The sequence below is a fragment of the Solanum verrucosum genome, unplaced genomic scaffold (assembly GCF_900185275.1).
Source record: "Solanum verrucosum unplaced genomic scaffold, falcon-dt-bn FXZP01000103.1, whole genome shotgun sequence".
Classification (NCBI taxonomy): domain Eukaryota; kingdom Viridiplantae; phylum Streptophyta; class Magnoliopsida; order Solanales; family Solanaceae; genus Solanum; species Solanum verrucosum.
In genome coordinates, this window is record NW_026020048.1 from 6,848,747 (window position 1) to 6,982,569 (window position 133,823).

At 33.0% G+C, this 133,823-nt stretch overlaps 13 protein-coding genes and 1 pseudogene across 16 annotated transcripts; 4 read left to right on the top strand and 10 right to left on the bottom strand.

The window, feature by feature from the left end:
- The first annotated feature begins 231 nt into the window (after window positions 1-231).
- Window positions 232-2,714, top strand: LOC125821946 (embryonic protein DC-8-like). The gene is made up of 3 exons (XM_049501299.1): window positions 232-458; window positions 1,413-1,510; window positions 1,765-2,714. Exons 1-3 carry the CDS (start codon window positions 232-234, stop codon window positions 2,712-2,714), a joined length of 1,275 nt encoding a protein of 424 aa, XP_049357256.1.
- Window positions 2,715-5,497: 2,783 nt separating this feature from the next.
- Window positions 5,498-7,029, bottom strand: LOC125822610 (zinc-finger homeodomain protein 6-like). The gene has a single exon (XM_049502026.1). It carries the CDS (start codon window positions 6,425-6,427, stop codon window positions 5,519-5,521), a length of 909 nt encoding a protein of 302 aa, XP_049357983.1. The 5' UTR covers window positions 6,428-7,029; the 3' UTR covers window positions 5,498-5,518.
- Window positions 7,030-25,413: 18,384 nt separating this feature from the next.
- Window positions 25,414-31,727, top strand: LOC125822242 (sugar transporter ERD6-like 6). Its single transcript, XM_049501622.1, has 19 exons — window positions 25,414-25,649; window positions 25,740-25,802; window positions 26,319-26,408; window positions 26,667-26,726; window positions 26,825-26,890; window positions 26,982-27,047; window positions 27,171-27,246; window positions 27,593-27,657; window positions 27,737-27,829; window positions 27,963-28,043; window positions 28,169-28,253; window positions 29,558-29,604; window positions 29,679-29,741; window positions 29,828-29,887; window positions 30,013-30,072; window positions 30,202-30,261; window positions 30,700-30,814; window positions 30,895-31,024; window positions 31,360-31,727. The coding sequence occupies exons 1-18, from the start codon at window positions 25,458-25,460 to the stop codon at window positions 31,005-31,007; spliced, it is 1,455 nt and encodes a 484-aa protein (XP_049357579.1). The 5' UTR covers window positions 25,414-25,457; the 3' UTR covers window positions 31,008-31,024; window positions 31,360-31,727.
- On the bottom strand, window positions 31,150-34,497 carry LOC125822243 (uncharacterized). Its single transcript, XM_049501624.1, is given in 5 exon segments — window positions 31,150-31,468; window positions 31,721-31,788; window positions 31,888-31,977; window positions 33,754-34,308; window positions 34,310-34,497. Coding segments are annotated over 5 exon segments (999 nt in total). The 5' UTR covers window positions 34,460-34,497; the 3' UTR covers window positions 31,150-31,332.
- Window positions 34,498-41,311: 6,814 nt separating this feature from the next.
- On the bottom strand, window positions 41,312-42,199 carry LOC125822502 (GATA transcription factor 19-like). The gene is made up of 2 exons (XM_049501902.1): window positions 41,741-42,199; window positions 41,312-41,623 (listed from the first exon to the last, which is right to left on the bottom strand). The coding sequence occupies exons 1-2, from the start codon at window positions 42,197-42,199 to the stop codon at window positions 41,312-41,314; spliced, it is 771 nt and encodes a 256-aa protein (XP_049357859.1).
- Window positions 42,200-56,430: 14,231 nt separating this feature from the next.
- On the top strand, window positions 56,431-57,548 carry LOC125822004 (uncharacterized). Its single transcript, XM_049501381.1, has one exon. It carries the CDS (start codon window positions 56,505-56,507, stop codon window positions 57,288-57,290), a length of 786 nt encoding a protein of 261 aa, XP_049357338.1. The 5' UTR covers window positions 56,431-56,504; the 3' UTR covers window positions 57,291-57,548.
- LOC125822003 (vacuolar sorting protein 39-like) lies at window positions 57,536-69,197 on the bottom strand. 2 transcript variants are annotated; one of them, XM_049501379.1, is made up of 12 exons: window positions 68,668-69,197; window positions 67,861-68,072; window positions 66,776-66,907; window positions 66,520-66,663; window positions 64,774-64,886; window positions 62,978-63,404; window positions 62,048-62,377; window positions 61,512-61,733; window positions 60,802-61,044; window positions 59,870-60,319; window positions 58,512-58,610; window positions 57,536-58,069 (listed from the first exon to the last, which is right to left on the bottom strand). In XM_049501379.1, the coding sequence occupies exons 1-12, from the start codon at window positions 69,098-69,100 to the stop codon at window positions 57,869-57,871; spliced, it is 3,006 nt and encodes a 1,001-aa protein (XP_049357336.1). In that variant the 5' UTR covers window positions 69,101-69,197; the 3' UTR covers window positions 57,536-57,868. The 2 variants fall into 2 exon arrangements, with proteins under 2 accessions (XP_049357336.1, XP_049357337.1); XM_049501380.1 differs by lacking the exons at window positions 67,861-68,072; window positions 68,668-69,197 and adding an exon at window positions 67,520-67,753.
- Window positions 69,198-71,672: 2,475 nt separating this feature from the next.
- On the bottom strand, window positions 71,673-83,688 carry LOC125822459 (uncharacterized). Its single transcript, XM_049501858.1, has 26 exons — window positions 83,409-83,688; window positions 82,404-82,565; window positions 81,416-81,581; window positions 81,186-81,302; window positions 80,967-81,100; window positions 80,727-80,886; window positions 79,734-79,801; window positions 78,893-78,979; window positions 78,538-78,653; window positions 77,953-78,127; window positions 77,767-77,877; window positions 77,607-77,685; window positions 77,363-77,506; window positions 77,163-77,276; window positions 76,948-77,069; window positions 76,774-76,856; window positions 76,564-76,688; window positions 76,280-76,400; window positions 76,070-76,207; window positions 74,187-74,283; window positions 73,950-74,075; window positions 72,745-72,837; window positions 72,553-72,658; window positions 72,268-72,414; window positions 72,061-72,143; window positions 71,673-71,980 (listed from the first exon to the last, which is right to left on the bottom strand). Exons 1-26 carry the CDS (start codon window positions 83,565-83,567, stop codon window positions 71,852-71,854), a joined length of 3,162 nt encoding a protein of 1,053 aa, XP_049357815.1. The 5' UTR covers window positions 83,568-83,688; the 3' UTR covers window positions 71,673-71,851.
- Window positions 83,689-87,727: 4,039 nt separating this feature from the next.
- LOC125822153 (AP-3 complex subunit sigma-like) lies at window positions 87,728-89,889 on the top strand. Of its 2 annotated transcripts, none has more exons than XM_049501532.1 (7): window positions 87,728-87,865; window positions 87,970-88,012; window positions 88,094-88,158; window positions 88,724-88,820; window positions 88,932-89,005; window positions 89,441-89,532; window positions 89,657-89,889. In XM_049501532.1, the coding sequence occupies exons 1-7, from the start codon at window positions 87,797-87,799 to the stop codon at window positions 89,721-89,723; spliced, it is 507 nt and encodes a 168-aa protein (XP_049357489.1). In that variant the 5' UTR covers window positions 87,728-87,796; the 3' UTR covers window positions 89,724-89,889. The 2 variants fall into 2 exon arrangements, with proteins under 2 accessions (XP_049357489.1, XP_049357490.1); XM_049501533.1 differs by having other exon boundaries at window positions 88,935-89,005.
- Window positions 89,890-90,340: 451 nt separating this feature from the next.
- LOC125822433 (uncharacterized) lies at window positions 90,341-100,602 on the bottom strand. Its single transcript, XM_049501828.1, has 16 exons — window positions 100,209-100,602; window positions 99,964-100,125; window positions 99,117-99,296; window positions 98,903-98,960; window positions 98,065-98,115; window positions 97,337-97,419; window positions 96,599-96,686; window positions 96,051-96,092; window positions 95,885-95,959; window positions 95,688-95,756; window positions 94,005-94,120; window positions 93,151-93,263; window positions 91,853-91,932; window positions 91,516-91,636; window positions 90,844-90,910; window positions 90,341-90,758 (listed from the first exon to the last, which is right to left on the bottom strand). The coding sequence occupies exons 1-16, from the start codon at window positions 100,466-100,468 to the stop codon at window positions 90,629-90,631; spliced, it is 1,695 nt and encodes a 564-aa protein (XP_049357785.1). The 5' UTR covers window positions 100,469-100,602; the 3' UTR covers window positions 90,341-90,628.
- A 2,511-nt stretch (window positions 100,603-103,113) lies between these two features.
- On the bottom strand, window positions 103,114-103,508 carry LOC125822781 (uncharacterized). Its single transcript, XM_049502239.1, has 2 exons — window positions 103,332-103,508; window positions 103,114-103,248 (listed from the first exon to the last, which is right to left on the bottom strand). Exons 1-2 carry the CDS (start codon window positions 103,506-103,508, stop codon window positions 103,114-103,116), a joined length of 312 nt encoding a protein of 103 aa, XP_049358196.1.
- A 3,086-nt stretch (window positions 103,509-106,594) lies between these two features.
- On the bottom strand, window positions 106,595-109,693 carry LOC125822643 (60S ribosomal protein L6, mitochondrial-like). Its single transcript, XM_049502066.1, has 2 exons — window positions 109,548-109,693; window positions 106,595-107,012 (listed from the first exon to the last, which is right to left on the bottom strand). The coding sequence occupies exon 2, from the start codon at window positions 106,989-106,991 to the stop codon at window positions 106,683-106,685; it is 309 nt and encodes a 102-aa protein (XP_049358023.1). The 5' UTR covers window positions 106,992-107,012; window positions 109,548-109,693; the 3' UTR covers window positions 106,595-106,682.
- A 3,420-nt stretch (window positions 109,694-113,113) lies between these two features.
- Window positions 113,114-117,658, bottom strand: LOC125822609 (uncharacterized). Of its 2 annotated transcripts, XM_049502024.1 has the most exons (9): window positions 117,533-117,658; window positions 117,308-117,379; window positions 117,087-117,161; window positions 116,050-116,133; window positions 115,452-115,521; window positions 115,255-115,346; window positions 113,706-113,747; window positions 113,552-113,632; window positions 113,114-113,457 (listed from the first exon to the last, which is right to left on the bottom strand). In XM_049502024.1, exons 1-9 carry the CDS (start codon window positions 117,557-117,559, stop codon window positions 113,386-113,388), a joined length of 615 nt encoding a protein of 204 aa, XP_049357981.1. In that variant the 5' UTR covers window positions 117,560-117,658; the 3' UTR covers window positions 113,114-113,385. The 2 variants fall into 2 exon arrangements, with proteins under 2 accessions (XP_049357981.1, XP_049357982.1); XM_049502025.1 differs by lacking the exon at window positions 117,308-117,379 and having other exon boundaries at window positions 117,533-117,643.
- Window positions 117,659-119,160: 1,502 nt separating this feature from the next.
- Window positions 119,161-120,699, bottom strand: LOC125822161 (uncharacterized; annotated as a pseudogene).
- Window positions 120,700-133,823: the final 13,124 nt, after the last annotated feature.

Below are 133,823 nucleotides of genomic sequence, written 5' to 3' on the forward strand. Positions count from 1 at the left end.
TAAAACATAAGACCTCAATTCACATGCATCCACGTTGCTATTTTGGTTCTCTAAAGAATCGCTCTTTCCAACTTCCCAAGTTTATATATAACTTCCTCTTCCACTCTCAACTCTTTCATAATTCCCAAAAAAAAATAAAAAAATTGTTGATAACAATTCATAGTTTGAAAAGTAATCGAAACATTATTCTTAATAATAATTATTAATACATATATAAGTAAAAAAATAAAAATGGGTTTGAGGATGGCGTTGTTTATAGTGTTGTTTGCGGGTATGTTAAGTGTGAGTTGGTGTTGGGGAGAGGAAGCGACGGAGATTGCGAAGCAGAAAGCGAATATGGGTGCAGGAGACATAAATAATAAAGCCCAACAGGCAAAGCAAAGTGCGTCCGAAGCCATTGAAGATGCTAAAGACAAAACTGCTTCTTGGACTGATTGGGTCACTGCCAAATTCTCTCAGTAAGCAAATGCCTACTTACTTTTTTGAGTAGTTGATACATGTGTTCAAATTCATTTTATAAAAAAAATTGTGTTTTTGAGAAAAATCTTTAAATTGGATAAAGTCTTTGGTAAAAGGACGTTAATAAACACTTTCTAAAATTAGTAATCCATTTTTCAATACTTCCTCAATTTTAACTAATTTATTTATTTTCAATACTTCCTCCATTTCATATGAAAAGTTATAATTAAAGAGTTCGTAAAAGAAAAATAGAAATAATCGAAATTCTGCCTAATTACGATCTAAAAAAAGAAATAAATTGAAATGGAGTGAGTAAATAGAAATTGAAATTATTACTTGTACATTAAAAAAGAAATAAAAAAAGGACCAATGAACTGCGGTACGGCCAAGGCCTAATCCCTTTGCTGGTACTTTTCACCTTTGAGATTTTCATTTTAATTTAAAATTAATTTTTAAAATTGCCATAAAAATTAAGTATCATATTATCTTTATAAAAATAATTTTAATATAATTTTTTCATCGTTAATTTATATTGGAACGGATCGAACATTATGGATATATAATTGATTTTTCAACACTGATCAACATGATCCTTGATTTGCGTAGGTAATGTGTCTAGTGTAAACCTTTTGCAATGGTGAAATTAAAATAGGTAATTAATGGCCTTTTTCGTTGTATGACGAACATTTAGTTGTTGAAAATATCTGTTTTGTTTAAGAGATCTAAAATTATTGAAACGAAGGAAGTTGATTAACAAGTTTTTAAAAGTTTCATTTTCCCTTTTTAATCAGACAAGTGTATGTGTTATACAATTAATCACATAACCTGTAAAGGAACAAATTAAACTCAAATATATGTGAAGCATTTCCAGGTGAAGGTTTGGAAAATTAATTTAAATTGGTTAGGCAATGTTTGTTACTTCTTGTTACGTGTTTGACCACTCTCATTTTCAGGTACCAAGATGATGCAAAAGACGAAGCCCAAAGATTAACAGATAGTACCAAGGAGACTGCATCAAATGCAAGAGATTCTGTTAATTCTGCTGCACATGGTACCTTTTCCTCTTTGGATTGACTTATTTTTAAGTTTTTTTTTTTTTTTGTTTGCCAAAAATCATTTTAATTTTTGGTAAAACAAAAAAGTGTTTGCACTTGTTTTTAAGTCGGAATAATACAAATAAGTCAAAGTTATTAACTTCGAATTTCTAACTTATGAGAACTATAAGCCCATCCAAACATGCTCTAAGAGAAACAAGAGACAACTTTTACGTTGAAAGAATTACTAATATTCAGATGTTCTTTGCAGAAACCCAAAGGTATGGTTCTCAAAAGGCTAAGGAGATGGCTGATGTAGCATCTGACAAATTTGGTGATGCTAAAAATTATGCGTCCAAGAAAGCCAATCAAGCTATGAATACCGCTAGTCATGCCAAAGAAAATGCGTATGCCTATGCATCGGAGAAAACCGGCCAAGCCACAAAAACAGCTAGCGAGTTTGCCAAAGAAAAGGCTCATGATGCTTATGCTTATGCATCTGATAAGGCAGGTCAAGCCACGAACATTGCTTCAGATACGGCGGCCGATACTAAAGAAAGTGCCAAACATAAGGCTTATGATGCTACCGATTTTGCCAAAGAGAAGGCACATGATGCTTATGCTTATGCTTCTAATAAGGCAGGTCAAGCAACTAACATTGCTTCTGACATGGCCGCTGATGCCAAAGAAAGCGTCAAACATAAAGCTTACAATGCCAAAGATTTCGCCTCTGATAAGGCGCATGATTCCGTGAATGCCGCTTCCGAAATGGGTAGTTCAGGTAATGAGAAGATTAGCAATAAAGCTAAGGATGCCTATGCTTATGCCACAGATAAAGCCAAAAAAATTGGTAAAGACAAAGCGTATGATGCTTATGGATTTGTATCTGAAAAGATGAACCGAGCAAGGGACGAGGCTTCTAATATTGCTGGTAATTCAAAAGACACAATGAAAGATAAAGCATCGGATGCCTATGACTTCGCCTCTAGTAAAGCCGATCACACCATAAGAATGGCTACGGATAGAGCCAATTATGCGAGAGTCAAAGCTTATGCTGGATATGAGGGTGCCAAATCAAAAGTGCATGAAACTTACAACTCTGCCAAGAACACGATGAATGAACAAGCAAAGGATAAATATGAAACGGCCAAAGAGAAGGCTTCGGACGCTGCAGGTCATGTTGGAGCAAAATTGAAAAGTGCAAGTGGCAGTGAATTATGATCAACCATAAGAATGGCTACGGACAGCCCCAGAAATCCTCAATTGAAGTAATTTTCTATCCGGTGAGTTGCTTAGATTTTACTATTATATTTTTCTTCTATTGTTACATTTTTTTTAAAGTTGGGACGGATGAAATTGATGAACTCAATTCTATATGGTCATAACTTGTGTTAAACTTTAATTTAATAAAGAAAATGACGACGCTTATTATGCATATTTTCTTTGGAACTTGTCACTACTTTCATTGACGATATAAAGCTATAGATTTTCAAATATTTTTTGGGTGAAATTTCATCATGTGTTTGACCATAGTATTTGAAAAACATATTTCATTTGTTTAGAAAAATATGATTTATACACATAAATTTTAAAAACTATCAAAGCTAATCATAAGCTTGTATTACAAGTCAATTGGATCTTCGTTGCAACAAATAACATGTAGTGTCCATGACATTGGAGCAATGTGGTAGTTTAGAGTGAGTGCAGAAAGTATCATTCCATACATCGTGAGGTAGACAAAGCACATGACTTTATTATCCTGAGTCAATTGTTCATCATTTTCATCAACAACTATATTATCACTTTCATATTCACTGAATATTTCATCACTACTTTGGTGTTCATGTAAAAAATTATGTAATACAATGCAAACAACTACTATAAAGGGTGTTTTCGTAAAAGATGAAAGTTTGATGTAAAATTTTAATTTTTGAAAGATCCCAAATAATGAGATTTGGCTCAAATTGTCAAAAATATTTGTCAAACAAATTTTATGGACAAATATTATTTGTTAATTTTTCTATGGCCAAACGGGTCCAAAATAGGTGCAAAAGTGATTGTACCAACTATTAAAAAATAAAATAATGTTACTATCGTTGAATTTGAGTAGTCATGTACGAGAATACCATTATTTCAAATTATGACTACTGGAGTGACAAGACCTATGCTTAAATATTGGGACATACCATTATATTGTGGGCTCCACAAGATAATTATACTGTTCCAAAATGTCACGTACGTTCAAAAATCAAAAGGACCACCAAAAATTGTGTTGACGGAATATGATTTTCTCACTAATATTTTTATCGAACCAGTTGAAAAATGCAGATTAAAAATAGATTCTTACTGTAATATTTTCAACACAAAATTTTTTGTATGAAAATATTAAGAGTATTAATTTTTTCTTTATTCATTGATTCAATCAAAATATACGTGCGAAGTATTTCACTTAGAAAAATAGTGACATTTTTGTAGTGAGTGTGTGCTTGCTCTCCATAGAATTTAATGGCTAAGATCTGAATGGGTCATACAAAAATCTTTTTTTCAATTTGGACGGTTCCAAACGTATAGTAGAACTAGTATATTTTGAGTTATAGTAATCATAAAAATCATTTGAGATTCGTTTAACTTTCCTCCTTCGGTATTGAGGTGCTTAAAGTTTTCATCTGCTTATGAAACACCATAGATAATACTGGATCTAAGCCTTATCTTCTTGATGCCCTATTGGATGATAAATTTAAATTTAACACTTGCAAATTCAGTCACAAAAATTGTGTTTCTTTTGCTTTTCAAGTTGGAAAAAGAAAATTCTAACCGTAACCTAATATGACACTGGATTTTTTTAAACTTGGAACTCCATGTTTGTTATTACTGTCACACTGCCGATAGGACACTTACTTTAGTAAAACAAAGTATTAATAAAGATAACAGTGATGGTATTTTATAGCAGTAATTCTTATCAACTTTTAAAAAAGACTAATTTTATAGAGAAGTTTCTTGTTGGAAACACTCTTCTTATTATAGGATAGTAATGTCTTGATTTTTGCATGACAATCACTATCGATCACATTTATGGAAACACCAAGTGCAACAATCCAAGAGTATCAAAACATATCAGTTATGCTTTATGTTTGTACAGGCGATATATTACAAGTTTCATCTATCTATAGTTTTATATCTATAGAAAGAGACTTATTTTGCAGAAATAGCAGATAGTATTAGTTCTACTGCTGCATCGATCACATTTACACCTTTACAAATCATCCAGGAGCTTAATTTTGCTAACACTAGAAGAGTACAAAACGTTGTAATAAGCATATTAATCTCATGTCACCTGGTTGGGCAACGATGGCTAATGGTGTTATGTTTGTCACATGTTTTGGCCCTAATTTTTGACCGAAGAGTTTCTGGGATGATATAGGGCCCTATACCGTACTAGTTCATTGTACTAATAATTAAGAGCATTATTAAGCCTATTGAACTTCTACTTTCTAATAAGATAATACTATGTAATTAAGCATACTACTAGTTTCTTCTATATTTATAGAGCATAAAATCATTGTACGAGTCTGTTAATTCTATTACCTACTAATTAGTTCAGTAGTTCAATTCCCGTTACTTTGCGTCTCAATTTTAGCAAGAACGGTGAAAGAGAGAGAATTGCATTTTTATGTTTAATTTTTTTTTTTGATAACCGAGAAATTTGTGTGTGATCCGCCCTTTGGACCAATCACAGCCTCTTTTTTATGTTTAATTTTGTCTTTGTTATTTCCACGATTGATACCCGACAACACAAAAACAAGGAAAAATACAAAACAAACTTAGCGATCGCAATCCAATGCACAGAAAGGGGAATTTGAGGAAACTTTTGTGATGACTACTAATTAGTACTAACCACATAAGGTCTTAAATTTGAAGGTGCTGAAATCTTGTGATCAAAGAATTAATTACTATTTGTCTAATAATAAACTCATCTTATCTATATCAGAATTATGCACAAATTGGGATTTTGTAGTCTTGCCTGTTTAAGTTTGTTTCTTCTTGGTTGCTTGTTTGCTGTTGTGCATCCACACTTTGAACACTTGTCTCTTCACACCCACTTCATTACAAAACTGATGCACTTCTTGTTCATCTTGTTTCTGAATTCTCCATCCGAGTTTCTCAGCGAACTCTAGCATTCTATCTTTCTGTTGTTGACTGAATTTCGTTCGAAATCTCTTCTTCGACGCCGAAAAATTACAAGGCTGAATTATCCCTTGTCCTCCGTGAAACATATTCAGATCTTCACTTGATGATTCAGCTGCAACTCCCGTGTTCCCACCGAAACTCATCATTACTGGTGCCATGTGACCTCTTGGATAGCTGTGTGAGTATTTATGATGGTGTTGTTGCTGCGTAGGCACAGCTGGAAGTGAAGGCGGAGTTTGGTTGGTTATACGGTGGTTATTTCTATGCACACCAGGTGTTTGTGATTCGTCCTCAGTCTCTTTCCTATGAAAATTGCGATGACAATCACAAGCTGCACATTTCAGGTATTCCGGTGTCTCTTCTTCTCCGCTTGGCATGAATTCTCCGCAACCGTCTCGTACATATCCTCCCATATTTGCAGCATGATTTTTGAGACATTCTTTGTACCGGACGGGGGTAATATTCCTCTCACTTGCTGAACTAGTAGATAGTTGTCGAACTGGATCTGGATCTGAATTTTGAGTAAGATTATGCTGATCTAGGGTTTGGTTAGGGCTAAAAATGGTATTTTCATGGATACTTTGTTCATTTGCTGTTCTATTTGGTATATTTGAAGCTATAGGAGCAGTAGCGAATTTGTTTGCTGCAGAGGAAGATGATTCTTGCTGGTTAAGTTGAGATGGGTTATAACTCATAGGATTGGGATTAGGCAAGCTCATATCCTTTTCTTGGCCTCTGTGTTCCATAAATCCTAATTTTGCTATCTGAAATGACTGTCTGATCTTAAACTTTCACCTTCTGGTAATCTATCCGAAGTTACAAAAAAAAATATCTTGTAGGTAACACAGTGATGTATCATAGTTGGAGGACTAATCAATTGAGTGTGATATTTTTAGTGCTAAATCCACTGTATGTACTATTAAAGAGGCTGATAAATGGACAAAGAATTGACCCAATGATCTTGGTGCTGAGCTAGCTAGTAGTAGGGAGTAATAATTTCAAGAAAATTGAGACAGACGGTCAACACGGGGTAAAACTAGACTTTGAAGGTCATTGGTTGTAAATTAAAGAAAATGAGGAGGATTTAGAGTAAGGGGTAGAAGAAAGAAAAATAATTGAATGAGAGAAGATTTTCTTGTGTCTCCTTAAGAGGCATCCAACCCAAGAAAGCACAAAAGAAAGAGAGTTTGGTAGGTAAAGTTAGAGTGATGAGGGAGTTGCCATAAGACATTGATGAAAGTAAGACTTACTCCACTAAACAACCGACAAGATCATGTTCGTCCTCTTCTGCAGCCTGCACACTGGTCCAACAATCTCATTATTAATACGCTTAACGCTTCCTTTCACTATGTCAGACAATACGGGAAAACGTGGAATATGAGAAGAAATTATAGATGGTGACATAAACTAAATATGGTCCCTCTAATACTCCTATGTAGTATAAATTCTTCACCAAAACACAAGATAACAATTGCATTTGGCTAACAGCCGTATTTTCAAGATAAGACAAAATAGTTAATTAATAATCAGAGGCAATTAGGCGGTGTTATTAGAAAGAGAAAGGGCATAGGAAGGGGGCCTTTTTGGTACTTTAAAGTGTGGAAAAATAAAGTGGGGGGGGGGGGGGGAGGGTATATTATGGTCCACGGTAAAGCAATTGCAGCAATTTGTGTCCTTTAGTGTGTGTGTCAGTGTTACACACACTCTTTTCTTTCTAAAACGACAAGGCAGTGCTCCAACCTTGTTATTAAGAGAATCTGTAAAGGAGATTTGCCTTTAGTTTTCTGATGATGATAACTGTTTCTATAAGCAAAATGGCATCTCTGCTCCCTGGTTTTCATTTCTGAAGTAATTAAATCACTTTGTTTTATTAAAGTGATCTTAGCTTTATCTTTTTACTTCCATGTTTTTAAGAGGCAGATAATTATTTTGATGGGGAGAGGGATCCAGTTCCCCATTTGGGGAGAGGTATAGTCAAAATTTCATTGTTTGGGACTTCGTGACAACCTAAAATGTGGGTCTCATGTAAAGACTTCCGTATTTGTACCCGTTGTATGAATGCCCGCGGAATTTAATTGGCGTGGGCTTGTCGAAAAAAATTAAATAAAGGAAGAGCTATATATATATATATATAATGTGTGATGATATTTTTAATGACATGGGTTTTTTTGGGGGAGTCGTGCTTGACTTAGTCAGCGTTTGATCATGGATATTGAGAGTAAATTTTGAAAGTTCATCTTCATTAGTCTGTTTGGTCATGAAATTTTATCGATTTTCAATTTACTTATAAGCTCCAATTCACAAAAACGTTAAAAAAAATTCAAGTAAATCATAATTTAGATTTTGAAAAGTACAATTTTTCAAGTTTCAACTTTAAAATTTATAACTGAATGGTAGCTTAGTATTAGAGGCGGAGGGCAGGTGTTCTATCTAGAATTGACTATTTTAGAAGTTTTAAGATAGAGAGGTTGATTGTTCTTCATGTCTCCCAATAGTTATATTATTTTGAGTTGGGATGATGTTTGCTATCACTGCTTCTTACGCAACATAACTATTTAAGTATTGCAAGTAAAATGTACACCAGAACTTTAAGATAAGAAAAATGAGGGAGAAAAGACATGTACGGAGTGTTTTTCTCCTTCAATTCTGACACTGTTTTGAGTCTGGTGGTCTGAATGACTAACAAAAATGAGAATGCTTCATCTGATTGCTTACAAATATAATTAAATCTAACGATAGTCATTGTGGTTAAAAAAAAAAAACAACTTTTGTCGTTGAAAATTTCCACTACCTTAAACTATATAATAATAAAAAAAAGAGTTGCTTAAACAGTAAATACTCTTTTAAAAATAATAATAAACGGACATATAGAAAGTTCAACTTATCATTATATTAGGCAATCAGCTTAGCTGTTATTTTGTTAGGAGCTGGAAAGAAGATACTCCTTCTTCTGTCTCTAATTACTTGTGTTCCTAATTACTTGTTCATTTTGACAAATCAAGAAAATATAATTTTTTTTGCCTATTATACCCTTAATTATATGACTAATTATTTTGAAAAATACAGAGTTTTTCATCAATTTCATAATTAATATGGGTAAAATAATAAACTTACTATATCATTAATTAATTTCTTAATAGGTGTGTCAATTCAAAAGTGGATACAGATATAGGGAGTAACACTGAACAACTTTTATGATCTTTGCTTTTGATTATGTGTCGGATAAGGATTTGGAAATTGTTCCTGGCCATCACTGCACCACCGTCCAATGAAAACTTAGGAACATGATAAATTATTACTCCTTCCATCTCATTTTATACTCGCTAAGAAGTTTAAGAAAGAAAAAAAGACTTTTATAACTTGTGGTCCAAAATAAATGGTAGAAATTTATGTGGCTGTAAATCATTCATCAAGGATAAAATAGATATTTTATAGTTAAATTGTTAGTTAATATATAAATATGTCATTCTTTATAGGACTGAATAAAAAGGAAAGTAAGTCACATAAATGTAGGGCTGGGCATAAACACCGAAAAATCGAACCGAACTGAATCGAATTATTTCGGTATTTTGGTTTTGGTATTTCGGTATATATTTTTGTATTTTTCGATATTTCGATTCCGTTTTTGGTATGTAATTTTTGTATTATTCGGTTTTTTGGTTTACCGAAATATATTATATTATATTATAATATATATTAATATTAATTATTAATATTAAATAATAAATATTATAATTTAATAATTTATATTTTATAGGTAAATTAGGTCAAAGAGACAGAGCACTTTTCAAAGTTCAAACTTCTCTAATTTGCCGCAGCCCGCACGTCGTTCAGTTTCCACTTCTGGGCTCCAGCATCGACCAGTGACCGGCCGATCAGCAGCAGGCCAGCAGGCAGCACGCAACAGTCCAGCACGCAGCAGGCCAGAACTCAGCACCTCAGCGGTAGCACGCAGCAGCCGCCAGTCGACCAACACTCAGGCAGCACCACAAAAAGATGTACTACTAATTTAATTAATCTAAGAACCACTTATTTTTAGCCCATTAAGCTGAAAAATCAAATAAAAAAGTTATAAAATTTTAAATTTTAAAAATCCCACTAAGCAGGTCCTAAAAAAAATTGAATTGAAATAACATAAATCGAATCGAACCAAATTATTTTGATTCAGTGTTTAGTACGTGGGGTACAAGAATCGAAAACCGAAAAAATAAAATAAAAAAATTGAAATCGAACCAAATTACCGAGTGCCTAGCCCTAATAAATTGGGACAGATGAGTACTAGAATTACTGAAAATAGTAACAATAAAGAGTCCAAGATCAGTATTTGCACATTTTATTTTATTTTAAAATTGAGTAATTAAATAATCTTTAATCCATTAGTAGACTAGTTTAATCATTGATGATTGAAGTTGCTTATCACAAAAACCGGAAAGGTAAAAACCATTTGTTTAACTGATCTGCATAGACTAAGCTTTTCTTGATTGGTGGAACATGTGTTTGTTATTTAAATCTAATGTAGGATTAGGGTTTCAATTATTAAATTAAGAGATTAGGGGTTTTACTAATCATTAATTTAAGTACTACAACTGGTAGCTTCATATGGATACACGTGCCAAACCCTAACCTTATTATTTGTGACTTTTATGTGTAATACTCCTTCCTTCCGTCTCATTTTATGCGTCCTCTTTTTTGGTCCCAAAAAAAAATTCTCCCACTGTTTATTTTTAATTGTCATAGCTTATTTTTTTATAGTCAAATTATTAGAATTTTCACTATCATTTTACAATATATTTTTAATCATATTGATATGCAAAAAATTGTAATTTTTAGTATTTTTGTATAGTTTTTAAATATCTAATTTTTTATTTAAAATATCGAATTAATGTAATTTAATTTAACTTTAAAAATTAGTCAAATTTACTTTCGAAAAGTGCAACCTAACAATTAAAAGTGGACTGATGGAGTATTACGTTACTAACTTTAAAACTTTTTTTCACTTTTAATAATATGATTAATAACCACATGAGTATTTAAGAATTATTTTAGATCACAATTTTCAAAAACAATAAAAATTAAAAATATCATATCAAATCAAACACTCACACATAAATGAGAAGAATGAAGTAGTATTTTACTCATGTAGACGGTAGTTTCGTCCCCATTTCTTATTCTGTCAATCTTTCAGATAATTACTAAAATAGCGAAAATGAATTTAAAATGTACTGGAATTAGATTTATTGACAACTTTCGGGAAAAAAAAAATATTGGTCAATAACATTGTGATACATAAAATGTGTTTGAATAATTGTAATTATTGAGGAGATTTTTTTTAGTAATATTGGGAATTATGAGATCTTATATTTATATATTTATTTTGGGTCAAATCCACATTTAAATTCACAACACTATATTTTTATTTTGTTTGTCACTACCCACATCCTTTGTCACGTTTAGCCTATGGCCTATGGTAGACGGATCGTTTGGCTGTTCAGGAGTAAGAGTCAACAGGACATATCGCGTGGCATTTGCGATTTGATTTGAGATTTCTTTTTCTATATATTTTATAAACTCGTGGATTCACACAACTTCCACTAGTTGAGATGTTTAGGATAAAATTTTACTTTCTTAAATTTCATATCGAATTTATCTTTGTTGCGTAATTTGAAATTGATGGAGTAACATTTCCTAGTATTTTCTTACTTGTAAATTCATATACGATTAAATGTCTCTGTCGTAACATATCTGGTTTCAAGATTTTTTTGTCTGCAATTATCACGCTACAAGCCTACATCCTGGGTGAGACTGGCACTCGAGAACCACTGTTGGCCCCAAGCGAACCCTTGGTTTGGCTTACTTACTCAGCGGAAGAAGACTTAAACACAAGAAATAGTCTCAAAGGATAACTCATGCAAATATCTTTAAGGAATATTAAACTTAGCCAAAATGGCAACTCAAGTCTCAACCATTAAAACAGGAAATAGAAAACTCAAGAACTAACATCTGGCTGTCTATGAAGCCTCTAAAACAACTGAGATGGATGTCGGGATAAGACCCCCGATCATCCTCACAAATGAAACACTAAAAAGTAAATTATAACAAAAGAGCCCTTCGGAAAGCAAGAATGCTCACCAACTGACTTTGAATGCTCAACTGGATCAACGAGGCGCTGGATGATGATTCTGGTTACTTGTGTCTCCATCATAATAAGATGCAGGCCAAAAGACATCAGTACATTGAATGTACGAGTATGCGAGGGGAAATCTAAAACAAGACATAAGTTTGAAAGGAACTGAAGAACTTGCCTGACTCAACTCAACTCAACTTAACTGAACTCATTTCAATATAAAGCAGTATAAAACAAGTGCAACATAAAGAAAAGTTGTTTAAAACATGTAAGTCAACTCTGTGTATTTGGAAATACAATAATACTCTGTGTGAATGCAAAGATACACTATAACTCTGAAATGTATGTAAAATACAAATAAACTGTGTATATAAGTATACAATTACTTCTGTGGGAGTTTCTCTAACCAACAACCATCACTTAAGAGCTATCGTGATGATACAACGCTTTGCATCACGTTACTAGGGTCGTCCTATACTTTGCCGGGTGTATAGAACTTGAACTACTAAGTGGATCCACTAGTCTATGCTAAAAAACACTAAGGAATCATCTAAAAAACATGACTCTTTTCTACCCATGGTGGCTACATGGTTTATGTGGGCTGTGAGTTGTCTGAACTCTCCCCCATATCGGTGCTCAATACTACTCCCAAAATATGATACTAGCTCTTATGTTTAAAAAACATACTTCTTTTTGTGATTTGAGATAATTGCTCAAAAACTTAGCTCAAAGGTTATCTTGGAAATCAAAATTTCCTCTCTTGCTTAATTGTGAAAGCACTTACTCTTTTCTGAAAACTAGCTCAAAGACTCTTTGGAAATCAAGGTTTCCTTTTCTTGTTTAAATATGAAAACATTTTAACTCTTTGGGAATACATAGTCCCCATGTACTTTGAAGAAATGAACTTCAACTTTACTCTTTACTCAACTCAAAACTTCAAGTCTTAAAACAAATTAAAGTTAAATCATTTGTAAAAGACTTTTGGAAGACTTTATGAACTTCTCTTGACTTGACTCTTAACTGATCCTTAAATTGAATTATGGATTCAAGGATTGAGATTTGTGATATGAAAGATCTCATGATGTTTAAGAGTGTTTTTAGATAGTTAAACACGAGAAAAAATCAAGAAATCACTGTCTGAAAGTTGGTCCATGAAGCGGAGATGTATATAAATTTTGGTCGCGAAAATAACTTTTGAGGCAGAATGGTCCATGACCGCTCCGCGAGGGAGGATTTTTCATATCCTGAGGAATAGGTCCGTGTAGGTCCGCGACACGGACCTGGTACCCAGATTTGCCCGACTTGTTCCTTCTTCGTTTTCCAGCCCGAATTCCCCTAAATTCGATTATTTTTCTCCAATTCTCTTTAGATTCAGATACCCAACATATGTACACAAGAATCTAATCAAACATAACTCTAAAATCAACCTTAAACTCTCAAGAATTCCTCAATCTCATCCCAAATTCAAGAACACACATCAAGAACATTTAAACTTTCAACTTTTAGGACGAATTCATGCTAAATTAAAGATGTTTGGCGCGTGGGTGAACGAACCCAACGTTGTGTGAACTCATATACCTCGTAGGGATCACCCCTTGACGAAATCCACAAGCGATTCTCGAAGAACTTGACGATTATTGCTCCTTCTCCTCCTTTCTCTTTTTCTTTTCTCTTTTCTAAAACCCTAACTCAATATCGTAAAAGCGTAAACTGAATCCTATCAGTTTAGACCCCAATTAATTACCAAAAATGAAATTAAGTCACGGGGTATGGAAAAGACCATAATGCCCTTCTAAAATTCGGATTGGACATTTCCTTATTTGAGCAACTCAACTTCCAATGGGGATATCTTACTCATACGAACTCGGAATCGCACAAACTCGGCGGAGTTAGAAAGATCATTCCAAGATCTTTACTACGATATATGGAAACACACTTTACGCATCTTGAGCTAGAAGTTATGGTCGTTTGAAGTTTGACCAAAACTCAACTTTAACACTTGAAAATTTCCAGATTTTCTTTATACTTTCCAAAAATGACTATTTCCTCTTATAAATTCCTTTTTAGTTTTTTCTAGTTACGGGGTGTTGCAGCAATAGCACTATTTAAATAATATTTGATAATTATAGGCATAAAATTTAATTTTTATTTTAAAATGTTTTGGATGTAAAAAATTTAAGCTTACTCACACTTTTATATAAACAAGGAAATCTTTCAATTAAGAAAAATATGTTCACATGATATTTAGAGATAAAAAAAATTCTACACTTATTAGGTAACATTAGAAACAAAAAAAATCCTTAAAAATGATTAGTTATCATACTACTAAAACGAAAGACAAGTGTTATAATGTTATAAAGACGATTGTGACTGTTATAGATAGAAAACATTATAAAGAGATAAAATATTTTTTTAAAAGCGATTCGAAATTTTTTTTGGTTGTTTAGTAAGGTATCATTGTTTCAGAGAGGTTATGTTTGTTTCTAAGATCTGCATACTACGTATATGACTATTTGTGAGTCTTTTAGAATACCTAGCGCGTTAATAACCTATTACTACATATAAGTAAATAGAACATAAAAAATTAATTTCAATTTTTTTTTTTTGATTGTTATAATAAAGTGTTGTATAATAATATTGTTATAGAGAGATCAACATGGGTTGTGACTTGTGTGTGGTGATGAAACGCTTTCACCTTCAATCAGAAATTTTAGGTTTGAGCTTTGAATATGGAGAAAATTTTGTTGGCACCTCCCCCGAATGAATCCTGCATTGCGCAATTTAAATTTAGTTGAAGCTTTTATACCGACCACGAACATCGGATTGGAAATAAAAAAAAAAAATTGTTATAGAGAGATGAATATATATATATATATGTGACCTTTCATGTCAGTTTCTAAGAAATTATACCATCTTAAATTTGGTAGGAGAAAAGAAAAGAAGAAAAAATAGGGTGAAGGGGGTGGGAGTGGGGGTCCAATACAGAGTCCTGGAAGAGCGGAAGAAAAAGGACAGGCAAAATCTAATGGGAGATTATGGACAAGTCACATCACCAGCTTCACGCTTGCTACTCCCAAAATATAAAAGTTAAATCTGAGACTCCGCAGAAATTTGTGGAATCTGCATTTCGTCTTAATTTATTTGATATTATTAAATTTAAAAAATAAAAAAAACATATTTGATTATATTGAATTCTCTTTATTAAAATTATTTTTAATTGATTTTTCTTCACAAATTAATGTTTAAGGAGGATCCAATAAGCATAAAATGGAAATGTGGTGATTAAATAATCATGGAATAAAGAAAGATGACTTTTTTTTTTATTGAATTAATAAAAAAAGAATATCATATAAATTGAGATATAAGTAAAGTTTCATATGCATCCATCAATATCGGCTAACATAACCACTTAAATTTCTTATTACTCAGCATATATATGTCCTTAATTAATCACGTTTGGATCTGAACTAACCCATATTTGCTTATGTTAAAGAAATAGACCTCGAATTAAACTCAAAACTAAAAGTTAATTCTTAAAGTGACAAGCATAAGACTATTAAAAAATACTTTGCACCCTCTCATACTCAAACTTGACGTCAATAGGATAATGACCAATATAAGATGAGATTCATTAGGATATGCATCATAACGAGGATGGACATGACTTAAATATCATGTTAAAAATAGACCTCGAACCTAACTCAAAATTAAAAAAAATTAGCTCTGTGTTAAGATTTATTCCAGGATCCCTCAAGTATTATGGTTTACTCGAGCATTCTCATTTTTTAGCCCACATATTATTATGTTCTTTAGTCCCACGTCATCAACTCACACTTCCTAAAACATTTACTCATATCCTGTCTTCACACCAGACTATATTGGTTTATTTTATGATTATAGAAGAGAAAATAACAAAAGAATGTGTATATTTAATGAACCATCATTTTTGGTTTTCACTAGGGGTTCAGTATATACATTAGAGTATGATTAAATTTAAATTCGTGTCAGAAAGTTTCTCATCAGGTAAAGTATTCTTAACAAAAGACAGTCACATACCAAGGAGACTCGAATCCGAGACCTCTTGATTAAGAGAATAAAGTGTTTCTTAACAAAGGTGACTCGAACCAGAGACTTCCTGAGATGATAAGTAGTTACAACTCCACCACACCCTCTATCGGTATTAATGAACCATCATTATGATAACATAATGTATGGGTTAGAAAATTAAGCACCCAAAGCGAGTTTTTTTTATTGGTTTGATTAGGTCAAACGTTGACAAACCACAAAATCGAATAAATTGATTTGAAAAAATAAAGAGGAATTGCCCAACCGTTGTGCTAACAAAATCAAATGGAAGTTGATAGTGATTCAACTAATAGTTATTATCTTAAAAAATATATTTTTTTATTAAAGAAAATTAAAATAAAAAAGAGATGTAACTTTCTGAAATAATAACTTTTAGTTGAGAAATAAATGGAAGGTAATGCTCATATTGTTTCTTTTTAACTAACTAACATGCTATCTTTTTTACTCTATTCACATATACCCTCAGAAAAATCAAACTTAAATACAACTTAGACCGCAACTACTTCTGCGCAAAAGGAGTATTATCACAACTAGTCTAATTTTTACTGTTTTGCCAATTTGGCATTCTCAAATGTCACGTGCCTTCCCGCCCCTATCAATTATAGCATTTTATGAAACATAGAAGTAATATATTCTCCAGACATATACTAAGGTCCATTATTATGGAAAAACTCTTAAAAGGCTGAAAAAAATTATCACCTTTGTCATTAAAGCTAAAAATGCTACGGTTGGTTCGCGTAAAAGATGGGTTGTATGAGTATGGAAAGGGTTTAAAGCATTGGCGGAGCCAAGTAAGGCTGAGGGGTTTTTATTCAAACTCTTTTCGACGAAAAATTATATTATAATTTGTATATGGTTAATTTTTTTTTTTTATGTATACACGATAGATGTTGAGCTCCTTTTAACTTCTTAAGTACGTAGTGTGCTTGTTTTTTCATATTTTGAACTTTCTCAGTGAAAATTGTAGCTACTCCACCGCTATTTCAAAGGTTTTTTTTTTTTGTCGTTTCCTAAGGGAATAAAACAAGGAGAAAAGTAGACAAATCACGGCCATATATACTTCTCCACTAGCATAGTCAAAATCCCTTTCAAATCACGCCCATGTATACTATGACACAATGGAGCTTTATTATGGGTATGTAAAAAAAATAAATGTTTAAGTGAAAGTTGATATTATATATATGTATGAAGAAATAAAGGTCCTACGATTCCCTTTCACCTAGTGTCAAATAACTCTCATCTCAAGTTAATCAATTCAATGATCGACTTCTTTCTTTTTCAAGGATATGAATTATGATGGGATGAATAAATTCTCCCTACGGAACAAAGTTTCAAAGAAAAGTATACTTGCATCCCTAATAAAGTTTCCATGAAAGATCCCCCAAACAACATCAACACATTATTGCTCTTTCAACCAAAGTGTTACTTAAATAGAAAGAATGAAATCAGGTTTGGATATCTGTACTACAGCCGAAAGCGAACAGAATAAATTCCTCTATACATAGCTCATTGTTGAATAACTGAGCAGCTTTTGACGATGACATGACACTAAAACTGTTAAAGAATGACAAAAGTCTCACATTGGTGGTTAATGAGATGAGTAGACTCCTTATAAATCTTGGGTAATCCTCCTCCCTTTGAGCTAGCTTTTGGGTTGTGAGTTAGGCATAAGACCTAATTTAACAAAAACACTCAACCCCATTTCCATTGGCAAATGTCAAGTTCAGAAATTGAGTGCTGGTTTTGATATTTTGTCTCTCATGACCCAAATTGACAAATCCTAATATCCCATATGCCATTATTAGGGGTGTTCACGGTTTGGATAAAAACCAATTCAAATAAAAAAATCGAACCAAACCGATTAAATGAATCGATTTTATTTAGGGTTTGGTTTGGTTTTAAATTTTTTAAAAATCGATACTATTTGGTTTGATTATGGTTTTGTTCGAAAAAAATCGAAGAAATAACCGAACCAAATTGATAAATAATACACATAAATTTTATTATTATACATACATAATATATTATTTTATAAACAATTTTAAAAATCTTATATATGTATTCATCAAAATTTATTTATAATTTACTCATCAAAGTAAAAATGTCCAAGGTAAGAACATCTATCTTATTGGTTTCATGTATATGAGTATCTATGACAATTCTTTGTGGGACTAAAAATGTCAATGTCTCTTTCTTCTAGGACAAAACTAGTGAATTTTGAAGCTTTATTCATAGTAAATTCAATGATCGAAAGTTTTGTAACATCAATCATTCTAACTATTTTTCGTTTTGAATGGATATTGTCACTTTTTTCACGTTTTGAATAAATTATTTCTTTTAATTTTATGTATATGGTTAATAACCGTATAACCGAACCAAACTGAACCGAAACCGATAACAACCAAACCGATAAATATATATTATATTAGGTTTGGTTTGGTTTTGATTTTGACCAATAATCGACCCAAACCAACCCGTGAACACCCCTAGCCATTATATAAGTTGATATGTAACCTTTCTAACACAAAGTGATGACCAAATTCAAGATAATTTATAGACCTTGAAATTTTAGCGTCAAGTTGAACAAGATTTGATTTTTGACCTTGAGAGTTTTCACGGAATAAAAAGTTCAAGATTATCTATTTTCAACCCGACGTTAATTTACTGCAAAAATACATAATCCAAATTGGTAATCCAAGAGCCCATATGCCAACATGTGTCATGGGCTATATTTGTAAACCAACCTTTAGTAAGTGGGTTTATATTTTTCCCGAGAAAATGGTCTAAAACCTTTTCAATGTATATCCGAAATTCCAACTACACACTCCAACTTCATGGGTGTCCTATCACTACTTGAACATTCTAAAACTGAAATATATACCCCTCAAAAAGTCATTCTCAAATTTGTATTGAGCAGTGATTTGCACGCCCCTTCCACATCCCATTAAAAAAAATCTTTTTCTTTGTTCTACAACCATAGCATCATCAACTTGGCGCTAAATTATTTTTCATCAGTTTTCCTCTAAATTCTTCTGAATTCAATCTTCGAAAAATTTCAATTTTCTTCTAATAATCGTTGATTCAACCCTCAAATTCTCTATTTTTGCATAATCTTCTATTTTTTCTCTTTTGATTGATGAAATTTTCACCCAAAATCATTAACAATTCAATGCCCAAAAATTCTTTTTTATCCATCTTAAGGTTTAAGTTTTTCGCTATAGTTAGTTTAGTAGGAATGTTGAAAATGAAGATTTAATATGATTTTTGTATAATATAATGTTCATTTTAGATTTGATAACCAAAATCTTTTTAGATCTGGAAAAAAGATAAAGAATGCATTTGACTTATAAATTTTGTGTTTGAGCTTGAATTTGTTAGGAAAAGCTTATTGTATAGTAATCAGAAAATATATTGTTTCTTAGAATAGGACTGAATTACAGAATATACATTTATAATCTTATATACTCCTTCCTAGAATAGAACTCTCACCTTACAATTATATAGCTATAAATATGCGCTTTCTATTGTATCATTGATTCATAGAGAAAACTATTTTTCAGAATATCTTTTGTCTCTCTAGCATGGTATCAAGAGCCATCGTTTTAAAAAAAAGTTCATGCTCTTTGCTTTCTCTACAAAGGTAACTTGTTACCTTCCTACGTTTCTCTTGTCTCTTTGTATTTGTCCCTTTTTTATTTTCTCTTTCTATGTTGTATTTTGTCTCCTCAATGAATTCACAATAATCTTCGCATGATTTGCTCTCCACAAAATTGGATGGTTCTATTATTTCCCTATGGAAATTCCACTTTGGAATTTTTGTTCAAGGAAAGGGCCTTTTTGGGTGGTTAGATGATTTTGTTGGTCTGCCAACAGATGAAAAAGAGTTGGATCAATGGAATTTAAATAATGCGAAGGTAATCGCTTGGATGCTAAATTTGGTACATGCTGACAACGCTATGGGACTTAGACCATTTAGTTCAGCTTCATAGATGTGGCTCTACCTGCGTAACGTCTATCAACAAAGCAATCTAGCACGAGAGTTTGAAGTGAAACGCAACATTGCTGAATATACACAAGGGGACGAATAATGTTCGTTCGTTTTATGCTGGCTTGCAGCTTCTCTGGTCATAATAGAATTAAATTTCTGGGCGAAATATGTCTACGACAGGGCTCAAGGAAATGTTAGGAGAACGTTAAAGGACAAGGATGGTACAGTTCTTGATAAAACTCTAGCCTGAATTTGAGTCAATTCGTGGCAGTTTGTTAAACAGAGAAGTCATACATGCTCTTGATGTTGTGTTGCATGAAGAGACCAGGCTTGGAACTCAGGCGGCCATGGAGTCGATGTCATTACCCGTTGTTGCATTACTTGCACAAAAATCAACTATCGATACTTAATCATGAAATACTAAGAGAAGTGTACAGTGCTATGAATGCAACGACTTTGGTCACATAGCAACCAATTGTCCAAAGAAGAAAAAATTTTGTGCTTACTGTAAGATTATTGGCCATCATATTTCAGATTATCGTCGTTGTCCAAATCATTCACGGCCTGCTCACCAAGCGTACCAGATGGATGTCACCAAATTGGCTGGTTCCTTCCCTTCTGGACATGATCTTGAAAGGTTGTTTCGAGATTCTATAGCAGCTGCCATTCGCGGAGACATCTCAAGTGCACTCTCAGCATCATCAGGTACAAGTAATTCTGTTAAATCTACTTGGTATCTAAATTCGGATGCTTCCGATCATATGACCGGAGATCTGTCCCAATTTTCTTCATTGTATGATGATATTTTTAAACATATTATTCATACGGCAAACAAACATACATTGCCCGCTTCGGGTATTGGTTCTGTTGGAAATTTGTCTAACGTTCTTTATGTACCTAATTTGAAGGCTAATTTGTTTTCAGTAGGTTAGCTAGTTGGTCAGAATTGTGTTGTAAAATTCTCACCCAATGATTGTGTTGTTCAGAATCTGAAAATTGGGATGACCATGGCCAAAGGGTGTAGAGTTGGCAGAATGTTTTTTTCTAGACTCAGTTTTTATCATTTAAATCATTGTTTTCTTTCAGTTTCTGCCACAAATATTACTCGCTTGAATAAGTTGCTCACTCTTTGGCATTATAGGATGGGTCATCCCCATTACTCTCGACTTTAGTACATGCTCAAATCATGCCTTCCAGCAACACATGACATTCATTCCAATAACCCTTTAACATGTTCTAATTGTGCCGGTTCGAAAAGTCAAAAGTTCCCTTTTCCACCCAGTTGATCTTCTTATGAAGATCTTTTTGATTGGTGCATAATGATGTTTGGGGCCATTCTCCTACTTTGTCAACGATGGGATATAAGTACTTTGTGTTATTTATTGATTATGTATCTAGATACACATGGGTGTTTTTTATTCGAAAAAAATCTGAGGTTCCGACTCTTATTATGAATTTTGTTGAGTATATGTATACACAGTTTCATAAAACTATAAAAATATTTGGTTCTAATTTCGGAGGAGAGTACATTAAGATTAATCTTGTTGAGTTTTTCAAACACAAAGGAATTATTTTTCAACGCACTTGTCCTCATACTCCGAAATAAAATAGAATCGTAGAAAGAAAGAATAAGCATGTTTTGGAAAGTATATTGGCTTTGTTGGGCACATCAAATATGCCTAAGAGTTTCTGGCCTGAAGCAGTACATATTTCTGTATATTTGATTAATAGACAAACTTCCTCAGTCATTGCTAATGAGACACCGTACTTCAAATTATTTCATAAGAAGCCTGATTATTCTCACTTGCGAGTTTTTGGTTGTGTTTGCTTTGTCTATCTTCAGCACATGAACGACAAAAACATTCAGTTAAGGGAGCACAATGTGTTTTTGTTGGTTACAGTGACACACAAAAGGGGTATCTATGTTATGATGCATCTTGTCGCCAACTTCGTGTATTCAGACATGTTATTTCTTTCAAGGTAAATTTTCTTCCAAACAAAATTCTAAACATGCTTCAGAATCTGTATCTTTTTTGTACAAGTTTGATGATGATGTGGTAGTTACTGATTCTCCGGAGTAGCCATGAACTATGATTATGATGATCTCCAGCCATCTTGTTCTTCTACTATTGACTCTACATACGCATCATCATCTTCGAAAGAGGAATCGTCTCATCCATTTACTCTCTCATGTCGATCTAGTCGGACAGATCGACATGCTCCTGAACGGCTCGGTAACTCTCGAGGAAAATTTGGTAATTCTTATGCCATGCATACCACACTACATTTTGTTGATGTACCTACATCTTACTCTTAGGCTTCTACACAAACTTGTTGGAAAGAGGCAATGCCAGAAGAGCTTCGTGCATTGAATGAAAATTCTACTTGGGAATTTGTTGATAAACCAATAGCTAGAGTTCTCATTGGAAGTAAGTGGGTTTATTCCATTAAACTTAAGGCAAATGGTGCAATTGATCGCTACAAAGATCGATTAGTTGCTCAAGGGTACAAACATGAGTATGGGGTGGATTATGAGGAGACTTTTGCACCTGGTTCTAAGATCACAACGGTACAGACATTATTGGATGTGACTTCAATGAAAGGCCGGACCTTACATCAGATGGATGTGAAAAATGCATTTCTCCATGACGATCTGAAACCACCACCTGGGTGTGTTCTGCCAAGACCAAATGCAGTTTGTCGTCTTCAAAAATCTCTTTATGGCTTAAAACAGGCTCCCCAAGCTTAGTTTGACAAAGTTCGATTCACGATTTAAACTGCGGACTTCTCTCAGAGTTCTTCAGACCATTTTTTATTTCTTCGTACTTCTCCCGTAGGTATCACAATACTACTCATCTATATTGATGATATTATTATCACAGAAAATTATCCAGAGAATATTACTAAGTTGAAATAATTCCTGCATACCTCATTTAAGATGAAGGACTTGGGACGACTGACATACATTCTAGGACTTGAGGTTCTGTACTTGCCTACTGGGATCATGCTTACACAACAAAAGTACTCTCGTGATCTTGTTGCAAGTGTTGGTCTTACTGATGACAAGGTTGTGGAAACCCCAATGGAGATTAATATAAAGTACGAGGAGGTTGATGGATAACCATTCAATAATCCAACAATGTATCAGTAGTTGGTGGGATCATTAGTTTATCTCACTATGACAAGGTCAGACATCTCATATGCAGTACAAGTTCTAAGTCAGTTTATGGTTAATCCTTATTGTATACATCACACTGCATTACTTTGTGTCATTTGATATGTTCGTGGTTCTATGAGTCAAGATGTTCTTTTTCGTTCTAATTTTTCTATATATCTTGAAAGATATACTGATGCAGATTGGGCTGGTTGTCCTAATTCTCGTCGCTCTGTTATTGGTTAGTGCATGTTTCTTGGCACATCCTTGATATCTTGGAAATGTAAGAAAGAATCTCGTACATCTAAATCATCTACAGAGGCTGAGTATCGTGCCATGTCGACAGCAAGTTCAAAAATTATTTGGCTACGACGGCTATTATTTGAGCTCAGTGTCGCTATTACAACTCCTATAGTGCTACAAGTTGATAACACTAGTGCGATTGAAATAGCCACAAACCCGATGCAACGTGAAAACACAAAGCATATAAAGGTAGACTGCCATTACATTCGAAAATTGGTTATCGATCGTTTCATCACTCTATAACATATTTCTTCTCATGATCAACTTGTTGATTTGTTTACAAAGGCAATGACACGAGCACGACATTAATATCTTATCTTCAAATTGCTACTTTGTGATCACCGATATCAATTTGAAGGGGGATGTTAGGAAAAGTTATATTGTATGGTAATCAAAAAATATATTCTTTCTTAGAATAGGATTGATTTACAGAATATACATTTATAATCATATATACTCCTTCCTAGAATAGAACTCTAACCCTACAATTGTATAGCTATAATTATGTGCTCTCTATTGTATCATTGATGTATAGAGAAAACTATATTTCAGAATATCTTTTGTCTCTCTAGCAGAATTTGCATCTCCTATCTTGAAGCTATGAAAACAGAGTATGTGGTGATGGTGATTTAAGTGGTGGTTTACATCAGAATTGGTTGTTGATGAGTTTGTTCTCATATGGTGGAATAACGGAGATTATTTCTGGTGGATTTTTAGTAGAGCTACATTGAGAAGTGTGCCATTCGAAAATGAGAGGGAGTTTGGTAATGGAAGAACTATGGGGGCGAAGACCTGGTAGTGGAGGAGCCAAGCTCACTTGGTGGATCAAAAAAGCCATCACCGCCGGTGTTGTTGCCGATCTGTTATAAATAAGAAGAATGAAGAAAAAAACATAAAAAGTAACAAATAAATAAAAGGAAACATAAAAGTTCTTTTAGAAAAGCAAAAGATAATGTGAAATAAGGAAAATATTAAAGTTTTAATTAGTTTTTTTTGCCTTTTCACTACACCTTCTTTGCCACGTCAGCATTTAGGGAGCAAACAATTACACTTTAAAATAGTTTAAGGGAGTAATAGAATTCCCGTGATATATAAATGTGTAGTTGAGATTTCAGATATAGATTGGGAGGGTTTTGGACCATTTTCTCTATTTTTCCCTCTTTTTCTATTGCCTATTAAAGCCGAGTCCAAGTTTTGGAATGTTGTAAAGATCGACCACATTCTTATTTTTAAAATGTTATTTTGAAATCATATCTAAATGCATATTATGTAATAAGAGTACAATTATTGTTGTCGGATTTAAATATATTTCATTAACATTAAATGATAATTAACCACACATATATGACTCATATGAGAAATGAGAGATTCAGTACTCCATATTTTAAACCTGGAAAAATAGCAAAACTAACGTGCAGTTATATATATTAAAAAACTCAAAGAGAATAAATGATAATCACTTTTATATCCTCAATATGCCATGATAAATATATACATCGAGGAAGAATGAGGATCACAAAAAGAGATTTGAAATAAAATGCACAAAAATAAATATACTAGTAATTAAATGAATATTTAAAGGGACAATGAGTACATTTGTGGTTGGTTACCCGGTAATTGATAATCATTAATTTTAATACTTGTGATATTTTAAAAAGTAAATTTAACCTTCAATTAACTAATGTGTATTTTCAATCTTTGTATGGTATGTTTCAAATATATTTACAATTATATCAATGTGAGTAATATTATAGGAGTAATTAAGTGATGACACAATTAATAATCATGAAAAATTTGTTGGTCATAGTCAAAGAAACTAAGCCTGCATGTTTCAATTATGCTTTATCGGTTATTAAAAGGAGTAAATTTATAATTGGTCGATAATCGAAGGATCAAAACTGATATTAAACCAAAAAAGAAAAATTGAAACCATTAATAGGAAGTTAAATAATAAATAAAAGAAGTGTGTCCATTCCGCTTCTAGTGGCGCGGGAATGTTTCACCGTTATTTTAGAGTCAGTTGCGAAATATACGGCATTAACGTCTTCATGAATCCATTCTACTTCTCCTCTGATCTATTTTCACCTTTATCCTAAACGGAAACAGAGACACGGAGGAACGATGAGTTTCCGAGATGATAACACCGCCGACGACGGGCTTCGGAAGCCCTTGCTGCATACCGGCAGCTGGTACCGGATGAGCTCCCGCCAGTCCAGTATGATGGGATCCTCAGCCCAAATCCTCCGCGAATCTATCTCCATTTATCTTTGTGTTCTCATTGTTGCATTAGGCCCAATTCAATTTGGCTTTACCGTATGACTATTAATTTCTTCATCACCTTGCATTTGCATACACAAATTTTATATAATTAATTATATTATGGTTGCTTTTGTAATTTTGTAGTGTGGCTACTCTAACCCTACCCAGTCCGAAATCACCAGCGACCTTGGACTTACCATTTCAGAGGTATGTTTCGTCTTAGTACATTTATTTCCCTTTTTTTCTGTACAAAAACAACACCAGGGAAACTGGGGTAGTTTTTGGGGGGTGTATGTGGTATGGTAAAATGAATATTTGTTTCTCTCCCTATATATTTATATATATATATACAGTATATATCAAACATTGATACTAATAATATTACGCAGGAAATTAGAGTGTTTGATTAGACTTTTCTTTTGAGTATCTAGAGATTGATAATAATGCTAATTGAAGTAAGTAATATGTTATATGAAGTTACAATTGAAAATAATTATAAGGAAAATGACTTCTAGTTAGAAAATGAGGTTTTCATTCCTACCAAACACACTGTGTATCTAATGTAGTGAAGCTACAAGTTCTAAACGGAAACAATAGAATTAGTGACCAAAAGAAACTGTGTGATATGCGGGACTTTTCTTGAAAAGTTCATAGGTGGCCGGTTTTATTTAGTATCTTCTTGCTGATGTATGGTTAAACATAGTGTTACTTTTTCATGGACAGTTCTCAATCTTTGGATCTTTAGCAAATGTTGGTGCAATGGTTGGCGCAATTGCAAGCGGTCAAATATCAGAATACATTGGACGAAAAGGGGTATAATTCTAAGGCACTTTCAACTGTTTAGTCTTGTATTCTTAATGCCACAACCTTTCCTTCGCATTTCTGCAAAAAAAAAGAAACAAAAAGTTTTCACTCATCAAATCTGTGAGCTACATGTCATCGAAGGAGCAACTCTACCATTGCTCTAAAACTCACCTCAAAAGTAGTTCAACACTATTATAATCTTGTATTTTTCTTTCTTTGGTTCTTTAGTAACTTTCCCAGTTACCTCATCTTCTCTCTGAAATACAGACTCTAATGATTGCATCAATTCCTAATATTATTGGATGGCTTGCCGTTTCATTTGCCACTGTAAGTGATTAGTTGTTATCTCTTGCACATTCTGATTGAATCTGCAATTTTATAGGTAATTAACTTGACCATACATGCCCTTTTCCCACTTTTAACAGGATGTCTCATTTTTGTATATGGGAAGGCTGTTGGAAGGCTTTGGTGTCGGCATTATTTCCTATGTGGTAATCTTAAGTGTTCAACTTCTGTACTTGTTCTTCTTGAAGTTATGGTTAATAGTCCTGCTTGCTGAATCTTCTTGCTTGTTATCTGCAGGTGCCTGTATATATAGCAGAGATTTCACCTAAAAACATGAGGGGAGTTCTTGGATCCATTAACCAGGTTGGTTTTGTATTGGGATTTACAGATATCCCTGGTCACTCAATCCTATAGGTTTTATGATCTATAGATATAAATGGCTCATTTTTAATTAAAAAAATAAATAATTTGATCTCTTGGCATTAGCTCTCTGTAACAGTGGGGATTATGCTGGTATATCTTTTGGGATTATTTGTAAGCTGGAGAGTGCTTGCTGTTATAGGTGAGAAATACAGTCTTCCTTGTTAAAATTAGCTTAATTGCAATAGGTTCCCTAACCATTTGGTGATTGACAAACTGATTAACTTCTCTATTCTTAAGATGGTAGAGTTAGTAGGAATTTTTTTTATCAAGTAAGCATTTGACGACGTTCATCTTGCTGAAACAAGTTTTTCATCTTTCTAAAATTCCCCTTCCTTCTTGAAATATTTGAAGTTATTCTTCATTGCAAGTTCATTGAAGCAACTCAAAAACATTGAATGAGCTGATGTCTTTCTGTTATAATGTGAAGTCACTTGTATACTTGATTTTGAACATATTTATTAATAATCCTTTATGTCACTCTGCAGGAATGTTGCCATGCATGGTTTTGATACCTGGTCTATTTTTTATACCTGAATCTCCTCGTTGGTTGGTATGAGTTCCAAACTTATGTTTGTCACAACTAGATTTGCATTGTTATATTATACTGATGTTAATGCTGTATTATTTAGGCTAAAAATGGGCTGAATGAAGATTTTGAAACTTCTTTGCAAGTTCTACGGGGATTTGACACAGATATATCCTCAGAAGTGAATGAGATCAAGGTAATATGTGGAATGTGTTAAATGATGATTTCTCAACTATTTTGAACCCTCAAATTGCACTGTAGAAACTTCTTGCAATGCAAACTACTAAAAATGTGTTCATCATCATTTGTTTCTCCTGTCCTTGTCTCAGAAATCTGTGAGATCTTCAACTAAAAAAGTTACCATTCGGTTTTCTGAGCTTAAGATACGGCGATATTACTACCCTTTGCTGGTACACATTTGTGTTGGATTCCTTAATTATGCTGATTTATGTCTGGTATCCTTGACTAGACAAGGACTTTGAAATGAAACCCCCTACTCTTGTCAAGACTCATTTTATCGGCTGATTTTATTCAGGTAGGTATTGGACTACTCGCACTCCAGCAACTCAGTGGAATTAATGGTGTTTTATTCTATTCCAGTAACATCTTCAAATCAGCTGGTCAGTTCCGTTCCTTGATTGTCTATAGAAATGCATACCTGAATCATCAAATGATTTGAAACTGGCAGTTACAAGTATTATTGTGTCATTCTTTTTGTTCTTTACTCTGGCTGGTAGAAACAGAGGAAAGTAACACTCTGGATAGCAGAAATGGGAAAAAGAATTCCACGTTTTGCATGAAGAGTACAATGAATTTCTTCCTCTGCATCCTAGATAACACCCTGCAATAAATATGGGATGATGAAGACTTCGTTTTGTGGGAGGGGGGAGAGTACAAAAGACAAAGTTTGAAGTTTTGAACTATCAACTTACTCCATCTCAAAAAGAAACTATTAACTTGTTAATAAGAAAAGTGTTAAAGCTATTAACTGTAAAGGAACCGTAGATCACCTGGTATGATCAAGCCCACCTTTAAGGTACTCTTGAAAGCAAAAACAATAAGTTGACTAAGCACAATAAACAGTTTCTTTTTAAGTTGTTTTGAATTTTTATTTTGATGTTTGTGAAAATGAAGTTTTGATATTTATGTCCTTTTTAAATTCCTTCCAGTACTTCTTGCTTTTGCTTGAACGTATGCCTGGAAAATCTGCTTGATGGAAATTGATATGGAACTTAGCCATCTAGGTCTGTTATTTCATGAGTGTCCATTCGAATATGCCATGCCTTTTGAACTATTCATTTTCTTTTTGTTGGTACCTGAGAAATGATTCCCATGTTGTGTGCCACAGTCCTTACTCAGCTATCACTCAGTAAATAGCTTAAAATTGTGAAGTGCCATCTGTGATGATCTCTCAATCTAAAGATAATATACCATTATCCAGATTCACATACACTGCAGTGCCAAAAGGTAATATGCCATTAACCAGATCGACTTATACTACTATTTGGGAAAACAGCTTTACCAAACACCAGCTAGAGACTTGTATATTCATTCATGACCCAACCATGTTGTAGCATGATATCCACCTTGAACATAAATTTTGATTACATTGTCAGCAAGAGGTGATGAATTGGAGAATTAGACAACAAAAAGTCGGGACCATATCTGATATCAGGATGAAGTTTTTGTAGTGGATTCAAGTAAAATAGGCAAGTTACTACGAACTGTTATCTTAATTCTACATTATGGCGTGCAGTTTCCCACTCTTAGAAGGTATCACGTGCCTTCTCTTTATTTGCCAAATTAATTCCAGGTGTATCAGAATTAGACTGTATGCATAATACCACCTAGTCATAGAGACACTATGAAATGTTACAACTGGTTTGACATAGGAGTTTAATTGCAATGCTCTTCAAATTTGCAGGAATATCATCCAGTAAAGCAGCAACATTTGGTATCGGGGCTATTCAGGTAAGCCAGTTCCCTTGGATCTAATGTTAGTTTATATGTATATATTATTCCAAGTTAATAAACATCTTTTATAGGTCATTGTCACTGGTATCTCTGCATCACTGGTGGACAAGGCAGGACGCAGGCTACTCCTCATTGTGAGTCCTTCCAGAAATTTCACATGCAGTTTCTATTTGCTGAAAAAGAAAACAAATGGATAACTTGATTATACTCTTTTCTTTAGGTATCCTCATCTGTAATGACTGCTAGCAGCTTGCTTGTTGCAATGTCATTCTTCCTGAAGGTCAGTTGCATTTACATTCATAATAATTGATCAAGCAATTTTCTGAATTTAATGAGATCTCTTTCTTCGTGTTGGGATTGACTTTCTTTTATTGTCACTCCACAAACTTTTTCTACTCAACCCAGGAGTTCACCCCTGAAAATTGGCATTCATTCTTTGCAGTATTGTCTCTGGTTGGACTTGTGGTATAGTTCCTGTCTTACCTTCTATTGTTCCAACCCTACTATCCCCCCCCCCCCCCCCCCCTGCTCTCATCCCTGTTCTATTGTTGCATTCTGGCATATCTGAAACCCTTTACGTATTAATTTTTACAGGCCTTGGTGATGGCATTTGGTGTAGGATTGGGATCCATACCTTGGATCATAATGTCTGAGGTATAACAAAGCTAATCTATAGTTCAGGAGACCAGGAAAAATATATTTTCCTAAACATAATTAAAAATAGAACATAGATAAAACTTGTAACATTCTCAGGAGAACGTGGTTGAGAAATTTGAGGAAAACTAACATATAGAATCACCCCTGTTAAAGGTGATGATGTTAGTTTTAAAGGAAGATCAAGCATTATTGCAGGTTTCTTTAACATATTAAGTAACTGCCAGGACAGATTTTTGGTTCAAACTTTCTTCCTAGAAAATATTCTTACTGAACTTGAGATGTTCTTCAAGGACACTAGCATAGGTTTTATGATTCTCTTTATTTTTGGGGATTCAAGAGCCTCACTGCTCTAATAAATAGCCCTATTGCATGACAATAAAATCAGTGTTCTGTTTACCATCTCTTGAGGCATCAAGTTTTTAATTGGTTGTGCAGATTCTGCCTGTAAGCATCAAAAGTCTGGGTGGCAGTGTTGCAACTTTGGCCAATTGGTTTTCAGCATGGATTGTTACAGTGACAGCAAATTTGCTTTTAACTTGGAGTAAAGGAGGTTTCTCTCTCTCTCTCTCCGTTTCTCTATTGGTATTCGCACCATGCTTGGAGTGACTCTAAAGACTGTAAATTTGGCAGGAACATTCGCTATCTATGCACTGGTATCAGCTTTTACGGTGGTTTTTGTGAGGCTTTGGGTTCCAGAAACCAAAGGAAAAACACTGGAAGAAATTCAGCAGTCCTTCAGATGATACAAAATAAAATTGCAGTAAGATGAGTAAATGGAACAAGTGATGCAATTCCAGCCTGACTGAAAACTTGTTTTGTTCCACTTTACCATGTACCACTATATGTTGTCTTGTCCAAGAAGTTCTTCTCGTGTACTGCTAGTGCTTATGGAGCTAACATCTGCAATTTGCAATACATATTTGTATATATTTGTTTAAGACAACAATTTCAAATTTTGAACCCAAATTACATAGTAACTAATATTACAGAGGAAACACATAGTTGTTTTCCTTTTCATAGACAAAAAGTTGCATGATATTACGATAGTGAACTTTGCAGTACTGTCCTTCACTTTTGGGCTTTTTCTGCATGCAGGGATGTAAGGAACTGCTTGAGACACTTGTTATAAACGCAAGGTCGTTCTAGGTGAACCAGATGGCCTGCCTTGTTTATGCCATGAAATGTAGTCTTCTCACCCAGTTGACTGTCATCAAGTAATGCAAAACAATCATCAGGTTTATTCAAATTCTCTGTGGCACTTGTATTAAATTATTATTGATGTAGTAGTTTGAATTATATACACGGGTCATATATCAAAATGGTCCATTACTGAACGACTTATTACTATAACTTCTATGTAAATAAGTTTCTGATGTGAGATCTTGTATACTACTCTTGGAGGTCATATGCTTGTTTGAGTTTATAATGTAAGGGCATGTCAAGCCTGAAAACTTACTGTTTCATGTTCTGAGCAAGCTCCAAATTGAAAATTTGATCATTCTCACCCCAGAGGAGATGTATTCTCTGTCAAAAAAAATATATATATATGGAAAAAGCACTCGATATGTTTCCTAGTTCTTTGTGTGAAATATTGAAGAGTAGAACTCGTGATATTCCAATTACCTGTGGAAAATTTGGAATAGTTGTGTCTTTGTTGCTCACCACCAAGCCTTCTAGCAGCTCTCCTCTTTCCTTTCTGTTGGTGAACATTACCTGACATATCGTCAAGTGAGGGAATAAGATCCTTTGCTTCGGTTAAAACTTTACATTTTAGATATGAATCACAACGATGACATCAATGTTGTTTCATACTAGTATTAATATAAATACAAAAATTCCTCCCCATGATTATATATCTTTATCTCACCAAGCTATGATTTTACTCTTTTAATCTTATCGAAAGAAACTTGAGAGACATTCAAGAATTTGGTTAAGAAACTTCGAATTTCATTTGTCTTGCACTAACGGGTTAGAAATTGACGAAGTGACTGAAATGGGCTTTTAGTCACTTTTGTTTATTCAAGTCATTGGCATATATATGTATGAATTTTTTTGAATTAATATCTCAGATGGTTACTTAACTTTGAGTTGATCACTTAGAAAATTTCTCAACTTTGAGTTGTTCACTTAGAAAGTCACTTAGCTTTGTTTTATAACTCAAAAATAATTCAACTATTGGTGTTTTACTTACAAAGTCATCCAACTATTGATATTTCACTTAGAAAGTCACCCAATCAATTTAAATATTTTTTCATTAATTTTATTTTAAACTACTTTTACTATTTTTTAAAGAAATAATAAGATGTCTATTTTAATTATCTTATTGACCCACTTCAATTATTTAATTATAGTTTTTCTGAAAAAATGTAAAACAATTAACCCAAAAAAAAAAAACATTTCCGTTCTAGTAATTGTATGACTGGAATTAAATATGTTAAAAAAATTATCTAAAAAATAGGAGGTTGAAATCGATAAGAAGTAATAAGAAAAGCACATAGTAGCAAGTCTTTTACTATTTTAAAACAAAAATAGGCAAAAACAAAAACTATATTTCAACAAAATTCAATTAAATAATTAAAATAAACATCTTCTTATTTTTCTTTAAAAAATAGTTTAATTATTTTTTATATTTTTACAAAATTTATTGAAAACATTATTTAAATTGATTGAGTACTTTTCAAGTGAAATATCAATAGTTTAGTGACTTTCTAGGTGAAACACTAATAGTTGAGTGACTTTTGAGTTATAAAACAAAGTTGAGTGACTTTCTAAGTGAACAACTCAAAGTTGAGTGATCATCTGAGATATTAACTCAATTTTTATTTTTTTTAATATCAGCACTTTTGATATGTCGATAAAAAAAGAAGAAGATAGTTGGTCGTAAAACGGTAAAAGCGGTTAGGTGTAGTTGGTTGAGCAAACTGGCAGTGATATCAAGAATGAAACATATGGCTGGATGCCATGTGTAATAATGAACTCAGAGATTATGCACGTCTACGTTGTGTCCCCCTTTTTTTTTCCTTCTTTGTTGACAAATGTGTAAAATGTTGCAAATCTTCAAGTTATGGCCTTGTGGGAAAATGTATGCCATAATTTCGTCAACTTATTAATGAATTCAATTTGGCTTACAGTCTCTCCTCTCTTATTTTCTCCGTTTTCCCCTTTTGTTGGCAAAGAAAAATAGTTAAAGACTTCTACTGTTGTATATAATGATGCCTCTACCAAACTTTCAAAGTATGAACAATTTGTTTGCCATTAACTGATTCAGTGGAGAGCATTAAAGCCACACGTAATTATACTGTGACAACAAACTAACTAACTACTGTAATTAAATTACAGATTTATATTTTGTACATTGATAAACATGAAGAATTCAAGTCCGAATTTACATGAAAAATTAAGTATTTTGATTCTCATGATGGATTGTGACTTTTGTTATATTCATGCAAAGAAAAGAAAATGAATAATTGATAAATAAACTAAACTAACCTCGAGAAAATCTCTATGAAGACGATCAGGGAACCAAAGCTTCTTATAAGCAGCCACTTTTAGCAGGGCCTTAAGACCCTTAACAGAAGTAGGCAGCAGCAGCTCCGACGAAGACGAAAATCCCAAACCATTAAGCGTCGTAGTGCTAATCGAATCAGTCATCGCCAATATCGATCCAGACACCACCAACGCCTCAACTAAATCTGGAAACATCTCCGCCATCTTAAACGCTACCATTCCTCCATAACTAAATCCAACCACTACGCAATTCTCCACGCCTAATTTCCTTAACCCTTTTCCCAAACACTCTGCTTGAAAACCCGGCGATCTATCGGAACTATCCGTAACTGATCCGCCGAAGAAAAGTAGGTCCGGTACATAAACAGAGTATTTTTTAGTTAATGCACCGATTTGAAATTGCCACGTCACTATTCCTTCGCCGGCGAAGCCGTGGATTAGTACGACTACGGGTTTGTTCGGGTCGGGTTCGGTGGTGGATTCAGGGGAAATAGCACATTGATTGTTGGAGAGAGGAGTAGTGGTTGTGATTTTTTTTGTTTTTCTTTGTTTTTTGAATTATAGTTTCAGAAGGAACCCAAAAATTCATAATTGTGCCTGGTTCTATCTCTATACTATGAGGTCTGATTCCAGCTAATTTCATTAGGCCATGTAACAATGGCTTCTGTGCTTCTACCAAGTTCACCATCTCTTTTGAAGAAAAATGTAATTTCTTGTGTGTATGGAGGAATTAAGGAGAGAGGTGAAGTGGAAGAGATGAGAGGAAGGAGGGGATTTTTAAAGTAAGGGTTAGGTGTTGAGTTGTTATCTGTTGTTCGTCATTAAATGTAACAAAACTTATATTATACAAAATTCAATGACCAAAGAAGATGCAGTTGGTATATATAGTTGCATCTACTTCTAGATTGATGCTATAATTCTATTCTTAAGTGCATCTCTGTGAACTAGTTGACGTACTTGTATCATCTTCTTATACAGTAAACGACTAATAAACAACCCCAACCCCCACAAACCAAAACAAGAAAGAAACAGAGGACCACTACTAGCTCCGCCCTGTGAAAAGTCTCTTTATTATGAGTCGAACAATCGTCACCTTAGAATTAGACCCAAAATTCTTTTTTTATTTTATTACCAAGCATTTTAGAATATAATAAGTCAGTCGCAACTGGCCCATATAGTTGCCTCTAAAAAGGCCCTAAAACCCCTATCTTTTGTGGTGAATGGTGACCAATTGAATTTCCAATAGTGATCGTATTTCTTCTATTGGACATTTTTTTGTTTTCGACGTTCGGTATTTGTATTTCAAGTGACTCCCTAATAAAGAAGATCTCATACTGCAGAGCTTGTTGGTTTACTCCAATAGAGCTCAAACCTAAAACTTATGTTTAAAAATAGACATGACGATGAAGTACTTATCATTTCACCGTAATTTTTGTCGGTAATTGCATGCTGTGAACATTGCGTATTTGTCTTGCTATGATAGCATATAATTATGATGAATATTATATTGCAAGTTGAAATAAGGCTGTTGCCGCAATTCACGTTTAATAAGAACAAAATATATGATATTGTCAAGTGACAACCATATATAGTAGGTAGTTCAATGAAGAGGGCCTTTTGACTTCAATTATATTATTAAGTGAAGTCTCATTCATTTTAGCTAACAAGTTTATCTTGCATTAAATGAGGTGAACTACTTCATGATAAAACTTGAATTTACCTTAGAATTTATCAAATTACTCCTAATTCTTACCTCTAAATTAGATACTTTCTCTTCTTCAAATCTAGCTGTATATGACTATCAACTCTTGATCTACCATGCTACTATATTTTGGTCTAACATCCAATTCAAGTTCACATATTTTTTCTTGAGCTGGTTAAGAGTGATAGTGGAACTATTTATCATCAAACCTCTACTAGGTCTTCATATACTTTTTAAAAAAAAAAAAATATCTACCAATTTGACATAAGAAAAATATTATTGTTACGGTGCAGTAATCATGGAACTTATGCTATTTGCCGACGTACGTACTTGTCCCATTTTTTGAGTCAATTGGAAGGCGTACAATTTATGTAGAACGTAGGATATATGCATGTGTCTACTCGCTTAATTTTAGATAAATTTAAGTATCTACTGTAGCACACCTAAAATTGAAGAGTATAGATGTTATCAGACATCAGCTATGACCAAGTTAGAGAACATGTTTGTGTATTATGTCTATACATATAAATCTATACGCTTAGTTGAATGGGACATGTATATGTTGATTAAATGGGACATACAGATGTTGAAAGAGACTTCTAATGCAAGTATAAATTATGATCATTTGCCGAGAGAAAGTGAAGCTGAATCTTGTTGATGAAAACTGTCACGATTTAATGCTTATACGCTTCAACCTACTTTTTGCACACCTCCCTACCAATACATATAATAATAATAATAATAATAATATATTAGTATATCTTATTTTCAAGATTTCATATTCTACGATAAAAATGTTTATCTACGAATATCCATTGAATGACTTCATACAACGATAGTAAAAAAAATGTTTAATTTACACCGACGATTCTGTGTAAAACATATAGTAGTAAATCCATAAAATAAACGTACCAAGAAAATTATCACTTTTTAGTCTATTTGACAGAATCTAATTAGAGATTTGTTTAAGCCTTGGAAGAAACCTGAAAGCAATTAGCCATGTAGCAATTGAAGTACTTCCTTCAATTATTAAGCTGTGGTACGTAAAAATATATCATGAGTAGATTGATTAAGAAAAATTAAGGAACATTTTTTAATGGTACACTTGGACAAATAGTTTCAAGATCATGATTAATTAATTGGGGATTTTCTTGCACGTCATTTTACATATGGGGTCAGTTTACTGTTGAACAATTTATTATTAATTGATGCTGATTAATTATTTGTCTTCCTATACAATACAAAGTTTGTTTAAATTTTGATCAACCACACTGCCTACTTCCGACCCACATGCACCGATCCCTTTCATTTGTGTAGACTTTTTTTTGGGGTATAAGACGATAATTAAAGCAGTGTGACTATACGAGAAATGTGTATACACGTTAGGGGTCGTTTGGTAGAGTGTATTAGGAAAAATAACGCATGCATTAGCACTGTGTATTACTAATACCTTGTTTGGTACTCTTTTCCAACCTATGTATAACTAATGCTTGCATTAGTTATACACTCTATTGTGTATTAAAGTGTGTATTGCTAATACCATGGATTTCTAGGTATTAGCAATGCAATGGTTTTAATGCATGCATTAGATTAACTAATGACAAAACTATCCTCTATTAATAATAATAATAATAATAATAATAATAATAATAATAATAATTAATTATAATTATTATTATAATAATAATTATTATTATTATTATTATTATATTATTATTATTATTATTATAATTATTATTATTATTATTAATTATAATTATTATAAATAATAATAATTATTATAATAATAATAATTATTATTTATTTTTTTGTAAAAGAATGTGGGGATATTTTTGTAAACAAATATTTTTTAATAGTCTTTATACAAGGCTTGCTATTTCCAATACATCAAACCAAACAATGTATAAGAAATAATGCAAGCATAACTAATGCAAGCATTACTAATGCTTGCATTACTAATGCATGCACTACTAATACATCATATTCAATATTATTCTTATACACTCTACCAAACGACCCCTTAATGTATTGTGCATGACGACTTTTCTGTCTACCTAGCTAGCTAGCTTCACAATCAATGATAAATAGCATTTTTATTGACTTGTTTTATTTTAGGTGACTTGAATTTGATTTGAAGTTTGTGTAATATTCCAGTGATTTCAAATTTGGGTAGTGTATTTACCACTGTCTTAAGGATAGGATGAGATAGAGAAGTTGTTTTCGAATAAAGACCCTCGACTCAAAAAAAAAAAAACTTATAAGTATTATGATATACAACCTAACTGTACTTTTGAATTACTCATGAACCATATCGAATATTTATAAGAGAAAATTGTATATAATAGCAAATTATTAATTCAAATTAAATTATATAAATATAGTTTGATTTAATTGTACCTCATAGCAAACTGTTACTATTTCACCTCTTTCCTATTGAATCTCGCTCGCCACTCTCGTTCTCTCCCTCCCCTCTCTCATTTTTATACAAATGCAAGTGTATAAAGTGCGTTTGTGTTTGTATAAAGTGAGAGAAAATTGTATATATACCTATATTTTCGTTCCCATCTCTCCCCTCTCTCAGATCTCGCTCTCTCACTTTATATAAAAAACGCAAATTGTATAAATGCGTTTGTGTTTGTATAAAGCGAGAGAAAATTGTATATATACATATATTTTCGTTCCCCTCTCTCCCCTCTCCCAGATCTCGTTCGCCACTCTCCCAGATCTCGCTCGCTCACTCGTCTCTCTCACTTTATACAATTGATCTTTTTGTATATGTATACCAAAGCAGATTATACATCTGCTTTCTTTTGTATATGTATAGCGAAATATACATATTTATGTTTGCTATGGAGTGCAATTATGCAAACTTTGCTATAACATACAAATATAAATTTTGTATTTGCTATATGTGAAAATTGCTCTATTTATAACTATCTACATATATAATCATGAAAGCAATTTCCTTGTTCATGCCAAAGTTATGGGCTTCAGTAGTAAGATGGCCAGGTCATTTCGTCTGCTCCGTGGGCCATTTAAATGGATCAACACTACAAGCCCAACCTTCATTTCAACTGATACTAGAATATTAGTCCGTCATTTTCAATTAAAATATTTTGAGCAGCTTTCACATTTAGCAAACATAAAAATCATATTTGTCTGTTTTAGCTATAGTTTGCTTAATTACGCTCCATAACAAATTTTATGTTTGCTATAGAGCATCAGATTGTATAAATCGCTGGGGGCATCAGATTTGTATAAAATCGTTGGTAGCCTCTCATTTGTATAAATCACTGGCAATCTTTCGTTTGTATAAATCGTTGGCAGCCTCTCAATTCAATTTTATGTGTTTGTATATCTGCATAAATTTTGAATTTATATACAATTAAATCGAAATAAAATGTTTGTATATCAAATATCTCTCTCTCGCCTTATACAAATACAAATTATACATTGTATTTTGTATAATCTATGTTTGTATAAAGTGAGAAAGAAAGAAAGACAAAAGAGAACTGGATAGGGAAAGATTTGTATTATATAATTATAAGTGTATAGGACGAAGATATATATGTATTTGCATGTATACATATAATTTTCTTTCGCTTTATACAAACATAAACACAATTTATACATTTGTGTTTGTATAAAATAAGAGAGGCGAGGGAGAAACTGGCGAGTGAGAATTTCAGGGAGAGAGGCGATTGACAACAGTTTGCTACGGGTTACAATTAAAGCAAACTGTGGTTATAACATTTAATTTGAATTAATAATTTGCTATTATATACAATTTCCCCTTTTTGAGTTTGTATACAATGTATTTATTTTCTATCCAATAGCTTTCCATATGATTAATATCCCCATAATCTGGCAATTAACAGAAGGAATAAATGAAACAGAGTAGCCATGGACATAAAAAAACGAAAAAGTTGAGCTCTTTACATGACGTTTCATTTGTCTCATATGATAATGTGAAAATTTCATTACTTGAAATAGGGCTAGAGCCAGGTTGGAGCAAAGAGTTCATTTGAATTTTCTTGAAAAATTATATCGTGTATATAAAGTTAAAATTATTTTTTTATTTATGTAATAAATATTGAATTTTCTCGATTTATTTGCGTATTTACTTTTTAATATTTTGAACCATTTTGTGAAAAAAAATAAAATCTAATTCTGCCACTCAAGAGTTTGATGAAAGCTCAAAGAAGTTGCCAGAGAAGTTTAGCAGAGCACAACGAGCGAACTCCAATAAATAATGTTGGGGTTTGAAAATTAACGGTTTAAGCATGTCGAAGAATGAAAAAGTCTCATGTTTCTTAAAAGTGGTTATTTCTAATTTATATTTTAAATGGTGGTAAATAGGCAGTCCCAAAACTAGCCATTACACACCTAATTTTTGCTAGATTTCTCCTTCACTTTGTATGTCTTCCACATGGTAAACTTATCTTCAACCAAATCTTGAAGACCCAATAGTAAATTGAAATTTATCTGTTTCAATTTATACGACATAAATATCTCTTAACTTTCTTTTAATTATAATTTTTTTGTGAAAAAATAATCATGCCTAGATAAATTTAGACACAAATTAAAAGCCGTAATTAACCGTATTTCAGGCACCCGAAAAAGCCAAAATGGAACATCACATCTTGCAATGCATACATACAGAGAGCCCTTTAGTTTTCTGTTACAGCTAAACACTGCAATTTCATTTCCATGTTCTTCAGGACCATGCCGTGCTCAGTGTTCTGTCCTGTTGCACTCCAAACGAAAAGAAAAAAATTAAAGGAAACCGTATCGCAGTTTTTCATTTCAATTTATATGACACTATTTGACTTGACACACAATTTGTATGACTATAAATCATTTCATTAACTATAAAAATAGAATTTTAAAATTAAAATGTTCCCAATTATTCAAAGGTTACATAGACAGATTAAAAGAAAAGTATGTCACATGAATTAAAACATATAGAGTAACTGTTACCGAAATAATCAGCTCAGTCATAGTTAACTCAAACACGGATTGAAACTAATATTTCAGTTGTGGCCCAGAATGAAATGAACTACTCGTACTAATTAATTAATAAATTAGGGGCGGAACAAGGTGCAGGGTGTAAGATTACCCTATATATCTAAGGTTAAAATTTTATTTTTATGTTATATATAATAAATGTTTTTCTAAATGCATTTTCGCCATATGGTCGCTTGTCCGTATATATAATAAATGTTAAATCTCTTTTATCTTCTTTGTATGTTTACTTTCTCTATATTTTGAACTTGTTAACAAAATTCTGGCTCTGCCACAGCTAGTAATGCAGGCATGCAGCAATAGTGTAGCAATAATTCTGGTGACACATAGAAAGCTCAAAGCTAAAAAGAGAGACTGTTTCAGAATTTGCCGGCAGCATAAACAGCAGAAAACTTTCAGTTGATAAAGAGAGAAGTGTTGGTGGATCATCATATTCAAGAAAGTGTAAATTATATGGATGACGAGGACTAACAGAGAAAAAGTGATGAGTCTCAAAAGTAATATATATATATGACTGATCATCATCAAAGTGAAAAGTTAAAGATACTAGGAGTAATGTATATAACAACTAGTCCCCAAAAGGAGGGGAAAAAGCCAAGAAACATGAAAACATTAGAATTAACTCATTTTCACTCCATCTCTATATGAAAGACGATGGACCAAAAAAAGAAAACATCAGTAAAAGATAAAGAATTTCTTCAACCATAGCCCACCATCATCATGACACGTCATCAATTGGCCTCATCTCCCGTTTTAATTTTTTCTTCTCTTGAAATTAATTAAACCTTGATCCTACTTTTAATTTTAAAAAATTCATCTAGTAAAGTCATGAACAAGGCTAGGCCTATCAGCAACATTGAGACGCCAAGGAAAGAACGGGATGCCGGTGGCCGTAGCATCGGAGTCACGGTGATGTTCATTATCCTCAATGAACCTGAACTGACCATTTCCATAACTAGCTGAAGAGAAACAAGGCATTTTTGTAGGCTGTGAATGGTGATGATGATGAACCCAGTGTTTATGCGTCGTCGTTTCCATTCCCCCTCCACCGTTAGCCGTCGCTGTTGCTGCACTCGCTCTTCTCTCTTCCTTCTTAAAACGAATTCCACACGCATTGCAAAGTGACTGCAAAAACGTTATAACCATCAAAAAAAAAAAAAATGAATCTTACTTGTTCATGAACATATATTGATCAATTTTTATACAATGTAAATATAAATAATTATCATTCAAAAAATATACCTTAGGTCCTCTAGGGCCATTTCTCCATAGAGGTGTAGAAGTGGTGTCACAGTTAGCACAGCGGCGAGCAACAAGGGGATCAGTAGTAGAGTTGTTGTTGGGAGCACGAGTGGACTTGTATTGAGCGGAAGGAGGAGTAGTAAGATGTTGTTTGGGGTGAAGAATATCCCAGAAATTGGACATGCAGTTAGAGGAAGAACGACGACGTTCATGATTATTAGAGTAAACTGATGATCTCTTTTCATGATTGTCGTCATTGATAAGGCGAGTAGAAGGAGTTCCTAAGGAAAGAGTACAATCGACAGATGAAGGAGCAAAACAGTACATGTTTTCCGAATATTCATCGGGGAAGAGCATTGAGAATGCAGATGAAGAAGTAGTAGTATTAGTGCCGGTTTGGTTATGAAACAGACCGCATGAACATGGACCAACCATACTCCCACTACAACGATGCATCATTTTTTTTCTACTTCTTCAAATTGGCAAGGAGTTTATAGAGGACAAGAGGCCAAAGAAAGGGGGTAAAGAAGTAATAATAGAAGGTTTGAATTGTATTAACTAGAGACTAGAGAGAGTTTTGGGGTTTGTAGTATTGTCTGTTAGCTGATTTATATAAGTTCATAAAATGTCGAAATACTAGTCAGCAGGTGCAGGGTAGTCCACGTTGGTCGTCAAACGTCTGCTACAACGTTTCTTTGTTTGCAGAAAAAACTGCAGAGAGGTAGGGACCAGATGATCATGTGTTACATGATAGACTGTATGCTATTGATAAGCAAATGCCAAGTGGTCACTATATATAGTAATACATGAGTTATACTGCTAGTTCTCATGTGTTACGACTACTTTTTGTAATTTGATTTATGTATACTCTCTATGTATAATGTAGTAGAGTATATAGTAAGTGTAGAGTACGTAGCTAAGAAATGAATGGGTCATAACTCATTATTGTTAGTCAAAAGAGAACCCACGTGACAAGGGGGAACAGTCTTCCATGGATCTGCCTTCTCCGATCACGAGGCGACCTGTCTCAACTCTCAACTCAACACCCAATACTATTAACCCCTTGCTCTCCATATACCCCTACCCCCACCCCCACCTTTCTGCACTCTCCCTGCCACCCCAATCATACTGGAAATTAATTTTTTCTCCGTTTCAAATTATTTGTCAAACATATTTAACTCAAATTATTTGTCATTTTTCAAGTTCACAACAAAATCAATCATTACTTCTTCTATCTCATTTTATATGACTTACCTTTTTTTTAGTCAATCTCAAGAAAAAACGATACATTTCTATAGTATAATGATTTATAATCACACATATATCTATCACTTATTAGACCACGAGTTTTGAAAAGTTTTTATTTCTTATTTAAACTCGGGTTGAGAAAAACTAACTCATACTCCCTCCGTCCACAATTGTTTGTCAGGGTAAGGTCATGCACATCACTCAAGGAAAATTTAATACAAGGTGTAATTTGACTAATATAACCATACTATATCAAGAATACCAAAAGTTCACATAACTTTTCAATTGAACTACACAATCATTAAGGACAGAATTGGAAAAAAAGTTACTAATTATTTCTTGATTGTTTAAATTGACAATTAATCTTGGACATCTATTTATAGTATACCTGCCAAACAATTGTGGACGGAGGGAGTATAAAATAAGACGGGCAGAGTATTATGTTTCCTATCTTGTCCCTAGTAGTAATTGTTTTTAAACACTACAAACACTTTAATAAAGTAAATTAACATTTATCGGTAAAATAATTATATCTTAAGATGTAAATAGTAGTAAAAATAATATCTCCTAGATAATATTAAATCCGCTGTGACAAATCTTGAATCTGAATGTGCATCAAATGCAAGTCATGAGACTTGAGGTTTCTGGTTAGGTTGGGTCAGTGTAAGGTAGTGGTGTTTATAATTATGAACGAACAACGACCATACTTTATTAGTGCAATAGGCAGTCAAATCCATCAAGTTAGAGTAAGGAATATTGTAAGTGATTGATAAAAATATGATACTGGAGAGGAGTAAAAGTGGCTAATTACTGAGCATACACCACTCCTTTTTTCATCTTAAGGTGCAGAAAATAACAACAAGCAGTTTTAGGCATTGTCCAACATCACTAGTAAATTGGTCGTACTACCATGTATTCACGTGAACTGACTGAGAGAATCTATGAATGTTTTAGGTAATCTTGGTCTTCTTGTCATCATGATTATCTATCTATATCAACCACCCTTCACTCTTATTCTTCTCAATCCAATTTCCAACATTGATTTATTTTTACACACACCATATATAATTTTCTAGATTTGTTTCTAATAAGATTAATAATTGTCTGGATATAGAGTAACACAAAAGAATGATTCAGCTCTCGTTTTATTATATATTTTGAAGTTGAATCTAAGTCAAACATATATTTAAAGAAAAAAATTTAAAATTTATTCCCAAAGTCTATGGACAAATGCTAGAAAATAACTAGAGAGGACTGTTCAATAATTAATAAGCACCCTCAATCAATAATTATAAAATTATAAATTCGAGTTACAAATAAAACAAAAAATGGATAGAGTAACGAGGAGATGCATAGATTTAGTGTGGAGTAGACAAAAAGCGAGAAAGTGAAAAAGGGATGGGAATAGGAATCATGAAAATGAGATACTCTGCAATCATCAAAGCAACAAATGTTTGGAACATGACATAGAGAGCAAATCTTTGACTCAAAGATGCAAACTTAGTGTAGCTAAAAAGTACCCTCCGGATTTAATAATTTGTTTGAAAAGAAAGAAAAGGGGAAATGAAGCTAGATTTGGTGTGTTTGTTTAATAATTATGAAGAAAAAAAGTATGAGGGGGCCACCATGAATCACATATACTCATGATGAAATGTGATGGGGTCCAAAACCAAAAGAGAACAAAAACACCTCTGGAATATCAATTGGATTTGGGATTAAAAGATTCAAAATCCAAAGAACAAAGAGAGAGAGAGAGAGAGAATCAGATCATCTTGAGATTGGTGTCACCCTTAGTTCGACAAACGGGAAGACCAGAGACCAGACCAGACCCTCCACTTTCCAAAAGATGCTCTATCAACCCACCCCACCATGTTACTTCGATTTACACAATTTCATTACCCTCTCTACACTGCAAATCTTCTATTGAATTACCGATCGTGACGGAGTTAAAGATTTTTAGTAAGGGGTTTAAAAGTAAATATATGAACTAATTAAAGTGAGTTTAACGTTTACTATATATACATAAAAAAATAATTTTAACAATGTATATATAATAGTACTTTTTCTGTACCAATTTATGTGACTTACTTTCCTTTTTAGTCTGTCCCAAAAAAAATGATACATTTCTATAGTAAGTAACAATTTAACTATAAAATGTCTATTTTACTCTTAATGAAATGATTTATAGCCACACAAATTTCAATCATTCATTTTGAACCACAAGTTTTAAAAGTCTTCATTTCTCTCTAAAATTTCGTGTCGAATCAAACTACGTCACATAAAATAAAACGGATAAAGTAATATTTTTCTCCAAAGAGGATTTGAATGAACCCATAATAGTATGCTAGCTTCGCCTTTGATTACAAATAACGAATCAATGATCTCAAATGCCAATAAATATTCTGGCAATAAATGTGATGTGTTCTTTTTATTTTTTTATTTTTTATGTTTCTAGGAAAAATATAAATAAATTAAAACAAATATATGCTCCCTCGTCCAATAATAGTTGTTCATTATACTATTTTGGAATGTCCAACAATGATTGTCCGCTCTATGAAATCAATGAATAATTTACGCTTAGTTCCTAATTTACCCTTTATCATTAATTATAATTATTTCTCTATTATATTTTTTCAAGACATTATATTTATTATATTGAAAAGATGATATAATAAAATTACCTTTCTATTTATAGTTTCTTAAGAAATGTGTCAAATTAATAGTGAACAACTTTTGTTGATCGGTGAGAGTAATTTTTTACTCTACTAATCTTGAAAATTAATATGAGACCGTAGGATTTTTTAAAGTATTTTTTAATGAAACTCTCTACGTTTTGGTTAATGATGGAAACGAAACCCCCACGAATGCCGAGCACCATTAAATTTTCACATCGTTTAAGGATGACCAACAAATATACTCACGCTTCCCTTCATTAATTATACTCTCTGTGATGATGATGATTATGTTTACGTGGCTTGTTAGATTTTGTGGGCCCAGCCCTAACTTTGGGACCAATTTTCCAAATATATATTGCCTCTAATTATTATCGCATCTCATCTGCGTTGCTTTGCTGCTTAATACACTAACCCAATAAAGTGTTAATCATTACCCATTAATTCACGTACCACGCGGCCCTTTACATGCACTTATCAAACTCTCCATGCACATGCAAATTAGCTATAGCCAAGCCGACTATCATTGCCAAACTAAAGTCTCAATCTATAGTATCGGCAACACTAATTAATACTTTCTCCGTCTCATATTAGTTGATCATCTTACTAAAAATAGTTTATTATCTTACTAAATCAAGAAAACATTAATTATTTTTTTCTATATTACCCTTGCAATTAATTCTTTTTGAAAATGTTTACATTTTTTTGTAAAATTTCCATAAAAAATTTTAATGGGGGAATTAGTAAAATTATCTTCTTATTTATAATTTCTTAATATGCGCGTAAAAAGAAAATGACCAACTAATATGGAGTGGGGGGAGTAATTAAAAATAATGATTTAACTTAATATCACTGGTTAAATTACATTGATAACATAAAAAGTTATAGTATAAGTGTATATAATAACTCGGAGTCAATCGAACATAGAAAGTTAAAGTTATGTATGGGTCGGGTCCTAATTTACTTTAGTCGTGTATTAAAAATTCGCTAAAAAAGGTATAAATATTAAATTCAAAACTCAATTACAAACACGGTGTCACTATTTTAGTTCAAAACTTATAAAGTTTAAATTGATGTGATAAGAAATTCCAACTTAGTAGGTATATACACATATATGTCTTTTTAGTAAAGTTTTCAATACTATACATAAAGATCGATTGAGAGTAGAATGTAACTAATGTATTGTCATTGTCCATATATAGTTGTATTTGGTCTTGTTTAAATCCAAAATTCAAATGAACTATAAACACTTTTAAAAAAGAGAAAAAAAAGAAAGAAGTCATTCCTCAAAAGTCACATCTCATTTCGTCAGTCTCAATGCAGTCTCTTCTTTAAACTTTTAATGTGTATAGTTAGAGTAAGTTTAGTATAGGTCTATATATGTATAGATCATATATAGATGGAGTAAAGCAAAAGAAATTGGACAGATTCAAAAGAGAAATTAAAGATAGAGCAACTATTGATAGATCTATATAACTTATAAGTTGTTATATCATTAAAAAGTTTTTGAGTTTATAATACTTTATGGTCAAAAAATGAATCTCAATATTATTCCTCTTGAAGAATAAAAACTGAAACCTCTTATTGTCTCCTGTAAGGGTGGTGTAGCCTTGTACCCAAAGCAAACTTAGATCTCTCTCGTGACTTTTTCTTCTTATGCCCATAATGTCATTCATACCCCTAATTACTTTTCCAAAGAGGCTAGTCTGTTTTTGGAAATTTACGTTAATATTTCAAGTCTAGCTAATAAGGACCCGTTTGACCATAAAAAATTTAAATTCTACTTAAAGTTGAATTTCAAATTTGGAAAACAGGTTATGCTTTGTTTTTCAACTCACTTTCTAGTACTTTTGAAGTTGTATTACTCCCTCTGTCCCATATTAATTGATCATTTTTCAAAATTCCTTTTATGTGTATATTAAAAAACCATAAATAAGAAGATAATTTTACTAATTCACCCCTTAAAAAACTTCTAGAAAAATTTACAAACAAATGTGAACACTTTAAAAAGAATTAATTGCAAGGGTAATATAGGAAAAAATTAATTAATGTTTTCTTGATTTAGTAAGATAATATGTGGCAACTATTTTTAGTAAGATGATCAACTAATATGAGACGGAGAGAGTAATTAAGTACATTCACGCATGAACATTATTCTAATTGCAAAAAGTATAACCAAATGCACACAAGTCCATTTTCATCCATAACTCCATAAATTTCAAATAATTAAGTGAAAAATATTTGAAAATTATGGCTAAATACCTACTAATACTGTTACACAACAGTGGTGTTCTTTGCTTTTTCGTTTATAATCATCAATTGTACGTACTATGATCCTCTTCAATTAAAAAGGTGAAAAAGATAGATTCACTACATCACTGTTATAGTTTTATTGCACTGTTTCCCAAATCTTCTTATTTCATGAGCTTCTCATGTTTAGTATATACTTCTCATATTTAGATGCATGTACTTGAACTAGAATCAAATTTACCCTGTCTTGTAATTTTAGTGCAAAAATGATACAGTGTTCTGTTCTCAACTATATATGATAATAAAATATACTGCATCTTTGAAAGAAATGATTTTTTTTTCTTTCTATTACTATAATTTATATTATAACCAATAAATAAATAAATTGACAAGTGTAGCTTTACATCAAATTACATTAAAGTGAGCTTTGAAAGAATTTTTTTCTCCTATTCTAAGATTAGTTTGCCAATTAAAGCGTAGCTATAAATTTTGCGTATAAGCTTTCTGCCCTTCATTTGTATGCCCATGTCCTTTAATCTCTGTTTGTCATCATAACCAGAGTAAGACAATATTGCTAATTGAAATGTGTTGTCTATCTTACCTAAAAGTTTTTCTCTCCGTAGCTATGATATACTATTATATTGAATTGTGTGATATATTTCATAAAATAAAAATAAAAAATGTTAAATAAATTACACATTTATTTAATTGATTATATTTTTAATCAAACAAAGCATTCACATTGCATATGTGAATCGAACAAAACCTTCAACTAATACTGTGGTAAAATGGATCTTAAAAGATACTATGAATAGTATGATTTTTCCGGGTTAGTAATTTTTTTTTAGTACACCCACTAAATCAATTTGATTGTGAATAAACAAATGAATCGACACATCAATTTTTATTGAAATAGGATCCAACAATACCAGTAAGCACAAAAGTTTATAAAAGTAAGAAAATTAATTAATTGATTTGATAGATGCACCGTCATAGGATAAGATAATAAATTTTGAAGAAAATTAAATAAATTGTACTGGAGAGAGGCAAATACAGTACTCCTAGTTTGGTGTGAGTCGTAAGGTATAATACATTGGGTAATGCTAAATGACTAGAAAATTTGGCCAGAAATTTTAAAAAATTATAATATCTTTTTTATTTTAAAATAAACTGATTTTTTTTTCATTTTTTAGTTAAAAGGATAAAAATGTTTTAAAAGGTAAAATACCATTCTGGCCAAATTTTCTGGCCAAAAGGATTTTTCTAATAAATTTAGAATAAAATGTAGGATTATTTTAATTTGCGTTTGGTTGAAGCTAAGCTAAGGTATTATATTATAGTAATGGGATAATAAGTTATTCCGGACCAAAATAGTTAATCCTAGAATAACTTATTCTCAACTAAACGAACATTTATACTTCTTAAGGGACGACATACCAAATCAAATATGAACAAATAAAAATGGACGAAGGTAGGGAGTAAGTGACCGTCAATTGCTATTTTATGTGATTTTACTAGGTTTGAGAAAATGTACCCGACAATCGGCATTTAGGTATATAAGAAATGGTTATAATGATGAGCATAAAAATCCTTTGGAAAGCATAAGAGCATCTGCCTGCTGGCTGTGCTGTGTATGGTGTGTTCTTGTTATATGTGTAACATTTGTTTGTTTTTGATCTGTGAACCCTTTCTGCTAATACATAAATTTAATTACGACCGCCATGTATAATATATATTCCTGCTCCTTTTCCCCATAAGCTTATTAAAGATTTATTTAATTGTTTGTCCACCATATTACTTAATTAATATTTAATAAAAATAATCTGTACCCTCCTAAAACTCTGTATCTGTTGAGTCGTGTTTAAATAAACAAGGATTTTGTTTTAACTGTTGCACGTATACAAAGTGCATTGAAACTTCACAAATTAAATAACCCCTCAATCCTCATGAAGGAGCCACTCACCATATATATATATATATATATATATATATTGAGATGATATTATATAACTTTTATTAGCAGTATCAAAAGTGCTGATTTAATAGCCACGATAGCAAGATATATGGCTAGGCCATAGCTAGTAATGTTATTAGGGAAGATTATTTTCGAAAATAATAGTAATTATATATTGCACTCATGTTATATATGTGTTTTATACAATCTTTTAGTACTTACATATAATTTGGTTAATGTATATTTTTCTATAATAAGTATTAATTACTTAACTATATTGAACTCATGTTATATATACGTTTTATACAATCTTTTATTACTTACATACAAATACAATCTTTATTTTCTCATATACCAGCCCCTAAATATACATTGTTAAATGATATATGAATGATTTATAATCTATATAACGTATATAACATTGGCTTAGTTTATAAAAGTTTCTATAATACCATTATTATTGTTGCAAATGTATGGGGTTGAGTAATTTCTTGGTTCTTCGTTTGTACTTTTGACTTCAAAGGTATGCGATTAAATGGAAAACATGTATTTGTTCATAAATTTTCCTGGAAGATGGATAATATTTGAAATGACTATTTATGACTAAACAATCGTGCACCAAATGTTCATATAGTATGCACTGAATATCCATAGAAAGGTTGTTTAGATAATTATGATAACTCATTGGTTTATATGATATTTAAATATATGATTCATTTTTAAGGTTACTAAGATAAAATATTTATAACGTTGAAAAATATAAATAAAATAATAATCAATAAAGTATAATACATCATTTATATACATATAACTAGGGAATGTAATTATAATTGTAAAAATTACACAAATTTCATATTGTTTAGAGCTAATTAAATCTTAACTTTACTCTTTTCCAAATTACAAAAATTCCTTAAAATTTAAGGATTTTGAATACATCACTCAACGTCCCGATATATCGCATCTCAATACATTACCATTGTTTGAACAAGACACACATGTCCCAGTACATCGTTCAACGTCTCGATACATCGCGTCCCGATACATTACCTTTGTTGATACAAGACACACATGTCTCGATACATATAGTGTAAGAGTGAGGAAAATAAGAATTTTTGTTATTCTTTCAAATGATTTGTAATTTTAAAAAATATGATAAAATAAGTTGTGTATTTAGATAAGTAACTTTTCCATTATTTTTTACTGACCAATAAATGTGTAACTTGCCTAATTCCATTTTAACTAGAGACGTTATTCATTATCCGGAGAAACATTTGTCCTAACTGTACCTAACCGTGAATGATTCAGGCCGAATAACGGCCCAATACTCTTTAAAAAGCCCAAAAAACTCGTGATCAATTAAGTTGATACCACAAAAACTAGCCGTATGTGTTTTTTTTTTTTTGGGAAATTTTTCAAAATGTCAATATTTTGACATTTAATAGGATTCAATGTTAACACTTTTAATATTTAGTAAAAATGTCAAAATTTTAATTTATTATGTATTTTATTTAAGTTTTTATTATTTGTTTTAATTGAAAGAATACAATTGTTAAATAACAAAAAGAAGAAATTTAGGGGAGAGAATTTTTTAATAAGGAACAATTGTTTAAAAGTCTCAGCAGTTACAAAGTTTCAAAACTAAATACTAATCGGTCTTCTCCATAGCTGATGAGTTCTATCATTATTGATTTTCAATATATTTTGATTGAAATCTTTTTTTTTTTGTTTGTTGAGAATTATTTTAACGAAAAAGTACAACAAAATCATTGACAAACGACTGTGGAGAAGGATTTTTTTACTGGGAGTTCGATCAAATTGGTTGAATACAAATTGGACCAGGTATTAGTTAATTGCTTCATCCTTAATCTTTTTCTAAGTGATTATAAAATTTTGATATGAAAGTTTGTAAATAATTGTAAACTTTATCTGCTTTCATTGTAAATTGTATGTACTATAAACAATGTAAGAAAAATTAGTTTTGGTGGATTTGTTTAGTTTTTTGTGGTTGTTGATTACGAAAAATGTTAATGGATTGTTTGAAGATTTTTTGATCGGCCGTTTGTTTTTAATGGTTCAATATTTGTTTGCAGATTTCATTGAAATATGCAAAATACAGTTTTGTGCAAATTTGTTTTTAATGTTTCAATATTTATTTTTACTTGATGCAAGGACTATTTTAAATTCATACATTTTTAACTTGGATACAAAAAACTGTTAACATCTATATTCTGTATTTGTTAATGACTTGGGTATTTAATTTTTTTTTCAGTTTGAATACAAAGAAAATATGGGGAGTATTTGTTTTTTAACAAATAGTAATGCCATTTGATTTTTTTCTAAGTTAAAGTAAAGATGCATATTAAATGTATTCATTGTATTCATGCACTTTTGTTTCATTGTTTTGTATTCAATACTCCATATTTGGTGTATTCATTAAATCATAATAATTATTGTATATGTCAGGTTTGATTTATAAGTTAAATTATTGTATAAATTTGTTTTTATGTGATGTAGTTTATAAGTAACATTATGGCATAATTTATATATTTTATATGCTTGCCAAGTTAAATATTTTTTCTTACAAATCTAATTTACTCAGGAAAATGCTTTTGCCATTAACTCGGATAACAAGAGCCTGTCGAGTACTACATTCAAGTTCTAGTGCCATACAACACCTGAGAATTTGACCTTGACCAACACATATTCTCATTCTCATGACCGAAACATGTTTTCTCACAAAACAAATTATATTGTTGCTCAGTAAGATGCTTAGTCAACTGAGTTTTAATGTGTATTCCTTTTAAACAATTAGTGATGCTAGTTCAGATTGTATTCAATCTTTATTATTTGATTATTTTGTATTCATTAGTTTTAGCTGTGTTGTGTGCTCTATAAGTTACTTTGTTACATGTCTTTGTATTCATTATGCTTTGTGTACAAAGTGAGATTAAAATACAAAATGATATTGAAATACAAAGTGAGCACAAAAAAATACAAAACTTGTTGGCATATAGCTAGAATGAATACAAAATAAAAAATAATAATATAAAATTGTATGAAGCCTAATTTAGAATAGCATATAAAATTCTGTAAAACTATTTATCTATTGTCCTAAAATATAGTACAAAATTAAACATATACATAGTTTGAAATGAATACCACCTACAAAATAAATACAAGTTACACTTAAAAAAATTAAAATTTAGCAAGATACCACATGAATTTTGTAATGAATACAAAATGCAACAGACAATAAAAACAGTAGAATATAATTTGATAGTTTAGATACAAATGCAACATGCCATAAAGTTGTTTTTCATTGCTCTGATCTTCAACAATTATATCAACTTTCATTGCCTGTACCGACCACTCTCAACCAAATCAAAGTGAATTCTAGGAATTCTCTTTGATGTCCTTTCACCAGAATACACATATGTATGAATGAAATACAATATGGCGAACTTAAGAGCATAGTCTTCATTGTCTGCCCAAACTTTTTTTGTGAATCTGCTCATTAAGTCTGATTTACGGATAAATTCATTACCACCAAAGTACTAAACAATTAACCTATTAGGTTCTTTAGTGTTGAACTTGAAATCATCTATGACACCAACACAATTTAATCCAGTAATCAGTGCAAACGTTCTAAGTGTAAACTTCAAGATAGTTCCATTAACTCGGATAACAAGAGCCTACCAAGTACTACATTCAAGTTCTAGTGCCATACAACACCTAAGAATTTGACCTTGACCAACACATATTCTCATTCTCATATAATGACCGAAACATATTTTCTCACAAAACAAATTATATTGTTGCTCAGTAAGATGCTTAGTCAACTGAGTTTTAATGTCATGGTTAACAAAGTAGTGAATGTGGGGTGTATCCTTGGGTAGATCTTTGCAGGCAAAAGCATTTTCCTGAGTAAATTAGATTTGTAAGAAAAATTATTTAACTTGACAAGAATATAAATATATAAATTATGCCATAATGTAACTTATAAACTACATCACATAAAAACAAATTTATACAATAATGTAACTTATAAATCAAACCTGACATATACAATAATTATTATGATTTAATGAATAAAATATGGAGTAATGAATACAAAAAAATGAAACAAAAGTGCATGAATACAATGAATACATTTAATATGTATCTTTACTTAGAAAAAAAATCAAATGGCATCACTATTTGTTAAAAAACAAAATAAATGTATAAAGTTTATATGTATGTTTACTTTACTGGATACAAACAAGACTCCCACAATGTCCATAACTATAAAATGATACACAAAGCATAATGAATACAAAGACATGTAAAAAAGTAACTTATAGAGCACACAACACAGCTAAAACTAATGAATACAAAACAATCAAATAATAAGGAATGAGTACAATCTAAACTAGCATCACTAATTGTTTAAAAGGAATACAAATTAACAAGTTAATATGTATCTTACTTGATTGGATACAAACTACTTGTTTAATAGTATTCTTAAGGATTTACTTTATAAAACCTCTGTTGAAATTTAATTAATGTCACCTGCTTTATATAATGACAGTAAAAAACAATGTGATATTCTTCATGCTGCTTTGCTTTTAGCTTTTGCTATTAACAAAGCTAACAAAAATATCCTCAAAATACAAAAACAAAATAAAATTGGAAATACAAAATACATACTAACAAACGTGCACATTGTCCATAAACATTTACAAATCTAATCAATATCAATACACATACTAAATGGATTTTGAATACAAAAAAATATATAGATAAAACTACAGTCTAAAATAAAATTATTGAAAAAAAATGTTCTTTAACAACTTCAACTCAACATGCAATAATAATTAAATACCTCTTCGTTTCCATCCTCTTCGACAACTATTCGTTCTTCGTCGTCTTTTTCAAGATCCCCACAAGTAGACGAAGTTTCTACATTTCCGTTCTGAATTTGAGAAAGGTTTTGCACACCGATTGGGTCCTGTAAATGTTCTGATCGTCTCTCTTCCCTCATTTTAGCAGCGGATCCTACATTATCCGCTATTTCTTGAGTAATAAATAGATTAAAGGATGGAAAATCGCTAGCAATTTGTTGATTAAGTTGGATACCTCTAGTAAGCCTCTTGGATTCAGCCAATGGAGAGTGAACCCTAACCAAAATTTCAACTACGACAAACAACAATCTTTAAAGATTTAAACAAAAATAAAATCAGAAAAGAAATCTAAAAATAGGATAAAGATTAATACCTTAGGGATTGTTGTTGATTTAATTTCTGAAAAAAACAATCAAAATTTACGGAAGAGATATATGGGCAACTTGAATGTTGGAGGATAATCTGAAAAGATAAAGATGAGAGAGGGATTTTTTTTTTATTATTAAATAAGAGAGAGAATTAAGAATCTGAAAAGATAAATATGAGAAAGAGGTAAACTCGGCCAAAATATGAGACCCGGAGTTTTTTTTAAATAAAATAAGAGAGATAATTAATTGAAAACGTGTAATTGTTAATGGGAGATAAAGTAGGAAGAAAATTAGGATACATAAAGTTTTTTAAAATAATGACATTTTTGACATTTTTACTAATATTTATAAAGTACGGATATTTTTACTAATTATGTTATTATTTTTGACTAGTTTACTATTTCTCCTTTTTTTTTTAATGAAAAACACTAACGAAATAATTCTCTTTTTGAAGTCTATTTAAAATTCACTAATCTATAAAAGAACGAAATTAGTCAATATGTTATTATTTGGACTTGAATAAGATAATATTTGGATATGTAGTTGCATTTTGGTCTTAAAGAAGCTAATATTTTGATATCTTAATAGACGATTATTATTGACAAGCCCAAATCAAATAGCATGTAAACACACTATAAGGCTATAAGACAGCCAACTGAGACCTAAACTAGGATATGCTACTCAGCTGATTCATTGGTGATTAATGCAAACTATTAGTTATAATAATGGAAAGACTACATTAACATCTATTTAATAATCATAACTGGTTGCACACACCGCATTTTTATATAATCTTTCTTTTTAAAATTTTACGGTATATATTAACCTTTTGCATTCTTGTTTGTAAATTAAGTGTTTGTAATTATAATTAAAAAAATTGGGAGAAAACTACGTATTTAATTTAATTATATATACATGTCTTTTTTGTTTTCTTAAAGGTTAATTGTTTTGGTAGTTTTATGCCACAATATAGTTAATCTAATATGTTCTTAAAATTAAAAGTATATTATCATATATTTTATAAAAAAAACCCTGATAAAACGCGAATAAACCAAAGAAAACAACAAAATCTATAATAACCAAAACAATAAAAAATCGATCTAATTAACTAGTTTCATTTATTCCAAACCACAAATCACGAATTCACGATCCAACAACTTGCACTCCTCTCGTGCCATTTTTTTTTTCCTTTTTATCTAGCGTCCATCAAACTATTCTGGCAACTTGACCATTTTAAATTATAGGGAGTATTACATATTTTTGGTAATACTATCATTTATATTAGAAAAAAAAAATACTAAAAATTGATCTTAGGGCAAGACTCCTTAATTGTGACTGCGTCGGATAAACCCCTCAAGAAACCCCGGAAGCGCCGCCGCCGCCGCCTGTCACATGTCTTCTCCAATTGTTGAAATCGAAGGAGACATTGACACCGACGAGCTCAATCCCTTCACTATGATTCTCCCACAAGATGGCCATGACAATGGCGCCACTCCGCAGCAGCAACAACAGCAGCTCCATTTCCTCCAATCCATTAACTCAAATGTAGTCATCAGACAACTCCCTTCTGAAGGCCTTTCTTTCCAACTCTGGCCTGCCGCTACCATTCTCGTCACTCTCCTTGACAACATCCGTAGCGGCGAATCAACTCCGTTTTCCGAGTTGTTCAAACGTCAGGAAAAAGGGGATTCACTGCCCCTTCGTATTCTCGAACTGGGTTCAGGAACAGGTGTTGTTGGGATAGCTGCTGCTGCTATTCTTGGTGCTAAGGTTACTGTCACCGACCTTCCTCATGTGCTGCCTAATATACAGTTCAATGTTGATGCAAACTCCAAGGTTTTGGAACAGCAATGTGGGGGTGTTGATGTTGCGGCGCTTAGCTGGGGGGATAACCAGCATATGGAGGCTGTTGGTAGAGATTATGACCTGATTTTGGGATCTGATGTGGTGTACCATGATCATCTCTATGATCCTCTGATTGAGACGTTGAGGTTCTTCCTGTTAGGAGGTGGAAAGAAGATAGCTTTTGTTATGGCTCATTTGAAAAGATGGAAGAAGGAATCTGTTTTCTTCAAGAGAGCTAAGAAGCTTTTCGATGTCCAAATCATACATACAGAGCCTCCGCCCGATGGGTCTAGGATTGGGGTGGTTGTGTACCTTTTCACCGGGAAAAGATAGCCACTATAGTCAATCAAGGTTTGATGTTGGTGGGATGTCAGTGTGAATCTTATTGTCACGTCATGTCATGTATAACAATGGGGTTTGCCCAACAAAGAAGTAAAAGACTACTGTATTTGCTTTACATGGAAATACAATCAAAAAAGAAAATTGTGTATTATTGCATTTTAATTGAACATTCACTACCTGAGTTGTAACAGAACACTACATACAGACACTCTATTCAAAATTAAGTTATAAACCACCTCGAGTAAGAGCTCTCATCCATGTTAATACAGAAAAATACACAACATCAAATCAATTGCATTCGCTTCCACATTGGACATAATCTACAAAAAAAATGTGTATAATATGTTCCTTTGTGAGAAGCACTGTCATTCTCGGCTTGCACACTTTACCATTAGCAACCCATTGCATCCCTTGTGACTTGAGAGCAGAAGTGTCTTACTTTCAGGATAAATGGCGACTTAAAACTGAGCTGCAGAACATGTTAAACGGTGCTAGCATGAAGAAATGGGATCAATGCCACCAATAGCAACCCAAAACATTCAGTTAATCCCAAATCCAACTTCTCCTTATCATCTTTTCCTCAACTGAGAGCCTCTTCCAACTGCCTTCATATTCTGTGAATCTCTAAAGCAAACAAAGTGCACAATTGTCTTACCATTAGGATAGACTGCAAAGACACTGGTGCCAATCTTCTTGTTGCAAAGAGAGCACATGCTATTGCTTGTGATCTTCAAAACTGCTTTTCTTTGGTTATACAGTTCATCTTTAACCTGTTTCGTTCACAGCATTAAAATGAGAGACAACAAATACTAAACCATAGCTTTAGTAAAACAATCCAGTCATAGAAATTAAGTACACTCAAAACAGTTGAATAGCAATGATGACAATTGGCAGTTGCCATAAAACAGAAGGAAAGAAAAAAGAAAAAAAGATGTGAAACGCTCAAGCCAGTAAAAAAAAATCAATGTACTCTACAGTCTACATTGATATAACAAGCCTCCCTAAGCTGGCTGGGGGACAGGGGAACAAAAGAACAGGTAATATGATGCCGGAAAACCCAAATTACCACATATAAACTGTTGTATGCATCAGAATGACCAATTTTTTTCTTGAAAACTGCTCTTAGGGCAGGTTCCACGTGGGGTTGGATATCGAAGGTTCCTTCCGAGCATTTTGGATATGGAATCTGTATGTGACAACACTAAAACTTACCTGTAGGTTTTCACTTTCTCTCAAGCTTTTTATCACTGAGAAGTTCCGATATGCTTCACTGGATTTCCTCAGAAGAGGTCCAAGAAATGGAAGCAAGTTCTGCATGAAGCCAAAATGGATCAGCACAATACTATAACATCAAGATGTGAAACATTCTTGCTCATTCCATGCACAGACAAAGCTAGAGGTAATGATTCTGCAGTTTCACAAGGTATGAAAGGATGTTTACTCACAAATAAACAATGTTGCATGTACTATCCCACTATGAGTGTATGTGAATATTCAGAAAACCATGTAGGGTCTACTACCTTAGCTTCTCATAACTTGATATCTACCAGTGCATAGTGAGTAACATTAGATAGTACTCCCTCCGTCCCATTTTATATGTCACCTTTTTACTTGGCACTTGCATTAAGAAATGATGTAACTTTACCCCTCTACCCTTATTTAATTTTTTGGAACTCAAGTTTTCAATCAATGAATATGAATTAATTTATTTTGATTAATTAATTTAACCAATGAACATGAATCATTTAATTAGCTTTTCTAAGTTTGTCAAATGTATATTTTCAAGGCTAATAACTCACAAGGGTAAAAAAGGAACAATATGGTAATTTATGCATTGATTTTATGAAATGACAAGTATTATGGACCAACTATTTATAGAAAGGGATGACATATAAAATGGGACGGTGGGAGTATTTTACTTGGCATAGTTGTTTCAAACAGATGATTTGATATACTCGACAATTGAAAGACAGATTGATCAAATTTCAATATGTGACCTATAGGTAAAGTTGTCTCCGCGTGAACTATAGGTCATATGTGAGTTGGGGAAGTAGGTTGTCTACATCACACCCCTCGGGGTGTGGCCCTTCCCCAGACCCTGCGTGAACGCCGAATGCTTTGTGCACTGGGCTTCCCTTTATTGATCAAACTTCACCTTGCATCTTCCTTATTCCTTAATGTGTATTATCTCAAAGTCAATATTTAGAGATAATATAGCTGGAAACATCTAACATGCAGTTAAGGACCATGACTAATCTAACACTCACACATAGGACTTCAGGACATATTAACATGATTAGTGCTCAGATGCAGTGAGTACCATCACTCTTGAACATATATCTTAGCTTGTGTTCTGTGAGTTTTTTCATTTTTAGCTTTTGGCAATGGGGAGGTGCTTGTGCCATGATGGTTTAGCAGCGGAGCCTGTCTCTGGGTTCTTTTGTGAGAGAAAGAGAATCATTTCTGTACACAAGGAGTGATGCTTGTTTACTTCAGTCCGTTTTGATTAAATAATGACCAACTTCCTTATCTAGCTCATGTATACCATCACATTTTGATGTTTCTTTTACCTGTAGCTTAGTATCCCTTGGCAGCAGTTTCAGCGCTTGGGCGCCATGGATTCGATCCCACCTTCTGCTCAAAATATCAAGTACCTGATCTAGCATAATAGTAGAACCACCTTCCTTGGCAGCATCTTCTGTATCTCCATCACTCCTCCCACTGTCTGTGCCACTTAGACTGAATCGAGTGTCCTCAGCGCCCCCAATTTCAGCAATTTTCTTGGAGCGGCCTCCTTTTACCTTTGCTGTAGTTACTAAACCAACTTTTGGAATCCCAGGGCTCTGAGCTGATACCAGATTAGTAATTTTCTTCTCAAATTTTTTTGTTGTCTTCGTAGGATTTAGATAGATTTGCAGTAGAGTCTGGTAAATGTTTCCGTAAGATTTTGCTGAATGTTGTTGAAGTCCTGAATCGTACACCCGGTCACAATAGGACAGTGCAAGTTCAGGAACATGAAGCTATAAATCAAAGAGAGCAATTCACTTCAGTATGAAAAACACCCACAATTTAAGCTGGTAAAATGCAACACAGAGACAACTGAAAAGACTTCAATGTCTGCCATCAAATTCATAAAATTAGACATGTATTAATGACAAAAAGATGACATATCCAATGTCCCTACTTGGGAATGCATACTAGCCCAACAACATACAGAGAAAGAAAGGGTCAATGCAAAATCCAATGATGTAGTTAAACTATGAGAAGGTTAACATGTCGGACGAACAGGTACACTAACTAAAAAAAGAGTGAAATGATTGCACATTAGTCAACCGATCTAACAGCAAATGTGAAGTTCACAATATAAGTCTGTTATAATACTTATGATGAAGAACTTGCACAGTTTTAGATTTTTGCCATACCTTAAATCCCCTCGAAAGCATCAATGCATTAGATAAAAGCCAATCCTAAAATATCATGTGCAGTTAAGGTGGGAAAATACCTTGTGCACATAAATAGACAGGGAAAGTTCATGTTTATTCATTTTCCCCAAAAGAATTGCACGTTCTTCATACAGAGCATCTGGTGGAAGTCTCTTCAGCAACACCTCTGGATTATATCCAGACATACCCTCCAAAGCAGACAGTAGCTTTTTCCTTGGTGGAGGACACGTTTTCTCATCCCACTTTTGCTGGGAATTATGTTCAGCATGAAAATCAAGCACTTCTGAGAGATAAATTTGCACCTGCCACAAGTTACTAAGCGCATTTATCATAGTCACAGACACTCAACATTTTGTCAGACGCATGGAATTGAAGCACAAAAGACTATGTTGAGCGGACTCTCCAAAAATGTTACTGCACCTGTGTTGGATCCTCCAAAAATACACTACTTTTGGAGGATCCAACACGCACCCATCGACAGTTTTGAAGAGTCCGAGCAAAATCTTTATCCCCTGAGAAATAGTAGGAGGCAGGATAATTGTTCCTCAATTTTGTCACTCAGGGTTTCTCAAAGCTTTGAGTTCAAAGAAGCCTAAACATGTGAGCTTCTTTAGCCATATGCCCATATCACGAGGAGAACTATAAGCCTCAGTTTTCTGGCTTCACTTGAAGCAATGTTGCTTTAATAGCTTTTATGCAATAGAAGGTACAAAGGGGAAAGAAAGAGAGAAGCTACAGAAAAACCAGACAGATGAACAAGTGCCTCTACCATTTCATTCTGCAGATTCCCTGAGATGCTATTTTCATTCATGGAAAGCATGAGTTCTAGATATGTTGCCTGCATGTCTGGAGCATGCTGCTTTAAGTAAGAATTCACCAAGTCTGCTGGAATGTTACCAGACAAAAATAGCTCAATGGTTTGCATAGGACAGCTTTCAAGAACAGGCAATGAGAACTCCAGGACAAGCATGGGGTCAGTTGCACAAAGGGGCTGCCAAAAATAGAAGAAATAATCAGATAACTGCGTTGGCGAAGCATTGTTCCATAAAATCCTTAAAGAGAGATTCACTCTACCTTGTGCTAAGCATAAATGAAGCGTGTAAAGAAAAAAAGAAACTATAAAAATTCCAGAAACTTGCATGTATAAAAGATTAAAAATTTATGGGTCAAATGGACATGGACCCAAAACTCAAACTGCCCGCCAAATCTCAGCATAGCTGATCCAAAAACTTTACAAGCTTCCACATCTTTCAAGTAATTAAAAACCCCAAAGGAAAGAAAATAAAAGCAGAGAAAGAAGCATACTTTGAGATATTCAATGATCATATCAGGCTTGAACTTCGTTAAGAGCTCTACAGGAGTTTGCTCTGACTTGGACTCTTCTACTAGTTGATGAAGAAGTTTCAGTGCTTCATGATGCATTGAATTGCATCTATAAAGTTCTATCTGACAAGCATACTGGCTTCTTTCTTGCAGGAACGCATCGCATATTTTCACATCACAGTAGTTGAGAGCTTTCAGAAAATCTGTAGCAGCAGAGAACTGTCCAGTTAAAAACAGAGCTTGAAGAAGTGCAGTGTCCAGTATTGCAGCCATGTCCCTAGCGATGGAAGTGATAGGAATATGAATTCTGCCCTAAATGGATCAAAGAAAATACATTTTAGATTGAAATAAGGCATGTAATACAGCTAAGTAGAAATTATCCCAGTACTAACAGCTCTTTGAGGTGTAAGTGGTTTCTCCCTTCAGTAGACTCACTAGAATAAGCCAGTATTTTTGCATATGGAAGAATCAGAACTTACCTCCCTGACATCAGATTTTTGGAAGATACAAATGAAACAGTATTTTTCAGAAGGCAATAAATAATCGATGACTTGAATAATCCATCACATTATTTTGCAATAACTGATTTTTTTCTTTCTGATAAGGTTTCTGTAATTAAATACATCAAACACATGCAGCTAGAAAGGTATTTATACTGTGATGCAAAGAAAGGTACATGTTAAACAGCTCAATATAATTTGCGCTGCCAACTGCATACAATTTCCCTGGGTGGAGTCTTTGGGATTTCTAGAAAGCTTTGCTGAAAATACTAAATACATTGCTAGTCACAGTTATCAAGAAGAGATCTGCTTAATGTCAAAACTTTGACTTTCAATTGGGAACTTATTCAACAAAAAATATTTCCCCGAAACGCTGTCGATGGAAGGCATAAGACAAACATTGAAAAGTTACCTTGGTTGGTTTTTTGGATCGGTCAGTTCCATAAGAAATGAAATTATCTCCAACAGCATCTGAAACCACTTCTTCAGTTCCCTCAGTTGTGGCTTTCTCAATGACACTGTATCTCTTTTTCTGCAAATACTTAATCAGAGCCATCAAAGTGTTGTGGTTCATTTTCTTGGACTCTATATCCATTTCATCAGATTCAAATACATCCGAAGGCGGAGAATCTAGATCATCTGACAGACCAGAAGAGCCTCGGGAGAGATATGGTGCATCTGCAACATCTGCAAATTTCTGTGGTTCAGGTATGCAAGATGATTTTGGAACAATAATGGATGGATATAAGGCGAGCACATAAGTGATTTCAACTTGAGATGCCACAAAATGTTCCATTGCTTCTTCATAGCTCCCATTTTCAAATAGAAAGTGCGCATATCTGAAACAAAGACTTGTTATCTATCTTCATGTATATTAGTTTCACACTTCGTTTTCTTTCCTTCTTTCCAAAAAAAATAAATAACTAATGAGCTAAAACTACAAAAATTGGAAAGAAAAACAAAAGAGACAAGAACCAAGTTGTATTTAGTAACTTCTTGCCTAGCAATGTTCATATTTCAATTTTTTCCCATAACAATGGTGTAAATGACAGATTGTTCAAACCTCGACTAATCCGTGTTACCGTCTACCTCCCACGAGCACGCGTATTGGCTGACCCTGCCCATCAAGGTTTAGCAGGAAGAGAAGTAATCACCTATATTTTTCGCCTTTGCTGGAATTCTAACCCTGGTCTCCCAGGGCCTTTTCAATACATTAGCCACTAGGCCTCACCCTTGGGTGTTGTTCATATTTCATCTTTTCTGGGAAAAAGAAACTGACTAGAAAATCGAGCCAGGATAGTTTCCTGGTCAAGCCAGTATGCTGTCAGTCTTACTACTCATGCGTACTACACTAGATGAAGTAAAACTTTCAAGCAAACATAACACCTCAAATAAGTTTATGGTACTAATACCCTATACATTGTTCCTGTCCAAAGGAAAAAATGTACATTGTTATCAATAATTTCACATTTCGGTTGAAGCCTGCCTACATTTTATCAAAGACGTTTACATTTTTATTGAGAGTCTTTTCTTTGAGTAAAATAAAAGTCCAAGCTTTCAACAAGAATTAATTTCTATATAGCCTCTATATAGTCTAATCTTTATCAAGAAATGTGACATACTTTGTTAGAAGCCACATTATCAAAGCCATTAACAAGCCAAAACTTTCTGATTGAGGATTTCAAAAGCACTCTAGAAGAAAGAACAAATCCCTAGTTATAAAGAATATCAACTACAGATGTTTCCACAAATTTTTGGCCTCAGTGATTCTCATAGAAATTTCTACAGATGTTTTGATCTAGAAATTTTAAAATTAAGACTTCACAGCTATGTTGATATCAGCCTCGAAATGGATGCATATCTATTTGTAACTTGTGCTAAATATAAACGTGTATACACCATAACATCATATACTAAAATATGCAATTTCAATAAATTTGACTTAACAAGAGACTATTGCCATTGAACTACAATGTTAACACATAACATTTGGTTAAATCCCCCCCCCCCCAACCCCCAGGAGGTTCAATGTGACCATGACTTAAATGAGATATCTTTTTGTTTGGTTCAGGTAAAAAAAACTTTCATTAATATAAACAAGAAGGTGATGAAAATGATGTAAATGAGATGCTGTTGCTATTGACTTACAATTTAGCACAAAGTTGGTGCAGAAGAGGGGCGGTGGGGACAGGGGAAGGGGGCAATCACCTCATATGAATTGATTGCTCCTTTGAAGATCTAAGACTTGAATCTTCTGGTGGTAGCAATTTGCACAAAGCCAAGGCTTCCTCGAAGTTTCCAGATGCTGTTAGTTGTACAATCTGCATCATAGAGAAAAGTTGGAATCACACTCTCAAAATTAACTCAGTGAATAATGGGTCTTCCCCTGACTTTTGTACCTGTGAAGTGCGTCAAGGAATTCTTTTACCATGCTGTTGAATTTAAGGATCCTTTATTAAGATCTGTTGGTAACAGGTTCAAGGTGCATGGCCTGACAGGTTCCACATACCCTGATCCAAACTCAATAATTCAGACCTAAAGTTCTTTTGGCAAACTGGCAGATCAAGTCCAAGAAGCAAGGTATGAGCCTGAACCCAGGTTTCACTGCTACAAATCTTGATTAACAAGCCATGGGATAATTGCCTTCATATCTCGATTAACTAGCCAGAGGAGCAGTCCAAGAACAAGAGTGGCTCTACCAGTCCTCAGTTCAGAAAGCACAATATAAGCACGAGATTACAAGCAAAACCCCATATTTCTCCATCTTTGTTTATTATTGCAAGGAATGGAACTTGAGTCCCACATCGGTTAAATGGGAAACTGATGTGGGGCTTATATAGCCTTGCTCTCCCACCTTAATAGCTATTCTCCTAAGGTTGTATCAATGGTATCAGAGCCACCCGATGTGGAGCTTATATTGCCTTGGGCTTTCCCACCTTAAAAGCTAGCTTTTGGTGCTAAGGTTGTGTCAATCTTTCTTCTACCTTGGTCAACACCTAGCAGTTTTTGGTCAACACTCACTTAAGCATCAGAACTTGGCTTTATGGGGCCACCTGGGATCCTAGTGAGTTATGCAAGTTGAAGGCTAAAGATGGTGGTACTTGAGGTTCAACAGTAGACGAGCCTTGGATCCATAATAATAATCCAAGAGTCCACATTCCAAACCTTAATGTACAAGGTTCAACATACTGTTTTGACCACTAACATCCTTCAATCTCCATTATCCATCACCTCAGCTGAACACCAATAGTAATTGACTTAGGGCACTTCAGTGACGGTAAATCATAAAGACAAAATACACTGGTACTAGAATATACCCCCCATCTGACGTATATTACACGGTTCACTTTGGATGACTTCCCAAATTAAACTTTCGAGTCTAAACTATATCACAGTCTTATATTTTTCCAATCAAACCAGCCGTGCACATGAACTCCAATATTTAACTTGATCTTTTCCACCACATGAATGTGATATACAATTCAAACAAATTTCTTAGTTTGCACTCCTAGTCAAACCACATAATATACAAAGAGATGAGGGAGCATACGAATTGGACAATGTGCTACATTTTGCTCTTTTATATACAATGAAGAATATTCTCCAGTGCAATATTTATTTTCACGATTTTCTCCATAAAACTCTAGACTAAACTGATCTTTTTTTGATACCTGAAGTAAGAAGATGAATTATTTGGCTCATGAGGTCTTATAAGCAAAACTCATAATCATAATCATTACAACTTGCAACATAGATTTATTTTGCAGGACTTAGACTTTCTGTTTGAGTGTCTAAGGCATTCTCAGATTAGCTTCATGACAAACTTGAGTCCATCCAAAATGAGTCATTCAAATACACAAGACATAAATGTGCTACAGTTTTAATACTGGACTAGAAGCGTAAGCAATATACTTCAACATAATATTAAAGAAAATTTTCTAGAGTGACAATTACCTGCGCACCAAGAGGCACAGGAAAAAATCCAAAAACAGAATTATCAAGAGCAACAATCACAGTATTGTTGCTTCGAACAAGATGACGAACATTCCGAAGGACAACTGTTTGAATCAAAGGATAAGGAACACGAAGAGAACGTATCTGCAATTTTCCAAAACATCAAACTGCATTGTCATTCCAGATTATTTAGATCTAAGGAGATTCGGTTAAATGAACAAAAAGTACTAATTAGCAAACTAAATACTCAAGCTACCTCAACATGTCGCCCCAAAAGACCTATTGCATACGGCTTCTGGATAATAACAACTGCAGGAGCCTCAGACCAACAAATCCTCCCTTCTTGGATCAACTTCCCATTTTGGTTAACTAAGACACCAATATTATCCTGTAACAACAACACTTAACAGCGATTAAACATACAGATAATTTTCAAAGATCTTTTTTTGATAATTAACAGTAATTTTACTGCAAAAAGGTAACCTAGAACCAACCAGTACTGGTTCAGTATGCATAAAAAGCTGGACAGATAGTTTTCAAAGATTAGGAATTTACTCAAGAGAAGTGAAAGATGATCCACAAGGGCTTCATCGACTAAGTCATAGAAAGAAAGCTATAGATTCTATGGAATCATATATCATCCAAGGAATGAGGATCAAAGGTGAATCAGACATGAATTAAATTCTGAAGTAAAAGTATGTTTCCCCTGCTCTATGGATACATTGGATCTCTGGTATGTGGAATTTGAGAAGAAACAACACTTAGGGAAGATAGCCCACCTCAGTCAACCAGGCCATAGTGTTGTGTGCAAGTGTGGAAAAGAACTACAATGTCAATCAACTCAATGTAATAATGACAGCGATAGGCTTTAGAAGACCATTGAATGACTGGGAAGTAAATAAAATAGCTGAATCTCTCAGAAGTTTGGAGCATTTTCCAGGTAATAGAGCCACTTAAGACAGCAAATGGCCGTGGAAGCATATCTAGGAAGTGAAGATACCTTATAGGATGGCATTTTTCTGGCTAGCTGTAAAAGAATCATGCTTGACTCAAGACAACTTGATGGAAAAGAGGTTGAAGTTGTGTTCAACATGTGTTTTGTGTGGGAAGGATAGGAGTAGACCAGCTTTGGCAAGATGAACTACCTGCTCTTAAGTTCACTTTTGGTTTAAGGTAAAATTCCTAGATGATGCTGAATCTTTGATAGATATCGTAGAATCCCTGTAAGAAGAGTAAGGAGATATCTTTTCTTCTTTTGAAATGTAAATATGATTTCTGCACAACCTCTGTACCAATGATATATAATATTGTTACCTTTCTAAAAGAAATAACCAACATTACCTTGCCCAAAAGAAGTTCTCCAGGTGGAAGAGCCACCACAAGAGGTGCGGCGATCCTCCCTGAAGAAAACATCTCAGACAATACACCATTCGTGGTATTCAATATCTTGTACTCTCTTCTAATCCCCAAGCAAATATTCTCACCACACCATGACATCGACTTAACTGTGTCAGGAACTCCAAATTCTTTCACCTCCACAAATCCACTCCCCCCTATAGAAGTTTCAAATAAAAATCAGGTTACAGTAACAGAACTCTTATATTATTAGAAAAATTCGATCATCAATATCCAAATTGCTTTGAGCAAGAAACCTGATAATCAAAGGAAAAATAAATTACAGGCCTTTATGATACTTGTGTTAAACTAAATGTAGTGAACTGAAAACTATACTCCCCCTGTCCCAATTTATGTAACACTCGGCTATTTTTGGATGTCATGAAATGTTTGAACCATTCCATTTCTATACAAACTTCCAAAAATTCAAATCATTAAATTATTCAATTTTTTTGGGCATTATCTTATGTTTTTTTACATCAAACAATCTTTCCAACGATTATTATAACATATATAATATCTCTACGTCCACTTAATAGTGGGAAAGCACAGTTTTACATTATGTTTGTAACATCATTAAATGATTGATCAGTCCATAGAGAAAAGTACTTCCTTTTTCCTTTCACATATGGCAGAGACTGATCAAGTACACATCCACTCATCTAAACAGATCAGAAACCGCATTGCCGTGACAATAATGTAAAATTTTCAATTAACAATACAACAATTAAACTTATACATTCAAGTCATTACCGTCGTGTTTGTAAATACAGACTCTCTTTTGCCTCCCGAAGCAAAGTAACCCTTTTTTATCATCCCACGAATATACATTTGCACCTTTAGCCTTAGTAATCACTGACAAAGTCTCCAAATTAGGCAACCCATGTAACACGATTGACTCGGAGAGGGAAAGCAGAAGTTCTCGTGAGACGAGGACTTCCATGGCCAGCATTTGTCTTCTGGAGAATTCATTCAGAGTTCTTTCAAGCACATAGGGTCCTTGATGAAGCTCTAAGGTTTCAGAATGGAAATCAGATTGGTCAGAAACGGAGGATTCTGGAACGTAAACACGGAGCGATCCGTCGGAACATGCGATGAGCAAATTTGAGCGGTATGATTCAATGGCATCGATTTTGGAGGGAGAATTATCGAGGAGTTGGAAGGTATCGTAGGCAGTGTGCACCATCTTTCTTCTTCTCTCTGATTGATTTGGGTACCATGTCAAAATAACCTCTCTCTTCCACAATCTACATGCGTATTAGCATGTTAATGCTTTGTCCCGCTCTTTTTGGAATTTGTTCATAAACTTTACCTATTTTCCACAGTACTCCCTTCCTTTTTATCCGGTTTTTACTTTGACATTAAGGGTGTGTTTGGTATGAAGGAAAACATTTTCCAGAAAATGTTTTTTAATTTTCTCATGTTTGGTTGGATTAAATGTTTTCCAAATCAACTCATTTTCCTCAAATTTAAGGAAAATGATTTTCCTTCTAAACTTAAGGAAAACATTTTCCAAAACTCTCTTCGAACTTCAAATTACAATTATTTTTTTGTTGAAAAAATCAATTTATTTTGTTCCTACCCTCAAATCCCCCCCTCCCCCCTCCCCCCCCAAAAAATAATAATAATTTTAAAGCTTGTTTTTAAATTCAATTTTTTGACCCCCACCCCTCCCAAAAATATTAAAAATTATTTTTAAAAGATATTTCTAATTTCAATTTTTTATTTTTTTACCCCCACCCACTACCCTCTCCGGTCACCCCCCTCCAAAAAAAAATTGAGTTTGTTTTTAAAATATATTTACAAATTCAAAATTTCATTTTTTTCACCCTACCCTCGACCCCCCACCCACCTCCTACCCAGCCCTCCACACATCCACCCCTACCCCCCCCCCCCCCAAAAAAAAATTTAAGTTTGTTTTTAAAAAATATTCTCAACTTCAAAATTTCATTTTTCATCCTACCCTTGACCCCCCCACCCACCTCCTACCCAGCCCCCCACCCACCCACCCCCACCAGCCCCCCCCTCCCCACAAAAATTTTAAGTTTGTTTTTCAAAAATATTTTCAATTTCAAAATTTCATTTTTTTCACCCCTACCCAGTCCCCCCCACCCCACCCAACCCCTACCAGCAACCCCCCCCCCCCCGCTACGCCCAAAAAAAAATTTTAATTTTGTTTTTAAAATATATTTTCAACTTCAAAATTTTATTTTTTCACCCCAACCCTCGACCCCCCACCCACCCCCCTACCAGCACCCACCCCCCACCCCTCCAAAAAAAATTTAAGTTTTTTTTTAAAAAATAATTTCAACTTCAAAATTTCAATTTTTCACCCCTACCCTCGACCCCCGCCCCCCTTCACCACCCCCTACCATCCCCCACCCCCCACCCCCCAAAAAAATTCAAGTTTGTTTTTAAAAACTATTTTCAATTTCAAAAATTATTTTCTACTCTAGTAAAAATAAAAAATATTTCTCAAAAATATTTTTCATTCATAAATCAAACACTAAAAATCTTTTCCGGAAAATATTTTCTACTCATCAACCAAACATGAGAAAATAAGTCAAAAATCAACTTGTTTTCCAGGAAAACATTTTCCATGGAAAATATTTTCCTTCATACCAAACACACCCTAAAATATGATGATTGTGTTGAAATTGAAACTAGAAAAGCTATCAAAAAAATTATATTTTTTAGAACAAATAAATTGAAATGAAGAGCAATAACTATTTTTCTTACATTTTTTTTTAATGAGAGATAGGGGTGTTAAATGGTACAGATCAGTCAGTTACTTTTAAAAAATTATACCATTTCAATTGTTCGGGTATTTTATAATGTATAATCAAAATTAGATTTTTTAAAATCATCCCAATCATATCGGTTTCTTTTCAGTATCAGTACGGTTCGGTTAATTCTCGATTTTTTTAACTTTTAAAGTATCGCCTCAAAATATACAATTATTAAAATATTTCTTTTGCAGGTATATTTTTGAAGAAGCACTTCACTTCTTCATCAAGATGTCAAGAATGTAAAATTTTGTTACCGTATTGTTTGATCTTATACTAGGAGTGCTTGCATAGATTTTGTCATATTATTTGATGAAATATCTATCATAATATCTAGGACCTAGGTTATATTTATATTTTATAAAATATATTTATATATTAAATTTAATATATTATTAATATATAAAATAGAAAGGTTATTCGGTTCGGAAATTTTTTTATATTTTTAAAAATTTAAAAGACCCTCTCAATTGATCAAGTCAGTTGTACACTTAAATAAAAGTTCACAATTTTATTGGAAAAGTATAAATCGATTTAGTTAAGTTTGATTCTTTTCATATTCTTTTGACACCCTAATGAGAGGTAACCCTTGCCAAACCAAAGAAATACATCCATTTCACTTGTAAAGTTGTAATTCTAATAGTTTTTCTTTGAAACACCAAAACTAAAAAGTGTGTATCACTCACTTTCCACTATGATGGCTATGTTGTCTTGAGAAGCGTTGAAACTTACTTCTTCAGAAGACTTCTCCCTTTGGTCATCAATACAACATGTTCTTCATAGAACCAAGGTACGATTATGGTCAACCTATCTGAATACTCAAATTAAGCTTGTACAAGTACAAAAATCATCGTAAAATCCATACTTCTACTATCTCCTTCTTGCAATGTATCCATAGGCTTTTGTGGATTACATCAAACAATTGTTGGTGGCTCAATTGGTTAGAATTGAAATAAAAGAAATTGCATGCACTTCTCTTTTTTCTCGAATAATAAAATGAATTTCTCAATACAATTACAAATACAAGTGATTGTTGGCTCTTCGACAAGAGAACTACACATATACAAAAGTTATGCTGCAAAATTTGAAGAGCTCCCTGCCGGCCAGTAACCTTGATAACAATACGCATAGTGTACATTCTTTTGAACATTTCAATTATGACGTTGTCGGGCCTTAACAACATGAATACTTCTCACAAGGCCTTTCCCAACCTCGCCTATGGTTTTTAGCGTATTCAAAAGATCTGTGCTCTCCTCCGTGGAGTCATCATGCTTCCGTTTCTGGAGAACAGACCACAAGTACCATCTTGTTATTAAACATCCAAACATCATTGTTACTTCAATACAACTAGAAAGCATACCTGTGAACTTGCTTTTCCTAATGTAAGACCAAGAGCATCACCACCCACAGCATCGTACCACACCTTGACCACATCGGGAAATCCTTTCTGCATCAGATATGGGCAGGAAGAAATGGGTAATCCTCAGAATCACAGGAACAAGGGGGTTCAAGGGATTGAATAACTGACTAGCACCTCAGTGGAAAAAATGTCAGCAAATGTAAGTACTTGCCTCAATATCGGTAATAAAGCACCTTACTGGATCAAAATTCACCATCAGCTTACGTTTCAATTCCCCAGAGTTCACTTTTAAGTCTCCAGGAGAAAAGAAAGGATGGAAAATCTTGGATGCAGGCCCACGCACCACACACCGCTCTAGAAAAAAATTGGAAGTGTTTCAGACTCTAATTAGTACAGGAGTTTCAATGCTTAATCGGTGAAAATAGGGGAGGAAATAGAGGTAGATATCATGCGGAAACAAATGCAATTACAAAGAAAGATGAGAAAAAGAACCTTGTTCAAGTTCGGATGGAAAGAGAAGATGCTGGGGGTAAGGCAATTTGTCCCTGTGGAGAAGAACAACAGCATCATAGTTGCTCAGAGGCGTGCGAAGAAGACACTGCAGGATAAACATCAACAGCACTATGAATGACACGTCGTAGCAAGCAAATTCACAGGTACTGGAAAATTGATGTTTTTACATACTTTCCATCCATAAGAATCATGTCCATCTTGCAAAATCAGTTTGGTCAACAAATTTGCACTGCTAGTTGAATAAGCCACCAGTCTTCTTAGCTCCTAGTACACATTAGTACCCGCATTAATGCCAGAGAAAAAGCCATGACAATCGTGAAAACTTATCAACACACACAACAATCATGAGAGGAGTTTGTTCTCAAGACAACCATGAACGACAATATTTCCTAAAAACTAGTAAGAGTGCCACACTTACATGCACAGATGGTGTTAGACTAAAGGCCTTTTCCTGGTTCCATAGAAAGTTTAAATGCTTTACCTTATTGTTTGATTGCTTGATCTTATGATATCTCACTATCCATAACGATAACAATATTTATCCTTTTAAGTAGTCATGTGTCCCAAGCTAAACGTCCACAATTGACTTCATGAAAATTTTGAGATAAGAGGGATAACCTAATGGTAAGGACCCTCCACCTCCAACCATAAAGTTAAGGGATCAAGCCACCAAGGGAGATGAGCAGGAATAGGATCAATATTGAGCTCCTTGTTGGGTTTGACAACAGGTTTACAATAACAAATATATATATTTTTTTTAAAAGATTTACTTCTAGCTACTTTTCATTAGCTAGAGTATAAAAGAGAAAAAGATGAACAAGAAGTGGAAATGTAGATCTGCTGTAATTTTGTGTTGTGTAGATGTTTGATAAGCTTCCTATGCAAACGTTCAGTTTAAGAGTGAATTCTAACCTCACTGGTCCAAATATAGTACAGGACAGATCATGGTTACAATCGTATGAAATACTTCTCCTTTCTCCTAAATGATGCCACCACAAACAATATTGACAAAGCATGTGGTTTCATATAGTAATAAGAATTACTTTTGTTGTAAGCATGTATATGGTAAGGCAGTGGCAAAAAATAGGTTGCAGATGGAAACTAAGATTACCATGAGCCTCTCCAGAGGCCACTTTTCTACAGTTGAAACCTTGGTCATACATTCTAGGATCAATGGTATTAAGTTGACATCTAATCTACAGTATTTTCTAAACATGTGCCAACTATTTGGGTGCAACATATCAATATTAGGAAGCACAACACTATGCTTCTTCACTTACTGCTGCAAAAGAAAAACACTATGCTTCGGTGAACAAGATTCCATAAAATACAGGCAAAGATTTAATACAAGTGTAAAATAATTGAGGAACACTTACTGCTGTAGTTGGTGAGGATCTTGTCCACGCTTCAGATGTGATGTCATATTTAGTAGCTAAGAACATTGCAGGACTTAATTTCTGTGTGTCCTTTTCATGCTCTTCTCTACTTCTCATGAGATTCTCCTGTCAAATTCATATGCAAATAGTATTCTGAATTATAAAAATATTACATGGAAAATCAAGAAAAGAGCATGGAACGCCCTACAAAGATGGAGTATTTGGCTTGGTACTTACATTAATTTTATTTTTCTCCTCAGTTGAAAAGTCGCCATCAAAATCAACAATTAAGGGAGAAAAGGCCCAATCATATTCGGACAATAATCGTAAGAACCTGTTTAAGATACAGAATATAAGAAAAAGTAACCAACTAACAGAGTTTATAACTAAATTTGAAACTGAAAGCACCACTTCAGATTTCATCCATTTCTTACCTCAAAAACAACAAAGAGCATAAAAGGACAGGGGAATTTAAAAGGGGGGAAAAACAAGCAAGAAAAATGAACACAGCTACCAGAGCTCAGACGTTGGTTTGCAAGACACTCCACCAATTGACTGCTCACAAGAGTATGTTTTGACGTGATTACTGTTATGTCAGTAACTTTTGTCTTATGTAGATCTTCTAGCCTACAGGGGTCTTAACTACCAAGGAGAAGTACTGCACTTCCACCCTAGCATTTCTGTTCTTTTGAGGAATCTGCTGCTCTTTGATATAGATGCACAAATTGTCATGTAGAACTGATAAATTTATAAAGGTAGAAGAAAATTTCTTATTTAAGTTGAGTCCTTTACTTTTTATAATATGCTTCAAGCCCCAATATCGTATTGGGATTTTTAAATACAAAACTGATCTGCACCTTCAACAATTCTTTCTCGGTCTGCGTTAAGTTAAAAGAGTTTCATCGGACAGTGGAAGCGCCTTGAAGCTTCTCATATTGTAGAGTCCAATATTCATAAGTAGTTAGAACTTAGAAGTAGCTTCTGCACCACACTCCACCCTAATAAATAATATGATAAATATTCTCTCACAGTGTTCTTCAATCAAACTTGGGATTGTAAATGAAAAAAATTGCAAGCAGTGAAGTGTTGGGAATGAAAAAACTTTGGGGGTTAGTGGTTCATACTATTCCTACCGTTACTGTAAACTTGAATTGGCATAGCTGTTAAATTTGAAGATTTGACAGCGACCATGGTACAAAAAGAAGCTATAGTGAAGAACATGAGGCAATAGGCAACATAAAACAGAAACGAATAGCAATTGGCCATGATTATGGGGATCAAAACAGTACAATTATGATAATAAGCCAGATGACACCAGAATAAGCGCCATGCTTGGCCGACCGAACATGCCATGGGGTCCAAACAACTTGCGATGACACCAGGAATTTGACCAGATACATCAACCGATCATGATTAGGACATAATAGATGCTAGGACCAGGCAAAATCATAATTAAAGATCAATTAAAGTTACTACATTAGAGGCAATCAGAGCCTACTACTGCTTAACTGCCAAGAGCCATTGCCTATTTCATAAAAGAAAATCTGCTAACAATCAGCACCACAGCCAACCATGGCTCTACAGTCTACACATATGCACACGTTTGAGTCCTCCCCCTCCTACCCAATAAATCATGCACATAAATACATTACCTGAAGCACCACTAGATAGATTCCACAATAGACCCACCACATTCTTACCCTCGACCAGATAGCATCAAATGCACAGAAAGTTAGCTGTGTCATTCAAGGGTCATAACATTCTACCATGTTGTGAAAGAAATATAAGTTGCAAGTGACACATGCAAACATAAACAAGGGAAAAGAAAAAAGAAGTCCATCATAAATGAGAAAGAGCAAGCATAATTTTTTTACAACTACAGAAAGTGAACAGTAGTTGATGCACGCATGACAGTCGCCCACAATTTTGCAGGGAATTATGAAGGTTCTCGGAGGAGCACATGTATATATTCCAAGCAACCACCAAATTGTAATTCCTTCTTTCTTGATAGTTAACTTAAAATCAAATAGTTAAGAGCATTTGAGTGTGAAGAAGTTGGGAAGAGAAAGTAAATGGTAATATAATTGAGTAAAATGAATTCAGAGTGACAAATATTAAACCTCAAAAATCCTGCTATTCGGGAGAAAGGAGGTTCAAATGGCAAAGGTCTCAAGAAAAGATTTGAGACCAATAGTTCAACTGCCTCCTCTGTCAGCACCGTGGAAAATAGGTGTGCAGAGACCCATCTTTTAGCTAGCCTGCAAAGCAAAGACGTAAATGAGCTATAAGGAGGATGAAAGAGGGCATGGAGTATGAACTCGTGTCCTTACCGAACTATTGGTCCATATATAGGATAACGACCCCTTAAAGCATTGATCTTGCTCGCATGTTGGTGTTGCAGAAGAAGTTTTCTGTCAGCAGAGAGGCTCCATTGATGTCGACTGTTATTACCTGAGGAAAAAAATCATTCTTTATCAATACACAGAAATATGTTCTTACAGAAAGAACAGTAGGTCACTACAGGCTGTCTTTTCCATATAAGGTAAACAGTTCCATAAAAAAAAGGGAAATTTTCCATTTAAGAAGTAGAGAATACAGGCACAAACTGTCTTACTTTGCCCAGTCACCAAACCAAGAGCCCTTTCATGAGAAATTTTAAGGCGGAATGCATAGCCAGACATTAGAACATCTACATCATCTTCTGTAGCTGTAAACATCATCCCCCAATTGTTCTGCAGACTGCCAGAATTGTGCACTCAAACAAGTTTAATGTTGGCTTACACAAAGTATTGTTCCTTGAAAAATAAACTCAAGAAAGGCTAACCTCTCAGCAATTCTAAGAAGAAATGCAGTTTTTGTCTTCTCTATTGCAATTTCATCCATTGGCCAACTTCCAGACCCTTCAAGCTATTAAAAAAGGGGGAGGTAAATCCTTAAGAATTCTTGGGGATCCACTGCAGATTATACAACAAAACTATGCAAGGATAGCTTTTCATGCCTGAATCATAACTTCAACTGGATTTATACAGGTTGAAACGGACTTCCTTAGTTTTATGCCAACACTCTTCTCATGTGCCAGAGGATGAGGCATGGGCGGAAAGACAGATGTCAACCTAGCAGCTGTGACTAACTGTAAGCACGAACCGTTTTTGCAGTAATAGAAGTATCAAATCTATATGTATGAAAAACACTCTTAGAGTAGAGAAAGGAAACCTGAGTCTAGAGCTTGCACAGTCGACACCTTTAGTGGAATGTCATTCAGCTGAAGCAAACGCTTTGACAGCTCTTCAAGTGCTACCAGCAAACTTTTTGAGAAAGATATAGGATCTGAAAAACAACTTCATTATTCACAAGGGGCATTCTTCAAGCTTGAGAAGGCAAAGACTGAAAGTAACCAGCAATTACGACCATACCTACATCCCTGTGGAGGAGACAAAAATCAAGTTGATCCACAATAGGAACGACTTTTTCTTTGGGTATGGAAAGATGCCTAGACAAAACATGCTCGGCAATATCTTTTATGATGAGATGCCTTTGCCACTCCTCATGTTCCCATACTGGTAATTGAGGACCATACAGAATAGAAATAAAAAGATATCAATTCAACAATCTCCGAGTCTGGCAGAAGCAGAAACAGAAGTCTATCTATGACCGAACCTGCAACTTCAGCTATTCTACTATCACGAAACTGTCGAAGTGACGCCTTATCTCCCCAAAACTTCCGAAATTCTAAAGCCTGGCGGGATATCATGCAGTATGTATGAGTAAAGCAAAGTGAACAAAAGTTAACTGGATAATCAATGAGCTAGACTTGTACCTTATCTCTTTCCTCAGGGCTAGGACCTATGACAGTCATTTTGAAGGCTGCCTCTGCAGAGTTGACAGAAATCCCAATGAGCAACGGCTCATTGTCTAGCTCTGACAGTCCCTAGAATAGTTTATTGCCATAATAAGATCAGTTATATACCATGATAGCTTAGTTGAAGAACAACATAATATATACCTCTTCAAAGTTGCATTCAGATGAAGTGTTTCTCCAAATAACACGAACAGACTTAGATCTGTCTCTCAACCCTTGGTCCATGAGGGAGAGTACCTTCTGCTCCTGTGATCTCCAAAATTCATCATCTAAGCAGTATCCTAAGCTAGAAACTTCACGGTTTCCCCTCAAGTTCAACCTAGAGGATCAAAGCACGATATAAGTGATCTTGGTGATCAACAACAAAACCAAAAAGGCTAATATAAGACATTTGTACTTCCATGAATAGTTGTGATCGAAAGCATAGGCTAATCACTTAGTATGTGACCCATTCTTGTTAGCGCCCCCCACCCCACCCCACGCACAAAAAACAAACAAAGCTTCTTATGTTGCATCCCCCTTATCAAGGCTTTAAAGACCAGCGGGACATAGTGTATTACAGATCTTTCGATAGATATTTAAACATACTCATTATTTTATAGGGTGACTAGTTCCACTAAGCATCATTGATAATAGCCACCACGAATTCAGCACTCTGATAATAGCAAAAGGAAATTCACTTCGAAGACACTAATAGTAGAGCAAATACAGACAATTCATTTGATGCACCTCACACAGTAGTCATATCTAACGGGAAAGTCAATCTTTGTGATAAAAAGCTCGTCAAAGCCACCATCTCCACATTTGTTGATGCAATTAACTGCCAAAGCAGCCTCATGGCGCAGCTGTAAGTTATAAAAGCAATCAAAACATTCTATTAGTGGAACATGAATCAGACTTGAAATATAAAACCTTTTCACCTTCTCAATTTTTTGAACCATCTGAGAAACAAACTATGGAGGAAGGACAGTGTTATTATTTCTCCATTCTCATTAGCAGTTAGATCATTATGATCAAAATGGCAATGCACTTATTATTCAGATTAAATCAACGGAATGTGCACTTTAAAATTCTCAAAAATCACCTCTTGGAAACCATTGTGTGACAGACGGAATGCCAAATTGAAGTCCTCAAATGAATTGCAAATGACCACAGGAAACAACTGCATATCCTGCATTCGAAACGTAAAATGAGTATGGGTACACCGCACAACAGCACTTTAAATTATTAGACCTGTTTCAATTCCTTGGAGTCAAGAAAGAGAAAATAAGAAGTTGAAGTAATTCACAAAAATGTAACCCATGCATCTTATGAAGAGGTGCCGTCTGCCGCTACAATTACATAGTGAGATGCGAGTTCTCAAAGACCAAACAATGGCATTTGTAACAAGGCTTTTAGATGTTGACCCCTAAAATGCATAAAAAGGGAGGAATGGACTAATTAAAAACCTTTGTTAGTTTGATCATGTCACCTATTTAGACAACTAATAAAAAGGGATTAGTAACAATTGGTTATCAGCCCAGAAAAAAAGATTTTTTAAGCATAATAACCGAAGACAGATATACTAATTTAGCTGAGACAATCAAACAAGAACATGAATTAATGCAACGTAAGGAGGGGGAACATGTCTGACATTCTTCCATGTACATTGCCTGGAAAGGTGAAGCTCCATTCTTTGTACCAGGTAGTTTAATAGCTTTTCTACACCTTGTTGATTGTTTGTTTCTTTTTTATCAAAAATGTCTTCGGTTTTTACTTCTTAATTAAATCCTTAAAACTCTTTCAAACTAAGTTAATACTGAAACATAGATACATCTTTATAATCCATCACACACTTCTTTTTGGCAAGTATGTCTTCTTAAAGCCACGTGCACTCTCCCTGACAACTAAAACTTGTAATCACCAAACAAAGAAAAGTAATAAACCTTGTTTGAAGCACTTTTTTCATGCTGGGGCTGAATAAAAAGCCCTTTATCCCATGTCTTAGAGGTGGCTGCAAACACAGAAAAATAATTAATACTACAGTTGTTCTCTAACTCAACCAAATAAAAGATAAGTGTGAAGAGCACACTAATTAAGATATTTCTCTTCCATGATTAGCCAACTCCACTAAATGAAAAGATAAAACATGGAGAAAACAAAATTCACAGCACCAAATGCTTGGAAGTGTACATGTTAAATAATGTCATCAGTTCAAGAGAAACTCTTCACATTATTTAGCTGCCCTACTTTGTTAAAATCTCACAAGTTGAGTTCAAATAAGCCCATAACTTCAGTTAATATACATGTTAAGGTTATTAACAAATGTTTGGGAGACTAAGTGTTAGGCAATTGGTATTCAAGTCAAATGCAGGAGTTATCCGCCAGATAACTCCTTTTTCCCTTGCAAGAAAAAGCCAAATGCAGGTGGCCACAAATTCTAAGGATCAGATTAATTTAAGCATCTAACATAGTAAGCGGACCTTTTTACCTATTTTAGGTAAACAAAACATGCTTATCAACATGACTTAAGGGGTGCTTTGTTTCCAGGATTACAAAATATAATCCCAGCAAATTTCGGGATTACTGTATCCTTCGTTTGGTTGATTTTTGCTTCCAGGTATAAGCAATATCGGAATTATTAATCCCATCATTACAATCCATTTAGTATGCAAAGTTAAACATTCGTCTAAGAAAATTTATGAACTTTTCTTTTTATCAAGTTATAAGATTTTATCAATAAATGGGCAAAAAGTTACCCGTATACAAGAAGTAATATCTTCTTTTTGTGAACTCCAATTATTACCCCTATGTAATATCTTACACATTTTCCAACAGAAGCCTAACATATCTATGTCTAAATCCAAAACATGGTCTATCTTCTTCTTGTGCAGGTAATCATAGTACTAGAAAACCAGGATAGAGGACAGAATACATACCGATGAAGTCCACTGTGATACGAAATATCTGCATTGTATTCATGGAACTGTTGATATGATGCCTACCAGGCTTTGTTGCAAGGAAGGCCAATATTATAGAGACTAGAAACCCATTCAAGCAATCATGGGCATAGATTGAACTCCTTTGCCGAGCCCACACCTACAGATATGCAACTGATGTAATATTCTGACTAAGAAAAGCAAGCTATTGGAGTATTAGTTCCTTAAAAAAATGCATACTTTTAGCAGTATCAAGGCTTCCCCCAATTCTTTCCATCCAGTGAAAGTTCTTTTGACAAACTCTGCATTATCCTCAAGAAACAAATCCTCCAATATACTATTATTGTACCTTGGTGTTGCTTGTAAAGCATCTCCTAGAAGTGGAAATAAGTGCCATCAATGTTAAGAAGCAATTCAATATGAGAAAAGAAGCTTGACAAAATATCTAAATATTTAAACCTTGTTTGAGAGTATGGATATTGTTTCGCTCAAGGCGAAGTTTTGTTGCACTGAACAAAGATGTTGCAGCAGGAATTATCCTCACAACAAATCCAGCATTTCCAATAAGCTTAACAGCTTCAATAACAAAAGAACATCAAGTCAGATAGACAACTGAAACCTGCAGTAAATGCCAGAAAATGTTGCCCACAAAGAAGCAAGAGAAGGTAGGGCAGATAATCTGACAGGACCTGGATAGACAAGTAGAATAGGTTTCCGAGCCTCATTTTGGAAACTAGACCATCTCACAGCTTTGATTAACGGAGATTTTGTCAGATGCTCCTTGATTTTGCAGAGATAAAGGAATCTTTTGGCATGGTATCGATAATTTAGGTAATCTTTTTCATAAAAGCACTCCTGCCAAAAGGAACAGATTGGAAAAAGAACAAGATATGTCACAACAAGAAACTAAGAAGAGTAACATATCATGAATGTGGTTATTTACTATGAGACCGGCATGATCATTTTGCCAAAATCAATTGGTTCCAACTATGTTCACATGAAACATAAGGTACAATCTTCACACTATTCATTCAGCATACAGACAAATGAGCTTTCACCTATGACAGATCCCATGAACAAAAACTTATAATCTTTCACAACTATAAAACCACCATTACATGCGTGTTTCCCAGGCTACTTTTTTTCCAGTAAGATAAGCCCTCAACTAGGATTCATTAAGTAAAACTTCTTCCCATCTCTCCACATTCATAGTTTGGAATTTAGAAGGCATGTATTATGTAAAAAAGAAGCTATAAGGAGAAGATGGAAAACAGATAGCTTGCTTTATTCACCATGTTCCCTGCTTTGCTGTTAACCCTACTCTTGAATGGAGTCAGACCAAGTAGAGCAATTTCTGACTTCAAGGGATTTGATTGTTTTTCAATTAAAACATTATCACATTTTAACTTTCTCACATTTCCCTAGCTTATAGATCCTGCACCATTGCATAGACTAAGAGCTAAAAATTTAAAGTTTTGACATTTCAAACAATGCGAATTTTCTTATTTACATACCAAGCTTCTTATATTATCATGTAACCAAGTAAAAGATTTGAACTTAGCATCAAAGTGAAAAGTAAATAAATTACAATATAATATAATATAATACAATACACATCAAGTAGGACTTTAAGACACTCCGAGAGTATAGCTCTGCATAGGAAAATAGACAGCACACCTTTGGCAAGTGAAGAAAAAGATCCACATTTAGATCGTGTTTGGTAACACAATGTATAGAATAACTCCCGCAAATTTCCAAAGATTTTGGCTTCTTAAATGTGAACTCCACCTTATCCGCATTGATATCTCTAACAAATCCCGGCGCCAAGTCGGCATTAACCTGCCAACAAAATGATTACAAGAATTAAAAGAGAGGAGTGGAGCAGTGGAGTCAACTAGTAACTCAGCATAATTTAGAATTCCTTGAATAAGAAAATAACTCACCACCAGAGGCTAATCCAAGATTTAAAGTTCTAATTCACCCACAAATTGAATTAGAACTTTAAATCTTGGATTAGCCTCTGGTGGTTAAGTTTTCTTTCTTGTCCCTCTTGTAATTCTTGTATCTTCTTGATGCTGTTATTAATACAACTTACTTTATCAAAAAAAAAAAAAAAGTTCTAATTCACCCCCAAATTGAATTAGAACTTCAAAATCTTGGATTAGCCTATGGTGGCGAGTATTTTTTTCTTGTCCCTCTTGGAATTCTTGCATCTTCTTGATGCTGTTATTAATACAACTTACTTTTTTTTATAAAAAAAAAAGGCTCTGATTCACCCACAAATTGAATTAGAACTTAAAAATATTGGATTAGCCTGTGGTGGTGAGTTTTTTTTCTTGTCCCTCTTGGAATTCTTGCATCGATGTTGTTATTAATACAACTTACTTTATCAAAAATAAAAAGGTTCCAATTCACCCACAAATTGAATTAGAACTTCAAAATCTTGGATTAGCCTATGGTGGTGAGTTTTTTTCTTGTCCCTCTTGGAATTATTGCATCTTCTTGATGCTGTTATTAATACCACTTACTTTATCCAAGAAAAAGAAGTTGTATTTCACCACTACTATTTCGTGTGATTTAAAGTATACCCACTGACTGCCGCTATAACATTACTACTTTCTTGAACACATAAATTACGTTTTCGTTCTAAGGATGATATAAAGGTTTTAGAAAGAGATTGACCTGGTCCTCAGGGATCTTATCAATTGCTTCTTTTATGCCAGAAACAACATTGTCCACAGTTGCAGTGGTTTCCGGCGAGCATTCGAACTGAACCTCCTTCAACAGTTCCCTCACCTTAAAGTTCATCGAGTCCGTGTAAGTTAATGTATCCGACGCCATTGCTCTACAATTTCTGTAAGAATTATTATTCCTTGACAAGAACTGAATTGAAAAGAATTAAGCGAGATAAGAACAGGCGGATTTGGGTACTTCTAAAACCCTGCTAAAACCCCGAAAAGAACAGGAAGGGACAAGTTTTCTTGGACAAAAAGCGCCTTAAAAATTGGGCCTATAAAAGAGAGATTTGTTCCAAGTTATAGCAACTCCTAACCTATTTATGCGAAGGGAAGTCCAAGTGCTACCTATTTAAAGAGTTAGGGTTAGGAGGTTTGCACAAATGGCCGTTTGAAGACCGACATTTAAATTTTATTCCCATTTTAAATTTGCTTGCCAAAGAAAAAAATCATAAAATTTAATAAGTGGCCTCACAAAGGCCATACAGTGCAATTTTCCCCCTTTTTTGACGTATGAAGGTCAAGAATTAGAAATACCCGCACGAAATAAATAATCTTTCTAAACTTTTGAACAACTTTTTCAATAATCAGCTGTTATAAGAAAAAAAAATGTAAATTTTAGTAGGTTTTAAGAACATTTCAATAAAAATTAAATGATTTGACATTATCACATATCTCAAAAATTGTAAATATATAATGAATGATTAAAATTATCTTCATATCTAATCATTTTTATCTTTTACATAATTTATCATAAGCTATGTGATGATATAATTGTCTTGTTAAAACTGAGTGATGTTTTTATGTAGTGATTAAACATCATTTTTTCTATTTTTTTTACATGAAAAATATAGAATCTGATAATTTTATGGTTAGAATAACTCCTTGTGAAAAAAATCAGGTGAAAGTTTTCGATAATTAATATTAGTTATAAATAAGTTAAGACTGTTAAAAATGTACACCACAACAACATAAATAATTTTTTTTAGAGACAATCTACTTGAGGTCAAACGGACACCACTTTTCGTTATTATTACTTTATTACTCTAACAAAATTTATAGAAGAAAAAAAATAAATTTGAAACAACAGCAAAAAAATATTGTTGACCCTTTTTAGAAATTCATTCTTTATTAAACTACAGCTCTGAAGGCCCTTCTAGATGCTTCATCAATGCAACTTTACGACATTTTCAGAAATATGTATGTATAATTGTTGTATTATGAAAGTACAAGTAGATCAAAATGTTGGATTTTGGACTCATGTTAAAGAAATATTCTCGAACATTAAAAAATTAAAAATGAGTCTAACCCAGATAACTCAAACGCTCAGCAATGACTTGGGACATGAAGGACAATAAATTTATGTTAATAGACATATCTTTTGTAGCTTAAGATATTACTTTTATTTAGAGCAGGTTTTGTTTCATAACCTTCAAATTAAGCTTGTCGAAAATAATCATAATTCACACAAAAAATTTTTACAAGAGCCAAATGAGAAGGAAAAAAAGAAAAACATTAAAAGGACGAAAGGTTTGTCCAAGTGAGATCATATACATACCAAACGAAAAATAATCAATACAATTTTAAGGAGACAACAAAACAGCGAGAAAAAAAACATACATTAAACAGAGTAAACTATGATTTATCCAATGATGATCACAAATCATTCTAACTAGAAATTTTTACATGTTTTGAAATAACATACCTCAAAAAATTAACTAACACTTTAATCAACTTTCAATTCTTAAAGTACTCATAATATCCACTGATAAAAACGTAGTAAAAATATATAACAACAACATAAAAATCAAAAAATATGGGCATGCTAAGTTATTAACTCTTAGAGGATTTTCTAAAGAACACAAAATCTTGTCCTTGTATGTGAAGTGATGACGTTGTTGATGAAGAAATTAGAGATTTGTAAGGGCTTTTTTTATTGTACCTTAAAGAATTTCAGTAGAGAAAACTTGCTTGAATACAAACAACAATGTTTAAAGCATGTACTCAAAAATAACAATTAATAATATAAGCATAAATTAATAACTGTAAAAAACATACTAGAATCTATAACAATAGAATGAAACAGAATGGAAAAAATTGAGCCCACTAAATGCACAGTGTCCCCTCAAGGAAATTATTCCTCTCTAGTACCCGAGGTTTAAAGGAATACATCCTCTCGGGATAGAACAATTTTATTCACCAGTGTATTGATACAAAAACAATGGTGTCAATCATTCAACAGGAGCAAAGTACACAAATATTTAATTTTCCGAAAGAAGAAGAAGAAGAAGTTCAAAATTTTCGTTATTTTAAAATGAGAGGAAATTCCTCTATTTATAAACAATAAAGGGTAGTGTGAACAAATGTTTATTGTGTCTTATCGGAAATGTCACAACTCTTTGGAAAAATTACAACTTTTCGAAAAAGACGCAACATTTCATAAAAGTCGCAACTCTTCAAAAAAGTCACAACTCTTCATAAAAGTCGCAACTCTTCATGAAAGAGAAGGCTAGTTTTGGAAATAAAATAAATTAAAAGGAAATCTTTGTTTGTAGTAGTGCCACGTAGGCGGGTCTAGGGAGAGGTTCTCTTTTATATATATACTAGTAAAGAAAGCGCCCGAGCCCAACTTTAATAAAGTTATATTGTTACTTTCTCCGTCCCATATTAGATGAGAATCTTACTAAAAATATTTTTTTCATATTATTTGAGCACTTATTAAATTAGGATATAATTAATTAATTCTTTCCATTTTACCCCTACAATTAATATGACTATTCCTATATTGTATGTGTATTTTTTGTAACTCATTTCAATGTACATTGATATAAACAAAGGGCAAAATGATGAAGTCTTCCAATTTATTAATGATTTCTTAATCACCGTGTAAAGTTGGAAGTGCCCATCTAATATGGGACGGAGGGAGTATAGTTTATGTATTGTTATAAAATTAGTAAAGATTGTTATAATATATTTTGCTCATAAGTGAGCTAATATAAAAACTTATTTGTCATTTGTCTTTTTAATTTCAATTTTAAATAGCAAATAAATGTAGCGATAAGATTGAGGGTAGAAAGGAAGCATATCTTTCTAAATTTAAGTAAAAATAAACAGAGTAGAAGTAACATTAGGGTTATCGATAGGACGATTCATTCGGTTATTTAAAAAAAAACTATATTATTCAATTTTTCGGCTATTTTATAATGTATAACCAAAATTAAAATTTTAGAATCATCCCAATCCTAATTTATGTGACAGAAGCAGTACAAAAATTAGTCTTTTTTTTTGTTGTCTTGTAGATATTTTAAGTTATTATTTATTGTAAATTATAGTACTTTTTATTAAAGTTTTTAATAACATATGTTACTTTTATGTTTGAGAGTTAAACCAACTTTTTTTTATATGTCTTTTAATTTTATATGTGTTTTGTCCTTTTCCATTTTGAAAAACCAATACTCTCTCCATTTTATTTTATATGTCATTTTTTTTATAAATATATTGGTTATTCCCTCTTCTTATTGGAACACATGTTGACTTGTGGTGAATACTTATTCCCTCTTCTTATATAGTAATATATGATTAAATCATTGGATGTTGTTTGGTTGCACTTATTGATTGTACTTTTAATTATCGTATTATTTGTTGCTATTCTTTAATATATTTTTTATTTGTTTAATATATTTTATTTGAGTTGATGTTTTATCTGAAATAATATCCATATTCTTATAAGATAAGGATAAGATTCATGTACACATTACCTTTTCGAACCTTATTTATGAGATTTTACTAGATGTATTATTTTTTTGTTGTTATAATTAGAAATATCGATTTTATAATTTGATCTTTAACTATTAGAAATTTTTCATTCTATGCTGGTCCACTTGTCTTTTCATTTTCATGAATATTACGATTTTTCAACTACTTGACATGCAAAATACTCAACCCTATTTTACTACATTCAAACTCTTATGTTTAGTTAAAAAGTGCATTAATTACTTAAAATAAAATCCCCGTATTTACGGGGGGAAATGTGTACACATACAAGTCAGATTTGCTTAAATGATTATGGGTTTGAGTCATGTCAGAAAGTAAGCCGAATCACTATTGATTTAGCTGATGCAAGTGAAGAAAAAGAAAAGAAAAAAAATATGTAAACAATTCTATCAATTCAAGGTGAAATGGGTTTAATTAGATATTATAAGTACTAATATAAAATTTATCAATAAATAAAGGACCAAACTGTGATTTACGTTTATTCAATTTTACAATTATTGAACAGAGAGAGCGAGACAAAAGAGTAGCTTGGCCAGTTCTGTTGTGAGATTTACAGGAAGAATGATAAAGGCGGTAATGGTGATTAACACCTTCGGCAAGCCTCGCCTTTCGAAATTTTACGAATTCCAGGTTTGTCGCTCATAATTATCTTTTTTTTTTTCTATTTCTAAGATCTATCTTTGATTCAATCCTGTTTAATTTTTGCTGAATTTTGTTGTTGGGATTGGAATTAGCCAGTGGAGAAGCAACAAGAGCTCATCCGCCACGTCTACGCAGGTAAACACGCAATTTGATTAAACTGAGATTTCGTTCAGTTGGATGAGTTTTTGTTTCTTCGTTTTGGATTTCATTTTTCAGTCTTAAGCAACAGGCCTGACAATGTGAGCAATTTTATTCGGAGCTTAGGGGCAATTTTTGGTCCGGTAATTACTTGATTGTCTGGCAATTTTTAATTAGTATTTCTTCCAACATTTACTATACGGATTATGAAAGTATCCTTCTGCACCTCTATCTAATGCTTGTGCTGGCTTTGCTATGTGAGAAAATTATGTATATAGATTGTACATAACTCTATGATCTTAGAACTTGAGGATTTTCATAATAAGGACACTTTATAATGCTTTGGTGCTGTGCAAATTTGTGGAAGAAATTTTTATTTTTCTACCCTCACCTTTGGTTTCTTTGTTTTATGTTAGTTATCCTCTTCCATCAAGTGAGTAACTACATACATGTAGGAAACTTACTCCAACTGAATTGTAAGATTTTTGCTAATTAATATTGATTAAAACCGGATAAATGATGGACCAAAATAGGACAAGTGCAGTCCCATGGAGACTATCACTTAGGCAACAGTTTACATGCTACACTGCTTTTAATGGCTGTGTACTCCTCTTTTGTGATGTACAACTTAAGAAGAGTAATTTATACTCTCAAATCTCAATCATAAAGAGTAAATTATTCTAATAGCCATTACTATATCTTTTCCAGGATACAAGGCTCGTGTATAAGCACTATGCTACCTTATATTTTGTCTTTCTATTTGATAACTCTGAGAATGAGTTGGCCATGCTCGACTTAATACAAGGTATTTGTTTCCACTATTTACATAGTTTTATTGTGGGAAAACACATTTTTAAGTTCATGTTTAAGTTGTCTCCTTAACTATACTTAAGTGATGATGTTGTCCTCTTTATAGCAGTTTTTGTAGAAACACTGGACAAATGCTTCAGAAGTGTATGCGAGCTTGATGTAGTATTCAATTATAGCAAGGTAAGAGTGTTGCAGTAACCTATTTGTTGTATTTTATATACTTATCTTTGAAACATAAATATCCGTATGTAGAAACCAATTCGGATACATCAACTTCTGTTGCTAATTAGTTGCAGAACTTTCATGCTCCCTCAATGACGAACTCTGATCATTACAATGCATAAGATGTTTAGATGGACTCCTATTTTCCAGACAATTCCACTTTTCCCAATATTCGCCACCATTGGGACTTTTAACTGTTATAACTTCTAATTAACAAATGGTCACTTCTGTAACATAGGTAATTAATAAAGCTCTAGTAGTAAAAGCTTGGGCACATTCACAATTTTACAGCAAACTTCATCCTATGCAATACATTACAAGTGCTATTTCTCTTGCCTTTTGGGGTATCAATCTGCATATTTGTTGTGTCTAATGGATGATTGTCTTCTGCAGATGCATATCATTCTAGATGAAATAATTTTAGGTGGTCAAGTGCTAGAAACAGATTCTGTTGAAGTTGTGAGAGCAGTTGAAGAGATTTCAAAGTTTGTCTCTCTCTCTCTCACTCACTTGCATTTGTCATGATTTTTTTAAATTTTTTTTTGCATTTCCAGCTTTATGTGCAAAACTTGTAAATTGTTTTAGAGAATAATTCTTATTTAATTGCAGATTGGAGTCAACCACAAGTGCTGGCACATTGATCAACAAATCTATTCCGTCTTGGTGGGCTAGATAACACATGGTTCCTCTGTACATTACCATATCTTAGTGTTGAAAATGTACTATAGAGAATATGACATATATACTTTTTCAGTGTGGCATGTTAACTGACTTCTCGATTTGTAATCATAGCTGGATACACCCTTCTCTGAGTTATCGGATTTTCTTTATAGGATCCTTCAGTGTTAGTTGCAAAAGCCAAGCTGAAAGTGTGATCAAGTTTTATACTCTTATAAAATACCTGCCTTGTATGTTGAAACTTGATTAGCTAATGTGAGCAATTATTTTACTGAACTAAGGGAACGACTATTTTTGCTCCTGAAACCGCTTTTGCACACCTGGAATTGTAGAACTAATGGTTTAAATTGACAGTGTTACCCTCCTCTTTTTTTTTTTTTTTGGGATAATGGTGGTGTTTGGATCAATTTATGCACATCTTGACTAATCCACTGGGTACGTGCTACTAGATGAGAATAAATCATATAGGCTTTTTTTTTTTTTTAATGTTTTTGAATCCATATCTTTCATTTTGATAAGTTGTAAAGTTACCAAAGTTCTCAAAGGTGCGAACATTAAACTTATCAAAAGAAAGCAAGCCGCAGAACGTTTGCCTTTGAATTAATTTCTATTATTATTATTTTCCCGTTCCCAGCATAACATTATTCTTTACATTGAGGGGATCCACTCATTCTGAAGATTCTTCAATCGAAGAGATTTGCGCTAGTGATCAGTCAAACCGACTTCAGTATTTAATAGACTATAAATAGACTCTTAAGCAATTTATTCGCAATAATAATAAAACGAGGTGAACTTCTATTTGGCTATAACACTAGCGTGTTTTAGACTAGATGTCCTTATTTTAACTGATTGAACTCGTCAAAAGAATCACAAGAAAGTTGTTCTTGCTCTCTCCCAGCAGCTTCATGATTTCTTGAAGTCTTCAATCACAACATGAGCAGCATTGCGTCCTGGGGCGCCCATTACTCCACCACCAGGATGTGTCCCGCTGCCACACAAGTATAGGCCTTCAATTGGAGTCCGATAATTTGACCTGCATTTCAACGTTAAGATAATAGCAAAAATCATCATTTTATGAACTTGAGTCCTTCAAGGACTAATGTCTTCAGAACCATTACCATCCTTTCACTGGCCGCATTAAAAACAGAGAATCTAATCCCATGGATCCGTGGAATATATTGCCTCCTGTCAAGATATAATACAACACATCAGCATTTGCTATATCAGTTTGCAGGGACTATAAAGCATGCTCCAGCTTATAGTCATTCGTTCTCATAACTAAACGAATCCACAAATTTCTTAAACTGGACTCAAATAAACCAAACATCAGGTTTCGTATTATCTTCCAAGATTGTAGTATGCTGGTACTTATAACCTACTGTGAAACACTGATGCTTCAACAAGAAACAAGTCAGGTCAGTTGATCACAAAACGTTAGTTTACAGGAAGATTAAGCTATGAACATGATTGAAATCCTGTGTGGTGAATATACTATTTGGTACAGTCGTTGAACTACAATAAAGCTCGACAGTGTTGTGGCAACTTAACGACAACAATGCCTTTTGGAGATTTTCTATCCTGGGTGTGCAGTGTAATTCAGTAAACAGATTGGACTCACATCCGAACCCATTTAAGGTCTGTAGCACAGAAGTTCATTAATAAGGTACACACATTTCATGTTAAAGGAGAATTACTCAATGAAGTGCCACTGGAATGTGATACATATATTAGGTCATTCCAACTAATCTTATTGCTGAAGATAAGTGAGCAAGAGGATAGCAGTGGCGCACCTGTCAGACCAATTTCTCTTTCGAGGTCTGGAGGAGTTAACATATCATACCCAATAATTGATGAGCTAAATCCAGGAGCATATTCATCTATCATGCTAAAGCATCTCTGGGCAAATGATTCCTACAACAGTAACTTTTTATTAATCACAAACATGAAATATGTGATGCATAAAAATGCAACCAGGATGGATCCAGAACTTTGTGAATAAATCTGAAAGAACTCCTACTCCTGCTAGGAAAAAGGAAAAGAAATAGATGACTTGAAAAAAGTGGGTGAAAGAATGTAATTCAGAGATAATTTCAAAAAAAAAAAGAATGTAACTCAGAGATGCTTAACTCTATATACAGGATTTTCCCAGCTGCCATCAGAGGGTTTATAAGGTGTGTACTGGATGAATAAACCAATCACATGCTTTCCTAGGTAAAACAATAATGAATATCTGTAAGTTCTAGCATTGATCGAAAACCACAAGAAACAACATCTGTCTTATTCTGTTGAATGAGAATAACACAATACTATTGTTTATTGAATATTATTTTGTCATGTTTGTACATTTAGAATTCCCTCCCCCATGCTGAGGAAATAGCCTAAAACCCCTATGTGATTTTAGAAATCCAGTATTCTAACCCCTCAAACAGTGTTAGCTCATTTCCCTCCAAAAGCGTGTGCACGTTGTTCTAAACATAAGACTATCTTTGTCAACTTAGCTAAAGTCATCATCACAGAAGTTTTTTTTTTTTTTTTACGTAAATTCAGATTTTGTATAAAGATTTCAGTCTTAATTTCACTTATTTCACGTTGAATTGGTTTAAGATTTATTATCTAGGATTAATTTGAGATGACGTAGATAATAATTTGACTCCAGATGAAAGAAAAAATATGGACAAGAAAAATGAAAATCAACTTGCTACTAAAACCATAAGGAGTACTTTAGGAATTCCACAAAGGGAGGTACATAGCAAATGTAAAACCCACATGGGTATACTGCAATAAACCCTACTACCCTTGTTGAGAATATAGGAAAGAAGCAAAGCATATAAACATAGCAACTGAATTACAAGAACCTAAGCTTTGTTCAATATTGTAAAAGATAAAGTTAAAATATGTCCAAGTATGAAATAAATATTGAAGATAGTTAATAATTGTATTAAATTAAAAAAAAGGCAAAGAATGTAGAAACATTAATCTAATCATAATGGGGAAAAATATAATAGTATATGTACATAATATTCCAAGTCACCCAATTACTATTTAAAACAACACCATATTACATAAATTTTAATCAAATACTTCAAAGAAGTTTTAGAGAAAATGTTCTAGGTGTATAAAGGGCAAAAAAACACAAAGCATAAAGTGAGCACAACACATAGACAAATATCTCAAAGGTGTAAAGCGTGTAGGTGGCAAATGCTCCACCTATGGAGGAGTTAACTCTACTCTTTTTTACTTTACCCTCGCGTGAACATTCAGGGGGTTAAGAGCTTGCCAAACCTCTAGATGAGTCCAACTTTGCTTTTAAAATGTTCATATTCACTATTTCAGATCAAAAACTTGATATCACCATAGAAAATCATAAAGCAGTTTACTGTCAAACAGATAATTGCATAAACACGTTACGAAGCAAACTTGAGTACCAGATGGAGAGATTGTCTTGTCAAAGACAGTAGGAATTGTCATCTCAATTATGGGCCGTCGAGATGGTAAACCATTTTCAGCATCCTGTGCAGCACTGTGCATCTCTTCTATACTACAAGCACCAGAATTATATAGTTGTCTTTGGATTAGAATCATAATTGAAATAACAATTTTATAAGGTACAGGAAAGGCAAGAATGATGACACCTATAATAATTTGTTCAATGTCAGCATCAGAAAGATGGATTGTGGGCAAACCTTCTTGTTATGTGTTTAAAAACTCAAAGCTCATCACCATCAGATTTAACTGATTTTTTTTACCCCTCCCTAGGAGTTCCACATTTTTCTCCCTTGGTAACTCAAACCCACAACCTCAGGGTTGGAGGTGGAGGGTGTTTACCACTCGAGCTTCCCTCTCTAGTCAATTTAACAGATTGGAATAAGATATCTCTTGCCTATTTGACATGGAAGTAAGCTTTTAACTTTTGCTCATCCAATGAGCAACAAACTAAACAGCTGATTTGACCCAAACAAGATGCACAATCAATCAACTAAGCCTCAATACAATGTCAATCTTCTAAATCCATTCCACTCAATTCTGACATTCTCTATTCACCAGTAAACAACTTGTCTATAAGACAAAAAAGACCTACATACAGGATAAATGAATTATTTGTGTATCCTCGTAGTGTCATGTTATCCACATATTTTCAGAAAGATTGTGTTCATGGATTTATGACAGGCTAGGAGACTAACTCATATTCTTGTTTATTTGTACTTGGGTTACATAAATGAATCAACTCATGCAGATCAGAAGAAAAATGAATCTGAAATGGATAACTCTAAGTGAATACCTCTCTGGCCCTATGTGAATGGTACCACCATGCTGTGGACCAGCATCTGGATGACTTAAATTGCAGCATTGGAACTGTGGCAATCTGTCAACGGCCAAATTGATTTTTGTAGTAGCCTATTTCAGTAAACAATGAACCTTTAAAATTCCAGGTACAAAAGATTAACAACCAAACTAGAAATGTTTAGCCTGAACTGCAGCACTGAAAATTATGGTAATATGTTGATGGTCAATTTAATTTTTGGTAGTACCGTTCCAGAATCAACAATCCCCTAAAATTTCAGATACCAAATATTAACAACCAAATGTATCCAATATAATGACCACAACAAGAGATGAGATTTCATCACATAATGTTTAGGGCCTAAATCATTAATCAGTATTGAACTTTTTAGAGCAAGACGAATGTTACAAATGAAATCAACCTAAGCCTCTCACGATTGAGCCATTTATATGCAACAGGAGTAAAGAGACTCGGACATGAACCTTATGAGGAAATTGAGTTTTAAGTTAGTAACTTCTACAACATGTACATGACCATCAGGTATCTCTCTAAGAATGTTTCGCTTAAGGTCATATCAAACTGTAAAGATCATATATTCCTGTTATTAGGCCAAGTCTTATTTGGTCCCTCAAAATCATAAAAGGGAGGCTTTGAAAGCTAAGGTGCTGTCAGTTTTAGAGTGCAGGCCAAAGCTGAAAGTTTATGATGTGCAAGTACAAAATGCTGTATTGCTGTAGTAGGATTACTAAAAAGAATAATTAAGACTGGTCCTTGCAGCGTCAAAAAATATAAGAAACCAAAGGTTAATTTCCAAAAAAAAAAAAAAAAGATATGCCTAATGCCTGTGAATTAAATCTCTAAGCACTATTGAGGACTCATTACCAAGAACTTGCAAGAGAAAGAAATGAATAATGAAAGAAGAAACGTGAGATGCAGCCCAAAATGCCAACTCTGAGATCCTTCAATCAGGGATCCTTAGATGAAGCAGTTATGTAGCCAATATCAATGAAAAGAAGAATTTTCTCAAAAAAATATCAATGGAAAGAAGAAAGAACAGGAAAGAAGAATGGTTTGACATCTCATGTTGTGGCATGGACAAGCACCATCATTTCAACACACGATATAGCGACATTCCTGGCAAAATCAAGCCCAACCCGACCCAACCCATTTAGTTTTGGGTTGGTTATTGACCCGCCCATTTGTTAGCTCAACCATCTCAACCCAACCCATTTCAACTCATTAAAAATTGGGTTGATATGTAGACCAAATTGATTTTTGAGAAATCTTGTCAAAATATTATTAAAAAACTTCAAAAATAATAATTTTATTAGGTACTAACAACTTATAAAATAACAAATAAAGTTATTAAAACTTGGTAAAAATTGGACGGGTTGGGTTATGACCCGTTACTAACCCGTTTTGACCCAAACAAATTTGAGTTGGGTTGGGTCTTGACCCATTTGACCCGCCCAAATTTAACCCAACCCGCCCAATTACCACCCCTATCTACATGGTTAGAAGTTAGAACCTGTTATCTCTATGCTGAATTCAATTATGTACTTAAAAAAATTGTTTGATGAGTAAGGGTATTTAACAAGACAATTGGCATAGGATGAACCAGAACATAACAACTGAATCTTAGAACAATCAAGGATGATAATTCTTTATATGCAAGCTTACAGAGCGATAATCGGAGCACTTGATAGCTTTATGAAAATCATGAGGAAGCACATCATCTGGCACAAGATCCTGGATTGTGGGAGACACGTAGTCAGAGGACACTGTTTAAATAGGATTCTTTTTCTCTGATATTTTGTAATAATGTGCCACTGCTAGCCTAAATTTGTTCAAATAAAAGAAGAGGAACAATTTTTTACCATGAAAGTTTTGAATGGTGTGGCATTCGATAAAACAACAGAAGAATGCAATATGGTTCCGTCAGCCAGCAATACCTAAAAAATTCCATCCAATTTGCCACATCAAGATCAACTTTGACTTGTTAAAAAAGGTAAACTATTGGAAAGACAACCTAGTGAAACTAACCCCATGCACTCTGCCTGTGTCTTCAATCATCAATTTCGAGACCTACATCGACAAAAGAAATGTTTCCTTCAAAAGACAACTTCAAACACAATCAAGGAAAGAGAAAGTATTTTTTGAAAGTTGTGAAAATATAAGAGAAAATTATTAGCTTGATTTTCTTAGTTTTTATTTTAAAACGTGATAGAGGAAGGAACAAGTCATAATGTTCTACATAATCTGCCATATGCCTTCAGTCATACTGAATTTTCACTAATATATTAACAAAAAGGCCTGGGGAACGAGGACAGTATTTCGGCCATAAGAAATATAGGTGGATTTTTCCCACATAACCCCAAGGTGCAAATGAAAATAATAAAAAGATAAACGATAGAACCAACAAATACAATGAAATCAACTCCTCCACCCCCACCCACCCCCAAAAAGCAAATTCACCAAGAAAGCATCTAAAGCTCTAGATGTATGTCAGATTCTCAAAAGCAAATAACTCTGAGCCGAAATACTCATTCTCTTTACAGTGGAGAGGTAGTGAACGCATAACGAAAGCATACTTCGGCATTTGTCAATATGGTTGCACCAGCCTCCTTTGCAGCAGCAGCTATAGCCGATGACACGGAGCCCATTCCCCCTTCAACATACCTACATGTAAAAACAGCTGTCAAACATTTATTTTACTAAGAGAGGACAACATGATAACCACCCAGTCAATTTAAGAAAGGTAACTTTGGATTTGAAACAAAAACAACATGACCTAATATATTTTGATTGCCTAAGTTAATAAAGATTTTGAAGGTAGAAGCAAACGTGTCCCATCTCTAAATAGTCAAAACGTAAGGAGCAATAATTCAAATATGTGGGCTCACATAAAGCCTTGGCTTGGGGATTAAGGAAGATGGATACGAGGGATACCAAGCATAGTGGATTAAGTGGGCACCGCATAAAGGAAAAGAGAAAGAACAGTTTACTGCTTTTGCTTAAGCTATGATAAGCAGCTAAATTCATTAGAATGTAACTATTTGCTAGTATGACAAAAATGGAACACTGAAAACTCTGAAAGTTAGTCAAGGGTCTTTTTTTTATAGGTTCAAAGTTAGTAAATGCTCCTATATTTAAAAAGATTGAAAACAAAGAAAATAAAATAGGACTCTTTGTTAATTCAATGTGTATTTCATTAAATAACTGGAACATTTAAAGCAACTACTCCAAAGCAGAATCCTTCAGATAAAATGAAACAAATGATTTTACAAAAATGCGAAAGTAGTTAAAAATTTGCAGTGTTGTATACATACGACCAAATACCACGATCACCATCAGATTCTCCCATCACATGATGTAGCAATACATATCCACTTCCAGGCGTATGAACACTTGCCTATGAATTTATAAATTAGTTGACAGATGAACAGGAAAAGAAGGAGGAGAGGAGTAAGTATGAAGCAAACTGAAACTGATGTGATAAAGAATATTAATCAAAATTTCATTGAATTGGCATTTGGCCATGACACAAACAAGGATACACTAAATTGATGAGAATGTGAAGAATGACAAAACCCGAGGAACACTAAAAGGACCTGTTTCTATTTCCTGCCTGACTAGAGACTCAAAAACTCTTAATCCTACATGTTCTCAGTAAAAATTTCAGAGTGGTCCAAGAGGTAGTCAAGCCTGCTACTTCATGCAGATGGAAAACTGCCAGTAAATGTATGGTGGATATATGCATATAACTGAAAAGAAATTTCTAAACCATGGGCCATGTGAAACTTCCGATATTTGCTGCAAAGACATGACTTTTACATGATCCCGTAACTAAGCACAGATTTCAGTTAAAACATCCAATCATTTTCACTAAATAGATGGTAATGCAGAACAGCAAAAAATTACTTTTCAGCAATGCCGAATCATATATATGTGGATCCTAGATATACATTCCAAACAATGTAGGCAGCGATTGACTGCTCCTCCATGCATGACTCAACACATTCTGGGGACAACACACATGAAAAAAAAAAAAGCTTACCGTGGACCCTATCACTGCATCAGTTGCAAGAGTTACTTTCAGAACATCTGCCTGTGATATTTCAGCAAGCACACAGAATTAGTAAGTTAGTGACACCAGAAGGGATGATGATTAAGATGTGAGAGAATTTTTCAAAATGTATTTTGAGGAATGCAACAAATTGTTCAGTCTTTAGACGAACACACTTCATGACAAGAATTACACAGCATAAGAACATGTAGTAGCAGCTTCCATAAACAAACACGATTAATTACTACATACACCAGAAGAAAGTGATTTCTATCCATTGAAATTCTTGTTCATTTCAAAGATTCTGTTTGTTTTGAATTTTAATGAGACATTACCATTTACGCTTCTCTGCCCCATCCCCCCATTCCCCCACAACACATTTCACCTGATTGAAGAAGACATTTATAATCGATTGAGGAAAGAATAACTGAATATTGGTGGTAAAGAAGATAAAATAACAAGACAACCTCCTCCACTCCAATAAAGACAGATGGAGCTACTTCTGATCTAGTTAAGACAAGTTGTGACAAAACAAAAGCCAAAAATGATAAAGGAAACAATTGGAATAAAAAATCTGGAAAGATACAAATCAACAGAAAACTTTCTACTACAATGATAATTAGCCTTCAAAATTAGAAGCTATAGAACTCCTCATCTTAGGTTCCCAACACTATCTAACGATAAAAGCATGCTCAACACAAATTATTGATAGAAAGCATTGATTGGGTCACAATCTACAACCTTGGGACAACTTCATATATGAAACAGAATTATTTTAAGCAGACTGATAGACCAAGTAAAAGAAAATTAATAGTAAAAAATTTGCAACCTCAAACCAGTTATTCAAAACCTTCGAAGCTGGGGCGAGTAAAAGGTCCATCAAGTCCCTGAAAAGTTCAGTGGAAACAATTAAACAAGGATGGACTATGACAGTTGAAGTCGAGTCTTCATACTATTTTAGAGTAGATGTTGCCCTAGTTTGTCCAACTGATAATAATAAGTTTGGTGAAATTATGCAAACAGGACCATCTAGAACATCTTACACTAGGTCTTTCTGTCCCAAGTGGAGTGCTCGACGGAGACAATTAGCCCAAAACGCTGAATTTTGCAATTTGTGCCTCATACGAGTATTGAGATGTGAAGAGCCTTGTAGAGTTTCTGGTGTAGACGAATCCAGAAGTGGGTCCATAAACTCGCAAAACTTGTCAAGTTGACTCTCATACCTATAATTAGGTGGCACTTGCTAACTCAAAAATTTAGAATATGATAGTAATAGACAAAAATGATGAGCAGAAAGAACTAATATATGAATTCTCATACAGACTTTAGGGTGCTAAGTGAGCTCAATCCTTAAATTCCGCTAAATTATCATCAAGTTCCAAACCTGGAAATTTTGGCAGGGATCTTTTTCTGGCCTTTAAGTTAGCATGTGAAGCACCCTTGGGTTCTCCTTCTTGAGTATGTCAATCTTGAAAGTGTCAAGAACAATGGACACATGAGATTTCAGTATTAAAGAAAGGTGAGCCTGATTCCAGTGATCTGGATGCGAGCTACATGCCATATCTATTTCCCAATCATAGTCATAATCTGAGTTTCACCAAAGTATTCTCACTAATTTATAGGAGTTAATCCACCATAAATGGCTCTACACCTATGTATCTCCTTCATCTTATAGTCTAGTTCACATCAACACTGTTGCATTTAAATCGCCTTAAAATAATTAAATGTTTTTTCGACAAAATGAATTGCTCAAGGTTCAACTCTCGCGTAGTAAACATGATTATTTAACAAGTTTCTCTTTGTCCTTTAAAAATAAAATTGCAGCAAACAAAGTTTCCAGAAAATGCATTGAAGTTGAAGTAACGACCAGTATAAAAATAAATACTGAACCTTGAATAAGCATCAGCATCAGATTTAGAAAACTTTGAAATCTGAGAATAGTTGAGCTCCTTGTCAGAACCAAGCAGAAGATAGCGTCCGTCAAGAAGAGGCGTGAATGATGAAGGACTCCTTTTCAGTAGCTTCAATCCATGTCTCTTCAACTCCAATTCTCTATTAATCATAACGCATTCCCAATAATTGAAGAAAAATAAATCAATACTAACAATAAAATGATTGCAATAATTAGATCTCACTTTATAACGCAGGGTCTAAGGAGGCTTTGTAGGTAACTACAACGAGAAAACTTGAAACCAGGAATGAGTTCTTCAGTGACAGCAGCACCGCCTATGATATGGCGCCTCTCGAGAACGGCAACGGAGAGACCGGAACGAGCGAGATATGCGGCAGCTGTAAGGCCGTTGTGACCACCGCCGATGATCAGAGCATCCCATTTCTTCTCTTTTGCACTGAAGCTGCTGCTGCTACTGCTAAATTTTCGGAATTGTCTCCACATTTTTAAACTTTTTTTTTTCGCCTAATCTCTGATTTTAACAATAGCAACTCTTTGAACAGGGAATAGGGAATCTATCCGAGCTTCAACACTGGTCACTCTGCTGCTTAGTTTATTGGAGCTTGCTTGGCCTTTTCCCTCCTTTATCTTGTATATAAAAATAAATATAATATATATATAAAAAAAAATAGTCGTACATTATTAATAGTACTCTTATTTGTCGTGTTCATTGGCCACTTATTCAGATACTTATCGAAAATAACCTCCTGTAGAACTTTTTTTCATATTTAAACATTTGAATTTGAAACCTTTTAGATTCATTCTATCAAAGCAAAATCAACTAATTGAGGGAAAGGAGCACCAATGAGAAGGAAAACCAGTTTTGTGAATATTAAAAAAGTGTTAACAAGAGAAAATGTATATTGCCTTCATCATAGGAGTATGTCTAAAATGGTCTTTTAATTATATCTTTGTTGAATGTAATTTGGTCTCTTAATTATACATTTGCTCGTTTTAGTCATTAACTATATATTTATCGATTTTAGTCCTTTAAGTATTTAAAAACTTATCAGTTTTAATTTTTGTCCATTTTTTATACAAATAACTTAGATTTATATTAACAGAATCTATGTCTCGAGAAATTAAATTTGCAGTTGTTTCTACTTTTACTTCAAATTACCTTTATGCAAAGAACTTTAACCTCAACGATTCAAAATAAAATTTACGAGGAAAGAAAATATATGTCATAATTTTATTCAATGAACAATAAAATGAAGCATATTAGCTACTAATGATTTAAATATGTTAAACTTTATTATAAAAAGAAAGAAAATTATTAACAATTGAATTCAAAATCTGCACTCCAATGACTTTATTGAAGGGAATGTGTTTAATTTTCAGAACTTGAAATTTATAAAATTGTAGATTTGCAACTTTTTTTTTCTTTTTTTCTAAAAAATAGATTGATTTTATTATTTTATTCATTTATTTTACGTAGAGATTTGAGTAAAAAGTTTAAATCTCTTATTTTTCTTTTGTATGAAAAATAAATTTAACAAATTTTGGGTTGATTATGAACCGTTAACCTTCAAAAAAGGGAACACAACATATTCAAGTCATTAGCAACAATTATATGCTTCATTTTATTCTCCGTTGAATAAAATTAGGAGTTATATCTTCTTTTCTCGTTGATTTTATTTTGAATAGTTGAAGTTATTGTTCTTTTCATAAGAGTAATTTAAAGAAAAAGTAGCGGGGATAAAGAAACAACTTAAAATGGGTTAAAGATTTAATTTCACGAAGAGTTTCGTTAATATAAATCTAAGCTATTTGTATTTTTTTTAAAAAGACAAAGACCAAACCTGATAAGTTTTTTTGAATACTTAAAAGACTAAAGCCGGTAAGTGTATATTAAGGGACCAAAGCTGATAAGTTTTTTTGAATACTTAAAGGACTAAAATCGGTAAATATATAGTTAAGGGACCAAAACTGATAAAATTTTAAATAGTTAAAGGACAAAATCCAACAAAAGTATAGTTAAGGAACCAATTTTGACCTACTCATATAGTTAAAAGGACTATTTATGGCATTTTATCATTTACACAGTTTAGGCATTTATGAATTAGGGATAAATTTTTATGATAAGTATTAAATTTAAATTTTGATAAATACTACTTATTTTTTTTCTGTTATGTATAGTGTGATAATGAAAATAATTTTGTCCATCAACAATTTAGACTTGAGATTAAATTTAGACCCTTTAAGTATGTGGAGACAATCAACGGTTTAGACTTGAGATTAAATTTAGACCCTTTAAGCATGTGGAGACCATCAACGAGTAAGCATGTGAAGACCATCAATGAGTCATTTATGTGTAAAAAAAAGTAATTCTACTTTCTTACTATATTGGTGCAATGATGAGACATTTGAATCAGAGGTAGACCCATATGAAGAGGAAACAATCATGTATAAGAAACTAGTAAAAATAATGAATATAATAAAGAGTGCATCCTTAGAGGGCATAGAATTGCACTTAGTCTGCTAGTAGAAGTGAGGGAATTCAGCCTTGTGACTTGAGGTCAATCCCGGCCAATGACCATCCTATTAATGACTAATCGAATATGACATCATTCGTTGAAGGCTTCGCTGCAATTACCTTCAATGCAACCATCAAACATCAAATAGAAAAATAAATAATCTATTTTCCTTTTAACTCGGGAAAAAAGTTTGATTATATAAAGATGTAAATATGACTAGTGGTGCATAAGTTTGCTGACTACTCATAACTATTAGTATTTCATTGTTTTTTTTCCTTCTATTTATGAAGTTGAATTACTGAGAAACTATTTTTGGGTAATGAAATAAGTAGTTGTTTGGTTGTTTTTTTTGTGTTTGACAAAACCACATATATCCAAATTGCTAGATAGTATTTAATTTGTGATTTTACATACGTATACCATACTTATAAATTATAGTTTGTAAATACACATAACGTTATAATAAAACAAAGTGCAAATTCTTGGTAAAAATTCAAAAATAATTAGGTTCCAAAACGGAACCTCTTTAATTATACTAAAATTGCAAACTTTTGATCAGGTAACTCAAGGAATGCCATTGAAGGAAAAAAAAAACAAAAGGGAACTGAAATACTAATAAAATTGATCAAAAGCTGCATATGCGTGTGTCATGTCCGATGATTCTCCTCTGCGGGCAGCCATTGGATGGTCGCAGAACTTTTCCCACCTTTTAAGCCTATGAACTTGCTTTCGAAAATTTTCAACCTTCTGTTACAAACCAACAACACCAATTTCAAACAAAAAACAAAATACTAGCTACTATTTTTGAAGCCAAGATATAATAAATGTACCTCGTCAATAGTATTTTTGAAGCAAACCTTGTGATCAGCCATTGGGGTACTCACAAAATCCTTCAAATTGGTCATAAAGCGACCATCAATGGACCTCTTCCATCCACAAGTAGTTACAAGTGGAGTTACAGCAGCATTAGCAGATTCGTTTTGGCCTTTACCTACTTCCAATTCCATTGCTTCGATTTCTTAAATACCAATTGCAAAATATAATAATAATGTAACTAAAAAAAGATAATAAGAATAACTAAAATTTGATCGTTAATGACTTATATTTATAGATAACTAAAATATTGTACAGGATATTAAATCGACTTGTTTAGCAAGAAAAGATGGCCAAATTATCTTGAGAAGGAAATCAGGCTATTTCGATTCGACATTAACGAAAAGAGAAGGAAAAAAAATACCGTTTTCTCCAAGTAATGTGATTTTATTTTTTATAAGTTTAAGTTCCAATATTAGAAGTACAAATTAGGTCTTTGAGTTTAATTTTTTAAAAATTGACGCATCTTTTAGATAAAGGGTTTGAATGCATCAATTTGATAAAATTGAGGACGGCAACTGCTAGTCTGGAAATCACACGGGTCAAAATCAAAGTTATGCTAAAATAAATAAATTAATATACAATGATCTTAGATGAGTTTGTTTAATTAAAGGTTAATAATGTTATTTTTTTTCATAAGTAAAAAACTCAATTCGCTATTAGAAAGGGTATCATAGGGGGAAAGGAAGCTAAGCCTAACTTTTCATGTTTTCTTTAGGAAATTATTAAGGCAAAACATATTACAAATCTAACTTACCATAATTGTAGTTTTACATCCTAAGTAATTCGGAAATTGAAAATCAAAATCGAAAAGTATTAAGAAAGATTGATGACTATATAAAGCAGAAAAAAAATCCTAATCCAACACAAAAACAATTAAAAAAAAATCAACCCTAGCCTTTTTCTCTATAAATACTAATTAATGGTGAAGGTCAACAACCTTTCATAATCAATATTAAAGCTTTTATAAATTTAATTAATTTCATCAAATAATGGAGCCATCCACTTATAGTGAAATTCGTGTGTCTCCTGAAATTGTTTATTCTATAGGAGATTGTCCAGTTGACGATTTTAACGTGGAGATTAATTTAATAGTCAAATATGCTTACAATTATGGTGAGAGCACTTTGGAAGAGTTCAATTGTGATAATACATGTTATTGTATGTACAAGTCATTATCGTGGGATAAAATTGATGAAGTGCTTTTGGGAACTAATTTTCCTTATCAATTAGAAAGGGTTAAGTGGATTAATCGTACTGAGAAAATATTAGCTAACAAGGATGATTTAATCAAACAAATTTTGGAATACACTCATCACAACATTGTTACACGTTCTCCACACGAATATTTGGATGAAATTATCGTAAACCTGATATTTGTCAAGCAAGTATCCGTAAATCTGCAAGAATTTGAACTTATGAAAACAAGAATTGTTGCAGCAGATAGAGAATATTTTGCGGAGTTACTTTGGAAATCAGTTCATGACAAGATCATGAGAGTGAAACAACGAGGATCATCGTCTTTATACGAAGAATTTAAATGGATAGAATATTTCATAGAAAATATTGTGAATGGCATATCTGTGCGGAGCATGTGTTATGATGAGAATTATGAAAGGGAATTAAAAGAGTCTTTTATTGAGCAAGCTAGGAAGGAGTTTAGGTCACTACCTGTCGTAAGATCAAAGATTCAATTTTTAAAGAAAGTAAATTTGCCAAACCATGATGATACACTGACTGGAGACATATGTTCCATATGCATGGAGACTTATTTACCTGATTCAGAAGCATACAACATGCCTTGCAACCACAATTTCCATTTTAACTGCATTGAGACATGGATCCTTAAAGATCCAAGTTGCCCTATGTGTCGTTATAAGTTGCCAGCGATAGAGACTTCAGAGCCGGAGCTAGAAGTTTGAGTTTATGAGTTCTAAATTCACAAAAAAAAATTCTAAGCATAAATACACGGTGTGGGCGGGACCTATTGGGGTCTTTTGAACTTTTGAACTTCCTTTTTGTCCCGTAAAAAAGTTCATGCGTAGCTTAGAAAAACTTGTATTTACAATGATTGATTGAAATTTAAGACATATTTCTTAGGGAAATTCAATACTCTTGTACATCACTTGCTTTATTACTTTAGTTAGCTCTTTAACTTAATATGTATACCAGGATAGGTTCTAAACACATTAACGAAATCATTAATCCAGTACTTCATGATAATTTTGATGAAATTTAATATAAAAGAATAATTTCCTAAAAGCTCTAATAGGTGACATTGTAGAGTGTAAACTAAGATTTTTGGCTTGGTAGATCATGACATATCAAACATGACATTAAAATATATGGGTTGAAAATAGGTTAGATCAAGAATGCAGTTCTTACAGAGAGTACAACTTCCAGAAAACGAATTGATAGATGAGTGTTTGATTTGCATGGGGAGTTACTTACCTGAACAAGAAGCATACATCATGCCTTGCCATCACAGTTTTCATTTTGGCTGCATTGAGACTTGGCTTCTTAAAAATCCAAATTGTCTGATGTGCCGTTACAAATTGCCACCAACAGACTCAAAATAGGAAGTGATCTCTTTCTTGTAAAAATGTATATTTTAAGCTAAGTTTTGTCAAAAATGTATCATTGTTTGTAGCAAAAATATTCTATTATTGAAGTTACTAATAGGGTCTTGGCAGTTGGCACCCAACAATTTCAAAAAACATATTGCCTCAAGATACTTATAATCCTAATGCATGACTGAAAATTATACCAGTTTGAAATTCAAGGATGGCTTCTGATCATATTAACAAATTATTATACTTTATAAAAACTTGGAGAAAAATAATATTCTACTTTCGTGCACCATAGATTTACTCATACGTATATTGCTATATGTTCCGAGCATTCTCTGACTACCTTAACACGCTTTTATTACGTTATAAAAACTTTGATGAAATTTAACAAATTTTTATTATAGAAGCAGAGAGCAATCTGTGCATATAAAGACCACAAATTCATCAACACCGTCCTTCACTTATTTGTAGCATTTGAAAGGATGAAAAAATTGATACAAAAACTGTCATTGAGATGTTTAGCAACTTCTGTGACCGAGGTAAAGACCTTCAACAACTCTAACTTCTAAAAGTACTCAAGCAGTCGGAAAACAAAATTACATTAGGAAGCAACTCTAAACTTTTTAAAGTACTCAAGCAGTTAGAGAACAAAACTACAAATAGGAAAGATAATTAAAGGAAAATTGTCTAGCATCATAAAAAGAACCAAGCCCAAGAAAGAACCATGAATAATGGTTCTCATTTTGATTTCTTTCCCTGCTTCTTTTTTATCACTTCATCAATGTACATAATACCTTTGCCCTTGTAAACTTCAGGAGGCTTACAGCTCCTTACAGAAGCAGCAAATTGATGTACCCTATACTTGTCAATCCCAGTGCAGCAAACCACATTGGGTTTGAAACAGAAGACACGAACTGCAGGGGGCACGGTCAGCTCAACCTCATGGCTGTAACCCAGCTTAAGGTACAAGAGACGACCTTCTGATTCTGCCCTAGCCTTGAAACCAACTCCAACAATCTTGAGAAAGCGGAAGAATTTAGCTTCCATTGGATGACTTCTATCAATCAGCTGAAATTGGAGATGACATGACAAAAGCCACATCAGTAGGCCAAACAAGAAAAAGACCTTGACAATAATACAACCGGAACATGCCAAATAAGAAAAAGAACTAGACAATAATACAACAGCAGCAAATTTCAGTTTAAAAAAATAATACAACAGCAACATTCTTTTTCCACTATGGGAGACGAACTTGCCAAGTATTAATTCTAGAATTAGGACATCTAACATAATGGTTTGTGACTAATACTCGGGAAAAACACCTACAACAGTTGAGTAGGAAATGCAATGCCACTTTGTGACTGAAAATTTGATTAGTCTCTAGGCTACAAAAAGGAAAACTGCTCAAGGAAGGGAAGACAACTAAAGTGATTTTCCTTTTTTTTTTCTTTTTGATAATCATGGTGTCCACTCGACTGATTCCACGGGATACATGTTACCTACCACCAGCAACAGGTACTAGTAACTATGTCACAAAGGCTAGAACATATGGGAAAAAACCACATAGTTTTTTTGTCTCTGCTGGGCTAGTATTTGAACCTGAGACCTCGTGGTGCTTAACCCACTTCATTGACCACTAGGCTGTCCCTTGGGTGTACAAAGTGATTTTCCTTTTTGATCCAAAGAAGGGGGAAGATTTTGTTTTTAAGGAAATAAATGACAAATACAGATTATCAACTAATAAAATCAATTCAGACAGTTTGTTTTCACATTCTGAATCAGTTTGTCTAAGCACTTTTATTTCACATTCTGAATCAGTTTGTCTAAGCACTTTTACACTCTTCTTCAGCATAATTTTTCTGTCAGTAGCTCCAGGAACTAATTTCAGTTTTCCTTATCTGATGGAGAGATGGCAGAAGAAGAACCACAGGAACTGGCCAACAAGAACAACAACTTACATAGTGTAATTCACAAGTGGTATCTGGCCTGGGGAGGGTAGGGTGTATGCCCTTACCCCTACCTTGGGAGGTAGAAAGGTTGTTTCCGATAGACCCTAGACTCAAACCGAGCATATTGCATTATTCCTTTCACTGGCAACATATGCTCCTTAAGAATTTGTTAAATGTCAATTTTTAGCAAGAAAATCAATTCAAATTTCATTAGTACCAACAGGTGAAGCAGATCTTTCAGTTCTACTTCTAAATGAAAAGAACTGGACCACTTTTAAAATGACCCTGATATAATCTTAGAAAATTGGCTGATGACTAATTTTAAAATAAGATGAACAATTAAAGCATGTGCATATAACCAACCTATTGTTATGCCTTGTTGTACTCTAGCAGGAGCATGTCCTCCATATGGTCTTCCATAGAAACTGTATCCATGTTTTTATTCTTTATTAACATGGAATAGCATGTACCCTTCGGGGTGGCTAGTGGTTTGGGCTTGGGACTTCCATGTTGGAGGTCTCAAGTTCGAAACCCCTTGCTAGCGAAAGCAAGGGGTTTGCCTTCTGGGTCGAGCTCGTTGCACCGGGATTGCCTAGTGCGGGTTACCTCTCCTATGTGGTTTGCGAGCTATTGCATAGGAGCGGGGGTTTTACCCTGTGCGCACCCAAAGGATAGCGGCTGCGGGTTTCCCTTGACATAAAAAAAAAAAAAAAACATGGAATAGCATGTCAACTTGCTCGATTTCTCACCTATTGATTAATCAAATAATTTCGACATCATTCGTTGAGTTTCACAAGCAGGCAGTTAATTTACAATCTCTGATCATTAGATTTTAGGTAGTTCGCACTTCAGGGGAAATGGGGACAAGCAGGGGTTTCTTCCGATGTAGATATGTAATATAATGAAGGGTAAAAGGGTAAAATTAACTCCTACAATTAGATATATGACCAATTAAAAAAGCTCAAATGATGAGCAACAACAACCATTCCTAAACCTTCTCAAGATGCAAAGACTAGCTAATTAGGAAAATGAAAACCAAAATCGAAAAGGAAAAAGAAAGGTTTAAGTGCTCTAAGAGGAATTGGTTGTTGATCTTCAAGTATTACAGATTATGCCGATTCTCAATCTGCATTTTGGGTTTCACAAACTTGTTTAAGTCAGCAGAAATAACATTTACCAAACCCCCAGGAGAAGTCATGAGTTCAGCTAAATTGCCAATGAGTGGAGCAGGGACTTATTCGACCACTACGAATAGAGTGTTATACCATACTCTCACTTCAGAAGCGTAACATTCAAATAAATTCATTAAGGGATTTCTTCGACCAGCTTGAAGGCATGATAATCTCCTGAGACGTAACTATTATTATCACTCACCAAAACAGTCAGTAACTGTCAACTGAAAACTACAAAATCCAAATTATATAGGCCATAAAACTAGAAAAGAAGCCTAGTGAGGATTGACTTTTCATGGCGGAAATAACAATCTCATTTCAGAAACATCACATTAAAATACATTCATAGAGGAATTTCATCGAACACCTCATATGTATGACAATTTTCAGATATTAATTAAAGACAAAACCTAAGCAAATAACGAGCAATTCATTTCGAAGAGAAAAAGGAGAAACTAGTAAGAATAAGAATAACAGAATACCAGGCTTTCTCTGAATCGCTACCTCAGCAAACCTAAAATCCACCGGAGATCCGCAGTTCACCGGTCAGTGGAGCGTTCCGAGGGCTCTTTCCGTCAACACAAGAAATTAAAGAAGTTGGGCCTATAACTGCTTCTTGAAAGAGAAGGATACTATGAGACCAAAAGCCCACTTAGAAAATAATAGCGTAATCCTTTCATTTATTTTTCCTTTTTAGTCCTTTCAAAAACGAATATGTTTTTTTTTTAATGATAATTTTTTTCCTTTTTTTTTTTTAGTTTTTAACATGACATTTATATCAAATCAAAATACGATAAACAAATTAAAATGAAAGGAATAGTATTTATTGCTACGGAATCCCAAAAAAAAAACTCACAAAAAAGTTTCAAAGTATTTTATTTTAGTAACTAGGTAAATTACCCATGTTTCGCATGGGATTGAACCATTTTATTTAGTTTACATATGATCATTCCATAATATTCATATTTTTGATACATACACTGCATTGTCAAGAACATTTTATCTTAAGGCAAAGCGTTTCTCCGAAATCTTAAAGTGCTATATTTTTTTAATTTCTGTTTTTGTTATAAAAAAAATTACGAGTTTCTGCCTTTGCACTCGAGGGCCAATCTCCGCATAGAGAGATTTAAGTATAAGAAAGAAGTCTAAGAAAATCTCCATAGAAATAGTTGGTCAGAAGTAATTGCTAAATTCCAAAAAGTTATAAAGAACAACATCAGACGTTGAAGAAGAGGCCAAAAAGTCTCGAACAACAACACTCCCAAGTAAAGTGGACATCATGTCCATACAAGAACATAATTAACTAAAATCAAATGGAAGACCTTCAACTCCTTTCTTATGAACCTCCATCAATCTGTTTTTATTATAGTATGACGTATCATGTATATGTTAAAAATGACCCTAAAATTGTTAGTATCATAAATGTTTTTCCTCATTGTCTCAGAGTAGTCATTACTATTGCTTAGGTTTCATATCACCAGCCCCAACTTATTTGGAATTGAACCATAGTTATTGTTATGGTTATAGTATGCAGTTACAAAGAATTAATGCAATTATCAACCAAGCAGTAGTTGACATCTGAATGGAACTGTTCACAACTCGATATTCTAAACCAAAATTTTGACACATAACATATTAAAATCTCACAGCATAATTTTGTGAGCACTTGAACTCACAAATATCCACAAATAATAATAAAGACATCCTTACTTTCCTAACAATCAAGAAGGAAAAGAAATGTTGCTAAACATATTTTTCAAAAAGATAGTTTATCGGGTTGTATCCAAGTTTACAGTTCACAAATTTAATTGAAATAATCCAAAAGAAAGAGTTGTCACTTCTTTATAAAAAAAAGCAAAAAACTTTATCAAAATAAAGAGTTATCACTACAGTAAAAATGATCTTTAACGGTAATTAATAGCTTAACTGTCGCTAAATATGTATTTTCACAAGCAATTGGTACTTTCTATAAATGTCCCTAAAGTTTATAACAACATTGAATCTAATGACAATTAATTAATATTGGTAAATGTTCAAGCACTCTTCGTTAATGTGCATATTTATTGCCTATAAAAATTATTTTTGTTATAGTGTATTTTGGACATTTGTTTGTTTCAAGAAAACTTGGTCTCTTATTATACCCAAAAAGAAGAGATGAAGAAATATGACAAATTACTTAACTTGCGACAAAAGAAGTGGACTAATTGTCTCTATTCTAATATTCTAGGAAGAGTACAATGACATACGAATTGTTTGTACATAAGAAAAATCAATCAAAATAATATACTAACTGTGGCAAGCAAGAGAGCAATCTGTTTGGTTCTTTTAACAAACTTCATCATTGGTTCCGTATTAGTTATCACATATTTGTTGTTGTGTGCTATCAAATATAGCACAACCCACAAGCAATTTTCCAAAAAGTATATGAAAAAACCTCTAGAAAGGGACAAAAGAGAAGATAAATTTTCAATCATCCTCACTGAAATTTTTAACAGAGTTAAAAAAAAGTCACCAAAATAGCAATTAGAAATTGCAATAGATACATGATCACTATGACTTACAGTAAAATATTAAACTTCATGAAATATGAGGAAGAAAACTTTGAGGAATGAAACACATTTCATAAGTAGTTTAATTAATGGATTTGAATTTGACTCCCCTATAGCAAAAAAAAAAAACGTACAAATAATAGTGGCAGAAATAAAAATTTTGTTTACTAAAGAACCAAATGTAATGAATTTAACCATTTCAACAGTGTTATGAATTGTGGAATGAGAGGTGCACGAGTAGTAATGTCGCATTACAATCAAAATCAATCTTCTTTGTTTATACGAAGAAACCTGTAAAAAGGAACAAAAGAGAAGATCAATTTTCAATCATCTGTGCTGAAATTTTTAACAGAGTAAAAGAAAAGTCACCAAAATAGCAAAATTTTTTTTGTCATAATTACATGAATCACTATGACTTATAGTAAAGATTAAACTCCATGAAATAGGAGGAAGAAAACTTTGCGGAATGAAACAAACTTCATAAGAAACTTAATTAATGTATTTGAATTCGACTACCCTACAGCAAAAAAACACCTACAAATAATAGTGGTAGGAAATCCCTCTATTTATAGAAAGCAAAGGGTAGTGTGAACAAATGCTTATTGTGCCTTATCGGAAAGGTCACAACTCTTTGGAAAAGTTACAACCCTTTGGAAAGGTCAGAACATTTAATGAAAGTAACAATTTTTCATAAAAGTCGCAACTCTTCATAAAAGTCACAAGTGTTCATAGAAGTTACAAATTTTGATATAAAAGTCGTCACTCTTCATAAAAGTCACAACTTTTCATGAAAAAGGGAAGGTTAATTATGGAAATAAATAAATTAAAAGGGAATTATGGTTTGTGGTGGCGCCACATAGGCGGGATTAGGGTTCTCTTTTATATATATATATATATATATATATATATATGATTTAGAGGCTTACCTCTAGGTTTCACTCAAGGATCTCTCTTGTGGTTTATGGTATTATGTCTATCTTTTTTTCTTTTTTTTATTCTATATGATTTGACATATTTGCCCTTCTTAATATCATAGTTAGCTTCTTCAACTAATGAACATTATTAAAATGACTCATTTAACCCCATTCAATGTCAATAACATATCCCGTGTAATCTTATAAGTGAGATATGTGAAGGATAGAGTGTACACTCCTACCTTGTGAAGATAGAAGTTGTTTTTGAAAAATACTCTAATTGAGTACGATAAAATAACTTATTTAATAAATACATTAAAATAAGAAACAAAAAGGAAGTTGAAAAAAGTTTCCCTCTTTCTTTTAATTAGAAATTTTACCATATAAAAATTCGTCTATAAAAGAAAAATATTTCATTCTATAAGTGAACTAGAGTCTTTTTTCACTTTGATGGAGAATAATTTTCTTGGAGGAAATATATTTCGAAATTCAAGATTAGCAGACACTGAAAACAATTTCATCAGGAAAACTTTTGCGATACCGAACACAAGCTTACATTCCGTACAAAGAGAAGCATCTCTCATAAAAAATGTTTTCTTGTGCAGAATATTTACCTTATTGAATCAATTTCCAAGTTGTATGAGTATCAAATCGTTCTTGATCACGATGTTTACATCAAATCAAATAATTCAACAGTGATATTTGAAAGAAGAGTGTCTTTCAGCTATTTCCTTTCGGCATGTTTCAAATGTTCACTTCAGAAAGACAAGTTTATAAACTCAAAAATCTAGTGAGAGTAATCAACTACATTTCAGGAGAGGTTAATGAAAGGATATTCATTTGTGGAATTCCAGCAGCTAGAGTGTTTCTTCGATAAGTTTTTCAGTGAGACTTCTTGGGAGTCCCATGACACTGTCAGCAGTTCCAATCTGCAAAGTATTGGGAAGTAACAGTATAAAGAACAGGTCAGTAATCGGCAGTTCCAAGCTGCAAAGAGAAAGGGAGAGAGAGAGAGAGACGAACCAGAGTGTCAACGAAGGGCAACGTCAATGGATGCTCAAGCATTAAGCCACCAGCAACATTAAGTATTATTCCCTCCTCAATCTATACAATTGCACTAATAGTTAATGTTGCAGGTAAAGAACATCCCCTATTTAAGGACACTGTCAAAATTTACCAGGCTGTCAATGATCTCATCAGGTATGTCATGGAAATATACCTGCAATTAGGCAGAAGAACAGTATACTCCCATGTTAAACAATCACAGTTCTGTAATTGTGTAATACTCCATATTACACAATTGCACTAATAGTTAAGTCAGCAAGAAGGTTTCCGAGAAAAATCATGTTGCACCACACCTTCAAGAAAGAGCAAATTCATAACAGTAACAAAAGGAGGGCTTGTAGAAGATCAAACTAGCTAACTAATAAGCCGAGAGCTGTGAGGCGATTGTATTGGTGTTCCAATAAGCAGATAAAAAAGGGAAGCATTCTAGACATCCTTACAAACTGGAAAGGTCAAGTCTTGGGGAACGAATTCATGGGTGGAGACTGGAGAGAGCAATGTTGATGGGCTGTAATAAACCAGATTCCATCTACATTCACCCTCTATCTGCCCTTCACATAAAGCTGTAATACACCAGTTTTCATCAACATTCACTCTTTCCTGCCTTCATAGTCTGAAACAAAAGATTTCTGCACTCCTAGTTTGACAGTGGTTGAGCAGTACAACTGTAACAACAACCATTCTGATCATACTTGACAGCATTAAGATGGTTCAAAGATCCTGATGGTGAGGTGATAGCAGATACAATTCTCTATGCCAAGGCCTAGCAGAGATGAAAATTTAGAAACCTAGGCAATTTTCAAAAGGTACTACCTTATTAGAGGCCTGGGATTGTAAATGCTCATGCGTGCTAAATAGAAATCAATCTATTCATAGTCTCTCTCCATTATTGACTCAACTTGTGCCTGTCTGTTTATATAGGTAGATAAGTCAAGGTTTAGGTCTCTTTCCACTCATAGACTGATGTACGAGCTCCTACTCAACATACAGTTTCCAGCTGGGAAAACTGCTATTTGAACTAGCTATAAGCCTACAATAGTCACATCAATTACTGGTAATTTGCAGGCTCCAATATTATACCAGAGACCCAGTAATTCATGTATTCTAATGATCCCAACATTCAAAGACCTAGCAGTAAATTTCAAGGATGAAATTGATGTCACAATTCACAAAATAGAAACTGCAAAGGAATTGCTCCGCAAGAACTCCACTTGTAAACTATGGTTGTTTATATTGGCATAAGGGAACTTGGTAAAATCAGGCAATTGATATCTTCCTTGCTGCAGTCTAGTTTATCAAAGAATGTACGGTCTCTTTATTTAAAGTCTCATGCACGGTGGATATAACTACAAAATAATCCTTCTAGTTTCTAGAAAAAAAATCATTTGTACGGATGGGGATCAAATAAACTCAAAGTCACAGGCTGGGATAAGCATATACTTATTCAAATATCTATAATTAGATACCTGACATATCTTCGAAATGTCACATCACCTTAATCCTCACTACCACATCACATACACTTATGCATCAGATGCAGTTAAGCCTATGTCACCATTGGAACATATCAACTTAAGCAAGAATGTACGATATAAATGCATAGTTGTATTTCAATAGTCTCCAGCATGTAGGAATTACTTCACATGGAGTAAAAGATATACCTCTGACCTTTCCCAAGCTCCTTTTCTTATACCCTTTGTAAGGTTGGTCACAACGACAGATCCTACAACCGTGGCTTGACCACCAGAATAACCTGCAATTCATAATAACAAGAACAGTAATATTGGTAGAAAATAAAAAGAATAACCTGCTTAGCTGAGATACTGGAGGGAACTGCAGACCGCAAATACAAACATACATTTGATGAACTGACGCGCTTCTTCCTTACTTGATGGCTTTTCTCTAATAATTCCATCGTACACAGCCACCTTGATACCAATAGATGTAGGTAAGATATAGCCAAGAAGATCTATTCTTCATCCAAGAGAAAAATCATTAGAAGGCTCAAGTATTCTAATTTTTGCAATATGCTATTTAACAGTGATATTAAATTAAGATTGTCAAATCATGGAGCAGGAACATCAAATTTCAAATGAATCCAGAGAGCAAAATAAAAGACTAGAAATGAGCTAACGACACAATAAGTGTCAATCTAAAATGTCAATACAAGGTAGGCCAGCTGCTTGCATAAAAGAACTAACATCAAGCTAATTCCAACACTTTATCAGACTTCTCTATGCAAAGTTACTAGCTAAAATTTTGTACTGCTGTTTTTTAGTTATTGCTAAGTGTGCCTGTATCACCAACTAGTTTTGCAATAAATGATAAACAAAGCATTAAATGGTTTCTGATAAGCTCTCAATTCAATCAGAGAAATAACTGTGAATATGGGCTTAGTATTAAACTAAACAAGGCTATAACACTTGAAATATTCTAACGGGGAGAAGTAAACATACTGTATCTGCAGTAATTAACAGAGTGGAATGGGTATTTTCCTCCAAATGATCAGTTGTTTTGAGCCTTGACATGATAGCATCTGCCTAAGAAGAACAGAACCAGTAAGTAAACATAAGATTTGCTCTTAAAGCACTGGAACATGATATCACTGTATTACATGTTACTCCCTCCGTCTTAATTTATACGGCACAACTAGAGTGTCATGGGAATGGAAGGAAACCAAGTGAGTTGATTATAGTGAGACAAACTATTCAGGATCAGTCCATTATCAGCAGAAGAGAAGTACCCATTTATAGATAGTCCATAACCATCAAATGGAAATTTCATAACATAAATCACTGATGGGCAGAATGATTGAAAGTTAGTTGGGACACAAAAGATGCCAAGGGAACGCTGAATAATAAATCTCATCCAATCACAAGAATCTTGGATTTTGACCTTCTTATTGATATCATGTTCTACACAATTATCAACAGAACTCCTCAGATAACTGCACTAAAATTACTCCTGGCCTTTATACTTTTATAGGGTGATTTGTGTTACTTAGAAGAATAACATCCTGCCAGATACACTACAAAGATCTTTGTTTCATGTTACTTGGATAAAATAAATTTGATTGAAGTTTCAAACCTAATTCTAGCAATACTGGTTTTGGCGAACTTCTACCAATTACGTAGTGAAATTAATTCTGAAGACAAGAAAAATGTCATCAGGAAGACAGCAGATAACAAGCATTTTTCCTAGACTCAAATGCAAGAGTTGAAAGCCGTCAATACATTATTTTCTTGGAAAAGGATTTCCTAGAAAACATTTTCTCAGAAAACAAGCGGATTTCTTACTTATTTTCTAGTTTGGTAAGTAATCAAAACTATGGGGTTAATATGGGGGTGTGGTGGGAGGAGACAATAAACTTGAAATGTCAGTTTTGAAATTTGTTCCCTTTGAAAGTCGTTTTTTCTAGAAAAGATGTCATATATGAGAATATTTTCTCGTTCTCCGTACCAAACACACCCGTAATGGAGAAGAGGTAGTATACCTTTGCCTCTGCTAGAGCTACCACTAATTCCTCTGCATTATCCTTCCTAATCCTCTTTTCATCAATGTCAGCACCCTACTCCACAAAACAATTTAAATATAAGTCGAAATCGACTCTTAAAAGAAAACTAAGAGTCTTAAGACCAGGTCCAAAACCTAACCTGACCAGAAAAAGCGAGTTTTAGCAAAATACAGAATCTTTTAAAACAAAATTGAACGTACCATAACTGTAAATTCATAACCCATGTCCGCTAGAATTTTGCGACGTGCCATTGAGGACGAACCCAAGATTATCTTTAAACATATGGAACCATTAGTAATTTACAGTATATTAAAGAATGTAGAAAAGAAAACATTAACTTTCAAGAAGAGAGCATTGTGGGTTAATCCTCAAAAGAAAGATTTGAGATAAACGAGTACAGTTCATCAGTGGGTGAAAAAGCAAACCTTGAACGACAAGTTCTTCGGAGCCATTTGTTTGGCGCTCTCTTTCTCACCTCTTCTTGAAAGGGCAACGGTTAGCTTTGGAGATAAGCAACCGAAGATTTTATTAAGGGTAAGAAAACGAGTGGTTTTTATAAGGCGAATAAAAGAAAATGATTGGCCGGAACGGCTAAAAGCAATTTATTTGTATATTTTTCTTTTTAATCTATTTTAAAATTATATATTTATTTTTTTTAAAAGAATTTTTTTAAATCATACTGCATGTTTAAAATCATAAAATTAAAATATATTTTGACACTTAATATTAATATATTTTAATTTTAAATTATAATTTTTTTTTAACTCTGTATTAAATGAAAATAGAACAAATAAATTGAAATTAAAGGGAATAATTCCTTTTGAGAAGGTTGGTGTATTGTAATATAAAACCTTGCATTTTAGTTTGTTCTTCGATTTAAGTTTTCTGAATATAATAATGCGTACTTGAAATTGCTTTTGACATAAAATGTTTTGGGCATTTTTTTTTTGGAAAAGTTAGTGTTTTTGGGTTTTCAAAAATTTGGTCAAACATACTATAATTCTAGTTAAAAATAATTTGGAAGCGGACTTTATGATGTTTCGTTTCCTCGGAAGATATCATTTGCAATACGGCCTAACCCAGCAGTATGAATGGTATACTACAATGAATGCCAACATTTTTACCCCACCACATTTTAGATGACCCCATTGATTAATATATAAATTTTTCACCTTGCGATTATTATTTAATTGTCACGCATGACCAAAAAAAAAAAGTGGAAGTGAAGATCGATATCTAAGTCATATTCAAGAAAAGAATCAAATATGTTGAATTCATAATCCAGTGAGATGGGAAAATTGATAATGATATTTCTCATATCAGAGTGAAGTGGTTGAAATGGAGGTTCACATTCAAGATACTGTGCAATAAGAATGTGTCGTCAAGACTTAGAAAGTAAATTTTATAAAGTAATGATCAGATCGATATTATTATATGAAGCAAAGTTTGCCAATTAAAAACACCCACATTCAAAAGACAAATGTAGTCAAAATGAGGATGATCAAATAGATATGTTGGGAAACTAGAAGAGATATGATTAGAAATAAAATAATACGAGACAAGGTGGGAGTTACCCACATGAAGACAAAAGAATGAGATGATACAGGCACATGAAGAGGAGGTAAATGGATGTGCCGGTAAAAAAGTAGGAGAGATCGGTTATAATAGGAGTTTACGAAAGGTAGACCAAAAAAGTATAGGAGGAAGAGGATTAGATAAGACACATGCATAACTTCAGCTTACTGAAGACATATCCCAGATAGAATGCGATATAGATCGAAAATTAATTAAAAAGATTAGTAGCTACTTGAGTGTTGTCGCACTTTATATAAGAGAGACAGGAAATAGCTCTTCTACACTTCTCCTTATCAATTGTACTATTATTTGTCATATTGTCGTATTATCATGCCTCAAATTCTTTTCTTCTTTCGAGTAGATAGTCTACCTCACAAAAGTTAAAAAAGAAAAAAATTACATACATCCTACACTTTTCAAATGGTATTACACTAATTATGTTGACTATATGCGATAAGTGACTCAAAATTTCACGCACTTCCACTAAAAATTATAATTATTGGCATATGTCCGCTGTTCAAACAAGAGACTAATTAAAATTAGTCAATTTTTGTGGCAGAATAAGATGAGAAAGTATTTATAAAGAAAAGATTTGACAATGCACAAATTTCACAATACACTGTATAATTATTGTAGACTTTCTGCACTTGCTTAGCTTGCAGATGATGCAACAGTCACTGGCCAGGCATGACCTTTGCTTTAGAGTATCCATCATCATTAGTATGAGATGTCACCTCGTCAAACCCCAAAATTTAGCAGTCTTGACATCTTCTTGAGCCATCAATTTGGAAAATTCTTCATGATCGTAATTCAATGTGGCTTTCCCCCCAAACTCACTTGGAAGATTCTCAGTATCGAAAAAAGTCTTCATCAACTCCACGCTATCTTTGTTATTCGGATACACAAACTTGATCTTCTCAAATGTTTTCGAATCAATAAAATATTTCACTACCTACACAAGAATGATTGAACAAATTGTTATCGACCAAGTTCAAAAAAGGATCCTCCGGTAGGAAAGAACCTTACCTTCCAAAATGCCTCGAATAATCTAGGTGGACTATAAAGAACAACTATTGCAAGCCTCTCTGGATAGTGATTCTGCAAAATGTAGATAATATCTCTTGCAGTTTTAATGGGAATGTTGGTGTTTAATGACCATCCATTGAAGTCTATCAACCAAGACATTTGTTCTTGGCCTTCTGGCAGGTTAAGGATAGCATTCTCCATCAGATAGACTAGCTGACGAATATTACCTTCCGGAGATGATGTGTTCTGTCAATTGTCATCCATGAAACAGAACAGTTTGGATACTGTGTTAACCTGATGTATATGGATTGGATTTTAATTCGAAAGGGAATATATCATGACTAACCTGTTTCCCAGGCCTCATTATAAGTACAGTCCTGCCTAGTCGGTCACGAAAATTGGCCTTAAAAACCTTGCCAGTTTCACTTTCATGTGCCACTTCATGCTGTGATATATTGCGAGATCATAGATTTAGAATCATCGAGCTTCCAACATTATACCAACTAACATATATAGATATATAAAGTTGCTCTAGTAACATTTGTGCAGACCAACTGTGATCTCTAAGCTGCAGTATGATTTGCCCTAATGATAAATCAACATTATGATGTGTTTATTCTACAACGAAGATGGAAAGTATTGACTTGCTTGAATTAGAAAACACTTTCATAGTTTTTATGCAAATACATCATTATCCCAATTCTTTTAGATGGATAATTCTGACCTTGCATAGTTCAGATGACAAAGTTGAGAGTACAAAGTGTGTGAGAATATAGATGGAAAAGGTCAAAGAACAATCACCCAACGAATTTCTTCAGGCTTGTAGTTGGATCTCCACTTGAGAGTCTCTTCGAGCATTTTCTTTGCCTTGTCAAGGTTCCAATTTCGAGCTTCTAAGTATCGCCTCAGACACACATCAGTACAGAGCTTTAAGCTTCTCCCAGATAGAGGTCCAAGAGCCACTCTTAACTCGCTAACCTGGTTTGCCATAGAAAATTAGGCCCCGTTCTATAGTTTTAACTACCAGTTATTGCTGAGTTCAATAGTCCTGACAATTCAGTTTGAGTAGAGAACATTTTCCCAGTGGTCAATCTAGTTATTATTAAACATCAAATGGATTTTTTAGGGATAATTGAGGCAGTTACTTAGTCAGCGTGGATTTGATGAAGCAAACCAGACTACATATTTTGTGAGAATAAAACTTGATCAAACTCTGTTACCTTTGCATCGCGGCTTGCAGAATCATCAGCCTGATTCGTGTGAGACGACTTTCTCCGGAACATGGTTCCTGTTGATTGAGAAAATGGTGCTAATAATTATATATATATATATGTAACTCTGCTTCATCACTAAGACAAACACACATCGTAAATTTAGGGATTCCGGTAAGATAAGCTGGATTAGGGCAATTATGAAAAAGTAGATCAAAAAAAAGGAAAAGAGATGAGAATGACTTTAAGAATGAAATGGTTACCTTTCTTGGAACGGAATTAGGAAGATGGCAGAAAGATTTGGACTTGAAAGCTATCTCTCTACATGAACACAATAGCAATTGATTCTTGTAGAAAAATAGAAAATGTAGACAACACCACTCGAAGTTGTAGAGAAATCACGCAAAGTAGGTGATCATTCACTTTAACAGTTGAAAAGAGGGAACAGACGGAAAATGGAATTTTCACACGCTTGTAGTCTTCTTTTTTGGACACTGTAATGTAATAATACCCAACTATGTTACTATTCAAAGCAAATATGTACAAATTTGGTTGATACATAACAAACACACTGACGGTAATAACAAACTGCTGACCAACAACTTGGAGTATTCAACAAAATTCAATTATTTTTTCTATTACCTGCCTTGTAGGGTTGGTTCAAATAGCTCCCCATGCTATTGGTAGCATTTAAAGACTTCCAGATTTAGGCAATGAATTACCAATTCTTAGGGGTTTCAAGTGATTGGTGTAAGATTTCCCCTCTTCTCCTTCAACTACAGTCGAAATATTATGGTGTTTCATTCGTTAGTCAACACAAGACCATAACCCAGGTAACTCCAAAGAAGTTCCTCTTTAAAGAAACAATACAGCCACGGATCAACATAAAATTATTGTGCCAATGTCAATAAAAGATAACTAACACAATAATGCTGTCAATTAAGACGAATCCTTATTAGTATATCATCTGCCGAAGACTACAAATCAAGTTTTAATACACGGACACTAGAAGAACAAACAAGTTTGTTCCGGCTTATACGCAGAAAATACACGAAGCTTGCACTAACATATGAGATTTTAAATTTACAATTGGCAAGTAACACCTTTATAGAAATGATACATGGTTACCCGTACTCCTTTGACTTCCCTTTAAGCTATTGTTGATCACCTCTAGTATTTCAAAATTTCTGAACACAACAAGGTCCCGAATAAACGCCTCATCCACTCCCTGAATGGCCGATGATCTTTCTCCTCTCTACAATCTTTACACAATCTAGTAGTCATTGTTGGATAGGCACTTACAATTGGTAGTACTACTACTGTATGGCCTTGAGTCTTTGATGGTAGATCAATGATCTGTTCGTACTTCTCCAGATCGACTGTCTTCCCATCCATCTTTGTAGAGGAGGAAAGTACAAAATACTGCGTTATACTAGGTCAATATCTCCTTCACAAGTCAACATCTCAGCAAGCAGTTCCACAATCTTCCACAAAGGTTCCTTAGATGTTGGCTCTCATAATTATCTGTTGAATTTCGGCAACTACATTACATGGCAGGCCTACCTGGAAGTGTTTTCTCATTACCTTGTGTTGGCGACTTGGAGCTGTCCATCTCAGCTACTGAAATAATTTCTGTGATAACCAGAGTGCCTTGCTCGGAAGTACATGAGATTCTGTTTTCATAAACTCACAACTTATTGAACTGAATTGCCATTTTGTTTGGAGTACCCTTATCTCTCAATTTAATTGATTGTCACCATTTACCACGTTAATACTAATACTATATAGGAATAGGGTATACACAGACCATCTCGAGAAGTCATTTTGGTCTTTCTGGTAAATATTCTATCAGACTCCTCAAGTTGGGATTCTCCCCGATAATTCCAAAGATTTTGCTTTTGATTATCTGATTCAACATGTCATATTGGCTGAAAAGTTCATACAGAACATTCACAAATTTGACCAAACGGGAAGAAGAGAACTAGATAAATGGTAACAGAAGCAAAAGCATTCACCTCGGAAGACTACAAAGGATTTCTGCATTCAAAATTTTAAGCTTCAAGAATCAAAACATTTACATACTCTGCCAAAACTCAAATTACATAAATAAAAAGTTAAGAAGTGCATACGGAACATACTTGGAAATGTGAGAGCACTTCATATCATAGAATAGAAAGACACCTAGATGTCTCACAACTGGATACTTACAAATTTAACCAAAAAAATAGAAGAGAAAGCCAGACCAGAGGAGAAAGCCGATCAATGGGTACAGGCAAAAGCATATACCGGATAAGTGTACAAAGGGTCTTCGCACCCAAATTCTAAGCTTCAAGACATGTACATCATGTAAAAACTCAGTAGCATGAACAAATTGTGTACGTACACGGATTGAGCAAGGATTGAATAACCTGACCTGACCAAAGTTCACCCCTGCTTTTTCATACCAGTAGTTCTCCCAACCAAATCTGCATGACATCAGATCTTCAAACCATTCGCCACAAATGGACACTAATTAAAACTTGCCAGTGTTGGCCTGTATCATCAATCAAGGCCTACAGAAAAGAGTGTTTATAACCATACAGAATCCAGGGCATGATACATCATCTGACGCTAAGGCATGTCTGCAGCCAACATAGAGCAGAGTATCTCAACCGCACATAGTTTGATTTCAGTTACATAATCCCTCTTTGGATAAGTAGTTCTCCATCGTTTACATCCACCACGATAAACGCCAGAGTTGAGTATGCCAAAGATTACCATAGTTACATTGTTCTTCACATTTTAAAATCTCCCCTCAAAATATTATACTACTGCCAAATTTTCTGCATGCGTCTTCTGCAACAGTTATGTGTTCCAAGTTGAATAAGTAGCATCCCACCACTTCACTACCATATTTCCAAAGCGATTAAGGTTTGGTATTCAAATGCAAATCGTTCCTTCAACTAAAAATTTGAATATCCTCATCGCAATTTCACTAGCTTCTTCTAGTCCAACTATGAATGTAATGAAGAGTAACAGCCCACTCATACAAAGAGACTTAACCGACAGCAGCAGACAGAGAACTTGAATATAACAGTTCTGAATTTCTAATAATTGAATCTTGATGCAGGACACTAGTAGGATGAGTCGGAACCGATATCTAGAACTAAATTCATTGATTGCAGTATATGTACATGATTTTTTTTTTAATCAAAATTTCGGAGGTGGAGTTGAAATCATTAATCATTGTCCGCAGAGGCGAATCTAGGATTTTTCGAATATGGGTACACCAAGAAAAATGTATTAAGTGGGAATTGATCCTCAGTCCTCAAAGTCAAAATCTCAACATTTAACCATGTGGACCAACTAGACTTTTTGTAGTACAGGTGCAAGAATATAATATTATACAAATGTTAGAAAATATATACATAAAATATCTAATTTTACGAGGAGACCACGAGATTAGTATTTTTATTTTGCACATGCTTTATTATAATCAAATCAAAGACAAGCATAATCTACGATGCATACCTGAGGTCTATTATTGGGAATCCAAGGAAACCATAATTACGAGCCTATTATGCATACTTGAGTCTGAATAGCGGATCAGATGAAGTTCTCATGGATTTTGTCCAAGCACGTTTTGCAGAAACAGATACTTGGTTTATTAGATTTGGAGTTGTTACCACTGGTGAAAATTGATGTTCGAAACTTGAAAGTTCACATTCATCATCTTCTACCGCCTTAACTGCACAAGCCCAAAACATTTATGTGGACGTTTGGACAAAAGTAAAATTCAGAAATACTAACAAATCATGTAATAGTGGTTATTTTTTTAATGGAAAAAATGTTCAAAATATCAATATTTTAGCATTTAATGGGACCTCTTATCAAGAGTTTCAATATTATTTAAAAATGTCAATATTTTAGTTTGTTATTTTTCTTATTAAAGTATTTTTTTATTTGTTTGATTTGAAAGAATATAATTATTTAATAGCATACAGGAGAAAATCATGTGAGAGAATATTTTTAAAAAAGGAACATATTACTTAAAATTCTAATCAGTTACAATTTCAAAAGTAATTGATTGTTTTCATTCCAATATGTATGATATGTGTATTTGTATTCGTTATGATTCTCATGTTTGGGTTTGTATAATGACATTTATATTTCTTTATTAGTTTGTATTTATTCCAATAGGTATGTATCCATATACTTATGTAAACTTGTGTTCATTCAGAAAAGATACAACATTGGTTGTATATTTTTTTCAAAAATGTATATTCTTTCTTAAAATTCTAACAAAATTTGTATTCCAGTCATCAAAACATAAAAATTTACAACCATAGTAACAATCAAAATTTGTATTTCAAAAAAAATTATATTTCATGGCAAAAAATGTATTTCTTATCTGTTATGTATCCAAAAATATATTATATTCAATGTCTAATTTATAAAACATCTACTAAATAGGATTTCAAATTATTTTGTATTCCAAGTATCCAACATACAAAACAATTCAATCATGCACTGTTTTTATCCCAAACACATTACAGATTAAAAAATATGATCCAAATCCATTTTTGAATCGCTTTTTCAATAGCCATTTTCAAATCACCTCAAAAAAATTAAAGAATCAACAAGTTTTTGTATTTCACCAAGAATCTCGAAGTTCAATGAAATAAGTCAAATTCGTTTTGAAATCTCAATCGATTATTTCAAACTTTTCTTCCCTAATGAAAACAATCGCAAATTAGTTGAATTCACTCCAACAAATACTATATGAATCATCAAATCAAATTGGTATGAATTAAAAGACTAGAGAAGAGGAAAAGGGAGCCATGTATTAAACATGAAGTGATGAGTGAATTTTTAATTACCAGGGGTATTTCCATGGTCATCTTTTTCTCATCCTCTTGGTTTCCTCCATAGATCCCTCCAAAACCTTCTTCATCTGACCTAGTTGCATATCCCTCTCCATAGCTGGACATTGTCTCCCTTTGACCCAACAAATATAAATCACACCTAGTTGTCCTAACAAGTCCAATTTAGAATTTAAAGTTTATAAATTTACTAAATACTTTTGATAAAAAATGACTTATGCTTACTTCAACCCAAAAATCAATTCCAAAAGCAAATTCATGAAAAAAAGATTGTCCAATAAATAAATAAATAAAATCCATCGCTCATTGATGTAGGAACTCAACACTCATCAACGCGTGCAAAAGAATAAACATCTGAAGAATGTAAAGGCAAACTTATGAATTGAGATGAATTTAATTTTGATACCATAATTAAAAATAAATTTTGAACCTTACTCAATTTTTAAACCTAGCTTATGTGATAAAAAGATTGTGATAAGTTACATATGAAAATCAAACATTCATCACACATCAATGCGAAAAGGAAACTCATTATTTTTTATATAACATAAAAATATTACATTTCAATTGTATAGTTGTATCTCACCTCGACTAACAAAATGTATAACGAAAAAGTAGTAATATTAATAGTTACATAGGCTTGGTCTGGGTTCCATTTTGACGTCGTCCTGTTACCCTGATTTTGTCAAAAGAGTCCGCAATCTAATCTGTGAAGAAGACTTTGAAAAAATGTGGAAATTTGAATACACAGAAAGTGGTTGTGCTCTGGTAGCTGATCTGAGAGCGTTTAGCATATTTGCTGTTCGATTGTTAAATCATCAAATTTTAGACTTCGAATTACTTAAGTTTAGGATCAAGTGGATATAGAGAGAGAGGACAAAAGAAAGTCTTTAAGTTTCTACTCGCGTGTATGCTCTTTTCCCCTCTTAACGCCTTAGCTTTCGCCACACATATTTTCTTTTTCATCACACGTTTAGACTCGTTGCCGCTGTTAACATCGATTGGGTAAAACAAACTATTCTCCCATGCTTGTGACAATTTTTATATTTTCCTATTGTTATTGTTGTCTGATATTCTTATTAGATTTCCACTATTTTTTATTCACATTGGGTATGGCTCTATGACACTATCTAAGGAAGCCATCTCTATTAACGATTTTTCATATCCATGAATTTAAATTTGAGATCTCTAATAATGGAGGAGCAGCCCTATTTACTGCACCACACACTTGGTGGTGCTTGTGACAAATTTTGAGTCCCAAAACTCTTCAATTTCAGTGATTTCCAACAAAATTTTAAATTAGATTTATTAAGTTAATATAAATTATAGTAATAATTAACAATTCAAATATATATAGAATTAAAAAAAATCTTAAAATGTGCCACATAAATTAAAATGAAATGGTAAAAAATAAAAAGCTACCTCATCATTAACAATAATAACAGAAAAACAAACAATATAAGATTGTACCTGACCCAAGTTCTAAAGATCCGATCAAGTAATGTTCAATGGCCTTATAGATTCATGCCATGCGTACTATATAATAATTTATGGTTGAGATCCATTTAAATTATATACTCATCTTAATAATCAAGCTGTCAACTATTTTTATTTTTTAAAACTATCAAATAAAGCAATTAAGTTTACCCAAACTAATATTTTCAAGAAAAAAAAATTAAGATTGGCGGCCACGGGTATGCGGATCGAGAGTTGACGATAGGACTCAATTTGATAATGCAGATACTTTCAATTAGGTATATTAAATTTTCTTTTTCAATCTTAACTTTTTTTCCTATCGTCAATTTTAATCTTAAATCAATTTTTTTTTCCTATCATCAATTTTAATCCTAATCAATTTGATAGAAATTAAGATTGTCAATTTTAATCTTAATCTTAATTGACAATCTTAATCAATTTGATAGAAAAAAAATTAAGATTGAAAAAGAATAAAAAATTAAATTAAATTAAATAGAATTTTAAATTAAATTAAATTAAATAAGTTAATATAATTAACAATTCAAGTATATATAGAATAAAAAAAAGTCTTAAAAAATGCCACGTAAATTAAAATGAGATTGTAAAAATAAAAAGCTACCTCATCATTAATATCAACAATCTATATTACTATATATAATAAGTGGGAATATCTACTACTTAGCACATGACAAGTGTTGGATGATATGTGCTTAGATAATGTTGTACATTCTTCTTTTATGGTTGTGCCTTTAAAATTTATCTTATTGGACAATTTGACACCATTAATTACCTACTACTTTATTAGCTGAAAAGCTTGACCTCATTTGGGCCCATTTATTATTTATATGTTTTCAATTTTCAATATATGTTGTCTATCTAATTATTTTTTTCAACCTTTTATTTTAAACTTTTTGAAATTTAATTACCTATTTATTACTCTCTCTATGCACTTTTAATTGTTATGATTTCCTTTTTAGAGTCAAACTATAAGAATTTTAACTAATATTTTACAATGTGTTTTTTCATCATATTCATAGGCAAAAAATTACAATTTATAGTACTTTTTGTATAGATTTTGCATATTTAAATTTTTTGTTTAGAATATCGAATTAATACAATCTGATTTAACTTTGAAAATTAGTCAAATGGACTTTCAAAAAGCGCAACATGACAAATATAAGTGGACGGAGAGAGTATATTTTAGTTACAAAATATATTAGAGGTACAACTTTTTAAAAAATTAAATTTTTTATTGCGTTGACTCTTGAAATCTTATCATTGTCATATGAATTTGAACAAATTATATATTATTAAAAGTTACATAAAAGAGGCTATAAATCACAATAATTAGCAATTAAAAATATTTTTAAATCATATAAGAAATTTGGTTGACTAATTGGAATAGAATAAGTAACATGTACTATTTGAAAATAACGTCAAAATTTCTAGAATTCACAATAAATTAACAACTGAAAATATTTATGATTATTCACATGAATTGAAACATGAGTAACCTATATTATTCAAAAATCAAAACTAACGCAAAAATACTATAAATCACAACAATTTAATAACTTCAAATATATTTTTAAGAAAACATATAAAAAATCGATTGATCTTCAAATTCCATTTATATCACATAAATTAAAACAAAAATAAATAAATTATTGGGCCCGTGCTGGCACGGGCACCAAATATCTATATATATATATGTCACAAATGGAAAAGTCTTAATCAAGGAAGCAACATATATCATTTACAAATGACTTAATAAACATTAAAAATTACAATAATTACCAATTTAAAATATTTAAAAGCTATATAATAAAATACGTTGACTCTCAGAATTCTATCAGGCTCACATATATTGGGACAGAAAAAATAACACATATCATTTTAAAATTACCAAAAAAGTATTATAAATAATAATAATTAACAACTTAAATATCTGAAAGACATTTTAAAAGGGTTAATTTTGTAATTTTATCCATATCACATAAATTAGGACAAAGTGACCAGTAATGTACGTTATTTGAAAGTTACATAAAAATATTATAAATCACAATAATTAATAACTTTAAACATTTTTTAAAAAAAAATGAAAATTTGGATGACTCTCCAAATTTCATTTGTGTCACATAAATTGAGACAACAAAAATAACATATATTGGGTCCATTTTAATTTATTTGTCTTATTTTTTTTATATTTAAAAATTGCGTAAAATTACTTTAAATCATGATAATTGACAATATAAAATATGTTTTAAAAAAAATACAAAAAATTCCACTGATTCTTGAAGTGAATCTATCGTAAAAATACTATAAATCATGATAATTGATAACATAAAATATTTCAAAAATGTTGTATGTGGGTAGTCTTATTATGCCTTAAATAGCGTCAAAGAAAGTACAGATTTGTGATAAAAAAAACTTATTCCTTTATCCACGCAAACAATCGCTTCAAAAACTCGGTTATTATCCCCAAAACATATCATTTATATTATTGGGCCCGTGCATATCATGGGCAACATTATCTAGTATATATATAAAGGAGAAACATAGAGAAGGTAATGTGGCACCTTTCTATGATCTCCATTACCATTTTTCTTTTTTCTCCTTTTTTTGGTACTTTTTCATATTTAAAATAATTATTTTATTGTGAAAGTATTATTTAATTTATCATAAATAAATATTATATTAATGAATGAACATTTATGTATAACAAAGACTCTTCACATGTCAATTTATAAGCATTATTTTTTATTATATCAACAAGAAAAATGGCAATTACTACTCCTCCATTATTTTATTCTTTAATGTACAAAGTTGAATGTCTAAAAATTTACTACTCCACTTAATTCCCATAATTTGAAAACCTAAAAGTCTCAAAATTGAATGTCTAAAAATTTATTACTCCACTAAATTCCCTTAATTTGGAAAATTAAAAGTCTCGTAAGTTTTTTATTTGTTGTGGGTACTAATTTATATATAAGAAATAGGAAAAAAAATATTACTCTATGCTTGCTTTGATGGTATGATGTACAAATATAAATAAGGTTGGAGGAAAGGAAATAGATCAATGGAAGATGAGGAAGAATTGTAATCCTTTTGACTGATCAGTAACTAAAACTATGTGGAGCAAATATTTATTTTTAGTTTTTAATTTATTGTTTTGGTGTAAGCAAATGTACATATTCATTGGAGTTTAATTATTACTCTATGTTTGCTTTGATGGTATGATATACAAATATAAGAAAGGTTGAAGGAAAGGAAAGAGATCAATGAAAGATGAGGAAAAATCGTAATCCTCTTGACTGATCGGTAAGTATAATTATGTGGAGCAAATATTTATTTTTAGTTTTTAATATTATTTTCTTGGTGTAAGCAAATGTACATATTCATTAGAGTTTAATTACCAAAATATTACTCTATGCTTGCTTTGATGATATGATATTTGTATATAAGAAAGGTTGAAGGAAAGGAAATAGATCAATGGAAGATATTGAGGAAAAATCTCAATCTTCTTGACTGATCGGTAAGTAAAATTATGTTGAGTAAATATTTATTTTTAGTTTTTGATTTATTTTTTTGGTGTAAGCAAATGTACATATTCATTAGAGTTTAATTACCATGTTTGATTTCATAATTATCTTTTGAAAAGGTAAGAATTTGATCATGGACATTTTGCTCTAACTTTTAGTTTTTCTTGATTTCTAGATTCAAAAGATAGGATTTCCTATTTATTTACGAGTATGATTTATCTATTAATTTACTTTAATCATACATATATTAATTGAAGATGTCATATTTTCTTAATTTGTTTAACATAATTTGAGTGATAAATAATTATTTATTATTCTTTAGCTTTTTTCATTTTTACGTCATAAGAGTAATTTATTTTTCATATTGTGGATGGAATAGTTTGAATTCTTTATTTCTTGAAATGTCTTAAATATTGCTTTTATAGGTGATTTTTGAGTTATCCTCTTTTTATTATTTTTATATATGATGAATTCATAGGAAAGAATGATATCGTGTTGAAAAGAATGAGAAACTATTTCAAGCAAAATGCAAAATTATGGAGATTTATTTGGTTACTTTGGATGAGGGGTGAGATTGAATAAGATAAGATAAAAAAAAAATATTGCATACATGAATTTTATATTTTAATTCATCACGTGTGTATAGTACTAATTTTTTTTCTTATTTCTAATATTTCCCATTTAAAAATAAGAAATAAAAAAAATATCAGCTAGCTAGCTACAAAATAATTCAAGTTAAAAAAAAGAAGGTGGAATTAAATATATCCAAAAATAGAGAAGTTACTCAATATATATATTATTTATTACTAAAACTCATTGTATTAGAATAATGAAGTATATCATTTTTTTTACTATCTTCTTTTATAATGAAATAAAGTGACCATACCGGAACATACTAAAATCCACACAAAAATAAACTAAAGTCCTATATTTCGGTCATACTACATCGAATTGTAAGAATAAAATTGTGTAAAAATGAAAAAAAAATTGTAATAATTTCGATATAATATTCTTTTTTTCTTTTTTTTTTGTCATCATTTTAAAATTTTGATTCTCTCTCTAAATAATTACACCTTAAATGATTTTTGTAAGTCCTCAAGAGTTTAAGGATATTCATTATACTTAAAATAATTCAGAAATGATGACACAATTTTGTATCGAGTTGTTTGTTGAAATATTAATATCAATGCTTTTCAATTTTATTATTATGAATTTGTAGGTTTATTTTTATTTGATTTGAAAAATAGTTAGTTATTCTTTCCTTTGCATTACTATTGACATTTTTTTCTGGTATTTTTTATATTTTAACGTGCACAAAATTTAAAAACAGAATGAAGACTTTTAAAAGAAGATTATGTGTCTAACATGTATGATCTTTTGTTATCGTATCGAAAAACAATATGAAAGAAAGTTTAAGTTTAGTAGTTCCTCATATAAAATAATCATCGCTTATTTTAAAAAAGAGAAGGACAAATTATTTACATTTCATTTGATAGTTAACGGTGGATGAAAAAATAAACAAAAAAATTATTTAAGTTATTTTTTTTTTCAAATATAAAACATCTTATCCCTTTTTACTTGTCCATTTTGATAAATCAATAAAGGATACATTTTTTTTTATCTATATATACCCTCAATTAAATAATTTTTAAAAAGGTAGAACTTCTTGAAAATCTTAAATTTTGAATTCATCCGCTTCATAATTAATAGAGATAAAATGGTAAACTCACTATATCAATCATTATTTTTCTTAATAGGTGTATTAATTTAAAAGTGGACAAATAATTAGGGACATGGTATATTTGACAATAGATCAAAACAAAGAATTATAAGTGTTTTGTTTAAAAAAATTGTTCGTGATTTCAGTTCCAACGTGGCAAAAAAATTGAAGTTAAGAAATATTTATGGTGAAATACGGTTATTACCAACTTCAAAAAGTTTCTCAAAAGTAATAGAAATGGTCAATTTGTTTGAGTGGTTTCCACCAAGTGCGACTAACAAATTGGGCCGTTCAACACTTGAAGAACCTCAGCAACATTCCTAGCTAAACAAAGAAAAGATATTAGGTGATTTTTTCTTTTTATTTTAATTTTGGTGAAGAGATTAGTTACTTTTTAGTTGTTATTGGTAAAAGATAACGTATATTTCATAAGATTAATTGAGGTACAGATAAACTGATTCAAATACTACAATTATCATATAAGAAGGTATAATTATATAAGAAAAGTTCAACATAAAGTCATTGTAGTACTTCCAACCGTTATAAACACTTCAAAAGTACCAAAAGCATTTAATTTGCTTTCTTAATGATGGATGTCGAATAAAAAGGTTTTACTATATTTGGTATTAGGAATATCATTTTGTTTTTTCGTAGAAAAGTGGTAAGCTGTGTTTCTAAGAGGTGTTAGAAAGAAAAGACGTAAAATCCTCTTTGGAGATAAAAAGATGTTGAAACCAAATTAAAGTCATTAGAATCCAAGGCATGCAAGAAAAAATAATGGTGACCAATTTAAATAATTTCCCTTGCACCTAGGTAAATAATTTGATTCCATAGTCAAAAAGTTATTAATTCAAATTCAGGTGCTAATTAAACTCATTAGTTATTTGGAATTCAAAAAACCTAAGTTCATTGAGAGAGTAAATTGTTCCCAGATATTTCTCAAATATACCGCCAAACTCATGGTTGATGATGAATAATTAAGGAGATTCATTTCACTTTTTTTCTTCTTGTCTTTTGGAACTTCAAATTTCAAGTATGATCTACATGTGCTAAAGCAAATTGCATTATTGGGTACTTCATACTAGCAATTAGGGCAGTAACTAAAGAGGTAAACTTTGAGAAAGGCAAAGTTATTACTGACATCTCACCTCTTTAATTTTGGGTTGAAATGTATGATTACCCTACCGAAGAAAAGGGAAAAAAGGAAGGTTAGAGGAAAAATTACAGAAGGTGTCTTGACAGACTTGGACCAGTCGACCGTTGGATCAGACTCCTCCCTTCACCTACCCTACTCAACGGACCCC

Coding starts and splice junctions, on each gene's coding strand:
- LOC125822609 (XM_049502024.1), bottom strand. CDS start 117,559: ATGGCTCCGAAGAACTTGTCGTTCAAG. Junction 117,162..117,307: donor GTTATGAATTTACAGTTATG/GTACGTTCAATT, acceptor TTTGTGGAGTAG/GGTGCTGACATTGATGAAAA. Junction 115,347..115,451: donor AGCGCGTCAGTTCATCAAAT/GTATGTTTGTAT, acceptor TATGAATTGCAG/GTTATTCTGGTGGTCAAGCC.
- LOC125822242 (XM_049501622.1), top strand. CDS start 25,458: ATGAGTTTCCGAGATGATAACACCGCCGACGACGGGCTTCGGAAGCCC. Junction 29,742..29,827: donor GACGCAGGCTACTCCTCATT/GTGAGTCCTTCC, acceptor TCTTTTCTTTAG/GTATCCTCATCTGTAATGAC. Junction 30,815..30,894: donor TTTAACTTGGAGTAAAGGAG/GTTTCTCTCTCT, acceptor TAAATTTGGCAG/GAACATTCGCTATCTATGCA.
- LOC125822003 (XM_049501379.1), bottom strand. CDS start 69,100: ATGGTGCACACTGCCTACGATACCTTCCAACTCCTCGATAATTCTCCC. Junction 58,611..59,869: donor CAAGGGATACTAAGCTACAG/GTAAAAGAAACA, acceptor GGCTTCATGCAG/AACTTGCTTCCATTTCTTGG. Junction 58,070..58,511: donor GAGAAAGTGAAAACCTACAG/GTAAGTTTTAGT, acceptor TGAACGAAACAG/GTTAAAGATGAACTGTATAA.
- LOC125821946 (XM_049501299.1), top strand. CDS start 232: ATGGGTTTGAGGATGGCGTTGTTTATAGTGTTGTTTGCGGGTATGTTA. Junction 459..1,412: donor GTCACTGCCAAATTCTCTCA/GTAAGCAAATGC, acceptor TCTCATTTTCAG/GTACCAAGATGATGCAAAAG. Junction 1,511..1,764: donor TGTTAATTCTGCTGCACATG/GTACCTTTTCCT, acceptor TGTTCTTTGCAG/AAACCCAAAGGTATGGTTCT.
- LOC125822004 (XM_049501381.1), top strand. CDS start 56,505: ATGTCTTCTCCAATTGTTGAAATCGAAGGAGACATTGACACCGACGAG.
- LOC125822153 (XM_049501532.1), top strand. CDS start 87,797: ATGATAAAGGCGGTAATGGTGATTAACACCTTCGGCAAGCCTCGCCTT. Junction 87,866..87,969: donor CGAAATTTTACGAATTCCAG/GTTTGTCGCTCA, acceptor GATTGGAATTAG/CCAGTGGAGAAGCAACAAGA. Junction 88,821..88,931: donor CATGCTCGACTTAATACAAG/GTATTTGTTTCC, acceptor TCCTCTTTATAG/CAGTTTTTGTAGAAACACTG.
- LOC125822433 (XM_049501828.1), bottom strand. CDS start 100,468: ATGTGGAGACAATTCCGAAAATTTAGCAGTAGCAGCAGCAGCTTCAGT. Junction 98,116..98,902: donor TTTTGAATAACTGGTTTGAG/GTTGCAAATTTT, acceptor GAAATATCACAG/GCAGATGTTCTGAAAGTAAC. Junction 95,960..96,050: donor ACACAGGCAGAGTGCATGGG/GTTAGTTTCACT, acceptor GGAATTTTTTAG/GTATTGCTGGCTGACGGAAC.
- LOC125822459 (XM_049501858.1), bottom strand. CDS start 83,567: ATGGCGTCGGATACATTAACTTACACGGACTCGATGAACTTTAAGGTG. Junction 81,582..82,403: donor TTTTTCTTCACTTGCCAAAG/GTGTGCTGTCTA, acceptor TCCTTTTGGCAG/GAGTGCTTTTATGAAAAAGA. Junction 72,144..72,267: donor TATTACCGATATTGAGGCAA/GTACTTACATTT, acceptor TGATGCAGAAAG/GATTTCCCGATGTGGTCAAG.
- LOC125822781 (XM_049502239.1), bottom strand. CDS start 103,508: ATGGAATTGGAAGTAGGTAAAGGCCAAAACGAATCTGCTAATGCTGCT. Junction 103,249..103,331: donor TCAAAAATACTATTGACGAG/GTACATTTATTA, acceptor GGTTTGTAACAG/AAGGTTGAAAATTTTCGAAA.
- LOC125822643 (XM_049502066.1), bottom strand. CDS start 106,991: ATGGAAGCTAAATTCTTCCGCTTTCTCAAGATTGTTGGAGTTGGTTTC.
- LOC125822502 (XM_049501902.1), bottom strand. CDS start 42,199: ATGATGCATCGTTGTAGTGGGAGTATGGTTGGTCCATGTTCATGCGGT. Junction 41,624..41,740: donor ATGGCCCTAGAGGACCTAAG/GTATATTTTTTG, acceptor ACGTTTTTGCAG/TCACTTTGCAATGCGTGTGG.
- LOC125822610 (XM_049502026.1), bottom strand. CDS start 6,427: ATGGAACACAGAGGCCAAGAAAAGGATATGAGCTTGCCTAATCCCAAT.